The 144,179-nt window shown below is 41.1% G+C and overlaps 2 protein-coding genes across 2 annotated transcripts; one reads left to right on the top strand and one right to left on the bottom strand.

Moving 5' to 3' along the window:
* Positions 1-33,258: 33,258 nt before the first annotated feature.
* Positions 33,259-91,067, bottom strand: Galc (galactosylceramidase). Its single transcript, XM_052185292.1, has 17 exons — positions 90,805-91,067; positions 87,819-87,887; positions 87,591-87,654; positions 85,049-85,162; positions 82,716-82,855; positions 78,872-78,910; positions 74,067-74,197; positions 63,384-63,539; positions 61,029-61,153; positions 59,653-59,780; positions 47,785-47,874; positions 45,517-45,603; positions 43,285-43,435; positions 42,053-42,230; positions 38,717-38,880; positions 37,432-37,508; positions 33,259-33,836 (listed from the first exon to the last, which is right to left on the bottom strand). Exons 1-17 carry the CDS (start codon positions 91,000-91,002, stop codon positions 33,690-33,692), a joined length of 2,058 nt encoding a protein of 685 aa, XP_052041252.1. The 5' UTR covers positions 91,003-91,067; the 3' UTR covers positions 33,259-33,689.
* Positions 91,068-100,857: 9,790 nt separating this feature from the next.
* On the top strand, positions 100,858-105,943 carry Gpr65 (G protein-coupled receptor 65). Its single transcript, XM_052185291.1, has 2 exons — positions 100,858-100,945; positions 103,956-105,943. The coding sequence occupies exon 2, from the start codon at positions 104,373-104,375 to the stop codon at positions 105,384-105,386; it is 1,014 nt and encodes a 337-aa protein (XP_052041251.1). The 5' UTR covers positions 100,858-100,945; positions 103,956-104,372; the 3' UTR covers positions 105,387-105,943.
* The last annotated feature ends 38,236 nt before the right edge of the window (positions 105,944-144,179 follow it).

The following is a 144,179-nucleotide window of genomic DNA, read 5'->3' as shown; positions in this document are numbered from 1 at the left end:
GCAGAAGAGCTCTCAAAATTTAATGATTTCCCACCTAGTCCAAGTTAGCCTCAAATTTTCTATGCAGTACAGGATGACCTTGAAATTCTGAGTGTTGGGATTACAGGCATTCACTACCACACTATATGTTGCTGAGGATCAAACCCATGACTTCATGAGTGGGAAGCATATACTCTACCAACTGGACTACACCATCCGCTAAGCCCCACCTCTTCAATGAGGATTGCCTCAAAATGGATTAGGGAGTCGACACCTTCATTCAAACGACAACAATGTGACCACTGGAAAACAGAACCACCTTGCATTTGCTCAAGAGTTTCTGCCTTCTAGACAAGTTCTCATAAGTACTAATATGTGGGAACCACACCATAGTCAGGCACATAAACCAAGGATTATTTCTCCAGGGTGTGTTCATGGTAGTAATGTGCATGCGTTTTGTTTTGTTTTGTTTTGTTTTTCGTATCAGTCTTAGACTATCTCAGTTCAAAATCTGCCACCTTCAATGGCCTAGGAAGTTTTCAGCTTTCAATGTGTTCACTTTCTTTACTTAGGTAAAAGGAATTACAGTAACAATGGACCAGCCTGGTAACATTGCTGACAGGGTAGTTGAGACCCATTTAAACTTCTTCATTCAGCCCACTACAAAGTCTCTATTTTACAGGTAGGAAAACCAAAGCGTAGAAACATCTGGAGATTTACCCAAACACATGTGGCTTCTAAGCAAAACCAAGATTGAAATACAAAACTCCTAAGTCCTGTGGCAGTATTGTTCAGACACCACACCTCGCCTCTCCGTGCCCTTTATTTTTCCCCGTGTGATTCTTTGCTGTTTTCAGTTGAAATCTACTCGAAACCTCTTTGTCTGTTAAACAATTACAAATTTAATTCTGCTTCCAATGCCCGCCCCAGCCATTCAGTAAAGATTACACTTTCTCTAAGCCACAAAGTCTTCCTGCCCAGATTCTTTTATGAGAACCTTTATCTCAAGAATTAATTCGTTTTACTGCCCAACAGCAAAGCAGTTCTTTGGAGATAACACCATCCCTAAATAAAGCGCCAAGGATGAGAGAGAGAGAGAGAGAGAGAGAGAGAGAGAGAGAGAGAGAGAGAGAGAACACAATAGCCCCAGTCACCAGCTACCAAATCACAGACTTCTCCCACACCCTGCTTCTGGCTCACCCTATAACGTGATGCGATGCTGACCCCCGAGAACTTACACAGCTTTGGACTGTTTATCTTTTATTTTTCCTCTCCAAATAAAGCCAGCCCTCTGCAAAGCTCCTTGCAGACCCCACTGCCACCATTTTTTTTATACACTTTTTGCACTTATCCAACCATCTTACAAAAACCATGCTCCTTAAAATTATGGGATGCAGAATGAAAAACCCATCAGGATTTAATGACCGTATTTCAACCTCTTACTGCTGAGCAGAACTTGGCTTTTTCAGCATTTCCACAATTATTCAAACAGGAAGGGGGATCAAAAAGGTAGAGTTTTGAGGGTTTTTTTTTTTAAGCTGCCACAAACCATTCATCAAAGGTAAGCACCTTGTTAGGGAGAGGGAGAGAAGATGGAGAGATACCGTGTACATGGAGGTTTGGAGAATATTTAAAAAGACAATCTCACAGTCTAACAAAATACAATTAACTGAATTTCATCAGGACTTCTATAAAAAATACACAAAGAATCAATAGGAGGCATAAAATTCAAAACTGGGTTGTTATCTCTAGACCAGAAAAAAACATTTCATTAGGCTGAAAGATTTTACACTCCCATTGGGAAAATTGCCTTTCCCTCACACCCCTCGCTCTGCTCGGTACAGAAACTCAATTGAGAAGTCAATCATCAGAGCCACTTAGCAAATGTCACAAGGTGCTGCTGCTCTCCCCAGACATTTGTTACCTCTATGGGAGGTAACAGTGCAGCCACTGGGAGCCCTGGCCGCTTTCTTCCCTGTTGACTGACACGTCCCCATCTCTCAGCGATGTTTTACTCTCTGGCTGTGTCCTTTACTGTTTGTCTGTGCTTGTTGTTGTGGGGAGAAAAAAAAACCTGATACTCTAAGGTCCTGGGCAACAGCTTTTCCCTTCAACATCCCTGCGTTCTGACACTCACCGCCCCAGTGAGAGCCCTGCTTGCCCGAGTTATAAATGAACATCGCTGTCCATCCGGGCAGCTGGGAAAGCCCCTTGCAGGCTGACGACTGGAGGTGTCCTCTTTTGGCACCACACCCTCAGAAATGCCTGTTGCTTAAGGGGCACTCTGCCTGATCATCACCCTGGGGGCCACAGATCGATCTACAAGTCTCCCCCCCCCCCGTCCCCAAATAGAAGCAGAACCAGCAGTGCATAGGGAGGCACTGAGACCCCAGGATGGAATTTTGAAGATCAGGCACACATCCTGAAAGAAAGAGCTTGAAGAAGCGTCTGGAGACGTCTTTATAAAGTATTGAGCTGGAAAGAGCATGGTAAGAGACCGCTCTGCCAGTGATTGTCCTGAAGGGTAGTCAGAGAAGCAGCAGTCTGCCGAGGGCTCCTGTGGCCCGTGGATATGTGCTTCACCATTGTATTTCTGAATTCTGTTTACTGGCCAGCTGTGTGAGCAGAGGCTACTTCCTTCTTCTTCATGTGTTCTATTTTTAAATGACTTTTTATTTTTTCCACTGTATGTGTCTGGATATTTGTCTGCCCGTTTGAGCACCACATGCATGCGGTGTTCAAGGAGGCCAGAAGAGGGCATTGGATCCCCAGGAACGAGACTTATAGAGATAAATCATTCTTGCCATGTGAGTGCTGGAAATGGAACCTTGGTTCAATCCAGTGCTCTAAACTGCTGAGCCATCTCTCCAGCACGATTGCTTCTGTTTTAAATCACAGGGCTGTGAAACTCACACAGGACACGTCTTAACACACCTTACCAGCTAGCTACCAGGTTCTTTACGGAGAATGATTAATGTTTTCAAACCTAACAGAGTGCTTTGTGCTGCTAGTGGGCCAGTGTCTGTGAGCGGGAGAGCGTGTATGCACATGCATATGTGCGTATATGCAGTTAAGTGTGCATGTGTGCGTTCACTTAACTCGATTAACCAGACTTACTGTGCACCCATCTCTAACTTACTTTGTCTGTCGTGACCACCTGGACATGTCTTAAAGATAGCAGATGGTGACAATGGCGGGCAGCCACGGCGGTGCCCTGGTTCCCCACGAACATCCTGTCGTCTATCTTCCACGAATCCTTAAATTTGGAAAGCCGTCATGATGGTCTTCAGCCCAAACTCTCTGGTCCACTCTCAATTCCCCAGCTGCTTAAAAACAATTTAATCAATAAAATTAAGAATCTTGATCTTAAGTCAGTGTTGAGAAAGAATTTGCTTCTCCTTAAAGAATGTACCTTATGTTTGAGTCCCAGTATATAGTCCTCTGCTGCAAAACCGCCAAGCATCTTGCTCTGCACTGCAAACAGCTCTCGCACCACCAAGCATTCGGTGCAAACATCATTATTGTTGTCTCTGTCAAAGGTCAAAAATGGGTCTGTGCTAATATGAAATTGCAGCAGAGAAAGAAGAAATGCTCACAGCCCACAATCAAGTGAAAAATCATGATATAACAGCAGCTAATAGGATCATAGCTGCGTGGTCTGCTTCAAAAGGCTTCAGAGCCTGTTAGCAAATCAACATCGTCTGCCCTTTGAAGAGTGAAGCCTTAGCCGGGCAAACCTGTGACTGGCCATTCAAACATGAGGTGGACTACGAAAGGCTTTTAAGCTATAGCATGAAGCTGGCTTAAATCATATGTTGCTTAGAAACTGATAGTAAAATATTACGGAACAAATACCAGTGTGCTTCATATGATATCAGGAAACTCTTGGGTGGGTGAGACAGCTTAAAAAGTAAATCGCTTGCAGCAACGCAAACCTGACAACTAAACTCAGCCTCTTGTTTGATCCGTGGTCTCAAGATAGAACTGACTCGGGGAAAAAGTTGTCCTTCAATTTCCTCAGGAGCTCTGTGACATGTCTGCAAGCAAGTACACGTGTACAAACACACACACGTGCACACACAGACACACACAAGCATGCACGCACTCACGCACGCACGCACGCAGACACACACACAAGTTTAGAAGACCTTTAGATTTATACACAGAAAGCTTTCCACATTCCAACCTCTCCATTTAACATTAAGAACGCCCCCTTTTGTAAGACACCATACTTTAACTAGAGTCATGCTGCCATCTAGTGGACATTCCTCAGAACTGAGGTATTTCTTTCTGTTCTGGAGAAATCTCCATCAGGGATCCAATACAGTTTTTCCTGAGGGCAGCATTTTTCACACTAGCCCTGGTTCCCGGCTTAGTAGAAAGATATTTTCAAATGTGTCAGTCACACTCAGTGATCTGGAGTAGAATTTCTGTGTTTCATCTTTTGTCTAAAATTGAGAAGACTCAGTAGAGAAAAAGTGTCTCTCCCACCCCCAGGAAAGAACTGTCCTCGAAACCAAGCATTCTGTCCCCTTTTGCTGAGCTCTGCTGTGTGCCTTTGAGGAAACAGACCTCAAACAGAGAGCGAAGGACCCTACCACGTCACTTTCTTTCTCTTTTTGTTGTTCCCAGACAACTGTAAACTGCTGTGTGATAAACATGGTACTGTCAGGAAAGAGACATGTCACCTCAAGCCTTCACACACATCAGTGTGGTTGCAAGGCTACAGCAAGAGGGAGAAATCAAAGAAATGGCTCCTTCCTCAGAGAAGGAGCTTTTATTGCTATCAAGAACCAAATGGCCAGCGCTAAAAGGAGACATACAAGTAACATTCTACAGACTGAGAAGGTTGCATCTATGTAGTTATGAATATATAACTATATAAAACAGTATATATAGTTATGAGTATATATATTCTTTGGGCCTGTGGAGTGTATCATGGTATCTGCATTTTATGGCTAATATCCACTTCTGAGTACAAACCACGCATGTCCTTTTGGGACTGACTCCCAATTCTTATATATAATCAAAGCCTGTGTTTTCTCCCTTTGGGTTCTCTTTCGGCTCTTAAGCAACAATAACTTTAAAACAATAACTTTGAAAACAATCCAAGAATTTGAAAAACAGCAAGAATGAGGAAGTGGAAAGGGTAAATGATGTAATTATATTAATCTCGAAAATTTAATAATCATTGTAAAAGCTAAATAAATCTCCCAAACAAAAGATTTAGGGCATTGTCTTAGTCAGGGTTTCTATTCCTGCACAAACATCATGACCATGAAGCAAGTTGGGAGGAAAGGGTTTATTGAGCTTACACTTCCACACTGCTATTCATCACCAAAGGAGGTCAGGACTGGAACTCAGGCAGATCAGGAAGCAGGAGCTGATGCAGAGGCCATGGAGGGATGTTTCTCACTGGCTTGCTTCCCCTGGCTTGCGCAGGCTGCTCTCTTATAGAACCCAAGACCACCAGCCCAGGGGTGGCACCACCCACAAGGAGCCCCTCCCCCCTTGATCACTAATTGAGAAAATGCCCCACAGCTGGATCTCATGGAGGCACTTCCCCAACTGAAGCTTCTCTGTGATAACTCCAGCCTATGTCAAGTTGACACACAAAACCAGCCAGTACAGGCATGGATGTTAAAATGTCAATTTTTTTATGGACCCTTCAGGCTTTTTAGACGTCCTAAAAGGTAGGACTATCAGCGCTATCACTATCAAGGCCCTACATCCCAACCCCTGCACCCCAGGGAATAAACAGATACAATTCTGAATAGGACATTGTATTAAAATGCCGGATGTAGAAGGGTGCCAGTGTACACTGATGACAGTGATGTCAACACACATGTCAGTAAAGAGCTGGAAGAAAACCCGCAGGGAGAACATTGAGGCTTTGACTACATACAAGAATTGGGAGTCCGTCCCAAAAGGACATGCGTGGCATGCATTCACTTATATGTGGATATTAGCCATAAAACACAGGACACCCATGCTACACTCCATAGACCCAAAGAAGCTAAACAAGAAGGAAGGCCCAACCAAGGAAACGTGAATCTTACTTAGAAGGGGGAATAAAAGAGTCATAAGAGGCAGATGGAGGGAGGGAAGATGGAGGGAGGGGTGATGTGGGGAATGAGGCATTCAGGATCAGGTGTGGGGAGGGACAGGAGAGACAGCCAGATGGCATTAGAGTGAATCGAGATACGCAGCTGACTGGGACAGGGGATGGGAGCATCTCCGGGACAAGACAGAGACCTGGGATAAGAGAAGCACCCAAGAATCAAGGTGAGGGGGCGTGACTCACAGTATTGAGGAGATGGAACCTGAAGAGGCTGCCTCCAGTAGCCAGGCAGGAACCCCAGTGGAATGACAGAGACACGAAGTCACCCACCTAACTTACAACCCAAAATTTATCCTGTCTACAAGAAACGCAGGCACAGGAAAGGGAGCAGAGACTGAGGGAATGGCCAGCCAATAAACAGCCCAACTTGAGACTCATCCCGTGGGCAATCGTCAGTTCCTGACACTCTCAATGATGCTCTTTATGCTTGCAGACTGGACAAGCCTCTCAGCCGTCCTCCTGAGAGGCTCCACCCAACAGCTGACCCAGACAGATACAGACACCCACAGCCAAACAGTGGATGGAGCTTGGGGACTCTTATAGAAGAAGATGAAGAAGAATTGAGGTCTCTGAGGGGATAGTAGCTCTACTGGAAGACGAGCAGAGTCAACTAGTCTGGACCCTTGGGGCTCTCAGAGTGTGAACCACCAACCAAAGAGCATACACGGGCTGGACCTAGGCCTCCCTGAACGCATGTAGCAGATGTGCAGCTTGGTCTTCATGTGGGTTCCAAAAACTGGAGCGGGAGCTATCCCAAAAGCTGTTGCCTGCCTCTGGGATATGTTCTTCTAGCTGGACTGCCTTGTCTGGCCTCAGTGAGAGAAGTGCCTCACAGAGACTTGTAGTGCCACGGTGGGGGCACACCCAGGGTAGGGGCACACCCAGGGTGGGGGCACACCCAGGGTGGGGGATGGGGAAAGGATTGTGGGGGGGTGATAGAGAGGTGGGCAGTGAGTGGCATGGAAAGTAAATAAGTAAAAGTAACTAAATTAAATGTTCAAAAAGAACCAGGAGTAAATTGTAATTTTTTTTTTAATTTCCTTTCCTTTGTCAGAATGATTCTTACAGAAAATAATTCAACCTATCAGGCAGGATGAACATATTTGATCTATCTAAAATTCCTGTCTTCAATGATTAAAATAAGTAATTTCTCATTCTAAAAAAAAAAAAAAAACCAATAGGGTTTATTACTGCAGCCTTGTAACAATAGCACTCATTTGTTGGATACTTAGTATTTGCCAGGCTTGAGACAAGTACATACATTATCCCACTTACCCTGCATGGCATCCAAAGCCTTAGCAGACTAATTCTTTTAACACACGGGAAACTGAATGCCTGAAGAAACAGCATTGTCCAAGATCTGAGAGTCAATAAGAGTCACACTGCAGATCGCCTGCGAGGCTGTTGACTCTCATAGAAGAATTCTGACATGTATTATGCAATGAGTTCCAAAACGATCACATAAAGAATATCAGGAAAATAAAAACTGAGTAAAGTTTTCTACCCCATTTAGCAGTATAAGCATGCCCCAAAGCTTTACTTAGACAGTTTATATTAGTAAAATAAATAAATAAATAAATAAATAAATAAATAAATAAATAAATGCAAGTGTAGGACCCAGTCATGCTTCTGACTCTGCCTAGCCCTCAGATGTATTTATTAGGTACCAGGAAACTAGGTAGCACTTATGAAAGTGGCCTTTTATTGGGTCTTAAATAGCTGTGACAGTGTCCTTGTGAATTTGACATTTGCATCTATTTTCATTCTGGTAATATCACTCATGTGAGTCTTCCACATAGGTTTATGTGTATCCTGCCTGACTAGTGTCTAATGAACTGGGAGTCAGCAGCTGATACTGACACCACCCAGTGCAGTGGAGAGAGATGGGTGGTGTTGATCCCTGTCAACGTTATGAGATAGAACCGCATGGCTGTAAAGCCACAAGAGGTTCCAGGAAAACTCTGTACAGGGGATCTTATCGTCCAGCCATTCAGAATCTTCCATGAAAACTTCATCTCACAAAACCAGTGTCCTAGTTAGTCTTTATAAACAAAATCACCTTTATTGAATTGTGCTTTCCTTGTTGATTGCTTGTTTAAAGACTAAGCTTCCTTATATAGCTCAATCTGCCCTTGAACTTGCTGTGTAGCCTAGGCTAGTCCCTACCTCAGGAACTTCCTGCCTCACCCTCCAGAGTAGCATGATTACAAGTGCGCTCCACCACGGCAGCTATAAACTATCCTTTCAGGTCTCTGAATCAAAATTTTGTTGAAAAGAGCTAGCATCCAAGCCACTACAGATTTCATGCCCTTGCCTCTAAATTTCTATATGCTAAAATGAGACCAAAGAGGAACATGGGGAGGTTAAAAAGTCCTCACAGGATGACCAGCAGGCAGGAAATCCGAGGTAAAGGAGCAGTCTAGATTCAGTGCTGAGTTGAGAATGGGGGATAGCCATGTTTGGACAGTAACGCCATTAGTTCTTGGCATTTAAGAAGAGGGCCTGCCATCCCCAAACTCCTTACACTCTAGATGAGATCGGCTGTGACTCTCATTTCATTTTAGTCTTCCATAAACTGGGTCCATACCTTTCTACCATTTTGGATTCAGGACTACTCCTGCAGCACTAGCTCTTTCTACATGACCCAGCATCCATTCTGTTGTGGAATGCCACGGTCCTCCTAAGGAAAAACTTGGATTCTTCCTTCTACATAAACTGTTCTGTTTCTCTGTTTTTGTCCCTGCCCCTCCCTTTCTCTGTGGGTCTTTCTCTCAAGACATGCACTTAAGCACCACATATGTATGTCCTTCTAATTCATACACACATATACCTTGTACATTGCTTTCAAAGAATATGCTTTGGGAAATAAAAAAAATTTACTCAAAGACCAAAAACCTAAGCGTGATATCACTAAAAGCCAGCCCCTGGGAAGAGTGGCTGTCATCTCTGTGCACAACACTCCTTGGGCTTCCCCACCTCTAGCAAGGCTACCTCAGTGGCCTTTGGATATCATTCCAGCCTGTTTCTCTTTTCCCTTGTTCTCCAATATCAAGGTCTCATGCACAGATATTTCTAAATCCTTTCAGACACGTAGACTCCTGCAAGCCCTCAAATCAGATACTTTCCAAAAATAGCTCCCTTCCCAGGAATAACTCCAGTAGCAGATCTTTAAAAAAAAAATTAATCTACCATCTACACTTATTTCCAATTAGTTTTTCTATGACTTGCTGTTTGATGGCCAGGACAATAAGAAATATGCTGTACTCTGAATTTGGTAAATCCTGGCAATGAAAACCACTATTAAAGCAATTTAAGGCTATTCCATCTTTATGAGCATTTCACTAACATAGAGCACTTTGCTGGCTAGAGTTGTGTTAAAACACAGGGGTCCTGTATATTCCTTGGCCTAGAACTGAAACTACCAAGAGGCCCGGCTCCTTTCAAGGATAGCTGGACATCTACCAGCAACAAAATTTGAAGCCTTGAAGACAGATGTTCAATAACAAAGAGGACTGTTGGCAGAAGGCTCCAAGTACCGATTCTTTGTCAAAACAGAGCGAAGACTACATAGCGGCGACTAGAGAAAGTCGTGCCAAGCAGAAGGGATTTCAAAAATAATCAGTAAGAGTGGGCATAGAGGGGACCAGCTGGGGTGCCACTTTCAAACCTCAGTTGAGCATGCCAGGAACTGAAATTGAACAGAGGAGGAGAAAAATAGAAGCAAGTTGTCAGCAGATGCAAGCTCAGAGGACCAGGTGCCATCTTCACACGGCCCAAAGAGGGGAAAGGAAGGAGACAGGCAGTATCCTGAACCTAGGACCTGACACACTGGGCCAGTTCAGGTCACAGCACTGACAGCAATAAGCCTGTCTCCTAATGCCTCTGTTTGCCTGGGTCATCCTGACTCCCCTCCTGCTCACACCATAATTGCTGTCAACATGCTACCCACTCACTTCTCGTTAACAAAAGACCAGCACTGCTTCTGTTGTGTCTCTGGGAAAGCAGTCAGTTTCTGACACTGCTCAGGGCTGCAGCTGAGCCACGTCTGCCCAGGTGAGAATAAAACACTGCTGTCTTAGTGAGGAGACTCCAACATTTCACCCATCTTGCCCAAGGGCACAAGACCAAAGGCTATAGAGCTAATGTGTAGGTGTATGTATAATTATGATATTTTAGTTTTGTCAGATTTTCAAATTGATTTTAGAAACCATTCTCTCCTCCTCTTCCTCCTCCTCCCCTTTCTCCCTCTACCTCTCCCTCTATATTATAATTATAGAAAAAGAGGCTTCGGACATGAGAGGCATTCTGGGGAGACACAGGATACACTGGACAGGGACGACATGGGATGGGTCAGTGGAAGGCGGAAAGATGAATTACTAAAATTAAATTAAAATTAAAAAAACAAGGGGAAAGGATTTTTTAAAAATTTAAAGGAAGTTTTTAAGAGAGAAAAAATAAACAAGGGGAATAGGATTACATACATTCCAATGACACTCAGACGTGCAGCACCAGATTCCTCCAACACAGAGCAGTCTCTCCGATGGCCAATCATCATCTTTACTGGGTATCTGGGCTACAGTCTGATCAGTGACAAACAGAAGCCCTGGTCTTCTACCCCAACTCTGCTCACCTCACCCTTGGTCATCTCAGGAGAAGAAAAACCATTCTTCCAGAGGCAGGTCCTCCTTCCAAGGCCCTCCTTGGGCTTCATTCTTCCTGATATGCCTGAAATCTGAACCTTCAGAAAAGCTTCTTTCATCTGCCTTGTAATTCTATCAGACTACCACAATGGTTGCTGAGACCACGGTGCCAGTCAGCACTCATTGGTATCTGGACCATTGAAGGCACTTCCTGACTGGTCCAGAGGGCACTTTCCATCTGTCTTTCTCTCTGGGCATCCAATCGGATCATTTCGCTGCTTAACACTTCGGGAGACTCCCATCCTGCCCAGTCCTGCCCAGCATGAGTTCCTACTCTACCTGGCCCCGGCTATTTGTTATTCCTTTAAAATTACTAGAGTTTAACCACAACCTTCCATATATCTTATACATATAGATGAGTAAACATTATCTCAAGGCACACAGTAGCCATGTAGCATCCCCAGAGCAGCCCCATGCTTCTCAATAGAGATCCTCCTATTGGAATATAAGCATGAGCAAAGGTGTGCTCTTTAACTAAATTTCAGTCACTATCCTCTCAACTATGCCACTATCAATCTGTCTCCAAGACTATTAAGCTTGAATTTGGCAAGACCTCTACTAAGTCGGTTGAATAAAACTCTTCTCACCTTTGATATCATTCAAATTCATCACTGAGAATTCTATTAGGTTGGTTTAACGCAAATATCCTTTCCTTGATAGTCAATCACATTCTCGTTCCTCTTGGGAGTGTTCTATCCCCAAGAGTCATTCCACTACAACTGTCTGAGTAGACCCATTGCAAAATCTTTCCCCCTTACTGTAGTAACTTGAATGCAGGCATCCTGTTGTTTTTAAACAAGCATCCTGTGCAGATTTTTCCCTTACACCATTAATTTGCAAGCTGTCCGTGGTGACATACTTAAGTGGTTCAAGGGCAGAGTTGAGTAGTTAAAACAGAATGCATAATCTTCAAAACCAAAAATATCTACTCTCCAGCCACTGAGGCTTAAGATGCTTGCTGATGATTGTGAACACCACAAAGAAAAAATAGAAAATTTGTTAGATGCTTGGTAAATAGTGATTAAATAAATACTAAAAATGGGATAAAATTACAAAGTAGCAACTGGGTTCCTAACAAAGAATCAGGTTGGGACATCCAAGTTAATACTGCTTTACTGCCATGGTTATAATAAAGTAGTAGGACACCTCTCTCTACATATGAATTTAAAGCCTTTGATGCTACAAATAGTGCCTGCTTCCGAAGGAAGGAGATGTGAACTTATTTTCAAGGAAGAGCATACTTTAATTTAGGAAAAGTATCCTACTCAAATATAAATAGTGTCCCATCTGGTACTGTCAGGAACTGTGACAGCTAGCAAATGCTTGCCCCAATGCTATTTCATTTAATAAGGCAAATAGTGTGTGTGTGTGTGTGTGTGTGTGTGTGTGTGTGTGTGTGTGTTGGGGGTGTTTCTGTACAGCTGCAGGTTTTATAGTAGGTAAAGGGAAACTACTTCTCCCTCTCTCCCTTCCTCTCTCTGTCTCTCTGTCTCTCTCATCTCTGTTTCTCTGTCTCCTCTCCTCTCCTCTCCTCTCCTCTCCTCTCCTCCTCTCCTCCTCTCCTCCTCTCCTCCTCTCCTCCTCTCCTCCTCCTCTCCTCCTCTCCTCCTCTCCTCCTCTCCTCCTCTCCTCCTCTCCTCCTCTCCTCCTCTCCAAGGGGAAAGTTGAGGGAAGTATTACAGGCTCTGAGCAAAGGAGGAGCCAAGGTTATACCAATGTTGGATACAGAGCTGCCCCGAAGGCTGGCCTGGTGGTGGCCCTGAGGCAGGGAGGAAAGTGGCCTTGTGGGAGCCAAGGTGGGAAAAGCCTAGACCTACAGTGACCAATGAGGATTTTAAGTTATTCTCTGTGGTTGTCTTGTCTCTAAGATGCTTCTGTGAGCTACAAGGCACATGGCCCAGGTGAAAGGTGACATGGCTGGCCAGGTCCAGGTGACAGCAATGTAGAGTTTGGAGAATGACAGAGAGAACTGGTCCTGAGTACAGTGGAGAAACGCCCTGATAGAGCACCCCAGAATGATATTGGAGATAGGGTTTCTAAACTTAAGAGTGGTAGAATGTTACCATGTGGATGCTTCAGGGGAAAATGTGATCTTATTTTAAAACACAACCCACTGTCTTTTTTTCCTACTTTCTAGTTCACTATGAAAAGGTTTCTTGGAGTCTTATCCCAGTAGGCAGTTCTGTTTCAGAAAATCTAAAACAACAAAACGAGCAAACAGAAAACCAGAATGTCACCCCTTCCAAAGCATTCACTAGGAGCACGAGAACGCTAAGCTGACCTGCCACACTCGAGATATGAAAGCAGCTTCACAGGGCTTCCTTGAGCCCCATGCCTCTCCTCAGATCTTGTTCCACACTTAGGCAGTGTCAGAGCATGAACAGAGGAGACAACAGATCACTCCAATTCGTTCCATGAGAGTGAGAGGAGAGCGGTTCAGGCATCCTTTATGGATCTTGGAGCAGTCCCTCCTGAGAGATGCTTTTCTCTATCAGGGGAAACCAACCTTTTACATCCATAAGAGGAATGATTTAACAGGCAGGAGTCCAGCTTAATTTGTATCTCCTAAACTAAGGGGAAGTGGGCCAATTGCAAACACTACACAGAGTGCTCACGATTTTGAGGTCTCAGTTGTAGAGCATTCCTGGAAATCTAGGAAAAGTGACTCCACTCCCTATCTGTCTATCTGCCACACCTTTTCACTTTTTATCTTTTTAATAGCTTAAAACCAAAACTTTTGTACTTTCTGGGCAGACCTCAGGAAAAAGAGTCACTCTTTATCCTTAGAGTTCTCAAAGCTCTGTGACATCTCATTTGATAAAAGAAGACAACTTGGGTCTGTGAACAGTCAGAGAATACACCCACTGGGATGAACTAAATTGCCCTCCAGATTTCAATGCGGGACCACCCGCAAGTGCGATGGAATTAGGACATTGCCTTTGGGGCATAAGGCATAGATGAGTTGACAGATATGGGTGGTGTTAGAGTTATATAAGGAAAGACACCAGAGAGCTGGCTGTCTCTCTACCTTGTATGGACACTGCAAATGACAGAAATTTACAAAAAAAGAAAGAAAGAAAGAAAGAAAGAAAGAAAGAAAGAAAGAAAGAAAGAAAGAAAGAATAAAAAGAAAAGAGAAAGAAAGAAAAGAAAAGAAAGAGAGCACTCCCCACATACAAGACCTGCCAGAAACTTGACCTTGGTATTCCAATCTCCAGACATATGAATAGCAAAGGTCTAGTTCCCAGTCTATGGCATTCTGTTACAACAGCTCAATATGAGATACAAGAGCTGACAGATCAAGAAAATTAAGACATTTTAGACTGCACTGGCAAAGAGGTCAGGTGCAAGGAGCTGGTCCCTCTATTTCCTGGACCAACTGCAGCACATATCCAATATTTATCAAGTTGCAGAATATGAGTTATTTGAGAATGTAGGATAGATCCAGTCCCATCTCCCCGTGCCATTAGAGTGGCTATTGGTTTAAGGACAGAAATGGATCTGAAAATAAACCCTCAGACCATAGAGGCAAGACTACCAAAGGGACAACAGTTCTTTGAGAGAAGTAGGATATTCAGATGGAAAATACCTGTCTTCAGTTTTTGAAGGACAGGCTACATCAATAGGACACTATCAGAACTGAGGGGACAGTTCCATTCATTGGACCCCCCATGTCAGAAGAAAAAGTCAGGTATAGTCAGGTATGTTTGTAAAGCTAGCACTGAAGAAGTAGAGACAAGTGGATCCTTGGAGATCACAGGCAGCTGGTCTAGCCTATGTGATGAGTCACAGTAAGAGATGGTTTCTCAATAAATAAGGCAGACAGTGGCTGAGGAATTGCATGAAGTTGTCTTCTGGGAACTTGAATACACACACACACACACATACACACACACATGCACACATGTCCACATCTACACATACATGGTCACAGACTTCTTCACACACACACAAAAGATTCAAAACACAATATTGAGGGTTGACAATTGAAAGTTACATTAGTCTTCCAGAGAGCTTTCAAAAATCACGACAGGTATGATCTTACACCCTGAGTATCTCAGAATCCCCAAAATATCCCATCAGAGGCAATAAATAGCATTTCCCAAAACTGTTCATGACACTGGCCTCTAATCTATTGTAGAGCTTAGAAGTAGAAAAAGAACCAGGCCCTCTTTGATTCTGACCCTGAACTAGAATCAGTTGGGGAAAGGTCTACAAAGGCAGATCTGTGGGTCCAAAATCATTTCTAATGACTATTAAACTCCTGGGGACGTGAAGCACAACTGTGGATGAACAGAGACACCTACACTGAACAGGGCAGGTGGAAATTACACCAGCAAAGCAGGAACTACAGAAGCAGGAGTTCAGCTAGGGTCCACCATGATCTCCAAATAACTCAACCATTTGCTAATTCCATTGGGAAGAGAAAGCCACTCATCTAGATGCTGTATTTTCACAATGCCTATTAAACCATGTCCAGAGGGGCCACAGGTCATTCCTAGAGGAACGCTTCATTAAGGAGGGCCATTTAGCAAATCATCCATTTGCTGCTCAGTCCTATAGTCAAAGTTTGGGGTTCTTGCTGTGTCACCCTCAGGAGGAAGAGGATTACTGTTAAAAAAAAAGTGAGTCAAAAGCTATCTGGGGTTGGGGTCAGAATGATAAAGAGAAACACTTTCTTCCTTTCAAACTCCATAGCCACAAACTGGATTTGTGGTTGCCATGGTGACCTGAGCTGGTGCCTGCCTCCTGCTAGGACACCTCCCTACTCCCTGCTGGGGTACAGTGAGTTTCCAAGCTTGGAAGACACTTGCTCTGCTTTCCTTCAGGGACCTCAGAGCCCTTCTCCCAGCCTTGAGTTGTTTTGCTTTAGTCAAAAGGATTTTTAAAACAGAAGGAACTTCAAAACCTTGCCTTGTGTTCTTTAAATATATTTTAATAGCTTTGTAAAATGCACACATTATAAACAAATATATTTATATGTACACAAGTATTATAAAATACAAAGTAAAACTACCTGAAATTCTATTTAAGGAGGATTTTTGTATGTACCAACCACTGAAAAGTGCTGTTATCTTCCTTCAAGTATACAGGAACTAAAAAGGACACATTTTACTAATTTCATTTAACTCTCATAAACTCCAGGCAAGTGATTATTTGATTATCTTATTGTAAAATAAGATAATCAAAATAGTAAAAGGATGTACTGAGTTTCAATACTGCATGGCTAGAAAATGGAGTAAGAGTCGGCTCCTCGCCCCTGACCTCAATAAAGCCTTTGTGCACTTAATTGCCACAGGTGCTGTGATGGCGATTCCTGGTTGCCAACTTGACTACATCTGGAATGAACTACAATCAAGAATGTAGGGCACACCTGTGAGAGATTTTCTGCTTGGAGGGGGTGAATCCATTTCTAGTCTGGACCTTAGAGGTGGGAAGACAACAAGTCTTTGATCCTGATCTTAAGGCAGGAAGACACACCTTTAATCTGGACCACACCTGCTGGAAGCCTCCATAAGGATATGGAAGAAAAACAAAGCAAAACAAAAGTCACAAAGCAAAACAAAAAACCAGGCTTTTGCTCTTTGCCTGCTTCCCTCGTCTTGCTAGCACATCTATTCCTTCACTGGCATTGGAGCCTACTTCCTCAGGATTCCAGCATACACAGAAGACCGGCTGAGACACCCAGCATAATGGGACTGAACAACTATTAGATTCTTAGACTTTCCATTCACAGCCACCCATCATTGGATTAGCTGGTTTGGACTAGCTGAATGAACCTATAATTCATTCCAATTCCATATACATAATATATATATATATACATGTTATATAGTTATATTTACATATTATATATAACTTTATTTATACCCACATATTCATTCCATGAGTTCTGTGATTCTCTAGAAAATTCTAATATAGAAACCTTAGAGCAACAACAACTTTTCAAAAGTAGTATAATAGTAGTATAACATTTATTATACTACTTTCAAAAGCAGTATAATAAATGTACTCCTGTCTATCCTTCTGCCCCTTTTGACGGGCAATTAAATGGTTGGCAACAATTATTGGCAATGATGTGCAACAGCAATAGACTTGTTTAGCTAGATCTGTTGTAGGTCTAAGAGGTCATCTCCTTCTTCAGGAGACACCAACCCTGGCAATAAGGTGAACAAGCCAGACGCCTCACTCTTCCATGACTTAATAAAGCAAGGTGAGTGGCCCCTGAGGTATTCCAGCCATGGTTGACTTTTGGTCCCCACATGTGTATGCACCTATGCTTATGTACATACACCAACACACACACACACACACACACACACACACACACACACACACACACACATATGCACAAAGAAAGAAACCATGCAAACCTAGAAGAAATGTATTCTTTACAGTCTCTCTTTAGTCAAGTATCCTAGTACCATTACTTCTCTTCCATTCACAGCCACGCATCGTTGGGTTAGCTTCTAGTGATGTCCCCCAGGAGCAGTGAGACTCTAGGCTTCTACTTCTCCTTGTTTTTTGTTTTCTTTTTGGTAAATGAGTAATAACATCTATCTTATAGGGCTTCAGAGGATTAGCTATCACACAGAGGATAAAATGTTTTCTTGATTCTCTATACTTCTTACTTTCTGGTAAGAAGAGTCATGTCCTTGCCTATTTCTAATGTTAAGAATGGTTCTCTTCAAAAAAAAATGGTTCTCATCTAGATCTAGCATTCCCTCTGCTCTCTCTTCTGTAATGTTCCCTGAGCCTTGCAGGTGTATGTGTGTGTGTGTGTGTGTGTGTGTGTGTGTGTGTGTGTGTGTGTATAAATGTCTTATTGAAGGTTCAATCATCATTTATTCTCAGTACCCTGAGCTTCTTTGCTTAAGGATAAAGAGTAGCTTCCAGCTATGGGGACAAATGTAAACGTGAAGACTCCAGCTTGTTACCAGCAGAAAGTCACAAAGCAGAACAAAAGGCATGTGAGGGAAAGGGATCTATAGAGAGAAGACCAAGAAAACAAGAGAGATGGGAAGGAAATAAGAGAGGGTGGGATTGGAAGCGAATAGAATGTACATGAATTAAATTGTCAAAGAACAAAAAATAGTCAATTTAAAGGGGGCATTCTGGGGAAAAAAATGGATGTAGACTTTTATTACCTGACACGCTAAAAATAATGTGTAGAATGTTCCCAATATGATCTATCACCATCTTACTGTTCATCCAGCATGTACATTGACTTTTTCCAGGCACCTCTGCCATATCTGTTAAAAAGTCACACACTTCCTCCTCCTTTTTCCATTAATACAGATAATTACATTAGCAGATTTCCTCTATTGGTCTACCTTTGATCTGCTACACTGAACGTCACTTGGCTATGGTGCTGTCATTTTATTCATTGCAAGATCCTATTTGTCTGCACTTCATTTGTAATTCTCATATCAATATTCTTAGCATGAGCAACTGAAGCATTGTTCTCCCCAACCATTACCAGGGCTGTGCTTCCAGACATCATTACAAGTGCCCCTTCTTCCTTGCTCTGTCAAACCACCCAGGGACTAGCTGCTCCTTAGTCAGCAGAAATGGTACACTGGAAACTGTTTCTGCCTGATGTTTTATGGCAAATGGCTCCATTTGTTCCATGATAATTGGTCATTTTCGTTTGCTTCAGTTTCTGTTCAGTTAGTTCAACTCAGATCTTTTCATAGAAAAGTACTCATTTGGGCTCATTCCGCCATTTGTTGGCAGGTCATCCATCTCTGGCCATATGGGTTATAGAAAAACTATGAAACAAACAAACAAAAAAGGTTTGTTTAGTATTTATTATCTTGATTAATTAAATTGTAATTTAAAGGGATGTTCAACATTGAACACATTGCTTTCTGTGTTTCATAGCTCTTTCTTTTATTGACCCTCTAAACTGGCTGAGGCTATGCTCTGAGGGTCATTGGCACACATGCCAACAAGAGCAAGAGCCCATGGGTAAGGAAGGACACAGAAAGGTAAAGAGAAAGAAGTGTCCTCCAGAAGAGCCTTCCTCTTCTACAAGAATGACTCTCAGTCCTGACTACAGATCAGAATTACAGGCAGTGCTTATAAAATAAGAACCAATCTTCAACACCCTCTCCTAATCCAACCAAACAGATTCTCTGGGATTTAAGTCCATGTATCTGAATTATAAATCTCTTTGGATGTTTTTAATGTGCAACCAGAGTTGATGGCAACTATACTCTACAAAAATGATAACAGCAGGGTGGGGAGGCCTGAAAGATTTTACAAAGAATACAATAAATAATTGTTTCTATTAATAACCAGATATTAGCAGGCTTGGAAGTCTGAAGTTGGACCCTTCCTTTATAATCTTCAGATTATAAAACCAGGAACTCAAATTTTCATTACTGATCAAAACAATGAGATCTGAGTCATATTTCTAATCCTGGATGAAGAAAGAAGATCCCCAAAGCTCACAAGATCACTACCAGAGACTCTCTGCTAAAGAACATAGACACACTCTTTACCCCTCCCTTAACCTAAATACAGTTGTCAATCGCCTAGCCAGTTAAATACATCTGTTCTTGAGACTTTATAAATTAGCATAGAATACACCTTAACATGGGTAGGCACAATGGCCATCCTCCATTATCAATTCTTAGCCTTGAGATAGACTTTATAATAAATGCTGCTTGTCTTCGTTCTCTGTGTCTTGTCTGAATTAATTCCACAGAGATCACAAAGTACAGCATGTTGAGGAGATGCCAGATCTGGAACCTAGTCACAAATTCCAGCCTACATCTCCCACTAAAAGATTTATTTGGTCCATAGATCAGACTTAACATGAAATTACTCCAGACACAAACTTATTCTCAGCACTTGACATAGTGTACTGGCTGGTTTTGTGTGTCAACTTGACACAAGCTGAAGTTATCACAGAAAAAAGGAGCCTCCCTTGAGGAAATGCCTCCATGAGATCCAGCTGTAAGGCATTTTCTCAATTAATAATCAAGGGGGTCCTAGCCCATTGTAGGTGGTGCCATCCTTGGGCTGGTAGTCTTGGGTTCTATAAGAGAGCAAGCTGAGCAAGCCAGGGGAAGCAAGCCAGTAAGAAACATCCCTCCATGGCCTCTGCATCAGCTCCTGCTTCCTGACCTGTCTGAGTCCCAGTCCTGACTCCCTTTGGTGATGAACAGCAATGTGGAAGTGTAAGCTGAATAAACCCTTTCCTCTCCAACTTGTTTCTTGGTCATGATGTTTGTATAGGAATAGAAACCTTGACTACACTTAGACTTCTCATAGTAAAAAAGCTCAGGAAAACAAGTCATAAGCAAAACAAACACATGGCCAGCCTAGCTTCTCTTCTAATGGAGATGGAAGGCCAGTGTCAGAGGCACAGAGAACAAGCTCTAGTCTCTATCTCCTTCAAAACCTTAAGGTTTCCCTCAAAAGCTTTAGAACTATGGAAATAAAACCAATCCAAAAAGAATCAATGTCGCCCAAGCAGAGCCTAGAGACAATAACCCAGTAAAAGAGTTAAGTTGAATGTATGGCTCAGCAGAGCAATATTGCCCACTCAGCTCCACCAGCCTTGCATGTTTTCTGCTTTAACCTGAGACACACAGGTGAAACCCCTCTCCCAATTGCCCCTGTCTGCTGGGACCCTATCAAGTCCAGTAGCCATGAGCCCTGGCTCATCCTGTCAAGAGTTCCATCTTCCTTCCGGTCTGCACAAACACCTGCAGTCTTGCATTGGCTTACCACACCCCACTGCCACCACACAGCTCTACCTACCTCCCAGGTGGCTTGCTCCAACCCTGGACACTCTGGTCAGCCAACACCAGGAGCAACAAGATGGCAAAAGGCAAGCACAAGAACATAATCAACAGAAGCCAATGCAATATGGCACCATCAGAACTCAGCTCTACGACTACAGCAAGCCCTGGATGTCCTAACACACCTGAAGAGCAAGAATGTGACATTAAATCCCACCTCATGAAGATGATCAAGGCCTTTCAAAAGGAAATAAATAATTCCCTTAAAGAAATACAGGAAAACACAAACAGGTAGAAGCCCTTAAAAAGGAAACAAGTAAATACAATCAAGCAGGTGAAGGAAATGAATAAACAGTCAAAGATGTAAAACTAGAGATAGAAACAATAAAGAAAATTGAGGCAATTTTCCCTGGAGATGGAAAACCTATGAAAGTAAACAGTAACTATAGATGTAAGCATCACCAACAGAATACAAGAGATGGAAGAGAGAATCTCAGGAGCAGAAGATACCACAGAAAAAATTGACACATCAGTTACATCAATCAAAGAAAATACCAGGTGTTTGCTAACTCAAAATACCCAGGAAATCTGGGACACTATGAACAGACCAAACCTAAGAATAATAGGAATAGAAGAGGATGAAGATTCCCAGTTCAAAGGGCCAGAAAATATCTTCAACAAAATCATAGAAGAAAACTGCCCTAACCTAAAGAGATGGCCACAAACATACAAGAAGCCTACAGAACACCAAATAGATTGGAACAGAAAAGAAAATTCTTCTACCATGTAATAATCAAAATACTAAACATACAGAACAAATAAAGCATATTAAAAACTACAAGGGACAAAGGCCAAATAACATATAAAGTCAAACCTATCAGGATTCCACCTGACTTCTCAACAGAGACTCTAAAAACCAGAAAATCCTAGACAGACATCTTGCAGACCATAAGGGCCCACAAATGTCAGCCTAAACTACTATACCCAACAAAACTCTCAATCACCATAGATGGAGAAACCAAGATATTCCAATAAAAAGCAACTTTAAACAATATCTTTCTACTAATCCAGCCCTACAGAGGATACTAGAATGAAAACTCTAACACAAAGAGGGAACTGCACCCAAGAAAACACAAGAAATTAACTATCTCAAAGTAAAACCAAGAGAATTACACAGTAACACCTCCAACATCAAAATAACAGAAACAAGCAATCATTGGTCATTAATCTCTCTCAACATCAATGGACTCAACTCACCAATAAGACAACACAAGCTAACAGAATGGATATGAAAACAGGATCCATTGTTCTGTTACATACAAGAAACACATTTCAGCAACAAAGATAGACACTACCTCAGAGTTAAGGGCGGAATAAAGGATTTCGAAGGAAACAGGTCCAAGAAACAAGTTGGAGTAGCCATTCTAATATCTAATAAAATAGACTTTCATCCAAAGTTATCAAAAGAGATGGGAAAAGATACTACGTACTCATCAAAGGAAAAATACACCAAGATGGTGTTTCAATTCTAATGCCCCAAATGCAACAGCACACACATTCTTAAAAGAAACATTACTAAAGCTCAAATCACACATTGAACCCTACACAATAATAGTGGGGGACTTCAACAACCAACTCTCACCAATGGACATGTTATCAAAACAGAAATTAAACAGAGAAACAATGAAACTTACAGATGTTATGAGTCAAATGGGGTTTAACAGATATCTACAGAACGTTTCACCCCAAAACAAAAACTTCTTTTGATTTTTTGAGACAGGGTTTCTCTGTGTAGTCCTGGCTATCCTGGAACTCACTCTGTAGACCAGGCTGGCCTCAAACTCAGAAATCTGCCTGCCTCCCAAGTTGTGGGATTATACCACAACTTCCCGGCTCTTAATTGATCATATGTAATCAGGCACAAATGAAGCATCAATAAATATAAGAAGATTGAAATAGCCCCCGGTGCTCTATCAGAATACCACAGATTAAGGCTGGACTTTAACAACTGAAACAACATTCATGGAACTGAACAACTCTCTATCCAGTGATCACTTGACAAGGGAAAAAAAATAAAGAACTTAAAAACTTTCTAGAATGCAATGAAAATGAAGACACAACACACCCAAACTTATAAGACACAATGAAAGCTGTGCTAAAAGGAAAATTCATAGCACTAAGTGCCTTCATAAAGAAATTGGAGAGATCTCATACTAACAATTTAAAAGTAACACCTGAAAGTTCTAGAACAAAAAGAAGCAAATACACCCAAGAGGAGGGGGTGGCAGGAAATAAACTCAGGGTTGAAATTGATCAATTAGAAAAAAGAAAACAATAAAACAGAATTAACAAAACCAAGAGCTGGTTCTTTGAGAAAATCAACAAGATAGACAAAACCTTAGCCAAACTAACTAAAAGGCACAGAGACAATATCGAAATTAACAAAATCAGAAGTGAAAATGGAAGCAATGGAAACTAAGAAAATTCAAAAATCATTAGGCTTTACTTCAAAAGCCTGTACTCCACCTCACTGTAAAATCTATATGAAATGAATGACTTTTCTAGACAGATATCATATATCAATGTTAAGTTAAGTAAACTATCTAAACTGTCCCATAAGGAAATAGAAGCAGTCATTAAAAGTCTCCCAACCAATAAAAGGGGATGGGGAGGAACAGGGCCAGATGGTTTTAGTGAAGAATTCTATCAGACTTTCAAAGAAGAGCTAATATCAATGCTCCTCAAATGATTCCATGAAATAGAAACAGAAGGAGCACTACTTAATTCATTCTATGATGCCACAGTTACCCTGGAACCTAAAAGACACAAAGACTCAACAAAGAAAGAACTTCAGACTAAATTTGCTTATGAACATTGATGCAAAAATACTCAATAAAATTCTCCATTTACCACCATCAAGTAGGCTTCATCCCAGGGATGCAGGAATGGTTCAATATACAAAAATCCATCAACATAATTCACTATATAAACAAAGTGAAACAAAAATTGCATGATCATCTCATTAGATGATGAGAAAGCCTTCAACAAAATCTATACCCCTTCGTGGTAAAAGTCTTGGAGAGACCTGTGATTCAAGCCCCATACCTAACATAATAAAAGCAATATACAGCAAGGCAAAGCCAACATCAGATTGAATGGAGAGAAACTTGAAACAACCCCACTAAAAACAGGAACAGGACAAGGCTGCCCACTCTCTCCTTATCTACTCAATATAGTACTTGAAGTTCTAGCTAGAGCAATAATACGGCAAAAGGAAATAGAGGATACAAATTGGAAAGGAAGAAGTCAAGGTATTACTATGTAGATGATATAATAGTATATGTAAGCAACCCCAAAGTTCTACCAGAGAACTCCTACAGATGATAAACTTCAGCAAAGTGTCTGGATATAAAATTAACTCAAAGAAATCAGTAGTCCTCCTTTACACAAACAGTAAAAGTACGGAGAAAAAAATGGCGGGGGGAGGAGGGCCCTTCACAATAGCCACAAGAAATATAAAATATTATTTTATACTATATACTTATATAACATATAATTCATACTATATATTTTATAATATATAAAATTACATCTTTAGTCGTCAGAGAAATGCAAATCAAAGTGACCCTGAGTTTCCATCTTACACCAATCAGAATGGCGAAGTTCAAATCTCAAGAGACAGCACATGCTGCCAGGAATACGGAGCAAGGAGAACACTCTTCCATTGCTGGTGGGAATGCAAACTTGTACCACCACTGTAGAAATCAAGCAGGCAGTTTCTCAGAAAACTGGAAATAGTTCTATCTGAAGACCCAGCTGTACTGCTCCTGGGCATATACCCCAAAGAAACATACCCTTATGGTATGTTTCACCATACCCTAAGGACGCCTGCTCCAGTATGTTCAAAGAAGTCTTATTTATAATAGCCAAAAACTGGAAACAACCCAAATGCCCCTCAACTGAAGAATAGATACAGAAAATGTGGTTCATTTACACAATGGAATACTATTCATCAATTAAAACAAGGATATCATGAATTTTGCAGGCAAATGGATAGAACCTGAGAATATCATTCTGAGTGAGGTAACTCAGACCCAAAAGGACATGTTTGGTATGTACTCACTGATAAGTGGATATTACCCCAAAAGTTCAGAATACCCGTGCTACACCCCACAGACCCAAAGAAGTTAAACAAGAAGGCCCAAGCAAGGATGCTTGAATAACACTTTGAAAGGTCAACAAAATAGTCATAGGAGGCAGAGGAACAGAGGGAACTGGGCAGGAGAGAAGAGGTGGAGGAGAATGGGGGGACAAGAACAGGTGTGGGGAGAAACAAGAGAGGCCTAGAGGGCCAGCAGAATGGGTGGAAATCTACACCTGCTGTGGCTGGGGGTTTAGGGGGAATCTGTAGGAAGATCCAGAAACCTGGGATGGGAAAGGCTCCCAGGAATCAATGAGGGTGACCTCATCCTAGATGCGTAACAGTGGGGGCATGTAACCTGCAGAGGCCACTCCTGTAGCTAGGGAGGACCCACAGTAGAAGGATAAGGATACCAATCAAGCCAAAAAACTTTTGACCCAAAATTTGTCCAGCAAAAGCAAAAACAAAAAACAAAAACAAAACAAAACACAGGGGCGATGACAGTGCAAAAGGGAATGGCCAACCAATAACTGGTCCAACTTGAAACCCATTCTCTGAGTAAGCACCAAGAATTGACATTATTAATGATTCTGTTATTTGTAGACAGGAGCCTAGCATAACTGTCCTCTGAGAGGCTCTACCTAGCAGCTGACTAAAACAGTTGCAGATACCCACAGCCAAACAATGGATGGGGTTTGGAGACTCTTGTGGAAGAGTTAGGAGAAAGGATTGAAGGCCCTGAAGTAGATAGGAACCCCACAGGAAGACCAACAGAGTCAACTAACCTGGACCCCTGGAAGCTCACAGAAACTGAGCCACCAATCAAAGAACTTACAGTGCTGGAGAGAGGTCCTCAGTTCATATGTAGCAGATGTGCAACTCAGTCTCCATGTGGGTCTCCCAACAACAGGAGTAGAGTGTCTCCTTAAAGCTGCAGCCTGACCGTGGTATCCCTTCCCCAAAAGGGCTGCCTTGTCTGGCCTCAGTGATAGAGGATGTGCCTAACTCCTCAGAGACTTGATATTCCAGGGTAGGGGAAACTGGGACAGGGGGTGAGGGGGTGTGCTACCCTCTCATAGAAGGGAAGGAGTATTGGGGGGGGACTGTATAATAGGAGACTGGGGGGATGCATTTGGAATATTAGTTAATTAATTTTTTAAAAAAGAAAAACAATATCTACAAAAAGATATAATGTAAGCTTTTTTATTAACTTTTAATCACTTAGAATCACCCATATACCCCAAAAGACCCAAGTATCTCTAGCTAAATGCAAGCCTTCTATTTTTTTTCTCCCATTGTTTATAAAATTAATTTTGTGCTTGATAATATGCCAACTGGTCAGACAGACTTTTAAATCCCTCCTATTTGGACTGGAAAATGCACTCAGCCAGTAAAGGACTCGTCACATAAAGGTGAGGTCCTGAATTCAGACCCCTGGCACCCATGTGAAGGTCCAGGTCCAGCAGTACATACGGTAACCACAGCACTGAAGAGGCAGAGACATGAAGATCCCTACAGCTGCTGACAAGATAGCCCCGACAAATCAATGAGTTCCAGGTTCAGAGATACTCTGTCTCAAAAAAACAAAAACAAAAACAAAAACAAACAAAAGGTAAAGACGATGTCCTGCTGCTGACTTCTGACTCCCAAATGCACATGCACACATATGAATGTACAAACATATGCACACATAACATGTGTGGTGCACTTGCATATACACAATTCTTCCTATTTAAGAACAGTTTTAGCCTCTCAATCTTTCTCCTTCCCCTGCTTACTTTGTATGATTGAGCAACTGCTAGATCTTCCATTCAAAGCTGCTGCTGACCGTTGTTGGAGAGTTGGACAACAGACTGGAGCCCGGAGACTCCACAGCTTTCTGTGCGCAGCAGGCCAGGAAAGAGTGATCTCCCAGCAGAGCTTTCACTTCTGAGTGCAGAGGTGAGATCTCTACCTTCTCTCTGGAAGGGAACAGCTAGGAGCACATAGGGCATAAGATCAGTGGAGCAGTTGAGACAGAAGTCTTCCTGCAGCCATTTGCACCAGGGACCTGGGAGACACCACAGCTTTCTGTGCATAGCCCACCAGGAGAGATCTCCCAGCAGTGCTTTCACTTCTGAGCTCAGAGGATTAAGGACACAGGCTTACAGGCCCACAGGAGGAATAAACTCCAGCCAGAGACAATACCAACTAGCACCAGAGATAACCAGATGGCGAAAGGCAGCACAAGAACTTTTCCAACGGGAATCAAGGACACATGGCAAAAGCAAGAGTAGGATTTAAAATCGTATCTCATGATGCTGATAGAGGGCTTCAAGAAAGACATAAATAACTCCCTTAAAGAAATACAGGAGAACATCAGTCAACAAGTAAAAGCCCTTAAAGAGGAAACACAAAAATCCCTTAAAGAAATACAGGAACACACAATCAAGTGAAGGAACTGAACAAAACCATCCAGGATCTAAAAGTGGAAGTAAAAGCAATAAAGAAATCACAAAGTGAGACATCTCTGGAGATAGAAAACCTTGGAAGGAATTCAGGAGTCATAGAAGCAAGCATCAACAACAGAATCCAAGAGATAGAACAAAGAACCTCAGGTGCTCAAGATACCATAGAAAACATTGACTCAACAGTCAAAGAAAATGCAAAATGCATAAAGCTGGTAACCCAAAACATCCAGGAACTCCAGGACACAATGAGAAGACCAAACCTAAGGATTATAGGTATAGAAGAGAGCAAAGATTTCCAACTTAAAGGGCCAGTAAATATCTTCAAAAAAAAATTATAGAAGAAAACTTTCCTAACCTAGAGAAAGAGATGCCCATGAACGAACAAGAAGCCTTCAGAACTCCAAACAAACTGAACCAGAACAGAAACTCCTCCCAGCACATAATAATCAAAACAAATTCACTAAACAAAGAAAGAATATTAAAAGCAGTAAGGAAAAAAAGGGCAAGTAACTTATAAAGGCAGACCTATCAGAATCACACCAGACTTCTCACCAGAGAAGATGAAAGCTAGAAGATCCTGGGCAGATTTCATACAGACCCTAAGAGAACACAAATGCCAGTCCAGGCTACTATACCCAGCAAAACTCTCAATCATCATAGATGGAGAAACCAAGATATTCCACGAAAAACCAAATTTACACAATATCTGTCCACAAATCCAGCCCTAAAAAGGATAATAGATGGAAAATGCCAACACGAGGGAAACTCCACCCTAGAAAAAGCAAGAAAGTAATCTTCTAATAAACCCAAAAGAAGATACCTACACAAACTTAAAAATAACATAAAAAATAACAGGAAGCAACAATCACTATTCCTTAATATCTCTTAACAACAATATCTCTTAACAACAATGGACTCAACTCCCCAATAAAAAGACATAGACTAACAGAAATATTTCTCATGTATATCTTCAATTTTATCAGAAAATGTTGTAATTCCCCTTTTAATTAATTTAGTAATGTTTTATGTCTACCATTTTATCTGCATTATTTTTCATGATAATCTTCAATTTTAATATCTTTCTATATATTTCATCTATTTTATCAGAAATATTTTCAGTGTAAATCTTTGATTTTATCACAAATGTTTCTAATTCCACGTTCAATGTACAGTTTTTATGTCTACCACTTAATATGTAAAATTTTCCATGAAATAGTCAATTTTAATGTTTTTCTATGTTTCTTGAATTGTACCAGAAATATTTTCCATGTAAATCTTCAATGTTATCTGAAAATATTTATAATTCTACCTTCAATCAACTTAGAATTATCTTTATGCCTATCACTTTATCTGTATAATTTCCATGATAATCTTTAACATGTTTTTCTATATATTTCTTCAATTTTATCAGAAATATTTTCCATGTAAATCTTCAAGTTTACCAGAAAATGTTTATAATTCCACTTTCAATCAACTTAGGGATATTTTTATGCCTACCCTTATTATATCTATATAAAAATTTCCATGATAATCTTCAATTCTAACATGTTTTTCTACATTTTTCTACAATTTTATCAGAAATATTTTCCACATAAATCTTCAATTCTTTCATAAAATGTTTCTATTTCATATTTCAAAAAAATCGATCTTAGAAAAATAAATTTATATTCTGCAAAAAAAAAAAAAAAATAAGAGTTTTAGACATCTCACGTGATAATCAAAGGCAGTTTCCCAGCTTCCCTGGTAATCTAGGAAGGAATCCAGCCATCCTATCCAGGTGCCGGCACTCCAACACGCTGTTGGAGTGAGTTTTATTTGCAACCATTGCCTGATTTGTGAGGTTGTTACAGGTCCGAAATGACAGAACACATGGGAGTTCCTATTTAGCATAGGATGTCTGCAACCTCATAAACACCCCATTTACCCATCTGTAGAGGTTCGAGTGAGAATAACCCCATAGGCTTATATATTTGAGTGTTTGATATGTCTGAATGATTGCTCCCAAGTTGGTGGAACTTTTTTTAAGGAAGAATTAGGAGGTATGGCCTTGTTGGAAGAAATGCGGCTTTGTAGAAGAAGCACATCACTGAAAATGAGTTTTGAGGTTTCAAAGGTCTACACCAGGCCCATTCTTTCTCTCTCTGCCTCGCGCATAGGTATGGATCTGGTAAGCTCTTACCTTTTGCCTTAGCACCATGCCTGCTTACCTTATGCAAGACTCACCCTCCGAAACTGTGAAGCCTCAATTAAATGCTTTCTTTTATATGTTGCCTAGCTGGTGTTGTCTCTTCACAATAGAATAGTAACTAAGACGCCTACCAAAAGCTACTCATTTGTGGCCTCTTCAATAATTATCAGGAGCTATGCTAGATACTACATATATGGCTCTGCATGGAATCAAACTCAATCCCTGTTTCCATGGAGCTTACAAACTAATTCTCAATAAATGCCTGCTGATAGTATTTCAAGACACTAAGAGTGGAAAGAAATCCATTCACTGCTAAAAAATAGTCTAAGTGGTACAGCAAGAACTTACGATCCTTTACTTGAACGTCCTGTTTCTCAAATGGGAGGGATTTGTAAAATTTCCTGAAAAGAAATAAGGCTAGACAACTTTCTACCATTGATTAAACTGAAACAATGGAGACTGTGGCTGAGAGAGCCATCTTACTGATCTAGAAGTCTTCCTAAAGTCACTCAATTCCCCTCTTATGGATTTTGGGGTGGGGGGGGCTTATATACACCTAAGTTCAGGAGCCTTAAGACATTGGAGGTGTTATATCCCCTGGAACTTGAATTATAGGTGGTCATAAGCCACCTGATGTCGGTACTGGGTACCGAACTCAGGTCATGTGCAAGATCAATAAGCACTCTTAACCTCTGAGCCATCTGTCCAACTCCTATAACATAAATTTTAGATACTGCCATTCAGAAAGAGAAGAGCTTGGAAATATAATAATACACACCCATGAGTAGGTGTGGACTTCCCGAGAGAGATTTTCTTGAGAAGTTATCGGACTTTTTAAATGAGATATTAGAACTGATTTATAGAATAATATCATCTATGTTATAGATTCTCCAAGGCTGATTGGCTGATTAGAATTTTTTTAACTATGGAGAGCTGGAATATTGCAGGTTTAGAATCAAACTATCTTGGGCCATCTTTACCCTTTAACTGATTGACAACTCTGTTGACCTTAACATCCTTGTAAGCCTTAATAAAATCCTTTTGAGACTGTATGAACAGGCCCATGACTTCCACTGACTGAAATCAAGAATGTCATCAGCTAACAGGCTGAGACCCATAGTTGGGTCTCCTGGCTGTTACACATCTATGGATGCTATCAATTCGTCTTTAAAAGAACATTCATTGTTGTCTTGTTACTATAAGACCTTCCTGAAAATGCTTCCCACAGAGAAGCATGATTTTGGGATGGCCTGAATGTGTGTTTCTGGGTTGGAGTCATTCATGTTTTGCTCCAGAATAAACTACCATTCCCTTTCAAGTTTGTTCTGCGTAAATGCACTGTCGGCGTTACACATGCTCTAACACATTTCAGAGATTTTAAGTGTTTGGCCCTTTGTTATTCTTGTGTCTTTTCCAGAAATCGAATTTCCTAGTTGCCAGCTCCAGCATGCATCTCAGCAAACTTCAGGGCTGAAGTTAAACTGGCTTCAGGGAGAGCCTGTGAGAAAGCCCTCTGCTGTGTCCTTGGTAAGCTACCACAGCCAAGGAAGTAGCTGGTCTCTACTGACGCCTTTCTTGCCTTGGTTTTTGTTTGTTTGTTTGTTTGTTTTGTTTTTTGTTTTTTTTTAGGACAGGGTAGGGATGAAGCAGTGTTTTACTCTGCAGCACAGGTGTCCTTTAAATCACACTCAGCCTCCTGGGTGTTGGGATGGCAGACACAGACTGCCTGGCCCAACGGATTCTTCAAATCCGTTAGCTCTTTTACTTCTTAGTAGTTTATCTCAGGTGTCTAGTTATCATCCTTTGTGTTATTTTTGTTTTCTTTTTCTGGTGTGGTTTCTGTCTTCTGTCTTTTGTCTGGACCCTGACTGAGAGAACTTATGAATTCTAAGATTTAAGAATCTCACAGAGTATTGGAAGAAAAAAGAAAAACAAGGAAGAGAGACCATTTCCCAGTTAATTTTAGAAGGGACCACTCACTTTGTAGCTGAAACCAGACAAAGATATAATTAAATAAAACAGGGGCAATACTGCACATGGGCACAGATGCAAATACTCCAAAGCTTGTAACTGAGATCCACCAATGTAGAGACAGGGTGGGGAACATATCTATGGACTGCAGAGATGTTTAATATCTGGACATTAGACAATGCTATATACAACAACAGATAAAAGAGTAAAATATGTACATAAACAGATAAACATACAATTATCTCATCAAATGGGGTATTTAAGAAATCTAATTCCTACTTATATTTTTAAAAAAAAATCTCAGAAAAGTGGAACAGAGGAAACTTCCCATAGATAAAGGGATCTAAAGATAGTAAAGAAACAGAAGAGAAGGGGGTAAAGAAACAAGCTAGGATTTAACACTAACGGGAAAAGACATTCTTCCTAGAATGGATCATATGCCCTTAATGCTTCCCAGTGATGGACCTGACCGCTCCGGCCAGCACAAAGGCAGAGACCTCGGCACAAAGCAGACCCGCTTGGGTGTGGGGGGGGAGGAGGTTGGAAGCAAGGCCACAGATGACATAATTGTATGTGCAGAAATCTTAACCTATTCCAGACACACTGCACAGCATCTGCCATGCTAATGCTGATGGGAATGTAACATCACAGGACCATTTTGAGGAACAGTGGTGGTTTCTTATGAAGTTAAACAAATCTTAACACAAGAGCTAGTAATCTCTCTCCCCTCATTAGTCCAGAAGAAATAAATGCAAATTCTCAAAGATTTGTATGTTAGTGCTGTTATGACTTTTATTTTTAATCTCATAAAAATAGGAGATGGAAAACCAAATTGTCGTACATCCATTCAATGTGGTTTCCTCAGAAATAAGGAGCAGTGTACCACTTTGGCAACATCTCACACTCTGAACAAATCTTACAGCATCACGCTGATGGAAAACACCCATTCAGAAGCGTACATAGTGGATCCTGTCACTTTCATGCTTTCAAAACAAATAATTTTTTTTGGCAACAGAGATATCACTGTTGCTTGAAATTAGGAGCGAGAGGAACTGATTGTACAGGTGTTAACAGAGAACTTTCTGGAGTGATGCAAATATTCAATAGCTTCGCTGGAGTGTGGATTACAAGGGAATGCTTACATTTATCAAAACAAGTTATACACTTAAAATGGGAATGTTCTATAATATATAAATTATACTTGATGTTACTTTTCAAAAATAATTTAAAATCTGAACAGTAAATTATTTAGCCTTGGTTTCAGGATTTCGAAAGTAATACAGACCTCACTGTTCTTCTGCCCAGGTTGGAGCACTACAAATTCCCACAGAGCACAGATAAGTCGATGAGTAATTGTTCCTTATAAAGAATTCCAGAATTCACCTTACCCTCATGGAAAATTGATCTGTTTCTAAGAGTTACATCAATGTTACATAAATCACAGTAATGAGGAACACGCTTAACAACATTTAAATATAAACACTGGGAATATGAGTGCATCTATCCAAAAACATCAGATGATCCAAATCTGTGAGCTAGTTAAAGCTTCAGTGGCCCCTCCTGCCACGCACTGACAGACGAAGACAGTCACTGGTGCTCAGCTGCGGTCAGAGCCTCTTGTGAGGACGCACTGCAAAAGGCACAAGAAATGAACAGAGAAGTGGCCACACTCACCTGCAGCGTTGGCTCATATGGGGAAATGTTCTCAAGGCAATTATAAGGGTGATCACACTTAAATGTTGGAAGACAAATAGTTAAAAAGTACAAACAACCCAATTCATCTGGTTGTTTTTTTATTACTACTAAAATGGCTTTGGTATTAGTTTATTAATGAGGTCATTTCCAAATCATCCCATCATTATCTCACACAATTCTAAAATAATTATCCTGGAGGGAGGAACCAGGGAGGGGGAAAGGAGAGGGGGGTGGGGTGGGAGAGAGATGGAGGGGAGGAAGGGAGGGCCGCAAGCTGAAGTACTTGCTTCAGCGCTCAGCAGTTTCTAAGGAAGCACATCCTTAGAGCTCACAAAAACGCCTCTGTGGTCCCAGCCATCTGCATGATCATTTACAAACAACATGGAGGGAGCACCTCGGTATTAGTACACGGCTACAAGGCCAGAACCACCTGGAGCACTCCTGAAGGGTGGGACTGGCCAACAGTGGGCCTTAAGCGCTACCACAGACAGTGCCAAAGACTACCTACATCCGCTCTGGAATCAGCTCTAAATAAATCTTTCACAGGATCCAGCAAAAATGTGCTATTTCCCCTATTATTGTTAGCCTCAAAGGCTCATATATAGATCCATCAAAATCAGAATTGGCCCTGAACCAAAATCAAAAACAGAAAATCCAAATCATGTCTCGACGCCCCGCCCCGTGAGGGCCTAGCGAGCAGCTTCCACGTGAAAGTTGTCAAACTGCGCAAACTCGAAGGTGTGCGTCCCGATCGCAGCCCAGCCGTGCTCTGGGTATTTCACCGGGACATTCTTCCAGAGGATCTTGCCGTTCAACATGCCGAAGGCGAAATAACCCTGTTGGGGAAAGAAATGTGTCTCTTGAAAACAGAAATGATGCTCTGAAGTCTATTTAAGAGCACATCTCAACCACTTAGTGGATCAAATGTCTCGTGTCTCTCACTGGAAGCCTAGAACTATATAATACAATTTTGTGTGTTTCAGCAAACGCCTGAAATAGACCATTTTTTTTTTTTTCTGAAAGAAGGACCTGTTTAAACAGTTCCCCAAATACATGAGCTCTCGATATTTCCTGATGTTCCATCCAAAATCAAAACAAAAAGATAAGCCCATAATATTTTATAGTATTATGAAGCTTCAGGCAAAAGTCCATGAGAATAACTCAGTTGCTGAACACACTGGGACACTGGGACTTTGGCTGAGTGGAGAGATACCTCCAGTTTGCCAGAGCCCAAACACCTGCTGCAAACTGCTATGTCCACAAGGTCTACTTAAGGACTATGTGCTCAGCCAGGAGAGGAATTAGCTCTTTTTGTCACTACAGAGCCACATGGAATGCCTACCCTTACGTCAGACAAGTAGCAGCCACGGGTTAAACAGAACAATGGGGGTAAAGTGGAAGGAAGAGGGAAGTGTCTATGAAGTGTGATTTACTCCTAACGATGGAAAGAAATCAAGTATGCCTTTCTCAGAAAGTGGCCATTAAATATCCCTCACTGTCTGGGACACAGTAAAGTAGACATCTCAACTTTTATTACCACTTCTGTAGTACACTAGGAGCACACTCAAAAGTACCCCAAGTAAGTTTACAGCTAGTCACATAAAGCAGGCTACTATCAAAAGATAAAGAACCTGGAGAGTCAAACCATCAGGCCAAAACCCAACACAAATCTTTCAGTCTCAAAATGATAATGTAATTCTCTTTAATTTTATAGATGGAGACACTGAGGCTTGGGCTGATTAAAATTCCATGTCAAAGATTTTCCAGAGGAGCCAGGAATTGAATCCAAGTCACCTAATGCCCAATGTGAAGCCGATGCCTCTGACAACACACCTACCCAGTTGTCTCCATCTCAAAGCACTTCCTGGACATCCTCTGACACACACACACACACACACACACACACCTAAATCACATTAAATATAGTTTGTCCCATTGAGGGCCACAGTGCCTCCTGGACCCACTTCCCAGGCCCCAGTCATCCTGGAGCCCCAGCTGCTCCTTTACCCAGACCAGACCAGCAGCCTTTTATACTCAGCTTGCTCTCTGCCTCATTTACATCTACCCTCAAGCATCACTCTCTTGGCAAGCTCCTCTAACTTCCCCAATTAGAAAATCAGAGCAGCCCCTTCCAGTCTGAGCCAGTGCCCTGAGCAGACCTTGGGTGCTTGCTCCGCACCAAGTCCCACAACACCCAGAGGAAGCTAGACTCCTAGGTGCTCTACACACCCAGGATCATAGGATCACAGGATCTCAGAAGCTTGGTCACACTAGGATTTCAGGATCCCAGAGGCACCTTGAATCCCAGGAATACTTATACCCAGGATCTCAGGAGAGGGTCACCAAGAAAGCTGGACTCTGAGGAGTTCTAACACAACCAAGATAACAGGAGGGACAGGCTGCAGTGAGAGACAGTGAGTACAGGTAGCACTAGAGATAACCCTATGGCTAGAGACAAGCGCAACAACATAAGCAACAGAAACCATGGTTACTTGGCATCAGAACCCAGTTCTCCCACGATAGCAAGTCCCGGATACCACATCACACCAGAAAAGCAAGATTCAGATTTAAAATCACTTCTCATGATGCTGATAGAGGACATTAAGAAGAACATAAATAACATCCTTAAAGAAATACAGGGCAACACACATAAACAAGTAGAAGCCCTTAAAGAGGAAACACAAAAATCCCTTAAAGAATTGCAAGAAAACACAACCAAACAGGTGAAGGAATTGAACAAAACAATCCAAGATATAAAAATATAGTAGAAACAATAAAGAAATCAGGAAGGGAGACTACTCTGGAGATAGAAAACCTAGGAAAGACATCAGAAGTCATGGATGCAACCATCAACACAGAATACAAGAGATAGAAGAAAGACTCTTGGGTGCAAAAGATAACATAGAAAACATTGACTCAACAGTCAAAGAAAATGCAAAATGCAAAAAGTCTCTAACCCAAAACATCCAGGAAATCCAGGGCACAATGAGAAAATCCAACTTAAGAATAATAGGTATAGAAGAGAGTGAAGATTTACAACTTAAAGGGCCAGTAAATATCTTCAACAAAATTACAGAAGAAAACTTCCCTAACCTAAAAAAGAGATGCCTGTGAACATACAAGAAGCCTACAGAATTCCAAATAGTTTGAACCATAAAAGAAATTATTCCCATCACATAATAATCCAAATACCAAATGCACAAAATAAAGAAAGAATATTAAAAGCAGTAAGGGAAAAAGGTCAAGTAACATATAAAGGCAGACCTATCAGAATTACACCAGACTTCTCACCAGAGACTATAAAAGTCAGAAGATCCTTGACAGATGTCATACAGACCCTAAGAGAACACAAATGCCAGCCCAGGCTACTATACCCATCAAAACTCTCAATTACTATAGATGGAGAAACCAAGATATTCCATGACAAGAACAAATTTACATAGTATCTTTCCACAAATTAAGCCCTACAAAGGATAATAGGAAACTTCAACACAAGGAGGAAAACTATACCGTAGAAAAAGCAAGAAAGTAATCTTCTTCCAAAGATTCTTCCAAAAACTCAAAAGAAGACAGCCACAGGAATACAATTCCACCTCTCATAACAAAAATAACAGGAAGCAACAATCACTTTTACTTAATATTTCTTAATATCAATGGTCTCAATTCTCCAATAAAAAGACATAGACTGGACTGGATATGTAAACAAGACCCAACATTTTGCTGCATACAGGAAACTCATGGCAGTGATAAAGACAGACACTACCTCAGGGTAAAAGACTGGAAAACAATTTTCCAAGCAAATGGTCCCAAGAAACAAGCTGGAGTAGCCATTCTATTATTGAATAAAATCAACTTTGAACCAAAAGGTATCAAAAACAAAAAGGAAGGACACTTCATTCTCAACAAAGTAAAAAGTTACCAAGATGAAGTCTCAATTCTGAACATCAATGCCCCAAATGCAAGGGCACCCGCATTCATAAAAGAAACTTTACTAAAGCTCAAAGCACACACTGATCCCCACACAATAACAGAAGGAGACTTCAACACCCCACTCTCATCAACTGTGCTTACACTGCAATGATTCTAAACAATGAGAAATAAGCTTTCATGACTCTGCACACTCCTGAAAGTTGTATTTACACTCTTGGTTCATCAACACTGAGACCCATAATTCACTTGTTGACATGACTAATCACTCTTTAATTTAAAAGGCAAAAACAAAGTTAAAAAAGAAATGCTGGCCTCAGAAGTAAACTCCTGGTCCCCATGAGAGTCCATGGCATGCACCTTCGTGCTCTGGATGGATATTTGATGACTGCAGCAGACTCTCTCTTTTCATCATTTGTCACATCCTTACATTTGTTTTACAACAGAAAATTCTAGAAAGTTACAAACATTTTATCTCCATTCTGTCTCATCAGCAATACCCACCTTAATGCCTAAGGTGAGCGTATACCATCGTTTAGCTGTAATGTCAGCACGTCCTGAAGCGTATGTTATCCATCCACCTGTAACAGGAAACCAATGTATCAACTGGCTTCCATTTAAGACCTAAATCCTAGGATCATGCAACCCAGGGAGGTTTGTAAATGGCACCTATACATAACTAATATAACAGTTGTTCCTTCATTTCTAGATCTACAATTGATTTAAAAGGAAAACCCCTTACCCAGCTACACACTACACAAGCATGTATTAGGATTCTATTCTGAACCACAGAACATATGTACACTCAGAGCAGAATGAATGATAAACCTTCCAACTATAGTCTGATATATTATCATCTAAGCCCATGGGTAACTTACATGTGGTCGGAGCAGCCTAAGACTGAAAAAGACTGCCAGCGAGTGGATCTGCTCACATGTGCGTGGACTTACAATGGACAGAGAATACACTAATTTTGCGCATATGACATTTGAATGCTGGAAGAAACCCAGGAGCAGATGATTTAAAACTGCAACAGTGGGGACTGAGGATGCAGTCTGAAATTCCTAGTTCAAATTCTACTACTAACTAGTTCTGGGGATTCAAGAAAAGTCAATTCATGTCTCTAGCTCTGCTTTGGATCAAAAACTCAGTGAGGTACGTCCTGGACATCTTACCACCTGTTACCTCTTTAATACTTTACTTACAGAGCTAGGGCAAAGAGCAGAAATCTTTACAACAGATCGGGTGGGGTGGGGAGGGGGAGTTGACTAATACAGGAGTTAAGTCAAGAGGCTGAAGATCAAGAAGCTACCACCTCAGGGGCTTGTGTCACTACGGTCATGAGCTAGGTGCCTTTCAGTGTCAACCCTGCACTGGGGGCAGGTCTGCATAGGCCAGTGCTCCTGAGCCATGCCCGTGAGGAAAGGCAAACTCTTTCCTAGTGTCACGTATATTAGCAAAGAGGAGCTCTCCAGTTTAAGAGACTCCACTTTGACTTCTATGAGCACCAACGTTTTAGTCCAGTGTCTCCTCAGAGTGCTCTTCTCCAGTCTCCCCTTCACCTGGTTATTCACAAATCTTCCCCTCACAGCACCTCATGCCCAGAATGCCCTAAAGGCCTTTCTACTGCTATTTTCTCATTTACTGCGCTGCCCTGTCCTTACAAATCAAGTAGCTATGATTCTGAGTTGCCTAGTACTTGCCAGCACATGTTGAAATTCATCCCAGTAGACACAGACACTTAGACAGGCTCAAAGTAAGTTACGACCCATGAAAACACGTCATTTACCCAGGTCAGCTGTAACTCTGTAAGAGCCACTTGCAAAAATCCAGAAGAAGACTCCTGTAGCACTTCTAATCAAGATACCACCTTTATTCACTCTTCCAGCAATGAATACACCGCCGCTCCGAGGGGTCTCTATGTAGACGTCACACTGTACAGTCATGTTAGTCCTACAGAATCAAAGAGGAGATTACATCGTCCCGTTCAGTTATACCATAATCTAGCACCAGCATGGACCATCATAGCGAATGCCTCCGATCTTCAGTTGTGAGAGTGACTTGCTACATCATAAGCTTGTAGCAAGGATGGGCCTCAAGAATTCTCACTGATGACTGCTCACGTTTTACATGCTTAAATAAATCAACTTCGTTGGTTCTTTGAGTGAGTTACTGGGAAATATTTATGAGGCGTTTTAACAGCATGTTTCTTGTCACCCCACAAGTGTGACATTGAAGGAGACATTTATACACGGCATAAAGGTGGTTTATAGTGACTGTGAACAGAAAGGTTTACTTACATTCCCATCAAAGGGAAGCATGCAGCCCATGAAGAGATGTCTGCAAAACTTAAGCTACTTTGAGACCATAGTATAATTTACACCTATCAGGATTTAAAAATGCCTGAATAAAGATCTTCTAAATTCTAACTCTACTATGATAGTCAGTTTGGGGGCTGTAGCTAAGACTCAGCAGTTAAGAGAACTGACTGCCCTTCCAGGTGATCCTGGTTTGACTCTCAGCACTCACAGAGAGACTTACAACTGTCTAAAACTCCAGTTTCAGGAGATCTCAGTGCCTTGTATGGGCTCTTCCAGGTCTGCACACACATGGCACACAAACATACATGAAGGAAAAACACCCATAGTCATAAAAAATAAATCTCAAAAAGTGTGCAGATAGACAGTATTTTGTTCTGATTCTGCAGCAAGACCTCTGAAATATAATGGAAGGCTTGGTAACTCAGCCTGATAGTACCATCTCCAGTGCCTAATTCAGTAGGTCTGAGGTGGGCCCTTGAATATTCATATCTAAACTTCCCAGATGATATGAGGATGCTGGTCCACAAGTCTCATTTTGAGAAGCATTTTACACGGCATAGGCTTCTGCCCGATTCTCTACAGATGCAGCAAAGCACTGTTCTTGGGTTCACTGGTCCACTGGAATGTATCAAGGGTAGGGAAAGAATCTGCCGAGCAGGAACCATCAGGGCCATTACAACAAGCTCTGCTCCAGGCTGCTTTCCCTTTAAAGATGTTGCCAGACACCGCATGGTCCTTCTGAGACAATACTGTCACTCTACACTATCGTCCCTGTAAGCAACCACTTCATACTCAGCATCTACACACACACAGGGAAGACGTGTACACTGTCGGTAACAAATCCTTCAACTTATCTAAAGTAAGACTAAGGACACCAAGACATCTGTTTTGTACATGAGGTAGGGAGATAATGGATCCTTGTGTGTCCTTTACATTCCTCGGAATTTCTTAAGTAAATTCTGCACAGCTGAACCTTATCACATATAGGAGGGGAAGAGAGAGGGAGAGAGGGGGAGGGAGGGAATAAGGAACGGAGGGGGAGAGGGAGAGAGAGCACACACATATAATGGAGGATTAAGCTGCAAACAAGAAGACGAGACGTTATTTTGTGGAGATCTTTGCATCACAACCAAAGCTTACAAATGAGACAGAAATTCTTACGTGTCTCCTCAGCAAAGACTGTCCTTCGTGCTCAAGTTACCATACTGGTTCTCAACAAGATCCAGGGCTGAGGCAGGGTTCTGAGGCACAGCAGTTCTGAGGCCTCATCATGTTACTAAAGCAGCCCTGCACACAACTGGTCTTTCCTGTCTTCCTCTGACAGACCCATTAAAGCAAGGCTCCTGGCATAGACCACTGAGCCAGAGAGGCCAGGTCACAGTTCTGCCACCTACATGAAATGGAACTGTGGATGCTATCTTATTCCAGAACCTCGCTTTCTCAACCTACAAGTTTGAGCACTGTGCATCAGCTGTGAGCGGTTTACATGTAAATGTTTTACATATGCTGGGCAGCCCACAGCAGCAGGCATGACATCCGTGTGACTCTGAACAAATCTCACTGCCTGAATAGAGGATGTAACACTGGGAAAAAAAACAGGGTAAAACTAAAACACCAAGTCGCATGGAAATTAGCCACAGAGGTGTGGGGCTGCTTTAGTGCAGGGGAGTTTCTAGGCTGCCTGAGCACAAAGTATGCTAGAAATGCCCAACAGTGGGGAGAGGAAATTTCCACCTCCTGTAGAAAGACGGGGCATCAGGAGGAGGGATGGGTTGCCATCCCACAGTCAAAAACTCTGACCCAGAATTTTTCCTGTCTAAAAGAACTACAAGTACAAAAATCAAGAAGAAACTGAGGTAAAGGAGGTTCAGTGACAGGCCCAACTTGGAATCCATCTCAAGGGGAGGCTCCAAGGCCTGACACTATTATTAATACTATGGTGTGCTTACAGACAGGAGCCTAGCATGGCAGCCCTCTGAGAGGCCCAACAAGCAGCTGACTGAGACAGAGGCAGATACTTACACCGAACCAATCAGAGAGCCCTGTGGTTGAATTAGGGAAAGGCTGGAAGAAGCTGAGGAGGAGGGAGACCCCACAGGAAGACCGGCAGTCTCAACTAACCCAGACCCCTGTGACCTCTCAGATACTGAGCCATCAACCAGGCAGCATACACCAGCTGGTATGAGGCCTCCGACACATATACAGCAAAGGACTGCTTGGTTTGGCCTCAGTGAGAAAAGATATGCTTAACCCTCAAGAGACTTGAGGCCCCAGGGAGTGGGGAAGCCTGGGGGCTGGGGGACTCATCTTCTTGGATACACAGAGGAAGAGGAATGAGATGAGGAATTGTGGGAGGGTGAACAGGAAGGAGATAACAACTGGACTGTAAAACAAAGTAATAAAAACAATTAAAAAAAAAAAGTAAAGCTAGTCTAAGTAGCTTCCTTCACTAGCTAGGGCAGTGTAATTTTATTGTTTGACCAGCAGGTGGCAACACCAGCCCAACAAATCAAGTCTGGTAAAACTAAAAGCATTCAAATCACAAGGCCAGCAAATAAGCATTAAACGATAATCAGGGCCAGAAATCCTCAGTTTTCCCATTAAAGTTCAAGTTCTATGACCGCAACTATTTTCAAACTAGAATAATCTAAAGAACGACATGGAAGCTAATTTGAGCATTTGAGGTCACATAATTATGACCCACCGCCTATTAGGTTCTTGACAGGAGAAGGTCTATTGGAACCTCTTCAGTCAGAATGTACCCCAAATCACAAGCTTATACACTGAGGACATCTCTCACACACCAGTGGTAATCGCCTATAACACTGATTGTGCTGGAAGCGTCTGAGGCCCAGGTAATAGGTCGCTGGTTGAGGACTTGGCGCAGTGTGAAGCGATGCTCAAGGTCTTCGTGATTCATGTGGTACTCAAATACGCCAGTCTGATCAGCAAAATACGGAGCTTCGCTAAAGAATGGGTACTCTGTTCAGAACACAAAAAGTCCTCCACTTAGTATCTCAACAGCTGGTTATCAAGCCCTTACCAGAGCACTTCCTGATATCTGTGATACACTGTGAAACACTTGACTAATTTTTAAAACATAATACTTAGAAACAAACAAAGTTTAGGTGTGTGTGTGTGTGTGTGTGTGTGATGTATTTGATGCCTGCACCAGAGATGTTGGTTGGAATCAGCAGTGCTGGCCCTGCACGAGGGTACTAGCCAGCAATGCTAATCCTCTCCCTGTTGCTTTTCTACAGTTGTCAAGTTGGAGAGCAGATTACAGAGCTACCTGACCCATCTTTGAAGCCTTCAATTCTACCAAATGCTGTTCTTGCTGGGGCCTCTAGATACAAGCACAATGCGTGTGCATGCCTACATGGCTTCCCCCAGTTACCTACCCACCAAGGCTTTTCTAACCACATCCTAGCAGATCCTCCTAAAGACCTGAAGGCTGGACTATAACCCCCAGCACACGTGAGTTGGAGCCCTCGCTATAGCATAACTGTGTTATGCACTCAAGTCCCTCGTACAGAGATAGAGACATGATGTGGTTTAACTTCCACACCATAGCTTTCACTCAGAACAACTTAGAAGTACAACTTTCATCCTCACAATGATGTCTGCATTTCTTTTGGAATTAAAAAAACAGAAATCCACATCAAAGAGCTAGAAACACTAGCTACCTTTTAACCCCCAAAAAATGGTGAAGCAGTGCTTCTCAACCTGTGGGCCGCAACCCCTTTGGAGTTTCAAACAAAACTTTCAGGGGGGGTCACACACTGGACATCCTGTATATCAGATATTTATATTATAAATCATAACAGTAGTAAAATTACAGTTATGAAGCAGCAATAAAATTAATGTTATGGCTGGGGGTCAGCACAGCATGAGGAACTGCACTAAAGCATTGCGACATTAGAAAGGTTGAGAACCTCTGCTCCAAGGGATACTGTTCATCCAGTCCGACAAGAAGAACTCTGCCCTCCCTCTACAGAAGCTGGATGACAGCTCACGCCTGCTTAAAACTGCTTACCAACGTTGAAATCATCCTTGTAGTTGGTCGGGAAGTGCTGCGACTTGGGAGAGGGAGGGTAGCTGCCTTTGTGACCTGTGGTCAGAGTGGTGAGTGTAAATATCTCATCCTCCTCCAGTTCCAGTGTGAAACTGCTACTGCTGTCAAGGAGCTGAAAAAGAAGACAGCCCCATGTTCAAGGCCAGGCACTGAGGAGCCGTGAAAGAAATAAGTGTAATCAGACATCCTGTTAGAACTTCCGAAACATGGAAGACCAGAAATATTGTAAGGGTATTTTAGAAGCATGTATAAATAATGTTTTATAGAAAGAACTATAAAACTGGGGGGACAATGACAGGATGCCTGAAGGTCTATCCGTCACCCTGCTCTGTCGCCCTGCTCTTCCATTACACGATAAGCTCTCTAAAGCTTGGGTACATTCAGTTACTGTAACCCAGCAGCCTGCTCGCTTCCGTCAGAGCTTAACTAAAGAAAGGAACCCACAAACCTCCACAGACGACTCAGCTGTTAAGCACAAGAAACATCTTATAATTAAGAAATAAAAATTAAAATCTGCTCATTATATGGTCAGTTTAAATTTCAATTAGTAGGCTAGCTTTGTGGCAGAGTTTTGATCCTAGCAAGTCAGCCTTTCTAGGTTTTTCATCTCATCCTTGAGGCTAACAACACATACATCAGAGGATGTTCTGAGGATGTTTTTAAAGGTCTTGCAGAGTTCACCTCATCCAGTCATCCAGTGGCCAGGGGGAGCACTCTCCAGTGCATACTCATAGCCCTCTGGCAATGTCTGAAGCCGTATGACTAATGTGATCATTGAGCTTGACCACCTTGGAAACTTTAAGAAGTTTTGTCTACACTGAATTAGACGGTTTAGCATCGCATCATTGCTTTAGGGTAAATGGGTACAGAACCATGGATATCGTCTGATGCCACATCCCGCCTCAGAATTAACTCCAAACAATATTCCTATGCGGGAAAGCAATCTGATTATGTTATCTCTAGCAAAATATTATACAGGTAGAGAGTGGTCTAATGGGTACTTAACCATTGATACTGACTAGCTCATTTTAACATTAATCATTATTAAAAATCGATCAGATTAAGCCAAGTAGATGCCGGAATGTGTTGGCTGGGGCTGCTTTGTTCTTTGAAATCTTTCCTGAGAAAGCACCAAACACCAAGCACCGTATGCCTCTGGACTAAAAGCAAAACAAGGCAGATCCCCAATCTCAAGGTCACCGAATCGTGGGGGAGTTGTTAGTGAGAGCCACACAGTCCTAAACTGGGCCCAGTGAGTAAGGCTTTCTAGAAACTGACACATGAGGTGACATCTTCACAGATATGAAGGAAACTGAGAAGTTTACTCTGTAAGGAAACACCAGCTACTGAAATAAGCATCTGAAAAGGAACTCTGTTCTCTACTTCATGAGAGGACAGTGAGGGTCATGTGACAGGACAGTGAGAGTCATGTGACAGGTCAGTGAGGGTCATGTGACAGGACAGTGAAGGTCATGAGGCAGGACAGTGAGGGTCACATGGCAGGTCAGTGAGGGTCATGTGACAGGACAGTGAGGGTCATGAGACAGGACAGTGAGGGTCACATGGCAGGTCAGTGAGGGTCATGTGACAGGACAGTGAAGGTCATGAGATAGGACAGTGAGGGTCACATGGCAGGTCAGTGAGGGTCATGTGACAGGACAGTAATGGTGGGGGCTCAGGTGGGGAATGTGTACCTCTGGGGAAAGTTGCTGATATATTCCTAAGGTATTTTAGAAACACACTCTCTAGCATTGTGATGGCTGGCCCTGAGATTCAGACGGAGTCTGCTGAGACCTGGGGTGCCTTCTGAATAAGGAGGCATAATGGAGACCAAACGGAAACAAGTAGCAGAAAGAAGGAGGAACAATGAAGAGTAAGAGAAACGCGCAGAGGGCAGGACGGCCTACAGTCAACTGCTATGGGGACTCAGATGAGCAGAGGACAGTCCCAAAGGAGGCAGCCAGGCAATGGTGGCACAGCTACCAACATAAACTAACGTCTAAGGACGGCATGACTACGAACATAAAAGCCTTTTTCACACCTTAATCAGATTTTCTATTTAAGAAAAATATGAATACATTTTTATCTCTACTGTTCTGTAGCCATAAAATCAACTTCATTTTAATTTATTAATTAAATTTGTCCCTTTTTCAGTTGTAATGCCCCAATCATAGAAATCAATTTTAAGACTACCCATAGAGTATCCAGTTGTTTAAAATGAAGTCTCTGCAGTGGTGTTCCAAGCTTGCTATACCACACCTGTAGCTCTTGTATTTCACTCTGCGGAGAAAACACAAGGAAACATACTTGAGAGACTCATCAGTTCCTGATATTAATACCTCAAGAAAGCCATGCCCACTGTTCCAGCTGCTGGAAGGACCACCTCTAGGCTAACCAGTAATGCTTCTGAAAACAGGAAGACATTGCTTAAGCAAATCTTTCACTTCCTGTGAACACCAGCAGCAAGCACCTGCATTAATGCACATCCTGAGTCTCGTGTTCTGTTTTTGTTTCAACTAAAGACACTTCAGAGACACATAAGGAAAACCAGACATAGCCCTGGGGACACCGCGCTGCATCAGTTCAATCATTACAGCACTGAACTGGGCATGCTCAGAAGTACCCTGGCCATCTTCACCTTTTGACCATGTGTTCTCCGACCATGTGCTAGGTAGGCCCAGATTGAGTCTACTCCCGTTCCTTATTAAACTACCACCTTCAACTAAGTATGCTCGGGATGTGCCTGTTTCTAACACGCATTCTTCTAGGACTGAGCACAGGGTCCCTGAAGAAACCTGCCATGCCTGTTTTCCGAGGAGAGCACTGTAGACCAGAAATCTCTACTCATTTAACTCAACTAATTAACCCACTGCATTAACACCTGAGAACACTAGCAAAGATGAAAAACAGGTCTTAGCACCTTGGATTCAAAACACTCATTTGCCCTGTGTAAAACCTTGCTAAACATTGAACTACTCACTTTAAAATGTCTTTATTTATTATTATAAAACCTTAAGCTGTTTTTTTCTGCCTTCTTGAATGTTACTGTCATCAGATAAAATTTACCCTGTTCAAAGATTATGTTCTAATATTTTTTCTTCAAAGAATATATAACTGCAAAGATGCTAAGTGAATATTGATCTGATATGTTGACAGATAATAACCCAGAACTGAAGCTCTTATACCAATAACATTCTAAAAGATCAAAAATTGTTTTTCATATTTAATAATTACCATTATTATATAATCAGGATAACTTCAACTAAGTCAGCAATTATATAAGTGCCACACTGGGTATGGGAATAATTCTAAACTTACACACACACACACACACACACACACACACACAGAGAGAGAGAGAGAGAGAGAGAGAGAGAGAGAGAGTCATCTTCCAAAAGATAATGAAAGAAGATAAATCTCCATATTCACAAAGGAATCACATCAAAAGTAACACATCCACAGATTTTTAACAACTTGGGAAAAAAGATTTCACGTAGCATCTTAGGGCTCCTGAGTTGTCACTACAGCTTGCACGTGTAGTTAGGTGGTCTTAACAGTTGAACAGTCTCTGGATGTCTTTGTCACATGCTTTAGATAAATGGGAGGGGAGGCACTTGGTGCTGAGGGGGCTTGTTGACTCAGGAAGGGGTAGTGCATGCCTTTGATTCAGAGGCAAACACAGGCAATCTAGGAGTTAAGAAGCCAGCCTGGTCTACAGGATGAGTTCCAGAACAGCCAGGGGTACACAGAGAAAGCCTATTTTGAAAAACAATAACAACAACAACAACAACAACAACAACAACAAACAGGCAAAAGAAAACTGCATGCACCTTATGCCTACCCCACCAAGGACAATCAAGCCCCACACAGCTCTGTCAGGAATGTGCTTCTGTCCTATTTCATTACGGAGGTCAGAAGAGACCTCGGTTGGTGGAGGGCTTGCCTAGCAAGCAAGAGAGCCCGGGTTTCTTACCCCACACTCCCTGCGGCAGACATGCTACCACATGCCTGAAATCCCAGCAAAGATGGGATACTCAGAAGTTCCTAGTTAACCTCCATTGTTAAATGAGGCTGCCTAGATTACACAAGACCGTGTCTTTAAAAAGAAGTCAGGAAATACAAGGCACCAAGGAAGGTGAGAATTCATACACAAATTCTTGGTAATTCTATAATACATGACACATAAGAATTGATGACCTATAATAGAACACAAACTTTCATAACATTTAAAGATGTATTTTATTTATTAATTGTGTTTCTGTAAGCTCGCATGAGGCCAGAAGAAGGCACCAGATCCTCTGTAGGTATCGTTATCTGTAGCTGTGAGCGACCTGACAAGGGTGCAGGAAACCAGCTCCACTTCTCGGGGAAAGCAACAAGTGCTCCCCTAACCACCTAGCCATTTCTCCAACCTTAACACAAAGTTTGAAGTCAAAATAAAAGTTAAACACATGTACTTACCAAAGATCCCTTGAGAGTGAAGGTAGCCAGCTGACGTGAGACATTGTAATATGGTAGATATGGCCGTATACACATAGAATGTTGACGACTCTGAGGGGAAAGAGTCATGTAAGTTATCCAAACAATATACAGGGTATTCTGAGGGGAAAACATGAATAATCAATGCCTGAAAAGTAGCAGGAATGGCAAGCATTTATAACAAATATGAAGTTACTTCAGTTTACAAAAAATAAATTGGTGGGAGGGGGAGAGAGTGGTGGGGGAGGGGAACCTGATCTGGTATTGGGTGAGAAAAAAGGACTGAAACCTTGAGGGCCAGCAGAAAGAATGGAAACAGGCAACCTTGGGAGATAGGAGGTTGGGGTGACCCTCCAGAATGCACCAGAGACTGGGAGGTGAGAGACTCTCAGGACTCAAAGGGACAGACCTTAGATGAAATGCCCAACAATAGGAAGAGGGAATTTATAGAGCCCCCCTCCAGCAGGAAGACAGAGCATCAAATGAGGGAGAGGGGGCCATCTCACAGTCACAACTCTGACCCACAATTACTGCTATCTGAAAGAATTACAGGGATGGAAATGGAGAGGAGCCTGAGGAAAAGAAGGTCCAAGGACAGGCCCAAAGTAGGATCCAGCTCAAGAGGAGGCCCTAAGACCTGACACTATTACTGAGGCTATGGAACACTCACAAAAAGGGACCTAACATGCACTCTGGAAGACCCAACAAGCAGCTAAAAGAGTCAGCTAGATATTTGCACACAACCAATGGACAGAAGCAGCTGACCCTGTTGTTGAATTAGAGGAAAGCTGAAAGAAGCTGAGGAGAAGGGCAGCCTTGCAGGAGGACCAGCAGTCGCAACTAACCTGGACCCCTGAGATCTCTCAGACACTGGACCACCAACCAGGAAGCATACATCAGCTGATATGAGGCCCCCAACACACATACAGTAGAGGACTGCTGGGTCTGTGTTCATTCAGAGATGATGCACCTAACCCTCAAGAGACTGGAGATCCCAGGGAGTTTAGAGGTCAGGTGGGGTGGGGATGGGACATCCACGTGGAGACAGGGGCATGAGGTGAAGGCATAGGATGTGGACAGTCGTGGGGGGTGGGGAATAAAATATAGAGTGTAAAAATAAATTAATTAAAAAATAAAATACTAATATAACTTTCATGAATGTGTACTGTGTGGGCCTGAACAAAGTTTAGAATAAGGAAATGACCTTAATGGTAACTTAAATACATAGAAATAGATCTAAAGAACCTTAACCATAAATAAAAGAAATGTAACAGATGATATAAATATATACTGTTCTCTTTTCTTCTCATGGATGTTTTAAAAATTATATATGAAGTAATAATTTCACAGTATCCTGTTATTTTTCTGTTGGAGATGTAGCACCTGCAATAAAATGGGAAATTTTATTTAAAAAAAAAAAAAGGCAGAAGAACAGCATTCCTTCATTGCCTCAAGACCCAATCAGTTTAAACCTAAAATGGTCCTGAGACAGGAAGGTATGTCTGGTAAATTCTGAAACCATTGCTGAGATATGGCTCTTTAAAGTGTAATGGAAATATCATTAAAGGAACAGAAAGCAGTGTCAGAAAACACTCAGTCAATGTCAAAGAAAATGGCAGAGGAGGAACACCAAACAGAAACAAAATCATGAATTGTAGAAAACAAGGATCACGAGACAAAGAGAAACCAAACCACAGCAAAGCAATGCTCATGCAACAGCCCAACCAAAATGCCAGCAAGGCCAAGGAAAGCCAGGCCCGACTGTGCTACTGAAAGGGGACATGCGTTACGTTAAAAGAAAAAAACAGGCTGAAAGCAAAGGTGAAAGTATACCCACAGAAAAGTGGCAATGACAAATAGTAGCAGAGAAAATTGGTTTTAAAACAAAAGGAAAAGTATAAACAGAGAAAGTTTAATGTCAGAAGTCAATACATTAAGATATCAGAAATAAAAACAACCTCTGAAAATGCTTCCAGGAAAGAGGAATCCTAACAGGATGAGGTGGGAGTGGGTAGATGGGTGGGTGGAGGAGCACCCTCTCGGATGCAAAGGGGTGGGGAGACCAGGAAGGAGAGCAACATTACAAATGTAAATAAAATAAAATAATTTTTAAAAAAAGAAAAGAAACATAACAAGGGGAAGGAAGAGAGACGATTCTGCAGTAGTTGCAGACGATTCTTGCAAGTAAAACAAGATTTTACTTGTTGAGATTTTTCAGGCAGAACAAGAAAATAACACAAACACAGATCCGAGAGACAGCCTCCTGGAATTCTGCAGGCAACAAAGCAGCTATTCTTCCAGGGCAGTCTCAGTGTGGGCCACAGCCCAGCAATGACTGCAGTCCTCTCAGAGGAACACCAGGAAGTATGCTCTCCAGTCAGAATGAGATTAAATAAAGCATCAATAACAATAGTTGCAAAATTCACAGAAAGACAAATATAATAGTACCTTGCAACAAAACAATTAAGTTGAGAAAGAAAGCAGGACAATAAAAAACAAACTTTGTGATTGAAATATTAAAACAAAACCTAAAGCAGATAAGCTACACTAAAGTACCACATATAGAGGAAGTGGAGGCTATTAATGCCTATATATTTTTAAGTGTTTCCAAAGAATAACCTGGCCTTCTACTTTAAGAAGCTAGACAGTTTTCAAAAGAGCAACCCAAATCTATAGCACAAACATGATGACAATACCACTGTGAAATACTGAAATACAGAAAACAAACCAGACAGCATTATTCCCTTAGAAAGGTAAACCTTCAGAAAAATCAAGGAAACAGAAACATGACTCAGTAACTAAAGAGACTGGAAGAGGCGCACCCTGCCTGCCTTATACAGCTAGGGCAGGACTGCAGGAGGGGCGGGACTGCAGGAGGGGTTCTGTGTTCAACCACACAGATCAGAAAGTCAAAATGATATGCACAAAATTCCAAAGCTTCTGAAAAAAGTTGCAGCACATGACTACAGTAAGTGAAAGGACCCTTAAACTGAAACTCTTATGAAGGAAAATCCTGGGGTCAGGTGACATCAAACATGAATTCTCTCAAACAGCTGAAGAACATCAGACCTTCAGAAATTCTCCAAAAATGTTCCCAAATCACTCCATGGGACTCGTAATTACTCTGATACCAAAATCAAGCAGGACAAAACAAGGAAAGAAAATTCTAAAGGATCTAGAAAGTCAAATCCCACATTAAATACAAATAATAATGTCTACCATTGAAGAATGATTCAACTTGGGTGTTCCACACACAGAAACCAGTCAGCACAATGCAGTGCACTGTTAGGGTACACGAAAGGCAAACACTGCCTCAGCGCACGCTCAGTGGCATCCAGAGCTCTGCATAAAAAGATCCAACATTCTCAGTACAAAAGACAAGCTCCTCAACCTAAACTTTAAATACTGGCAAAACTCCACAGCTAACAAACACAGTCTACAGGGTTTCTTCTGGATCAGCTCCAGGGCAGGACAACTGGGCAAACAAAAGTAAAGGGAGGGCTAACGGGTTTTACCTGAAGGGGGAATGCTCGTCTAAACAAACTTCTCTAGTAACCCACAGAAGGAGCCAGTTGTGAGGCCAAGATCGATATATAAACATCAATAGCATTTCTACACATGAGAAATGAAACACTGAAAATAACCTTGAGGTTATCCAAAAGAATAGTATAGTATTAATAAAAAAAAACACGGTTTCCACAGTAAATGACTAAGTATCATAGAGAAATTAAGTAAAACATAACGCACTGAAAGATACCCCACATTTGTTGTCTAGAAGGATAGAATGGTAATAGCCCTGGTAACATTATATACAGAGTAAGTAAAACATCAATCTTAGGTTTGCTTGCAATAAGTATGTTGACGTCCAAAGAACCCAAAAAAAGCCAATCTTGAAAATGATCAAAGGTAGGAAACTCACACCAACCCCTCACTCAGAAGTACAGTAATTAAGATGCAAGGGCACCACAAAAGCTCAATGATAAAAAAAAACTCGGTTGCTTTTCAGTATATATGCAAAGATAACCCAAGTGGAAAACTAGACCTTTCAAAACAAGGTATAAAACAGCTAGGTGTTGGGTCAAGCATGGCTGTTTAACAGGCAGTGTGACACAGTTCCTGCCCATGAAGCATCTCTAGGTCATGGATCCCCACCACCACCACCACCTCCCATGTGCTGGTGGTTACTGTAGCCCTGAAGCTCATCTTCTGACTTTTCCATTTGCTTTACTTTCATTCTTTCTAAGGAATACGCTGCCCCCATTACTCAGAACTAATCACTTCATAATCAATGAAACAGAGGTAGTTCTCTGGAATGAGGAATAGAGGGGTCATAAGGATGTGGAGAATGAGGAACAGGCATCCTGTTTGACTTTAAGGCCATGAGAAAGGGTCTAAACAGAACCACAGAGGCCATAAAAACCTACAGGGCCCATTGTAGAAATTTCTCATTTCATGACTTGGTCAAACTTGGAATTGTGAGGAGATACGCGTACCCAAAGACTGCTGCATTAATTAGCCAAGGTGATCTTGGGAACATCAAGAATAGAGAGCTAAAGTGGTATCAAGAAGAAAAGGCATGGATAGGAAAAGAAGAAGGAAAGGAGAGTATGATTTAACGGAAAAGGACTTTGGGCTAGTGAATTAACATTTACAGAGATGTCAATTTTGGACATGAGGCCATGGAACTGCTAGGATAAGGAAACAAATTAGAGAATTGAAAGATAATGTACAAGCATATAAAAGTTAGTACTTTTTTTATTGGGGACGACAATGCCTAGAAAGATATTGGAGAGAGCTAGCTGCTCTACATGCATAAAATTTAAAACTTTGTAAGAAATCATTTCAACCTTAGTAGTCTGTCCCCTTTCTGTTCTTACATGAAAACAGTTGCTAAAGATTGCTGTCTGCTGTACCAGGAAACCACAAGAGCTGTGCCAGCTACAGGTGAAGAGCAGGCTGTGCAGAAACTATAAGGAAATGTGCTTTTGCTTTGTGTTTAGCTTCTGTTTTAAGGAAGTGGGGGATGGGACTAAAGATCTGGGGTTGTTAGAATTTATATAAATTAAAGGATTTCTAATGATTAACAATGGTTAAAGCCTTGATGATGTAGCTTTAGTAAATAAAAGAGTGGGTTTAGGTTCTCTTTCAAAAGAAGGAAGAAGGAAAAATGAGGTGACTGATCAGGCAGAGAGAAAACACCTGAACTGGCAGCTGCATCCACTACTGACTCCAAGAAGTTACTCAGTCAGCACTGCTCCCCTCCCCACTTTCTCACAACTCCTGACACCAAGGCTGGACCTTGGCATGTAGGCATACACACAAATGGAGGAAGTAGACAAAATGCCAAGCACTTCAAGAAATAACAGGATCAGAAACTTACATATAAGACTTGAAACAGCAACAATCTTACAAAAAAAAAAAAAAAAGAAAGATAAGCATCTGTACTTCATGACCGTGGATTAGTTAATGGTTTCTTATATCTGATACTAAGCATGTAGAAAAAAAATTCCTGAATCTGAACTTGACACAAATTTAGAGTTTTTTTTACTTCAAAGAATGCCATTAAAATGAAAGAGAGAAGTTGGGCATATTCTCCAGCATTTGGGAGGATGAGCCAGTGGGATTATGAACCCACGATCAGTCTGACCTACCCTATAAGGATGGGAGCAAACATACAAAAGCCACGTGTAACACGTAGTTTCTACTTCCCTGCTTTAAAAACAAAAAAAGAAGTTGTTCACATAGAACTTAGTAGTGGACTATCTCACCTCTATTTGTCTTTTTTGGACAGAATACTGTCTGTAAATGATATAAGTAATTTTTGTTCAGTGTTTATTTATCTTGTCATAATAAGTAGCCTCACCTGGAGGTAAAGATGTTTGACTTTATTTTTAAAAGGGAATGGGGAAGCTGTCAGGAGTAGATATATCTCATAGTCAAAGATCTTTAATAATGAAATAGCATTAAATGTCATATTTTGTAGATTTTTTTCATGTTTTTGAAGACTAAGTAAAGTATTTTGAACTGTTAAACCTTAACTATTCTTAGTCCTTTTTATTTGAGTAAACAGAAAACATTTTATTATAATTAAATTGGAATCTAACATAACTACAAGTTTGTTATCTGGCCCTTAACTTGTGTTATTTAATCATCTTAAACAGTTTGTAGAGTAGTTAATAGAAGGACTGAGTCAAAGTCTTCTATTTTTAAATAAGCTGTATAGGCACAATGTCTATCTAAGAGTAACAAAATTAATTTTAAATTTTGTATCAATAGATACATTTATTGATTATAAATAGATTTATACCAATGAAAACCTTAATTTTATATCAATATATCATTTTTATATCAGTGTAAGAAATTATAATTTTAATTTTGTATCAATTATAAAGAATTTTATCAATGTAAGATTATGGCTATATAATGTTTTGTTTAAGAATAAAATTTAGTAAACTATCTCATATATTTTCCCTATTTAAAATTATGACCATTTTAAAATTATTTTTTAAAATGACAATCCATCATAATTTGTAAAATAACCATTACCAGACACACAATCCCTGGGAACTGGGCTAATGACTGTAACTTTTTTTTGTTGAATAGAGGTGATAGAAATTTTTTTAAAGGAGTGGGGAGGAGTAGAAAAATTAGAAAAACTGGGTAGACTTAAGAACATTAGCTTTAGTATGTAATAAGAACACATATTCCACTCTGTTCATAGTAGTCCTATTTATAATAGCCAGAAGCTAGAAAGAACCCAGATGTCCCTCAATGGAGGAATGGATACAGAAAATTTACACTATGGAATACTACTCAGCAATTAAAAACAATGAATTCATGAAATTCTTAGGCAAATAGGTAGAACTGGCGAATGTCATCCTGAGTGAGGTGACCCAATCACAAAAGAACACACATGGTATGTACTCACTGATAAGCAGATATTAGCCCAGAATCTTGGAACATCCAAGAAACAATTCACATATCAAATGAGGCCCACCCAAGAAGGAAGGAAGAAGAGGCCCCTGGTCCTAGAAAGGCTCAGTGCAGCAGTGTAGGGGAATACCAGGACAGGGAAGCAGGAAGGGGTTGACTGAGGAAAAGGGGGAGGGAAGAGGATTTTTGGGACTTTCAGGGACTGGGGATCCAGGAAAGGGGAAATCATTTGAAATGTAAATAAAGAATATATCTGCTGGGCAGTGGTGGTGCACACCTTTAAACCCACCACTTGGAAGGCAGAGGCAGGCAGGCGGATTTCTGAGTTCGAGGCCAGCCTGGTCTACAGAGTGAGTTCCAAGACAGTCGGAGCTACACAGAGAAACCCTATCTGGAAAAAACCAAAAAACAACAACAAAGAATATATAAAGAAGAAGAAGAAGAAGAAGAAGAAGAAGAAGAAGAAGAAGAAGAAGAAGAAGAAGAAGAAGAAGAAGAAGAAGAAGAAGAAGAAGAAGAAGAAGAAGAATGTTGACTTTAGCATCTGTTATCTAGTCTCTGTATGTTTGGAATGTTTCTAGCTTGACTAAAGTTCTGACAGGATCTGTCTGAAAGGTTGGAAGAGGCGAGATGATCTGAAGTCAGTGGCAATTCCTGAAGCTGTTTTGGGCACCAAATGGAAGCAGGGGGCCAAACAGGTCAGTTAGCATCTCTGAGGATGAATCTCACCAAAGCTGTAAGCTTTGTAATATATGAATCTCACAACCAAAATTTTAGTATCATTAAGATGTTTGTATGGATTGTGAAGAGTGTATAAATCAGTTAAGGCTGAAATTCTGTGAAAGACAGCTTTCTTTTTTTATGAGTTCATTTTATTAATAACCAATTATAATAAGTCCTTATTTTTGTCATGTGAAAGATAGCATGTTGAATCTGTCTTGTTTGATTTTTTTTGAACCTGTTTAGTTCTTTATGGGGTCTCCCCGTCATATCTGATCCACATGACCAGTATGGGGTCCAAAGCTCTCTCTCCTTTCCTGTCAAAACACAGAGCCTCTCTCCGAAAACAATATGTCCTTGGTCCAGTAACCAGAAATTAAACATTTAGCTTGACCTCCTTCCCAAAGGAATTTAATATAACCACCAAACTCATAATCACATTTATTTTGATAATTAAAACAATTTAAAGCAAATAAAGCAATCTAAACAAATATTAACCAAAGAGACAGTGTTTTTGTTGTCCTGTCCTGACCTTCATGAGGTCAAGGCCTAAATTATCTATATAATGTAAACTTAAATTTTCTTTTGTTTATTGTATAAGCCTAGGCTCTCTCTTTCCATAATTCTTAAGGCCTAAATTTTTACTGTAGGCCTCCTACTACCTTTGATCTAATTTTTTAAGACTGAATGTCTCAGTATTTTTTTCTGTATTTTACTTTATTTAAATTTCCTTTTGCTTATTGTATTATTCTCTCCTAACTTCTCTCTTCTGTGGAGCTTAATATCTGTATATTTAACACTTAAACATTAACTATTATACTGCCTTCTATCCTTAAAAACAGTTAAATAACATTTAAAAATCAGTCCTTTGATACCATGCTGGCTGGAGACAGGCAGCTTCATTGTTTTGTCTCTCCCTGCCTCCCTCTTGGCATTCAGCACGCGGCAGTCGCCCTTCAGCACAGCAGGAGCTCCCAGCCACTCCGCACAGCAGGAGCTCCCAGCCTCTCAGCTGAAGCTCTCTCTGGCAGGTAGCTGTGTTTCTCCTTTAGTGTTCACTTTGGGAGCCATGATCCTTGGCTCAGCTCTCTGAGAAATCAGTTCTCCCCTCCCCATAGACGTACATCATTTGTGTGAGCAGGTGGGAGGTTAGAGACACCTAAGCTGATGGCAGATCTAGGGTGCTGAACAAGGAGAAGGTAACCAGACAGTTAAGCTGAAGGCAGATTTCGAGGTGTTGAGCTGGGACGGAGGGTCACTGAGCAACTAAGCTAAGGACAGACTTCGAGGTGTTGAGCTGGGAGTGAAGGTAAGGGCACTTTAGCCGAGAGGCTTAACAGTGCCCAACCACTGAGCTAAAACACATGTTAAAGGTAAGCTAACTGTGTACGGCTTTCATCCACAGACCCAAGAGAACCAGGGCAATGATGGCTGGTAGTGCAGTCTGCCCAGAGCTAAAGAAGGGTAACAGAAACTATACACTACAGCCACATGTGTCTTCTGAGGAGCTTTTACATACATTCTATGAAAAACTCTTACAACTCAAGAAGAACACTACGAATACTCTTAAATGGGCAGTGAAGATTTAAATAGACATTTTTCTAGTCTACAGATAGCCAAAAAGTATATAAAAACATAACTGGCATCGTTAGTCAATAGGAAAGGTAAAAAATCAAATGGTAACGACACCACCTCACACCCTAGAGAATGACTACAAGTAAAGAAATGGTGGAGTCAATGAGGTGATACTGGAAGCCTTATGACTGCTGGTCGCAAGGAGAAACAGTACTGGCAACTGGCAGTCATTCACACTAGTTACTGTTTAACTTGGCAGCCCCATTCCTAGTTACAAACACACAGGAACTGACACATGTTCGCCAGTTATCCCAGTATATTATAGAGAAAATATCATGTGTGTTATATGGATCTATCACCTGTCAATTAAAAAAAAAATCTATGGCCTATAGAAAAGGGCAGATTAGAAGGTGGGACATCCTATGGGTAGGAAGAATTCTGGGACAGAGCCAAGCAGGAGATCCTCCTAGGAAGGTGTGATGAGATGGACACATGGCACCTAAGCACAGGTAACCAGCCACATGGCAGAATGCAGATTAGAGTAAATGAGATCATTTAAGTTATAATCTAATAAGAGAAAAGCCTTGCAATATGGCCAAGGTATTTATAAATATAGTTTGAGTCTGAGTCTTATTCTGGGAGCATAGGGCTGGTCAGAAGAACCAGTCCATTACTTTACACCAATATCTTTAAAAAGAAAGATGTCTTTGAAAGGACTTTCAGCACCAGGATGAAAGGGCTTAAAAGGGGGGAGTATAGAGGGTTAGGTGAGTGTGGCTAGGCGGCGTGGGGGAAGGTGTCCAGGCGGGCCCTTGCCTGGGCACCTCTGCCCCTGAGGGACCACACACACACAGACATGGAATAGAATAGAGTTTATTCAGAGTAGGGGATGGGAGTTAGTGGTAGAGAGAGGTAGAGAGAGAGGTAGAGAGAGAGAGAGAGAGAGAGAGAGAGAGAGAGAGAGAGAGAATAGAGAGAGTGGAGGCCGGCCATGACCACGTGGGGGGGGGGGGGAAGAGCCCCAGGGGCAGAGAGGTGAGAGAGTGTGGGAGAGCAGAGAGCAAAGAGGGAGAGGAGGAACAAGTAGCCCCTCTTATAGTGGGCCAGATCTCTGGGGCGGGGTATATCTGGCTATTGCCAGGTAGGTGTGGGGTGGAGCTTAGACAAAACCTCAACACTGAGCTCAACTCCAAATGGATCAAGGACCTCCACATAAAACTTGACACACTGAAACTAATAGAAAAGAAACTGGGGAAAACCCTTGAGGACATGGGCATAGGAGAAAAGTTCCTGAACAGAACACCAGTAGCTTATGCTCTAAGATCAAGAATTGACAAATGGGATCTCATAAAATTAGAAAGTTTCTGCAAAGGACACTGTCAAAAGGAAGAAACGGCAACCAACAAATTAGGAAAAGATCTGCACCTACATCCGATAGAGGGCTAATATCCAATATATACAAAGAACTCAAGAAGTTAGACCCCATGGAGCCAAATACCCCTATTAAAAATGGGGTACAGATTTAAACAAAGAATTTTCACCTGAAGAAATTCGGATGGCCAAGAAGCGCCTTAAGAAATGCTCAACATCATTAGTCATTAGGGAAATGCAAATCAAAACAACCCTGAGATTTCACCTCACACCAGTCAGAATAGCTAAGGTTAAAAACTCAGGAGACAGCAGGTATTAGTGAGGATGTGGAGAAAGAGGAACACTCCTTCACTGCTGGTGGGATTATAAGATGGTACAACCACTCTGGAAATCAATCTGGCGGTTCCTAAGAAAACTGGACATGACACTTCCAGAGGACCCTGCTATACCTCTCCTGGGCATATACCCAAAGGATTCCCCAGCATGCAATAAGGACACATGCCCCACTATGTTTATAGCAGCCTTATTTATAATAGCCAGAAGCTGGAAAGAACCCAAATATCCCTCAATGGAGGAATGGATACAGAAAATGTGGTATATATACACAATGGAGTACTATTCAGCAATTAAAAACAATGAATTCATGAATTTTTTAGACAAATGGCTGGAACTGGAAAATATCATCCTAAGCAAGGTAACGCAATCACAAAAGAAACACATGAAATGCAATCATTGATAAGTGGATATTAATTAGCCCTGAAGCTCTGAACACTGAAGATACAATTAGCATATCAAATGATTCCTATGAAGAAGGAAGAAGAGGGCCCTAATCCTGGAAAGGCTTGATCCAGCATTGTAGGGGAGTACCAGGATAGAGAAAAGGGAGGGGGAAAAGGGAGGGGGAAAGATAGGAGAATGGATGGGGAGAAGAGGACTTATGGGACATATGGGGGGGGGGGGCTGGGAAAGGGGAAAGCTTTTGGAATATAAACAAAGAATATAGAAAATAAAAAAAAGAAAAAATATGTATCTATAGACCAAAAAAAAAAAAAAAAAGAAAAGAAAGATGTCTTGAAACAGGAGGGAGGTAACCACCAGCCTTCTCCAACCTTTCTTCCAGGGAGGCAGTCATAAGACTGTTGGAGACACGCCCTCCTATGCCCAGAAGAACACAATATCCTTCTGTCTAAGGACAAAGTTCTGGTGAAGTATGAGATGCCCACTAATTGAGCCTCAACAATGGACAATTACCATAGTTTCAATGATGATGGTGAGGTTTCCCAAGCCATCAGTCAGAGCTACATAACTTCCTCCTTTCTCAAGATGGCCAACTGTCTTCAGGTAATACCAGCCTGGTTGAGTAAACTGAGTTGTATGAGCTACAAAAAAGAAGAAAAGGATGTTAATGAGACAATGTTAAAAGAAAACAGTTGTTTACCAATTTGAGTCTGATAGATCCTAAACAGCCAGCCGTAGTCTATTTTAAGAAAGTATCTACCAAGTTTATGCTTCCATTTTTAAATATTTCAGCTGAAAAGCTGAAAAAGTAAAATGAATTTAATTTTTACCACTCTGGGAATACAAGAGTATTAATTATACATTTATTTTCCCAAAGTGCAAAATGAAATGACTGGTCACAACCCTTTCTCACTTACTCCATTCATCTCCCCAACCCTGCCACGTATCACTTAGTCTATCATAAAAGATCAAAGAAAGTCATTAAATAAAAAAAATTAAGCTAATAAATGTACTGCAGAACTACTTTATGGTCTCAAATTTATTTCTAAGTATATATGTAAATATATTTCCCAACTTCCCAAAGTCACAAAATTAGAAGAGTTTTACTTCACTGAGTAGAACAACTCTAACAACCAAGAGGATATCCAACCAACACAGAAGTCTTACTTAACTTCTCCACTATTTTGAAGAGTTACTTAAGGAATTTAGAGTAATGCCATGATTACAAATCTGAGAATAACACAAATCTAATTAAAACAAGTAGACTTAGAATTATCTTCTTTTGAAGAAATTGGTTTTAATGAAAGATGATGATATAATTTTGAAGCAAAACAATGTTAAGTATCTTACTAAGATTTTAAAGTTTGGTTAGTCAATCTTATTTATAGGGTTATTAGCTATTAATATGGTTATACATAATAATACATGTATTTCTTTTGATTAATTAATGATTATAACTTTACTAGTAATATTATACACTTACTTTAGTACAATCAAGAAAATAGAACTGACATAAGAGAATAATCCCAAAACTTCTAGACACACTGAGCTGAATAAAGTATAAGCACATTCATTCCATCACTAATACCATGATGTGGGATCACATACTTGAGCGATCACCTCTGTCTCCATCACTAGACATCCTCAGTCTCTGGGCTGCTTGCCTTTCCCTCTTACCCCCTTTTTTAATGGCCTAGTCTTAGAATAATAAAGTACAAAATACAGAAAGCAATCAGGTTACCCAAAATAATAGTATAAAACATTGGCAGAGTTCACTTAAAATAGTCACACACTTTAAGCACAGACAGTGTATATCCTCCTTTGGTGCTTTCTGGTTTGTCTCTTAAAAAGAATTTGTGGAGAAACAGATAGAATCTAGACACCCTTACCTGACACCCAGATGGGAGAGGCTACTACATAATGCCCACTCCAGGGCTCCTGGGCTGTCATCAATCCACTTCGTCCATAAGGCAATTCTTCATAGTAACTAGCCACCAAATTCCAAGCAATTGTGCTAAAGCATTTGATAAGAAAAGAAAAAAAACACCAAAATACTATGTATCAAAATCATAAATTAGACTGAAGAAAGAGTACTCTTCATAATTACATTTAAGTAAATGAACATTAACTTTTAAGTACACCAAACAAAATACATGTTGTCTCAGTTCACTCCAATTTTTAAAAATCCAGTTCAGTGTTCTTCCAAACACTTTAACAGTTAATCAGAGAATTAAAAGTCTCTCTCTCTCTCTCTCTCTCTCTCTCTCTCTCTCACACACACACACACACACACACACACACACACACACACACACGAATTCTGTTTAGTAGTGATAAAGCCAAAAGATGAATCACGCTTGGCATGTTAAAAGTTTAAAACAAGTACAAGCAAAAGCCTTTTCTAGAACTGCTCTCCCAGTGGCAGCTTTTCCTAATACCCCAATTTCACATAGAGTTGATGAACTTGACTTGGGAGCGCTGCAGTTTTAAGACAAGAACTGTTAGAGTCAGACTGTCTGGGTTCACATCAAGACTCCCTGAGCTAAGCCCCTCTGACCCTGGTCCCTCACCTGTGGACAGGAGGATGATTGTTCTGAATCAGTGAGTGGCTGAGAGGATGAAAGACATTGATACAACTCTAGCCTCTTATTTCTGCTTCTGCTGAGGTACTGACCGGATCAGCTTGCTGCTCTGGCTTTAGGCCTCTTTTCAGGTGATAGACACTAATAATTTACACACATGAATTCCAGGAGCAGAGTTGGGGCCATACAGCTTTCAGAAAATTCAAGCACAAAACCTAAGTTTTTATATCTGGCTGTTTTCCATTGAGCTTAAAACAAACAGCACTCACACAGAGATTTTCTCCTCCCTGACCAAAGTTTCTCCCAACAACAAAGCGACTCTGGCACTCTCAGGAAATCCAACCCTTCTCATTACCTGATTGTAAAGTGCTGGTTAAGCACACACAGAGACACACGAACAATGGGCGTTGTAAGCGGTCTCCTGATCTGGGCCACACATGCACGGCATCCTCTATTTAGTACACTGGTGTTTCCCAAACTTGGGCCTCATCAGAATGCCATGAGTACTGACCAGATGTACAAGTTTCAGGGCCCTGGAAGTGTGAGCAGCTGCCTACACATCAGAATAACAAGTACTGCAGGACTTCTTACAACAGGACAAAGTTAGGAAATACTTCTTTATGTGACAGAATACGGATGTCTGATAGTATCTGGATGTGGTGGTGCATGTCTATAACTTTAGTACTGGGGAAGAGGTCAAGGCTAGCCTGAGCAATAATAGGAAGACCCTGCCTCAAAAAACAAACAAACAAAAATAAGACAAAAACAAAAAACAAAAAAACAGGGAAAAGGCATGAAGTAAAAATACACTTAATGTAAGAGAAAAAAGTCATAACACACTGTTAAATAAAAAGCAACTTACTCAACAGACCATATGCTAAGGTGTCAATTTCATATTTAAAAGTATATAAAAACAGGAGAATGTTTTAAGGTCCGTTGTTTTGAAATGGAAAGATTACAGGCAGCTTTGTCTCACTCTTTGTATGTACCTTCATTTTCTGAGTTGTCTGAAACGAACATGCATTATCTTAACACCAAACAAGCCACCACAAAAGTGTGCACACTGGGTTGTTTTTATTTGACTCATAATTATAAGGCTAATTTTGCATCTAATTTACTCCTAAGCTGTCATCAAATAATTTAGGAAGTATCCCCTTTAATAACAAAAGGGGTTGTGTTGTTTTTTATTAACTTTGTTTTGTTAAGAGTTGAATATAAAGTTAAGAGAGTCGAACAGTCAAGTCGTACCAACTAAAGGCTACAGCCCTAGCTTTTGTGATTGTTTGTTTGTTTTTTCGGTTTTGTTTTTTCGGTTTTGTTTTTTTGGTTTTGTTTTATTTTAAAGGTAGTTATGAAAGAAGGGTGGGTAACAATTCTACATTAAAAAAGACTTTGGGACCAAACTGCTAAATACAATGCAAGGAGATATGTTATATCTTTCGTTACAAATGACATTTAATAATATGAATAAAGGCTGAGAATTAGAAATATTTATAAGCTCATATTTATAAAAATGATATGGTCATGTGAGGAAATAGTCTTACCTTTTAGAGACACGTATTAAAATATGATATAATATAGCAAAGTAACTTAAAATATATGTAAATTATCAAAAACCATTGTACTGCCTGAGTAAACTGCACCCCAATAAACCCAACTTACGCGGTCATATTGCCATTGATGTAATTCTGGTTCAGTATGCGACCCCAACAGCCTGCGCCAACATTACTGTTGACAGTGCTAAAATCTTCAGACGACCAAAGCTTCTTCCCAGACATCTTTGCGTTCCACACTGTGTGGGTTCCAGGATAGTGAGCTCTAGGAGAAAGGACACGGTGGCGAAGTCAGAAGCACCACACTGCCATAAAGTAGACGGGTGAACTGAAATACAGCTCTTTGCCCAGGTCTGTTGTTTAAAAAAAAAAAAGCGGCTTTGAGAAGACAGTCGAGAGACGGAAAAAAGGCATGGCCTCCCACGGTTCCATCTGTAGGCACTCTACAAACGACAGCAAACACACACCAGCAGAAGCCTGCAATCACACTATCTCAAAGCCCACAAATGGATGCAAGTGAGGTGACTGGTGAAAGTCAAAGGGGCCACTTCAAGTGGAAAACAAGGTTACAGAAAAGATTCCGCCTTTCCAGGGGAAGCTAGGATGCTTTGGAAGGGAGGTAACAGCCAGGAGACCAAACGAGGTGTGTCAGGCCACCTCACTGTCTGTGAAGAAGCAACTGCTCTTCACAGAAGGGCTCCTACATCCCTGCCCTCTTCAGACAGAAATCTTCACATCTACTTCAAGGCAGAGCACTTAAACAAATCCACAAAAGCCCCATAGATATCAGTGTATCATTAATTCTTGTGTGAGAAGAATGAACTACACTAAGAAAAGTAAGGTACTGTCTCAAAGCCATGGGGTTTTAGCCCTGAACGGGCTAGGTAGCAATATCTAGACACTTTGTCAAGACAGCCAAAGGGTAGTGATTGAGAATCTGTCCCAGAAAATCAACTCCTGTCATTCTAGCATGTGAACAGAGTCAATCAGGAGAGGTCTACATATATACTGATTGTTGCAAGAATAAAATACTGCTCTAATAACAACTGTAGACACTATTGATTACATGAATCAACACTACTAAGATAGTAAGTGTAAATTAGAAACTAGATGGTAATTCAATAAGACTGCATTCACGAACTTCAGGAATAAGAGTACAAACTTTCCAGTTTAATTATTCACAGAAAAATTGAGAACAAAAGAGACTTGTTATATCACAATTCTAACATCTGTACTTTCTTGGAGTAGCAGAACATCGGATGAATGACTATAAAGACCTCTGAATCAATATCATTTTAATCATGGTCATTTTAGCCCTGACTGGGAGTTGTTTGTATCAATCAAGACATGAGATGAGCATCAGGGAGGACTGACCACACAGCAGAGAGCACCACCAGAAGCACTGGAACACTGAAGCTCTAGCAGGAAGGTTCATAGTGCTCCAAAGAGCTGAGCCAGGCAACCAGTCACCACCGCAGGTCAACACTGCAAGCATCCGAGAACATTCTAGCTCCTTCTAGAAATTAATGAACTTACCTATTTTGCCAAACTCAAAAATATCAAACTGCTAATATTCAAATTACTAATGACTGCAAACCTATACTTCTAAGATATTTTTACATTTAATTCTTACACATCCCTTAACTGTGTCCATAGTGTCCAGTCTGTCACTTCAGTCAGGTAGTCATTGTTAATATATTAAAATCAGGAAAGTTTTAGTTGGCTTTCAGGAAATAATATGTCTGATCTACCTTTTGCTGTTTGTTTGTTTGTTTGTTTTCTAAGACTAGGTCTCCTTCTGTTACACAAGGTAGCCTGACACATACTATGGAATCCCAGGCTGGCCTCACACTCAAGACACCCTCACCCCAGCCTCCTCAGTGCTAGCATGAATCATGAAACCTGGCTTGTCTGACGTATCTGATGATATACACGCATGTCTCTATGTTTTAAAGGAAGAGAATCCTAGAAATATTTGCTATGCAATCACTGATTTTTAGGTCATAATAGAAGTAAATTTTAACTCTGTCTTTATAAGGATCCACATCTTCCAAAACATTTCTACATTCTGAAATTTTATAATCTGAACTCTTTCTCTTATCATAAACATATCCCATATATTTCTCTTTGAACTCTGCTTATATATTTTGGATTATTAAATTCAATCTGGTATATCCAAATTATCACTCAACATTTAATCAATATAAAAAAAATGGTAAAGGCTGTTTTTTGGTTTTGAAAATTAACTTACAAATACCAGTCTGTATTTCACACTTCTGACACACCTAAGTTAGACTAGCCGCCTTTGCAGTGCTCCCCAGACACACGTGACTGGTGGCCTTATCAAGGTCAGCAGCAGGCAGCAAACAATCTCTGTGGGAATGGCAGAGGTTTATATGAGAATGGGATGCCAAAAACAGAATGCAAACTAAATTAGACAACCACATTTACACTGAGGGAAAGCGCACAAAGGCAGTGCTGAAAGGGGCAGTGAAAGGAAAGGGGCAGTGGGGCTCAGCAGAAATCCCAGGAGGTACAGTGACTACACAACTGAACTCTACAGCTACAGTGCATGCCACAGGCAACGTGAATGGTTCCAGGAGGTTCGCCTTTCCTACAGCAGCAGGAGCCAATGAATGACTATCCCAGAAGACCAAAACCTAGAAAATCCAAATAACCATAGAGAAAGAATTTAAAAATTCACGCAAACCAAACTGAAACAAAGTCACCAAATAGCTTAACTAGGGTAAGCATTCTGTACTCGCTGGCTATATTTGTCAACTCAACACAAACTAGAATTACCTGAAAGGAGAAAACCTTAACTGAAAATATGCTTCCATAAGAGCTGGGTGTAGGGCATTTTCTTAATTAGTGACTGATCAGGGGAAAGCTCAGCCCACTGTGAGTGCTTCCATGCCCAGCCAGGTGGCCCTGGGCTCTAGGAGAAGGCAGGCTGAGCAAGCAAGAGGAATCAAGCTAGAGCAACACTTCTCCATGGCCTCTGCAGCAGCTCTGCCTCCAGGGTCCAGCCCTGCTTCAGTTCCTGTCCTGGCTTCCTTCAATGATGAATTATGATCTAGAAATACAAGCCAAATAAACCCTTTCCACCCCAACTTGGTTTCTGGTGGTGGTGTTTTCATCACAGCAACCGAAACCCAACTAAGCATGCTAGGTCACTCTGACAGAGGGAGGACTGTCTGCAGTTGTCATCATGAGATAACAGATAGATGTAGCAACTCAAGCCTGCAATCACATGCTTGGCTGAAGTCAGAAGGATCATTTGAGATCAGCCTTGGGCCAGAGAAAACAACAAAGAAGAAAACCCCCAATAAAGGTCTTTCCTCCTTATCTGGGATTTGTTAGTGACCAACCAAAACCAACATCCTACGCAGCCAACTGCATTTGTCCAAACAGCTTGTTGAAATCTTGAGATCTGCTTGCTTCTGCCTTCTGAATTCAGGGGCTAAAGGTGTGCACCAGTTCATAAAGTATAACAAGTTAATGTATATATGTGATCAAAAGGCTCACATATATACATTATATATTCATCCAAAGTTCAGAGATGACATTAAAGAGACATGTTCCCCTTGTTTACTGATGGTGCACATGTCTGACTGATTTGCAAACCTTAAAGACAGAACATCCTTTTCCAGGATTTATTTCTTTCTGGTAAAGCTATGATAAAAAGATGAGAACAGCTTTGTTTCCCTCCTTGATAAATATCTAAATGTTCAGCACAGGAAATGATACTCTCCAACATGAAAAATGCCATCTTAATAATCTTAAATAGGCAAATTGTTTGCTGGAGTTAGAGGTCAAATTAGTAGCTACATTTTGATGTAAATGTGTAGAAAGGTTTCCAACCACAGGGATGGGCTCCCTGCCACCATCTTCACTCCCAGACGGACAGGACAGGCAGCTCCAGGTACACAGAGATATCCCAAGTTTAACATCACTTGGGACACAGACTGCCAGGCTTCTGCCTGCGCCCAAGAGCTGGGCAGCTCTGTGGGTCATCTGTGTGCCAGCCCTGTTGTGGGTCGTTTGCCCTGCAGAGTAATCGGCACTTGGAGGGGCTCCCCGCCACCATCTTTGCTCCCAGACAGACAGGACAGGGAGCTCCAGATACACAGAGACAAACCTGAGTATAACATTGCTTTGGGAAAAGCACACCAGGGCTCCAACGACACCCAAGAGTAGGGTAGCCCATCAGTAATATATGCCAGGGGAAACCCAGTCACCCAGAGGAGCAGAAATAGCCTTACAGGCTTACAGGAGGTTCAAACACCAGACAGTGACAACAGGACCAACTAATGCCAGAGATAACCAGATGGCAAAAGGCAAACTTAGGAACGTTACCAACAGAAGTCAAGGCAATATGGCAGCATCCGAACCCAATTCTCCAACAAAAGCAAGCCCTGGATACCACAACACACAAGAAAAACAAGATTTGGATTTAAAATCACTGGTCCTGATGCTGTTAGAGGAACAGAAGAAGGATAAAAATAAATCTCTTAAATACAGGAGAAAATGAATCAAAAGGTAGAAGCCCTTACAAGGGAAACACAAAGATTATTTAAAGAAATCAGGAGAATATGGGTCAACAGATAGAAGCCAATAAAGAGGAAATGCAAAAATCACTTAAAGAAATACAGGAGAACTTGGGTCAACAGGCAGAAATCATGAAAGAGGAAACACAAAAATCTCTTAAAGAATTACAGGAAAACACAAACAAACAAGTGAAGAAACTGAGCAAAGCCATCCAGGATCTAAAAACAGAAGTAAAACAACTAAGAAATCACAAAGTAAGACATCTCTGGAGATAGAAAACCTTGGAAAGAATTCAGGAGTCATAGATGCAAGCATCAACAACAGAATACAAGAGATAGAGGAAAGGATCTCAGAGGCCAAAGATACCATAGAAAGCATTGACTTCAATAGTCAAAGAAAATGCAAAATGCAAAAAGCTTGTAACCCAAAACATCTAGGAAATCCAGGACACAATGAGAAGACCAAACCTAAGGATTATAGGTATAGATGAGAGTGAAGATTTACAACTTACAGGGCCAAAAATATCTTCAACAAAATTACGGAAGAAAACTTCCCTAACCTAAAGAGAGAGATGCCCATGAACATACAGGAAGCCTACAGAACTCCAAACAGACTGGACCAGAACAGAAATACCTCCTGTCACATAATAATCAAAACCCCAAATGTACTAAACAAAGAAAGAATATTAAAGGCAGTAAGGGGAAAAGGGCAAGTAACATATAAAGGAAGACCTATCAGAATTACACCAGACTTCTCACCAGAGACCATGAAAGCTAGAAGATCCTGGGCAGATCACATGCAGACTCCAAGAGAACACAAATGCCTGCCAAGACTACTATACCCAAACAAACTTTCAATCACCATAGATGGAGAAACCAAGATATTCCATGATAAAACCAAATTTCAACAATATCTTTCCATAAACCCAGTCCTACAACGGATAATAGGTGGAAAACGCCAATACAAGGAGGGAAACTACACCCTGGAAAAAGCAAGATAGGAACCTTACATCAAACACAAAAGAAGATAACCACTCAAACATAAAAATAACATCAAAAATAACAGGAAGTAATAATAACTATTCCTTAATATCTCTTAACATCAATGAACTCAATTCCCCAATAAAAAGACATAGACTAACCGACTAGATACGTAAACAGGACCCTACATTTTGCTGCATACAGGAAACACCTCAGTGTCAAAGACAAAAATTACCTCAGAGTAAAAGGCTAGAAAACAATTTTACAAGCAAATAGTCTCAGGAACAAGCCGGAGTAGCATTTCTAATATCAGATAAAATTGACATTCAACCTAAATTCATCAAAAGAGACACAGAAGGACACTTCTTACTGGTCAAAGGAAAAATCCACCAAGAACAACTCTCAATTCTGAACATCTATGCTCCAAATGCAAAGGCACCCTCATTCGTAAAAGAAACTTTATTAAAGCTCAAAGCACACATTGCACCTAACAATAATTGTGAGTGACTTCAACACTCCACTCTCCTCAATGGACCGATCAGGAAAACAGAAACTAAACAGGAACACAGTAAAACTAATTGAAGCTTTGGACCAATTAGATTTAACAGATATATATAGAACATTTCACCCTAAAGCAAAAGAATATACCTTTTTCTCAGCACCTCATGGTCCCTTCTCCAAAATCAACCATATAATTGGTCACAAGACAGACCTCAACAGATATAAGATCAAAATAATCCCATGCCTCCTATCAGATCACTATGGAATAAGAGTGGTCTTCAATAGCAACAAAAACAACAGAAAGCCCACATACACATGGAGGCTGAATAATACTCTACTCAATGACACCTTGGCCAAAGAAGAAATAAAGAAAGAAATCAAAGACTTTTTAGAATTTAATGAAAATGAAGGCACAACATACCCAAATCTTTGGGACACAATGAAAGCAGTGCTAAGAGGAAAACTCATAGCCCTGAGTGCCTCCAAAAAGAAACTGGAGAGATCATATGCTAGCAGCTTAACAGCACACCTTAAAGCCCTGGAACAAAAAGAAGCTAATTCACCCAAGAGGAATAGAAGACAGGCTGAAGCCAATCAAGTAGAAACAAAGAGAACCATACAAAGAATCAACAAAACCAGGAGCTGGTTCTTTGAAAAAATCAACAAGATAGATAAATCCTTAGCCAGACTAATCAGAGGGCACAGAGACAGTATCCAAATTAACAAAATTAGAAATGAAAAGGGAGATATAACAACAGAAACTTAATCAATTCAAAAAATCATCAGATCCTACTACAAAAACCTATACTCAACACAACTGGAGAGTCTGGAGGATTTCTAGACAATTTCCTAGACAGATACCAAATACCAAAATTAAATCAGAATCAAACAGATCATCTAAACAGTCCCACAACCCCTAAAGAAATAGAAGTGGTCACTGAAAGTCTTCCAATCAAATCGGAACCAGATGGTTTTAGTGCAGAATTCTATCAGACCTTCAAAGAAGACCTAACACCAATACTCTTTAAACTATTCCACAAAATAGAAACCTACCCAACTCATTCTATGAAGCCACAATTACACTGATACCAAAACCACACAAAGATCCAACAAAGAAAGAGAACTTCAGACCAATTTCCCTAGTGAATATAGATGCAAAAATACTCAATAAAGTTATTGCCAACCAAATACAAGAACACATCAAAATAATCATTCACCATGATCAAGTAGGCTTCATCTCAGGGATGCAGGAATGGTTCAATATACAGAAATCCATCAATGCAATCCACTACATAAACAAACTCAAAGAAAAAAAAACCACATGGTCATTTCATTAGATGCTGAAAAGGTATTTGACAAAATTCAGCATCCTTTCATGCTAAAAGTCTTGGAAAGAACAGGAATTCAAGGCCCATACCTAAACATAGTAAAAGCAGTATACAGCAAACCAGTAGCCAACATCAAACTAAACGGAGAGAAACTTGAAGCAATCCCACTAAAATCAGGGACTAGACAAGGCTGCCCCTCTCTCCATATCTTTTCAATATAGTACTTGAAGTTCTAGCTAGAGCAATTCGACAACATAAGGAGGTCAAAGGGATACAAATTGGAAAGGAAGAAGTCAAACTATCACTATTTGCAGATGATATGATAGTATACTTAAGTGACCCAAAAAATTCCACCAGAGAACTCCTACAGCTGATAAACAACTTCAGCAAAGTGGCTGGTTATAAAATCAACTCAAGCAAATCAGTAGCCTTCCTATACTCAAAGGATAAGCAGACTGAGAAAGAAAGTAGAGAAATGACACCTTTCATAATAGCAACAAACAATATAAAGTATCTTGGTGTGACTCTAACCAAACAAGTGAAAGATCAGTAGGAGAAGAACTTCAGGTCTCCGAAGAAGGAAATTGAAGAAGACCTCAGAAAATGGAAAAATCTTCCATGCTCGTGGATTGACAGGATTAACATAGTAAAAATAGCCATCTTGACAAAAGCAATATACAGATTCAATGCAATCCCCATCAAAATCCCAACTCAGTTCTTCATAGAGTTAGAAAGAGCAATTCTCAAATTCATCTGGAATAACAAAAAACCCAGGATAGCTAAAACTATTCTCAACAGTAAAAGAACTTCTGGGGGAATCAGTATCCCAGACCTCATGCAATACTACAGAGCAATAGTGTTAAAAATTGCATGGTATTGGTACAGTGACAGACAAGTGGACCAATGGAATAGAATTGAAGACCCAGAAATGAACCCACACACCTATAGTCACTTGATCTTCAACAAAGGAGCTAAAACCATCCAGTGGAAAAAAAGATAGTCTTTTCAACAAATGATACTGGTTCACCTGGAAGTTGAACAGAAGAAAGAAAATCGATCCATTCTTATGTCCTTGTAATAAGCTCAATTCCAAGTGGACCAAGGACCTCCACATAAAACCTGACACACTGAAACTAATAGAAAGGAAAGTGGAGAAAAGCCTCAAGCACATGAGCACAGGGGAAAATTTCCTGAACAGAACACCAATAGCTTATGCTCTAAGATCAAGAATTGACAAATGGGATCTCATAAAATTACAAAATTTCTGTTAGGCAAAGGGCACTGTCAATTGGACAAAAGGGCAACCAACAAATTGAGAAAAGATCGCCAACCATACATCCAACAAAGGGCTAATAACCAATATATACAAAAAACTCAAGAAGGTAGACTCCAGAGAGCCAAATAACCCTATTAAAAAATGGGGTACAGAGCTAAACAAAGAATTTTCACCTGAAGAATTTCGAATGGCTGAGAAGCACCTTAAGAAATGTTCAATATCATTAATCATTAGGGAAATGCAAATTAATAACAAACCTGAGATTTCACCTCACACCAGTCAGAATGGCTAAGATTAAAAACTCAGGAGACAGCAGGTGTTGGCAAGGATGTGGAGAAAGAGGAACACTCCTCCAATGCTGGTGGAATTGCAAACTGGTACAACCGCTCTGGAAATCAGTCTAGCAGTTCCTCAGAAAACTGGGCATGATACTTCTGGAGGACCCTGTTATACCACTCCTGGGCATATACCCAGAGGATTCCCTGGCATGTAATAAGGACACATGTTCCACTATGTTCATAGCAGCCTTATTTATAATAGCCAGAAGCTGGAAAGAACCCAGATGTCCCTCAATGGAGGAATGGATACAGAAAATGTGGTATATTTACACAATGGAATACTACTCAGCAATTAAAAACAACGAATTTATGAAATTTTTAGGCAAATGGTTGGAACTAGAAAATATCATCCTAAGTGAGGTAACTCAATCACAAAAGAACACATATGGAATGCAGTCACTGATAAGTGGATATTAGCCCAGAAACTCTGAATACTCAAGACACAACATTACATAGCAAAAGACATAACATTAACATAGCAAATGATTCCCAAGAAGGAAGGAAGGAGAGGGCCCTGGTCCTGGAAAGACTTGATGCAGCATTGTAGGGGATTAGCAAGACAGAGAAGTGAGAATGGACGGAGGAAAGAGGGTTTATGGGACTAACATGGGGAGGGGGGAACTGGAAAAGGGGAAATCATTTGGAATGTAAACAAAGAATATAGAAAAAAAAAAAAAGGTTTCCAACCTGACTGGGTACTTTACAGTTTCCCTGGAGATAGGTCCATGTGGATGTTCACCTGTGGTAATTCACTAGCTATAGGTCTATGACTTAGAACCAAACTATCAAAAAGAGTAATCACCTACCATGGGGAATACCAACCCCAGATGCAGTTTGAGTCTCATCACCACTGTTAAAAAATAAACTGAAATTACTGGCTTGGTTTTTTTGTTGTTGTTGTTTGTTTGGTTTTTTGTTTTTTTGTTTTTTTGTTTTTAAACATGGGAAAGCTGACCTGTATATCCAGGAATGTTTGCAAAAAGTTCTGGCATCTATCCACAAGATATTAAGAGCATGACTTTATCTAGCTAAGATAATTACAAACACCTCCAGACAATGCCAAATGATTCCTAGGAGATAAAGTTTTCCCCAGTTGAAACAATTAGTATCAAGCTATAAATCAGAACTGTGAACAGCAGAAATGAAAACAAGTATTGTTAAAAAAAAAAAAAGGCAAACCCCATAGCAAAAGATTTTTGCACGAGCAACATCATAATAGAGATCATTCAATAACAGAAAATATATGTAATATGGAGAACACAAGCACCAGCTATATCATAAATTGTAAACACTGGGCTGGAGAGATGGCTCAGTGATTAATGGAGCTGTTGCTCCTATCAGTGGCCTGCAAATCTAGTTCCCAAACACACACATCACACAACTCACAAACTCAGCTCCAGCTCCAGAGGATTCAAGACCCTCTTCTGGACTCCAAGGGCACATATTACATGAGGAATATAAATACACACACACACACACACACACACACACACACCACAAATATTTAAAAAGAAAATATAGCAATTTTTCAGAGCAAAATCTAATCCATGTGAGAAATGTATCTAAAATAAAAAGATCTTGAAAGTAAAAGAATTAATTAAAAGTAATAAATAAAAACAAAAGCAAGATTCTCTTAATCATATATAAAGCAGAATTCATCTTAAGGAATACTGAATGAGTCACAGGATGGCATTTTCTATCACCAAGGGTTACAAAGCACAGAGATAAAACATTATCTATGTGCAAGTAACAGAGCAGCGAGTCTCACAGACAGAACTATAGGCCTGAGGGAACTGTTGGTGTTCAATCACGCCTTACCCTATAACATCAACCACCTTCCAGAGCTCCTGGTCAAGCAGCATGGAAGAAGAAATGGGCTCCCAGAGATTATCACTTGCTATGATTCTCACTCGCTGGAGACCTTGATAATCCAGCATTTTTCTTAATTCCTTGGGAGACATAAACAGGGCACAGCAAAGGTTACAAGTGAGCCTTTAGTTACTGGGATATGGCCAAAATCGCCAGCATATCTCTCAAAATTCTACATTCTAACAATAGTGTCAGCTCTGCTTCTCACAGGACTGAGTTTCTGGCATAACGCCGTAGAGGCATCTTCCTCCTGAGTTTAAAATTAAGCTAAACAACAAAAAGTATGGAGTTGGAGGGGATGGGTGTACATAAAACGTATCAAAGAATATTATGTAGAAATAATGGTTATTTTTTTTGTTCTGTATGTTTTCTTCCTCAAATTTTCTATGTAAACATATTGAAAAAATTGAAAAATTATCTGTACATGGTCAGATACTCCAACATCATATTTTAAGCATTTCGCTTTATACTTAAAAATTCTATTATTATTGAACATATAAGTTCTTGAATGTTTATATGCCATCTTTCCTATAAATACTAAGTATCCATTTTGCTTTCCTGTCTCTCATGCTTATAAACAAAATAGGAAATAAGATCAACTTGCAGGGACATCTGCCAACAAAACCTAAAAGCCGACACAACATTCTATCAGGAAAACAAATACTCACCAGAACATCAGAATGGATAGATTGTCTGTATGGAAAACAGGGACAGAGGAAAGGCCACCAAATTATCCAGGATCAGAAGAAACAGACCCTATACCAGAGGTGTGTCTTGATAAATTGATACCATCAGCCCCACCGTAAATCTTTCCAATACTGGAAAGTCTCTGACATACATATCAGGTGTTCAGTAATTTTTGGACAAATTAACATAAGGAAAAACAAAGATTTTTACCATTTTTTAATATTCTAATTTTTCTGAAATGAAATTTCCAACAAATGTACTTTTAAAGAAGTAAATAATAAATTCTGTAATGAAATCCATGGTGTACTTTACAATAGATTTTTTTAAACTTACGATATTGTATAATGTCCTAGGTTAGGACATGTAATGGCAGACAGTGACACCCTAGGAAATCTAATTTTCTGTGTCATTACTCAAGCTTTTCCTTATTCTTACAGAAAAAAAAAAAAACTTAGTCAATCTTGCAATCATTTAACACTGTCAACACTTCTAGTCTTTATGAACTTACTCTTAAACAACCATCAGGAATTTGTGCATATTTTTAAATGCAGTGTAATTGAAAACATTTCTAAATGCACTTAATGTGTAAGCTGTGATTTATAAATCAGTTTCTATCTCACAGTCAGTACAATTTCAGCACTCTGTGCAGAGTTTTATGACCTCTCAAATGTCACCTTTATTCAGCATCCCTTCCCTCCCCAAAACCACATCCACTTATCTATTTACAGGTAAAGAAGGCAGGATTGTCTGAGAGGCCAAGAGATGCACACATTCACATCTGCCTAAAACTCTTCAGATACTACCAGGGGGTTTCCAGACACCATAATTACAAATTACCATGAAACCAAAGTCAATCTTAAATGTAACTTCATAACAAAAATAATCCCAAAATAAGTGATACTCATGGCGGAATACATAAATAACCAGTATATATATATATATATATATATATATATATATTTCACTCTTAAGAAAAAATACTTCCTCTCTCCAGAAGTCATCTCACCACACAATAGGGACTATGTATTCGTTAAGGTCACACGAAGTGAGTACCTTATACATCTGTAATGATTTCACTCTGCAAGAGTAATTTCAACAGATCACAGAATCCAATAAACCCTCCTGTTCTAAAAATAGAAAGCATAAATTACATGCTTCTATATCCTGAGACATTTAGGAAAACCCAAGGTCAGAAGAAAAATAAATGAAGTCTGACTACTCAAAAATACTGATAGTGAATCTTAGAGTTGGGATTCAATCACTAACTTAAAAGAAAGTGGAAACCAAATGTCAATTCTAATGTTACCCTAAATGAAACAAACCCTACACTATGCTAGGCATGCACTAACTTGGGCTTCTGTTCCTGCCTTTGTGACTCATCAAGCTCATGACCTTCCACTAGTCATCTTGTGCTTTAGTTTTCTAACAGACCCGCAGTGCCACCTCTCATACCAGCCCAGTCTCCAACTCTGTGAACAAGAACTCCTAGGAAGGAAGACGAAGTAGACTGATCAGAACTTCAGTTATGGGGAGAGGCTGGAATGTGCTAGGTCCGGAGCCTAGGTACAATTCATAGGCTACCTTTAGCCCTCTAACACTCCACGTCTAACAGATAAATCTGGGGTGTAGTACTTAACTACTTTCTATTTACTACAGGCCCAAAGTGTCGTTAGACCACATCTGACACCTACAGTTCATCGCTCTGCCCGGCTGTGACCGCCTCCTAAAGTCTCTGCTAATGCACTGACAAGTGTCTTGACTTATGACTTACTCTGCTCTGTTACTCTGGAGCTTCATGAATCTGCTTCCACACTGAACACAAAACACGGAGTAAGATAAATCTGTGCTCCTAGACCATGCCACTTGCATTTGTCTCCAGAATAATCACCTCTTAACCTCTGCCCCTGCACTGACACCACCTTTTACCATCCTACTTCATGCCTGCAGCCTGGCACGGACAGAGTCACCTCACTGTGACCGCCATGGATCCCCTCAGAACAATACCCTACTCCTCCTAACACAGATACTACGTTAAAATGCACCTCACCACAGTACTTACCACAGTGTGTGTGTGTGTGAGAAAGAGACAAGACAAATGGTGATAAAAAAATAAACTAGTCAACAGCTAAATCTGAAAAGGAAAACTACTGGGTTTTTCCAGTGACAGGAGTCATTGGAAATAGAAACTTTCAGTTTTCTATTTCCTAAAACTGATGACAAGAGCAATGGCCTCCTGGGAGGGACTTGAAGGTGCTAAAATGCCTTGTGAAGAGTAGTACAGGATAAGATTTGTAAATATCATGTACTACCTGTTCTGTGATTTCAAACAGAACCATGATATATAACATCTTCTGTCCTGTCAACCTGACACAAGCTAGAGTCACATGAGAGTCTCATTGAGGGATTTCCCTATGGCCATGTCTGTGGGGGATTATTCTTACTGCTAACTAATACAGGAAGGCCCAATCCACAAAGGGCAGCACCATCTTTGACCATGGTCCTGGCTGTACGAGATCGTGAACCTGAGACTGGGACAACAACCAACAATTCTCCCAAGTTTCTGCTCCATGCCCCTTAAACTGGCATTTGGCTCAGTAATGGACTAACTTAGAAATGTAAGCCAAATAAGTTCTTTCCTCCCAAATATTTTATAACAGGCAAAAAGTCATTAGGGAAATGCAAATCAAAACAACCCTAAGATTTCATCTTACACCAGTCAGAATGGCTAAGATTAAAAATTCAGGAGACAGCAGGTGTTGGAGAGGGTGTGGAGAAAGAGGAACACTCCTCCACTGCTGGTGGGGTTGCAAATTGGTACAACCACTCTGGAAATCAGTCTGGCGGTTCCTCCGAAAACTGGGCACCTTACTTCCAGAAGATCCTGCTATACCACTCCTGGGCATATACCCAGAAGACTCCCCACCATGTAATAAGGATACATGTTCTACTATGTTCATAGCAGCCCTATTTGTAATTGCCAGATGCTGGAAAGAACCCAGGTATCCCTCAACAGAAGAGTGGATGCAAAAAATGTGGTATATCTACACAATGGAGTACTATTCAGCCATTAGAAACAATGAATTCATGAAATTCTTAGGCAAATGGATGGAGCTAGAGAATATCATACTAAGTGAGATAACCCAGACTCAAAAGGTGAATCATGGTATGCACTCACTAATAAGTGGATATTAACCTAGAAAACTGGAATACCCAAAACATAATCCACACATCAAATGAGGTACAAGAAGAAAGGAGGAGTGGCCCCTGGTTCTGGAAAGACTCAGTGAAACAGTATTCAGCAAAACCAGAACGGGGAAGCGGGAAGGGGTGGGTGGGAGGACAGGGGAAGAGAAGGGGGCTTGCGGGACTTTCGGGGAGTGGGGGGGGGGCTAGAAAAGGGGAAATCATTTGAAATGTAAATAAATTATATCGAATAAAAAAAAAGTGTAACTAACATGCTCCAACAATATCATGAGTATTTCAAAGAAATTCAGAAATATAAAGAAGAAAGCTAAATTTCTTAAGTCTTTAAAATCCAAAATAATCCAATGGTTTTAATGTTCATCAGAATTCTAAACCTAAGATCACACATATACACATGTGCTCATCTGTGCATACACATGTTTGCTTGTGGGGATCAGGCCTCTCTCTATAGCACTGTGTAGACTTCACTGTGTAGACCTCAGAGCCCTGGCTCTGCCTCCCAAGGACTAGGATTAAAGGTGTGTAGGACTATGCCTACCTAATGCTTTTTTGTTGTCTTGTTTCTTTTGATGCCAAAGATATAACTAGTAAACAGGAATTGCACTGTTAGCCATAACACTACCCTGCTCCAAAAACAAAAAACAAAAACAAAAACCAAACAAACAAAAACAACTTCAGATATAGGCCATTTAGGACCTATGAAGAATTACGTACATATTCTTCAATATCAGAATATTAAGAATTTAATTTTATGTCACATCTAGTAAATTAACTATGCTGTCAAAAAATAGGTTTCTAATCTAACTGTCCTCCAGATTTTTTGTATGATAGCATAAGCAAAGGAAGATAATAGTTTTACAGACCTTTATATAGTTGGCATCAAATGGCCTTTCATTCCAAATCTGCAAAACAAAAATTCAAAATAACTGAAATGAAAGTTTTCAAATGCCAGAAAATGAACACAATCATTAAAGTACCACGTCTCATTTACCTGATGAGCTAGTTTCCAAACTTTAAAAACTGTTGTCATAAAATTTATACTTTTATAAAGCAAAATAACTTTTAACAGTTTAAAGTTTTTAAAAAGTATTTAGAAAATATTTTCCAAAAAGTCATATATGGGGCTGAGAGACAGCACAACATGAAGAGACTTAGTGCTCTCTCAGAGGACCAGAGTCATTTCCCAGCACACCGTCGTAGCTAGCCAAGGATATCTCTAGCTACAGTTCCAGGAGATCGAGGGCCCTCTTCTGGCCTCCATGCACAGCAGGCACACATGTGGTAAGCATCCATATACACAACCAAACACTCATATACATAAAATCTTTTTTTTTCAAAATAAGGCAGAGAGTTCCATCAATAGAGTATACATTCATGCAAAAACTATTAGAATTATAAGGTGTACAAAGCCTACATTGGACACTGGAAAACAAACAGGTGTGAGAATCACTGAAATAATTCTAATATACAGACATAGTAAAAAGCAAATTATTTACCAGGGAATGGTTAGAAGGAATTTGGAAGGAATTTGTTTATGCAGAGAAATGTAATGATCCGCAAGAACACAAGAGCAGGCGCTTAGTGAACAAGTTGGAAAGGAAACACACTGTGCTCTCTTAGGCTCACAGTCTTGAGGGTGTGGTTTCAGTGCAGAAAGGGAACTTCTGGGCCTTCAGTCCAGTAGTCTAGAGATGAGTCTAGGTGTGATAAAGAACTTATCTGAAAAGTGTCTCCCCCGCTGCATGTGACCAACCAGAGACTAAGATGACAGTTAACCATCATTCACAGGAAATAGTTTGTGAACAGGTACCATATCAGAAATCTAAGAGATCCATCTGCAGTTAATCACACTAATGGGTTAAATGTACCAACATGTAAAAATAAAAAGTTCCCAGATATAAACGGACTCTGGAAAATGAGAGCGAAAACGGTGTATCCTGACTGCCTTCCTGTTACCGTGCCTCATCCTCTCAGAGGACCGTGATCTGCAGCAGAGTCCAGTCTCTCACTGACAGGAGCTCAGGTCACTGCTACAACACTACAGCCACTCTTCTACCACACAGTAGAAGCTCAGGACAAGCTTGCTGAAAACTGATATTGTGAGTGCATGAAAACTTCAATACAATATCAGCTTTAGTCAACAATATATTAAAACACAAATGTTTACAGAGAGCCACTACTGTTATGTGTAAGACTTTGGGGGTACAGTTTGAAGTATGTGGCTAGCCTTCAACAATCAAACTCAGTAAAGCTGCAATATGATGTTTTAAACTTTTTAACACATTAAAAGACTTTAAATAACAGGTTAGGACAGAAGAGGCAGATTTCTAGCAGCCTGTAAAATCCTGTCTGTCACCTGTGTTTTCAAGGTCTAAGAGTGAAAAACGGCTTCAGTTTGAAATGATCACACTGTAAATGTTTATGTACTATCGCCAATGGCCTATTAATACCAATTTCATATTTATGCACTACCTCTTTATAAAAGAAATCAGGTAATCCCTGATTTAGGGCACAAACAGAAAACTCACCAAACTGAGAATAAGTTTTAAAGTATAAAGGAACTACATTATTGTTTTAAAACTAGATAACAAGCTTTGAAGGCAAGCCAGGCAGCAGTGGCACACATCTTTAACCCCAGCAATAGGAAGACATAGGTAGGTGGATCTCTGTGAGTTCAAGGCCAACAAGCTAGTTCTAGGACAGTCAAGTCTAAGCACAGAAACCCAGTCTTAGAAAACAAAAACAAAACAGACAAAACAAGAAGCAAAACAAACAAAACAAACCACAACAACAACAAAGGCTTTGAAGGAGAATTTGAATTGGCTTGGTACAAAAAAAAAAAAAAAAAAAAAGAAAAAAGAAAAAAAAGCCAATCAAAATGCAGACTTGTGGAGTCCTACCCCAAACACTCCCAGACACACCTCAGGCTCAGACAACACTCCAATAGCCAGGCAGTAAGAGCTAGAGGGTCAGGGAGTTCAATGTGAGATTATGACTCCTAGGAATGTCACAAATGACACCCATAGGGTCTCACCACCATGACTGAGCTAATGTGAGCTGAACAAGGACACCACCAGCAGACATGCTGAAGAGCAGGGGATAGCCATGAGGCCTCCAAGAACTACAGGCAACTGAGGAAAGCTGTGAGGGGAGGGGTGGGGGGTCTTCCCCAGAGACCAGCACACCAATTGGTTGTCTAAGGCTAAATGGTCAGCCCTGAAAACATACATACGAGTACATTATATGGACTGAACAGTCTATATGTAGGAATATATATATGTATGCATACACATGCATGCTGTAAGAACAGTTAGTGAAGAAAGGGGGCAGAGAATGAGAAGGAGAGTCAGGAGGGGTGTGTAAGAAGGCTTGGAGGGAGGCAAGGAAAGAGAGCAATGTGATTATAATACCAAAAGTAAAATTAGGAAAAGAAAACTTGCCAATTAAAAACATTTTACTGGGGCTGGAGAGATAGTTCAGTAGTTAAGAGCACCGACTGCTCTTCCAAAGGTCCTGAGTTCAAATCTCAGCAACCACAGGGTGGCTCACAACCATCCATAACAAGATCTGACTCCCTCTTCTGGAGTGTCTGAAGACAGCTACAGTGTACTTACATATAATAAATGAATAAATCTTGAAAAAATAAGAAATAAAAATAAAAATGTTTTACTGTGAAAAAATTAAAAGTAGAAGAAAATATTCAGTACTGTTCAAAGGCAAGAATAACTTGGATTGGCAAAGAAGAGCAACAAGAGGTCAGCTGAAGTTCATTTGCAACATTATTAGACACCAAAATAATAAATCAGTCTCATGATACAAAAGGATGAGTCAACAGAGTGCCACAGTGTCAAAGGTCAAGCATTAGGTAGGAGGAGGAGGGAGGAGGAGGGAGGAGGAGGGAGGAGGAGGGAGGAGGAGGGAGGAGGAGGGAGGAGGAGGGAGGAGGAGGAAGGGCTGAGTCTTTTTTTTTTTCTTTCAACTCCATTGTAGGTGATTTGACTTGGTTTTTCTTATGGTAGATATATGAGCTCAACTGTCTGTCTCTTGAAATAACAAGAACCATTTATGCATTCCCTAAAAAAGGCAACATGGTTTTTGGGGGGTTTTATTTTGTTTTGAGGCAATGATATAAAACTTGGGCTTCCTTTCAACCCCACTGACTAGGAATTAAATAAAACTAGTCCCCTGAACACATTTTTTTCTATTGATCAATTTAGAAAAAGGTGCTTTTTAAAATCTGGTCTAAGTATTGTATCCTAAAGAATTTCCCTTTTTTCTTCTTAAAACTATAACACGGGGCTGAGAGATGGCTCAGTAGTTAAGAGCACTGGTTGCTCTTCCAGAGAACCTTGGTTCAATTCCCAGCATCCACAATCAGGTTCCCAACCATCTGTAACTCCCAGTTCCAGGAGACCTGATATCCTCTACCGGCCTATGAGGATACTCCATGCACATGGTGTGCAGACATACATGCAAGCAAAACACCATACACATAAATAATAAATAAAAAAATAAAACCTGTATCAAAACACCCTGTTATGGTGTTATGCAATATGTAAAGTGTATTTCTATACCTAAAATATGGTTGTAAATCTTTCTCATTGGATCATAAATCCTTCTCATAAGATCAAAATTCTTATTACTTTCTAAAATTATACATACACAAAATAAAATTAAGAATAAAGTATGTTAAACTATGTTACTAACCCCAATATAATCAATGTCCAGGTCATGATAATGCTTGGCGCCCAAAATCCATCTTACAACATAGTAGGCCGTGAGCTGAAGATTTACATAAGGCCAGCTGAACCCTTTGCCCAGCCATCCAGGGAACGACCACGGTAACCCTGCAGGGAGAACAAAGGCAGAAGAGGAGCGTGTGAAACAGTGCTGGCACCACTGAGACAGCTGAGAACCCGTGCACTAGGCCAAGGCCAACGTCAAGATGGCTCAAAGGAGAGACTCCACCACAAGCAAATGCAAACATTATTTCTATTCAACAGAAACCAAGATTTCTTACTGATCCTGGCAGCTATGGCCTATATTTCCAACTGTCCTTTCAAGAAAATGAAATAATAATTAAAAAAAAAAAATCCCTCACAGCATTTTCTAACAGAAAGAAATGCATGTTTTAACATCTCTGTTTAACATCTCCTGCCTCCAAGTTCCTGTCCTGTTTGAGTTCCTGTCCTGACTTCCTTCAATCATAGAGTGATCCAGAAGTGTAAGGCAGGAAAAAACAAACAAACAAACAAACCCCTCCTCCCCTCTCTGTTAACTCTAGTTCTCTGTGGTCAAACTGAGGATCCCTGAAAAGTTTATTCCAAAACAACCTGCACATGAACAGTGCCACATAAAGTTAAGTTCTCACACACAAGGATATTGTCTTACAAACTAAGGTTAATTGTCAGTCCTCTGGCAACCAAGCTCAGCAAACCTAACTCACCCATTAAATAAACACACAAAAGTCAATAAGTCAACAGGGAAGTGCTACTGGGTGAGGGATCGTCAGCGTGTGCGCAAGACCTCAGGAACTCTTGCCTGTGAAGTTAGGAGCGAGAACTGAAAGGCACTGGTTATGATTCCTACTTCAACTACAATATTTGAAAATAAGCTCAGCAGCTCATGTCCACTTAAATATATGACAAGTCTAGTTTGCTGCTAAAAAACAAAAAATCAAAGTCAACCTGGCATAATATTTTTTTTCTAAGCTAATTTCACTACATAAAAAGTATGACACAGAAACAACAGAACCTTTAAAGACAACGTGCTGCTAAGTACATGGAAGGTCCACATGTGAGTCTTAGCTGGGTTGTGGTTTAGCATGCTGAACATCTACGTTAACATGAGGTCTCACCTTGGAAATGGGACAGTGGGGAGCACGTGCTCAAGTCAACGATGCATACACTGTTCCAAACATTTCTGGAATCTCTCATAAAGAAACATTTGGAGGAATATATTCTTCGGGGCTCTTTTAATTTGGAAAGTAATACTCTTTTCCTTTAATTATCAAGAGAACTAATTTTCAGTAACTTACAGTTTTTAAAATAGGCTATAATTCTATTTAACTCAGTCTGAATGTAATCAAAATAGCAAATTTACTTCAAGTGATAAAAGCCCTATGTGCTGGCTATTTAAAGTGCTCCTTGTTGCTACACAACTGTGAAATGATTTCAGGCCAGCTTGAACAATTATCCAATTGTGTCCAATGCTAATACCTAAGCCCAATATGGGCAGAAACTGGATGCAGAATTTGTTTAAAATCCTTAGTCTCTGGTGATCTTAACATTACCAAGAGTATTAGACAGTTTTAAGTCAACTTGACACAAACTAGAATCATCAGAGAGGAGGGGAGTTAGATTAAGAAGCCTCTACAAGATCCAGCTGTATGTAAGCCTGCAGGGCATTTTCTTAATTAGTGGTTGGTGGAGGAGGGCCCAGACGTGTACCAGGATGGATCCCTGGGCTGTTGGTTTTGAGTTCTACACAGAAGGAGGCTGAGTGAGCCAAGACGAGCAAGCTTGTAAGCAGCATCCTTCCATGACCTCCGCATCAGCTCCTGTCTCCAAGTTCCTGTCCTGTTTGAGTAAGGCAGGAAAAAACAAACAAACAAACAAACCCCTTCCTCCCCGCTAGCAACATCTGTCAAGGTTATTTCATCACAGCAATAGAAACCCTAAGGCACTAAGGTTTAAAAATACCGAGCCAGGCATGATGGGAAGTCTACAACCCAGACACTTCACTTCAGAAACAGCAGGAGAATGAGGTAGAGGTGAGCTGGGCTAACAGCAAGTTCCAGGCTACCCTAGGTCACAAAGGGAGACTCTGTCTCAAAAATCAATCAATCAATCAATCAAGGCATGGAGATAACAACATAATAAACAGTGACAATGAAATTACATTTCCTGGTATATGTTTCATAGCTCGTAGTAAAGGGGTCATATCCAAAAGTTAGAACTTTAGTATTCAAAGAGACTTCACAAGCATGATTCCAAATTGAAGAGTTAAAGGAAAAGAGAGTCCTATGCACTTTACCTTACCCATAAGTATAATATTTGGGTTCCTCTTCTTAGCTTCCTTCATTAGCCACCACTCATAGCCTCGGAAATAATTCTCATCTAGCTCATAGTGCATGTGGGAGGGTTCAGTGCCATCTGAACAGGGAGAGCAAAAGAAAGGACATGACCCAGGGCTGTGCTTTCCAGAACCTCTTAAATACACACACACACATGCATGCACATGCACACACATGTACACACATACTCACATTCATATTCACATACACACACACTTGCAAGCAAACACACACTAAAACATTTTTTTTGTTTGTTTGCTTTGGTATTTAGAGACAGGGTTTCTCTTTATAGCTCTGGCTATCCTGAAACTCACTCTGCCTGGCCTCAAAATCAGAAATCCACCTGCCTCTGCTTCCCAAGTGTTGAGATTAAGTGTGCTACCACTACCTGGCAAAATTTTTTAATGTTGTACTGTTCTTGTATTCTAGTTCTGGTTCAGAAGTTGTGCAGATGAGAATTATGTAAGAAAGTGGCTTTTATTTCATATTTTTCATTATCTTAAACACTATAAGGTTCTTACACAATAAAGCCACAGTGTCATTTTAAAAGCAGTACCTGAGACAGATGCTGTCACATTTTACTATGAAACAACCCCAGGACTAAGTTCTGCTGAGCTTTCAATCTGAGGTTTTTCTCCCTCAAGCCTGCACCCCTCAACTCTCCCTCCCAACCTTGGCCTGTATTCCTGAGCCCCAGCCCTTCTATCCTTCTATCAATGTAACAGTCATGATACAGCAAGCTCTGAGAAAAGGTCAATGCGCATGCCTACCACAACAGCAGCAAAGTCCTACTCAGAACCAGGAGAGGAAACATCAAGGTCAGAGGTCAGCGTCCTCAGGTGCGCTCAGGGTTCACAGACACCGGTCTCTGCTAAGTGGGGCCTCATGGGGACAATGATCCTAGCCCATTGCTTCCTTGATGTCAGCATGAGAACTCCAAGAGCTGCCCTGATATGTCATTATCTCTAATTTAGCTTTAGCAAATGCACCACATCAGCATTAGCTCCCTGTCTAAAAGGTCTTAACACTAAGACATCCCCCTGCCGAGGAAAGCTTCAGATAGGGAGGGTCCCTCCCTATCCCTCCAGCTTTGATTTTCACTTCTTGTCTTTCAGCATACATTAATTATGAATACTGAAGCAGGGCCCAGTAACTGACCTATGTCACGCTCATTTTCTCCCTCTCTGACTTCATTCTGTCTCCTTAACTGTTTCCCTTCTGAGGTCTCCTAAATTGCGCTGCCCCACAGTTACCTGATTCTAAGAGCAACAGTTCCAATTCACAAATGCCTTTATCACAACAGATTAAAACTACCCCCAAGAGAGCCACAAGCCTCCCCCGGGCTAGAAAGGGAATCAAGCTGCCCTCTCAGGGGACAAGACTTCTCAGGACCATTGCAGAAGCAGCCTTGAGAATGAACACACAGACCACAGCCCCGCCAAGGTTACCGGCTCTGCCAACTATTCATAACTCTAGCTAACCAAACCACAGATAAAGCCTTCTTCCCCTTTTCAATTAAGCCTCAAAGCCCTTGTGGGCCCTTCAAAGAAAAGCCATGGATGGGTTCCTAGGCCTTCTTCTTATCACTCAGTGTTGTCTGGATGACACGAGGAACTTCCTGTCGTCACCACTGCCAGGTCCCCAATAAGTGGCCTATCCTAGTTTATTACACTGGAAGCCAGGGCTTTTGTCCTCAAACTCCAGTGGGAGCACATACATATTCAGGCGAGACTCGGCAGTAAAGGCTGTCTTCACGGGCTTGGTTCCCAGCACCCATTGGATGACTTACAACTATTAGAAATCCAGTTTCAGGAAGTTTAATACTCTCTTCTGGTTTCTGCAGGCACTAAGTATGCTCGTGGTACACACCCATACAGATAAAACATTCATATTCATAACATAAAAATAAACCATTTTTAAAATTATTACCTTGAAATCACCAGCAGGAAGATAATATACAGAAAATGCTCTCAAGTAATATTAATGGACTTTGCCTATAAGCATTAAGTCTATATAATTACTGAAGAAGTACTTTAAAATTTGGTTATGAAGGTTGTATCTTTAAATTATGTTTGTCTTTTTAAAAAGCTATATCTGTATCTGTAAAATACATGTATTTTACAATACATTTTTAAAGTTAATAACATCTTACATATTCTATAATAACATTTTTCTTATAACTTTTCCATAAAATTCCAAATGTGCACAAAACTGGATGTGTTTCTTAAGGATTACTTCAATGAGCAATTTAAAGTTCCAATACTATTTTGAAAATTTTACATTTAACATGATTCTTAAAAATAAAAATAAGAAAAGCCAGATCAGCAAGGCGATGCCACCCAGCCCAATGTACGCATGTGCACACACCTGATAATGTAAAAGGAGAAAAGAAAGCCAGATCTACTGAAGAGCGATCTCCTCAAATGAGGTAGGCGATCTGCCCTCTGTCCCACATGCTTAAGTACAGGTGAAATGTCAGGGAAACCCCGAGTCCCAAATCCTCCTACCTGTTGTTTGTCCATCACCACCTATCTCCACTTTTAGAATATGCAAAGAGGCACCAAAGTTTGGCTGTGGGAAAAAGTAACAGGGCTGTTAGTGTGCTCCCAGAGGCCTTGGGCAGTACAGTGAGGGAAGAGCCCAAACTTGTATCAGAAAGCTGAGAAAGTCTAAGGCTGAATTTCACCATCTACTTCAAAACACCACAGGCCCAATAGGTGATTATTCTTCCTTACCTTAAATAGATAATCCAGTATTTCAGAACGATAGGGCTCTGGATAATTTATTAGAAGCCGGGAGGTTGCCTGGGAAGGAAAAATGTTTTCAAAAATATGAAGAAAACAAGTATGATCATCTGTATTTGTCTATAGTACAGACACACACACACACACACACACACACACACACACACACACGCCCCAGCATGAACAAATGGAGCTGTAGAGTCATTTGCCATGCTATTTGGTCTGTATCCAATCACTGGGTGCACAAGACTGTTGTTTTTCTGAGAGCTAAGAGGTTTTTTATGATGGTGTAAGAGCTGGAGGAGAAATAAGTTTATAAAGTCTATTATTACACTGTGATCATTAACATTATCAACTTGACAGGATGGAGTATCACTCGGGAGGCAATCTTGTGGGTGTGTCTGTGAAGGAGCGTCTAGAGTTAACTGAAGTAGGAAGGCCCACCCTGAATGTGAGTAGAAACATGTCATGGGCTGACCCCTCAAACTATATAAAATCAAGAAAGCTACCTGAGCACCGGCAAGCATCTGTGTGCTAACTGCAGATACGATGTGACTAGCGCAGATACGATGTGACTAGCTACCGCATCCTCCTTCCCTACCATGATGGACCAAACCCTCAAACCGGGAGCCAAAATAAATCCTTTCCCCCTTAAATTGTTTGAATGTTTTGTCATATCAATGAGAAAAATAGCTAATATAAACATGATTCCAAATTTATCTTGAAACTGAAATATTCTATCCTAAGAGCACTCATTGATATCTGGGGCCTAGGATAAGGAAGATGAATCTCAGACAATTTTACCCATCGATATCTTACAGCTATGTAAGAGCTATGCTGAGAGGACACAGTAGTCCCCTCATCTTTATAAATTCAATCTGCTATTGTTAAGATTGACCTCACAATGATCCCCAAGGCAAGACTGTATGAAACAAACCTCACATAAGACTGATAACAGAACGAATAGAAATATATATATAAAGTACAGGCACTCAATGAGCATCAGAAGCAACCAAAGTCTGGAATGGCCAGGAACAGGTTCTCCCATGAACCTCTGCAGCGAGTACATCCTTACCAATGCTTTCACCTAGACTTCTGGCCCCTAACACTTTGAGTAAACAAACATGTTATCTTAAAAGACAAAAGATAGTACAAGCACTAACTAGATTTAGCCATACTTAGACCCAGATGACAGCCTGAAAGAAATTATAAAACCAACAGTGAAGCAAAGACCTGTACTTTGGGAGGCCCTATCAAAGTCAGATACAAGGCAAGGTGTAGATACAAGGCAACCAGGGGAAACTGCAGCTGTATCTTCACGGCCGTGTCTCTAATTCAGCAGCGGTAAAGACATGATAGGACAAGGACCTATAAACAGCTTGTGTCTTGGTCACTGTGACTCTTAGTGGTCAAAATGCCACTCTTCTGTGAGTAAGAGCAGTGTTGAAGCTGTATTTCTGCAGTCCAGGGTACCCAGGACACGTTCCCAACATCCTGCCAAGAAACTGGAAAACAACTTCCTCCTCCATAATCATTAGGACTTAACAAGAATGGCAATTGGCTAATCACGCCTGTCCTCACAATGTCACTTTGTTCCCTCGGAAGAGAAACTTAAGCACAGGGAAATGAACTAACCTGTCAAAACCAGGAGGTGAGTGTCCTGGACCAGAATGGCTCCAACAACCTCTGAAGCCCCCATGTCCACCACTGAAGCAAAATGCTTTCCCTAAATATGTGAAAGTCAAGAGAGGGCAATCTAGTACTGCTACAACTGTGCTAGGTAACACACACACACACACAAACACATTTAAACTGGTGTGTAAATAAAATGTTCATCCATCTTCATTCATTATTGTTCTCCTAAACTGACTAACACATAACACAGTATAGTGACTAATTGACTATTTTATAGACTTACCTGCTCTGGAGGCTGGAGAGATGGCAACTCACAGTGACCTGCCTCTGAACTCTATAAGCATCTGCACTCACATGTACAAACACTCCCACCACACACCCACACACCCACCCACACACACACACACTAAGGCTTACTCCATCACACCAAGTTAGGAAATTATTTTAATAATTTAAAATTGAGTAAGTTAAGAAAAACTAGAAAATTCAATTTTTTTAAAAGAGATCTATACACTTAAGATTTACTATCACAAAGATAACAAACGAAGTTAAGGTTGTATAAAAAATATTGACTGTTTTAAAATTAAATAAACAGTACTGAGACCAGATTAGTTCATTAGTACACATACACGCTTGGGTATATGAGAACATTTTACTGCATTCCTAGCTTTTCTGTAGATCTAAAATTACTCTTAAGATTTCAGTTTAAAAGCAAAACCACTTCCCAGCCCTGAGATCTTTGAATCAACAAGAAATCTCTCTCAAGACCTCATCTTTTGAAAATTAACTGGTGTTTATTACAAAGTCAGAATGGGAGAGGAAGACAACTTAAATGTTAACCAATACACCTAATGATTCTTATGCGCCCTAGGAGAGCCAAGCATTCCCTTCCCCCCAACACACACACACACACACACACACACGGGGAGGGGGACGGGGTGCTATTCACTGCTCAAGAAGGGTCCCCAAACCCTGCCTATGTCTTCCGTCTCACGGCTCCAACTAACTCCCTGGGAAGGAGGAGAACCACAGAAGCACTCTCTCCCGGTCCCTCCCTGGCTTTTCCGGAGGCGACCATTCCAGCGCGGCAAGGACAGCCCAGGCGGGCGATCCAGAACGAGGGCTCGCTCGAGCCCTGGCCACTGGACTGCAGCAGACACCTGTCCCCTCGAGATCTCCGAATCCCCATTCCAATCTAACTGCCAGCCTGGGTTCATCTCTACCCGGCGCGCGGGCGGCGGCGTCTGCTCGCCCGGCAACGCCGCGGGGGCTTGTGGGAGGGGGCGGCCCCCGCATTCCCCGCGCTCGCCCGCATTCCCGCCTCCAGCCAGCCCGCGCTCACCCCGCCGCCGCTGACTGCGCCGATGCCATCGAACTCCCGGCCCAGCCCGTCGGAGTCGTCTAGCACGTAGGCGCCGCCGCTGGGCGCTAGCATCGCACACAACAACAAGGGCACCGCGACACGGCTCGCCGAGCCCGCGGCGGCGGTCATGACTTTGGCTTGGCGTTGCTGGGATGCCTTAGGTTGGCTGTTAGCCATTGTGCGGGTCACGCGACTGTGGCGCCCCAGGAGGCGGGCCCGATCGCCTCCCCGAGGAAGAAGAGCGGGCGGCTGAGGAAGCTTTCGCCATCTTAAGTGAGGGCTGCGGGCTGTCGCGCAGCCGCTGTAGTGTTGAGAGGGAGAGGTCGAGCGAGCTTTGCCTTGTCACTTCTGTGTCAAAGAGGCGGGACCGGTCTCTGCGTGTAATTACTTAGTGACCACTCTTCCTACCTCACCTGATGGATCATCTTAGTGAACGGGAAATGAAAGGTCCACAACTGTCAAAAGAAGAGGGCTGTGAGTGGTCCTTCCCTAGTCCATCATTCTCAGTAGGAAACAGCAATGAGGACCTGGCTTGAAGCCCCCAAAGTAAGCCCCCAGTTAAGCGGTCATCTTGGTTGAGTCGCTTGGTTTGAGGAACCTGAATTTCTCTAAACCACCGTGAGACAAGAACAGCATGTCAGGGAACTCCGGATAAAATAAGATAAAAGTAAGATAATAGGCTCTCGGGAAATCCTAGTTGGGTGCAAGTATATATACACTTAGCAAAGGGTAGCTGACAAAGTTTTCTGTTCGATTGAGTAGTCTGCTATATCCAGGTCTTTTAGCTGTAAAAGAGTTACTAAGATTACTCGTCTAAAATGTTGCTATAACATAGTGATTCGGATTTAAGAGACCTAAAAAATGCAATAGGTCCAGGATACTTGGACCTTTATTCTGTTTCTTAAAGGACTATGAAAATCACTTATGAAAGATTATAAAATATAGGAATGGGCAATGTCTGCCAACTCTTGTTACAGTAACTCTTTCCTTCCTATTCACTTCTCTATCCAGCTAGATAGCCCAGCAGGTGCATCTAGCCTGTGCCCGCAGACTGCATGGAGCAGATGGCAGCTATGAAAGCGGCCCACCCCAAAATTATAAACTTAAAACATGGTGAGACTTTTTGTGATTAAAAAAAAAAAGAAACCACTCAGTTGTGCAGTTCTCAAGTGTGAAACCTATAGTTGACACCATAGTATCCCACTGTGAAAAGGTTGGACATGCCTACTGGCACATTTTACAACTTAAACTGCTCCTGAACAGATTCAGCACATACAGTCATTAACCTGTTTTATTGGGGGGTGGGGGTTAGGGGGTCTTCATTTTCTTAGGGTGTGCCCCTGTGCCCTGTAACTTAAACCTTTATGCTTCGTCCACCTAGTCTGTCACAGTAGTTTAATTCTTAGGGCCCAAAGATGACAAAAGTGAAATTATGCTTCCTTTAAACTATAGTAAGCTAACTGGCACTGTCAGTGAACTGATGTGCTAGGAGAGTGAACTGAGGATTTCGATTCCCCTAATAGTGTAGAAATCTCTCTCTCTCTCTCTCTCTCTCTCTCTCTCTCTCTCTTTGTCTCTCTCTCAGTTGAGTTCCCACCCAAGCCCCTGAGACACCAGAGTGGCAAGGAAAAGACACTTTTCTGGGGCTTAAGGGAGCATAGGCCATTGCATAACTACCTTTGGAATAAGTTGTGCTTTGCCTTAAAAACAAACCTAAATCTGTGTTTCAGGACTGCTCTCTCCAGTACTTTTCTCGTTGCTGTAACAAAATTTGTGATAAAGGACTTAAAGATGGAAGGGTTTATCTGGGCTTACAGTTGGAAGGCACAATCCTTCTTGGCAGGAGAGTCATGGCATTAGTACCCTGAGACACCTGGTGGTGTGGCATCTTCAGTCAGGAAAGCCAAAAGAGGTGACATGCTGGCATTCAGCTTACTTCCTTCTTTTTGTTCAGTCCAGCACACACAACCTCCTCCCTCTCCAGATAAACCTTTCAGGATAGACCTTCATAGACACACCCAGAGGTGTGTTTTATGGTGATTCTAAATTCAGTCACATTGATAATGAAGATTAACTACCACAAACACAAATATGGGAAATTATATGAAGAGATAAAATCAAACCATTGTCTTTCTGAACAATACAGTACCTTTGTTCATTCTTCTTTAGGAGTGTGAGTGTGTGTGTGTGTGTGTGTGTGTGTGTGTGTAGACCAGCTGCTCAAAGCAAGTGGCTTCCTCTATCTCTTCACTTACTTAATTTGTGTATGTGTGTGAGTGTATGTGTTTCATATCCAAACACATTTAGAGATGTGCACATGAGTTCTCGAAAAGGCCAGAGCAGGTACTCCGGTGTCTGGCTCTATCATTTTCTACCTTATTCCCTTGAGACAAGATTTCTTACTGAACAGCAAGGTCCAGTTACCTATGTCTCCTTCATCCTCCAAAGCACTGGGATTACAGTTTCCTGCCAACTGTAATGTGCCCCAGGCATGTGCAGTAAGTATTCTTACCTACGGAATCATTTCCTCAACTTGTCTGTTATTTTTTGAGGCAGGGTCTCTCACCAGACCTGGAACGCATACCACTCTCATGAAAACAGGACGCTTGAAGCCAACATACAGCATATGCCATCCTGTAACATGCCGTTCCAACTTTTAATTGGCAGACAGGTGACAGATTTTGTGCATGTGTGAACGATAGAGAATAGGAAACAGAAACCATTAACAAAATTGGTACCCACCCCGGAAGCACCACAGTTCATATATCAAAGCACACACTCTTGTTTCCAATTTCTAATCTTTACTCAGGAAACAAGAAATATTTCTGTTTAAACAAAGTCATGTATGCAGACACTCCAGTGTGTGAGATAAAGAGAGATCACAGCTGTCAGAGAAGCAATCGTGTTCATAGTTTCTCTTAAATGTACGGATTCAGGATTGACTGACGACATAAGACTAGGAGAGGAAGGTCCCAGGTCTCATGTTTCAAATGTGTTCTTTTAAACTGTTTTAGATTAGAAGTGTTTCTGGGTAACCTCTTTATGTTCCTCTAAACTTTTCCTTTCTGTAAGTTAAAATAAGGGAAAAACAATATTTTGAGAAAGATGAGCAACCTTGCCTTTTAAGCTGATGAAGATTCATAAAACCTGTCATATCTGCTCCATCACGATGTCTATCTGTGTGCATTTCTCAGCAGTGTCCGACTCATACACATATTCAGTGTATAATTCTTGAACTTAAAAATAAGTCACTGGTGACATGAGGAGTAAAGATAAGACAATTTTGCTTGTGAAACATATCCCCAGGGTGTGAAAGGATAGGAAGGCTTATCTCTTTACAGACATCTGCAATATCTGCTTGTAAATCTGAGCTTTTCACTCTGGATAGAGTTGTTTGATTGCAGTTGTTTCTGATAGCAACTTAGGAATCAACTTCCATCAAAAGAATATGTGATTGTAGGGCTGGTGATATGGCTCGGGTTAAGAGCACTACATGCAGAGGCAGGAGCACTAGAGTTTGGATCCTAGGATCCTAGTACCTTCCAAGTCTGACATCAGCAAACATCTTTAATTCCTCCTGTGCCTAGTCAGCCAACACCCTAGTCTGACTTTCCTGCCGCTATCTACAAACACACATGTGTGTGCACACACACAGACACATTCATGCACATTTCATAAACATGTAATATAAACCATGTAGTACATATAGTACACATAGAAGATTCACACATGTGCAAAATATGTTAATGTGTGTGTGTACATATGAGACATATGAGTATGTCACACATAATGAGAATCAGAAAAACAGCTAGGGATTAAGAGCACTCTTCCAGATGACCCACGTTCGATTCTCAGTAGCCATATGGTGGAGCACAACCATCTGTAACCCCAGTCTCAAGGGATTTGATACCTTCTTCTGGCCTTTATGGACGCTGGGTGTACAAAATGCTACACAGACATACATGCACCCATATACATAAAATAAAAATTCAAAATACATAATAGAGTTGTTACCTCATAGCCTTAGATAGCAATACAAATGGTTCCGAGGAAAGAATGCACCACGTGGAGTAAGCTGTACACTGTTTACTGGGCTTTCCTCAAGAGCACATACCACATACCACTGTCTGTGGTAACAATATCGGCTCTTAATCTCCAGACAGCTTGGCCTCAAATCTCTCTCCCCCAACCTAACTGGCAGAGATTATGGATAATCTGAGCCCCTTTGGACTTGAGTTTCCCCTCTACAAACTGCTGCCACAGTGCACCAATAGGAGACTCAGTCAAGTTAATATTCACACAGCACTCAAGAAAGGGATCATCACATGACATTGCAACGTGCTACATAAATGATTTACAAGTTTATCAACAGTGTGTTCTAGGTGTACCTTTTCCCCACATCTCAGCAAATCCAGGGAAAATAGATTTCTATTTTTGTATTGGTTTGGATTCATTACAGAATGAAGACAGTGCACTTTTGGTTTTTGGTTTTGTGTTCTTGTTTTAAGTCTTTTTAATCTTTTTTTTCTCCTTTTATGAGATCTTTGTGTATTTGGGCATGTGGCACATTCAGGCTGCACACATGTGGAGGTCAGAGGTTCGCTCCTACCACATGGCTCCCAGGGTTTAAACATCAGCCAGCAAGCTTGGTGATGGGCACCTTTACCCAGGGAGGCATTTCTCCAGCCCTCGTTTTGCTCTGAATTTTGGTTCTATAATAATCCAGGCCTATCACTGCTTCCCAATGCTAAGCGTGTTGGGAGGCAGAGTTAGACTGCCTTCTAGAATAAGAAGATTCAGTGCAGGCTCTGACGGTAACCAGACCCTCAGTCAGTTCCTCGGAGCTGTACTTTGACCTTCGGAAGGGTGGCCAGATGTTTGAGGATGTCACACTGGCACCCCAGAGTGCCACAGAGACTCTAGCTAAGATGTCCTCAAGGGCCCAGCAATGTTGGGTCAGCAGTGCCACCCTAACCTGAAAGCCCAGGTGGGGTGACCTGGTTTTCTGTTCTCTCTCTCTTAACTATTTTTATAAAACCTCATCCTCAGGCTCTGCAGAGATCATGGTCCATATCCTGACCACTTTCCCAGTCACTTTTTGTTTCAGATAACCACAGATTCTGTCGTTTGCAGCAAAGGGGCAAAGAGCACTGACTAAATATAATCCTTGGCAAATGTGATCATGACAGTGAATTCTCCCACTGAAAATTACCTCCTCTACCTGTAGCTACTTTGTCAGTGATGTTTACTGCAAAGATTTGTTCCAGTAGTAGAGAGCCAGGAGGTTTCAGTCCCATGCTGCTGTGGAAATATGTGTTGTCTGTCAACATCAACTGTCAGGAATTTTAGAGTCCACTGAGCTCCCAGGGCTGAAGGAAAGGACAGTTTATGTTAACTACCCTTATTTTCTATTTTTTTCTGTCACTGTCACCAAATAACTGGCAAGAAGCAACTGGAGGGAGAAAGGGTTTGTCTTAGCGTTGAAGAGGTATAATTCATCATGGGCAGGGATACCAGGGCATCACATGTCATGGGCCTGGTCACCTTGTATCCACAACCAGGAAACAGCGACAAGAAGTGGGGACAGACTATGACAAAACTAAAGCCCATTTGTACTGGCCTTTAAGGGTTCCACAACCTTCCTCAAACAGAACTGCTAATGGAGACCAAGCATTCACACATAAGTTCTGCGAAGCATTTCATGTTCAAACCACAAAAACAGTTCAACAGAGAGATTATTTCAACATCCAGCACAATCCAGCTGCCCAAGAGAGAGAGGACACCAAACACAGTGTTCGAACTTTCTATTAGCCATACTGATGTAAAGACAGAATATTAACCTTGATAGTTCATTTTACTTAACCCCAGATATTACCCTCACCATATTTAATAAAAAACTGTATTATTGTCTCCATACTTAATTTTCTAAAAGCCCTGCTTTATGCATTTCTCACATCTAAATTTGACATCAACAGGAATTCCCCCAAGCAGGGAGCCCAGAACCCCAGCCTTCCCATTCCTCTCAGTCGCCCCTTTCGAGACTAAACACATATCTTGTTCCACTCTCACTTTCTGCCAAGAACTCTTTCTCATTAGGCCACAAACACATGGCTGATTAAATGTATGAAAAGAATTAATAATACAAAGCAGGGTGTCAGAACTTGATCCTGCCCTAATTGCTCGATGCTTTTAATCTCAGAAATTGCACCAGACAAGTGATGCAGCTTAAAAAGGAGAAAGGGGGAAAATGCCCTTCATCAGCAGAATAGCTGCCCACACTGTCTGCCTTGGATGACGGAGAAGCTGTCATCCAGACAGTCCACATTCATTTGCCCTGTTTCCCATTTTAAGCCCAAGTGTGCTGCCTCTGGCTAATGTTGGGTGCCCACTGTGATCTCAGAAGTTCAGAAAACTGGACAACAGTTCTGATCCCCATAAAGCCAAGGTCTCTGGGCTGTGAAATTACTCCAACCATTCATTTAAATGCCACTGTGATTAAATATGGTACGTGCAGTTTTAACTACACAAGATGCAGAATCCATAAAAGTTGGTGTCTCCTTGTGTCAAGTAAGCAAGTTTTGCTCACTGACTTTTCCTTCTTTAAGCGGAAGTAAAGTTTGTGTTTCTCATGTTCTCTAACTACATCCTCTTTTTTCAGCGTTTGAAGAGTAAAGTGCGTAGATATTTGATATGGATGTGAAAAATACTCTTTCTCTAAAAGCAGAAGTATGTTCTATCTAGGTAAAATTAGATATTGTGCAAATCATGAACTACCCATGAAATAGAAACAACAGTTAGGCACATGTGCAAAACCAAGCAAAAAAGAGACACGGTGGGCAGACAGAAATTATTTTCATTTTGGCAGACTTTTTTTTTTTTTTTTTTTTTTTTTTTTGTCTTTTTTTTTTATTTGATATAATTTATTTACATTTCAAATGATTTCCCCTTTTCTAGCCCCCCCCCCCCCACTCCCCGAAAGTCCCGTAAGCCCCCTTCTCTTCCCCTGTCCTCCCTCCCACCCCTTCCCAGTTCCCCGTTCTGGTTTTGCCAAATACTGTTTCACTGAGTCTTTCCAGAACCAGGGACCACTCCTGCTTTCTTCTTGTATCTCATTTGATGTGTGGATTATGTTTTGGGTATTCCAGTTTTCTAGGTTAATAACCACTTATTAGTGAGTGCATACCATGATTCACCTTTTGAGTCTGGGTTACCTCACTTAGTATGATGTTCTCTAGCTCCATCCATTTGCCTAAGAATTTCATGAATTCATTGTTTCTAATGGCTGAATAGTACTCCATTGTGTAGATATACCACATTTTTTGTATCCACTCTTCTGTTGAGGGATACCTGGGTTCTTTCCAGCATCTGGCAATTATAAATAGGGCTGCTATGAACATAGTAGAGCATGTATCCTTATTACATGGTGGGGAATCCTCTGGGTATATGCCCAGGAGTGGTATAGCAGGATCTTCTGGAAGTGAGGTGCCCAGTTTTCGGAGGAACCGCCAGACTGCTTTCCAGAGTGGTTGTACCAATTTGCAACCCCACCAGCAGTGGAGGAGTGTTCCTCTTTCTCCGCACCCTCTCCAACACCTGCTGTCTCCTGAATTTTTAATCTTAGCCATTCTGACTGGTGTAAGATGAAATCTTAGGGTTGTTTTGATTTGCATTTCCCTAATGACTAATGAAGTGGAGCATTTTTTAAGATGCTTCTCCGCCATCCGAAGTTCTTCAGGTGAGAATTCTTTGTTTAACTCTGTACCCCATTTTTTAATAGGGTTGTTCGGTTTTCTGGAGTCTAACTTCTTGAGTTCTTTATATATATTGGATATTAGCCCTCTATCTGATGTAGGATTGGTGAAGATCTTTTCCCAATTTGTTGGTTTTGGCAGACTTTTAATTCCCTTGTTTCTGTGTGTGTATATGTGCATTAAGTGTGCAGATTCATGTGTGTGAGTGTGTGTATGTGTGTGTATGTCTATGTGTGTATGAGTGTGTGTGAGTGTGTGTGTGCGTGTGTGTGTGTGTGTGTGTGTGTGTAAATGCATGTGTCAGCCTGAGGGCCACCTTGGGACTTGTTCCTCAGGCTTCATCATTCTCTTCTTTTCTTTCCTTTAGATTAAAGACAAGTCTTTCTCTAACCCAGAGTTTGCCTGTCTCTACCTTCCCAGTCCTGGGATCACGATCATATGCCAATGCACTTGGCCTTTCTAACCTTGCTGCTGAAGCTTGGACTCAGATCTCCACGGTTGCCAGGGAAACCCTGCATTAAGCAAACCCCCAACCCCCAGCCCCGAAGCCTTAGGTCATTATTGTTTTCACATTTTACCTTAATTTTCCATCATCTCAGTTACAATATATTCTGAAGTTTTCAGTTACTACATGTTAATTACAAATTCTTGAATACTTCACAAATTCATTATTTTTATAATTCTTTTTTTGTTATTGTTTGTATTTTGAGACAGAGTATACCCTGACTATCCTGGGTATCACTGGTAGACCAGGCTAGCCTTAAACTCAGAGATCCAACTGCTCCTGCCTCCCAGATTTGGGATTAAAGGTGTGTGCCTCCACAGTCAGACATATTTTTATGATTCATAAAGACATGCTAAGAAAATTTCAAAGGCTTTTACATCCTCATTATATACCTTAGTTAACCCCAAGAAGAAACGTCTCAACTATATCATAAGATCACATGTCTTTTTTTCTACAAACAGACTTAGCATATCCTGAGTAGAACCTAAAATTAAGTTAGAATTTTCCACTCTAAATTGATTTCATACTTATAAAATAATATCCTTCCCTTTCTAACCAAAGTTTATTGTGATACACTTTAAAGATGTCTAACTCTTCTTTCTCAAAAGTAGGAAGTTCTAGAAACTAATTTCACTTTGCATTAAACTACTTATAGTTTTACCTTGTTAAATTACTGCATTAGCATCTTAAAATAATAATCTATAGCACTCACAAACATTTTCACATTTCATAATCATCTATGTGGCTGATCCAGTCCCATCAGCTGCTTTTAGGAATCACTGTTTTCCATTCCCAGAGGAGTATTAGAAGAGAAAATGATTCCATAATCAAATACTATACATCGAATCCTATTAGTCCCCCAGAAGAACGGAAAAAATGTTCTCCCAAAGTGGCTCTCGTGACCTACTCATATCCCCGCCTATTTTTGCTGTCAAACCACAGTAATCACCAAACCCATTCTACCTCTCCTGCTTTATCCTTCATGAGCCAACTCACCCCAAACTGGTCCACAGTAGCCTCTCCATCCTCACACCCGGATAACTCATCCTACCTCATTCATACATGTCTAGAAGCGTTTTATCTCTGCTTCTGTGGCATCCAGGGTGTTAGCGAGCGGCCCTCTCTTACATGAGGGTATGTGCATTTCCAAGGAATAGTCAGGACCCGTGTAGACGCCTGTCCAGCCAACCTAATGGCAGACGCAGTGACAGGATGGGGAGGTGAAAAGGATTGAATAGCTGCAACGTGTCCCATTAAGAAAAGCATCAAAATCAGAGGATGTAGAGATGAATCACTGGGAAAGAGTGCTTGCTGCACAGTGTGAAGACCTGAGCTGGGATTCTAGCACTCAAGCAAACAGCTGGGCTTGCTCATAGCCCCAACACAGTGGACAAGCGGAGACAGGAAGGCTGCTGGAGCTTGTTAGCCTCCAGTCCAGCTCCGGGATCAGTAAGAGGCCCTGTGCAAAGGCATAAGGCAGAGCAAGGCAAACAGGACACTTTTCTGGTTTCCAAGAGTGTGCATACTGGTGACACAGCTGCACACACATGTGCATACACCAGACACATACATATGCATGAAAGAGGCATACATACAAGTATTCATTTATAATTAAGATACAAAGAGAATGGGTTATGAACATCACAAGACAATAAATGACCCAAACATCACTTAAAGTACAGAAGGCTCCTTTTGTTTGAACTCAGATAAAGTAAGCCTTCTCATTAAAAGGCTGCTTCCTCATTGGCTTATGACAAAATACGAGCGCAATTTCCTGTCCCCACAACACTGCTGGTTTCTCTTCTTGATACACGCAGATTTGCCCGCCTCCTCAGTCAAGAGAAGCATCCCTTCAGAAACAGGGGTGAGTATGAGATTAAAAACTAGAACAAGATTTCAAAGTAGATAGTATACTTTTGGCATAACGATCAGCAATGTAACATTTCATCTGCTTTGGGCTTTGTGAGTGTAACAAGACCAAGCTTTGTGAGAGAGATGCAAATGAGGAAGACACATGGTCTCTTCTTCTTTGAGTAGTGGTGTGTGTGTGTGTGGAGGGGGGTGGATATGTCAGAGCTCAAATTTAGAACTGGTTAGGTGACAATACAGGTATAGCAAAGGGGACCATGTGTGCTCAGTACTCTCCTCAGGATGCAACATACTGGCAAACTGATGGTTTAGCAAGGATCTCTGCCATCCTGGGCAGGAACGCTACCTGCTCTTGTCTCCTCAGCAGTGCATGGGTCTAGGAATAGCTTTTACATTCATCGGAAATCATGTAAGGATAGGAAATTATGTTTCCAGCATCATTAAGCATCTGATGTAACTGCTTATTAATAAATAACCGTCATAGTACCAGAGCCACGTGGAGACCTGATAGGCAGCAAGCATGCTTTAGGTGAAAGTGTTTCAGTAATGTTGTATGTAAGCAATTTGTTATCAAATAACAACTTTGATATATAATAACAAATTCATATAACTTTTAGAGCTATGCTATAGATTGTCTTTTTAGCACTCCATAAAATTTAAACTTAGATCATTCATATTTTCAGGGAGGGTGGCAAAAAAAATCTCAAAATTTCACTAAAGTGTCCTAAATAATATTTGGAAAGATACAGGAATAGTATCTACAGTGCTGGCTTGTCATCACAGGTACCAAGTCCCTAGGCTAGCCTGCGATGCGCTTGCCTGACAGTCAAGGATGACTTCCTTTTAGGAAATCTGTGGGGCAGCAGAAGGTTGCTGGTTAATGTATAGTGAGGGCTTTCCCTGTGCTTGGCTCTTGGCCCCACTGGACATCTTCAACTCTCGTACACAGGCAACCCTGTGGCCTGAGCGCTAACTTACACGAGAGGACACAAACCTAGAAGAACCGCAGATTCCCCCCAAGAACTTTGAGAGCCTTTCCAAAAGCAACCACAAGCACATACTGCCCCTGTTGCTCAAGAGACAAGATACAATCTGCTTTGTCAAGCCGCCCCGACTGGTGGCTGACTGTTCTCAGTGAGGCAGGAAGTGCTTTTATAGCTAAGGAAATTTATTCTGTCGAGAACTCTAAAACCTCACTAAAATAATTTTCTCCATCTTCGCTTTTGTAGAAACAAACATACTTGCCTAGTAACACGAAAAGGAAGACACCACTGCCCTCGCTTCCATTCCTGGTCCTGTCCCAAGAGAGGAGACCTTTATAGCATAGGTGTTTCCCCTCGGGTGCAGTAGCCTACCCAAGGGTGTGATGCAGACCTTCATCAGAGCCCCCTCCTTAGCAGGATGGAGGTCCTTCCCTTCTTGCGGTTCAGACCATAGAGTTTCATTTTCTGTCTTCACCAAGAACCTTTAAAAGTTTCTTCAAGAACTGGAAGAGTCAATTTTCTGAGTGGTAGTTACCAGTAAATGCTAGGTTTTGCTCTATTTCTTGAAATAGATTATAGGATGACAGCCATTTTCTTGGAATACAGAAACGTGAACAGTCTGTCATCTCGTTTCAGTGGTTGCCACTGATAAGCCCTCTGTCAGCCTGAAATGTGTCCTTTGTACATAATCCATCTTTCTTCTCTGGCACTCTCCGCCCCAACCTCCTTAGGTTTTGGTCTCTGCAGTTTGATCACTAAATACAGAGGTTTCACTTTGTCACATGTGACACCAGGCTTCATAATTCAGGGGGCTTCATGTCCCTCGTGTTCTGGAAATCAGTCAGATGTTGTATTTGTGCACCTTGCTTGCTTTGGCTGACCTCCGTTTCTTCCCTTGTGGGGCTCCAGGTACACGTGTACTTCGCGGATCTCCCTTTCTTCCCTTGTGGGCCTCCAGTTACACGTGTACTGATCAATTTGGTTCACTCTCCTTTTATCTTTCCTGTTCCCCTTTACTGATCATTTTTTTTTCTGATTTCCTTAGTTTCCTGTACTAAAATTCTCCTCTGAGGAATTTTTACTATTACATTTTACTCAACAAAGTCTAATGTTTAGAGAAAAATACGGCTTTTCAGTTTTGACATTCTCTCTCCTCACTCCTCCCTCTCCTTTTTCTGAGGCATGCTTCCACAGCCCAGGCTGCTTGGCAATCCACGGTGATTTCCTAAGCCACGGCTTCCCAAACTCTGGGATTACAGGCAGGACCTATCACACACAGCTGCTTTTCTTTCTCTTCGTTCATCAAAGGGATGGGGAGCCCCTCTCTAGGACAGCCTCACTTTTCAAAGGAATGAACCTCAGAAATAAGCAGCTCTAAGGATGGAAGTTGATAATCACAACATTTTCCCAGAATAGAGACGGTTCTGCCTCCCCATTTATGGAATATAAGTGAGACACACTGAGATACATTCATAAGAAACAAAAGACAAACAGAAGAGGGAGGGCTAACTGTGCATTATCGCTCAATACATCATATTCAAAATCTCCTTAGTCACATTATGAAAATATTCTCTTAATAATGTGGCTTTTGAAATGCCTTATGCTGATATTGCATATTAAGTTGAAAGTTATAAATTGTGTAGCCATATGCTTTATACTCCAAAGCAACAAAATAAAGTAGTATTTTCTCACCACAACCAAATCATTAGATTTTCTAATTTTTAGCCACCAAAATGGCTTTAATGGTTGAAAAAACTTTGGTTATGGTTATGGGGCATTGCCTGGTGGGAAATATCTCTCTCTATAAGCTAGCGTCCTTTGAGTAATTATTATTTGAAATAGAAAAACATCTCTGTCAGATTGTATTTGCTAGAGTTTGTTGGTTTTGTCAAATAGCATTTTGTAATTTAAGATATTTCTTATTTTCAATAAATGAAAGAAAACAGCTTTAGAGTCATGATTGGAATGAGATTATATACTTTGTACATTATCTAACCTATTCTAGTTCATCTTTCATTACAGAAACATGACACTTTTAAAAGACAGCCAAATGGTGTGAAAATAAAACTGGAGTATTCACATTTGCACCAATCTCCTGTAAGATTCAAAGGGACAAATGAGAGGCAGTGACCTTTCACAAAAGCCAAAGTCCCATGCATTTGAATGTGAAGACTTCTGACGACAGTTAAATCCCATTGACTGCTTTAAGAGATCACCAGGACCTTGATCCCAACTCCTAGCAGTAATAGTTTGTGTAAAAAATTTGATCTACAGCCACTCTGTAAATGCATGGATGAATTGATCAGAACGTCGAAAAACCAAGGAAACCCAAGAGGAAAGAATCCTAATAAAGAGAATTAAAATTAAAAACTTACAAGGCAAGGTTCCTTTTCCTGTGGACAGCCTAAGAAGTAATGTGATTGCCACTGTAAGAGAAAAATGACCATGAACAGCACATGTGTTGAAGAACAACATGACCTGGACCACTACCTGTTCCCAGTGGTCTACATAATCGTGTTTATCATCAGCGTTCCAGCCAACATCGGATCTTTATGCGTATCCTTTCTGCAAGCGAAGAAGGAAAATGAACTGGGAATCTACCTCTTCAGTCTGTCACTGTCGGACCTGCTCTATGCGCTGACTCTGCCTCTCTGGATCAATTACACTTGGAATAAAGACAACTGGACTTTCTCTCCCGCCTTGTGCAAAGGAAGCGTTTTCTTCACCTACATGAACTTTTACAGCAGCACAGCCTTCCTCACTTGCATTGCCCTGGACCGCTATTTAGCAGTTGTCTACCCTCTGAAGTTTTCTTTTCTAAGAACAAGAAGATGTGCATTCATTGTCAGCCTGTCTATCTGGATATTGGAATCCATCTTTAACTCCATCCTTCTGTGGAAAGATGAAACGAGCATTGAATACTGTGATGCGGACAAATCGAGTTTCACTCTCTGCTATGACAAATACCCTCTGGAGAAGTGGCAGATAAACCTCAACCTGTTCAGGACGTGCATGGGCTACGCAATACCCTTGATCACCATCATGGTCTGCAACCATAAAGTCTACCAAGCCGTGCAGCACAACCAAGCCACGGAAAACAGCGAAAAGAGGAGGATCATAAGGCTGCTCGCTAGCATCACGCTGACTTTCGTCTTGTGTTTTACCCCCTTCCACGTGATGGTGCTCATCCGCTGCATTTTGGAGCGCAATATGAACTTCAATGACAAGTCTGGAAAGCAGACATTTACGGTGTACAGAATCACAGTGGCACTGACAAGTCTAAACTGTGTCGCCGACCCAATTCTGTACTGCTTTGTGACTGAAACAGGGAGGGCTGATATGTGGAACATATTAAAATTATGTACTAGGAAACACAGTAGATACCAAGGACAAAAAAGGAACACACTTTCTGTGTCTGCAAGAGAGATGGTAGAATTAGAGATTATAGAATAAAAGGTGGAGGCGGGTTAAGTTACATGGTATTATATAATAAAAAGTATATTTTGGAAAAGAAATCAGGCATAGGAGAACCAAGTGTGAATACTTTAATCTACCCCAGTGGACATATTTTGAAGGTACATTGTGTGAATCCTATGTTGGATTTATTAAGTAAAGTATGTATGTATTCTAATGACTAGGCATCATCGTTTTAGTCCCAATTCTCTCTATCTCTATGTTATAAGCCCTAAGAAGGAGGTAGGACCATTAGTCTTTAAATCAGTGGCCATTCTATGTGATAATTATGATTTTGTTGTTGTTGTTGTTATGCTTTGGGTTTTTAGTCTGTCTGTACCAGTTTTCTCATTTGTATACACCTGTCTTAATAGGTGTAACTATTAAATACTTAATCACATTCACTAACAAGTATTTGAAGCCACTCTGTGTACTGGGATTTTCCACTCAGTACTTACTGGGGTTATAAAAGAAATCTCATGAACTTTCATGAAGTTTACATGCATTTAGGGATCTGGTCACCGAGTCACATGAAGTAAAAGTAAATGGATTTTGTATTTTGGTCTTGGTTTCTTTACATTTATAGCTGAGTATATGACAGTGTATATGGACGGTAGTTTCCATTCAGACAAATAGATCTTTATGGGCAATCGCATACTCCCAGGATTCCTTTTTTGACTTATAATATGTAAAATCTCTTGATATGTCTTTCAAGTCTTCATTGTGGAATTGACCCTGAACCCTGCCTAGTTTTAGGTAGGCACTGGGAAGGCATTTCTTTTAACCAAAGAATATTGGAAGGGTTTTCTACCCCCATGTTCTCCTTTACACTGCCTCTTTCCTCTCTTCTCTATGTATTCTTTCTCCTTATGCGAAAACGATCAACTAGCATGTGTCTTGATGTTGCTTTGGTCCTTTTCATTGTGAAACAAAAGCTTGGTGGTCACGAGGACCGATACATCTGCAGCAAGATGTGTGTGTGTGTGCATGTATGGTGGCACTTTTCCATTGGTCTTCCATGATGACGTGTGCACACTGTGGAAGGCTACCTTGCCCTGGTGCTGCAAATCCGCACACTGCATTTTCCAGCCAAAATGCTTTCATAGAGTTAATACATCCTATGTGCACTCTGAGACACATATAGGCTTAAATACTAAACATAAAATACTAAAAATAAAAGCCCGTAAGAATATATATAAAGATTTTTTTAAATCCAAGAAATATTTTTTTGCCCACATATGAAAACTCAGATGTTGACTGAGTGACTTGAGAATCACATGGATTTAGCCCTGGAACCCAGAACCCTGATTTGATTTCCAGGCTTAACTTTTGTTCTTTATGGCATTTAAAAAATACTTTTAAATTTTCTTTTTTTCTTTATGCATGAAAATTAATGTAGTTGTTGGGTTTAGTGAGAATGAGAGCCATATCACTAATTTATACCTCTAAAAATAGAAATAATATAGTCATCATACTGATAAAGAGACTTGCTTAGAATTTTTCTTTAGTTACTGAAAGAGACATGACAAACACAAATGTTCACGACCATTGATAAAAACATTATAATTAGATAATTAGCATTAAACCATTGGTTGAAAATATTGTATAATTAATTACACTAATGCCAGCCAGGCTGCCAGGCCCTTCTAGCAACTTGCATTTTCTCTCAGAGCAGGGGCAGTGATGGGGAAGCCAGGAGGTTACTCTTATGGTGAGCATTCTAGACAAGCCTGAATTCAATCACCATTGAAAAGCCCTTGGATCTTTAAAGACTTCCAGAGTTCCTCATGAAGAGTCTCCCATTAGACTGAAAGTCTTTCTGGAAGGGAAAAGAACTTCTAACTGTTCTTACCCAGTGCTTTTTTGGATAAAGAATCTAAGTTGGAAAGTCAATTCCTTCACTTACCCACTGTTTGCAAAGTTTTCCCCAACGCTGGCTTCCTACAAAATGCAGAAACGGTGTTGACCCATGCTCTCAGGTTTGTTTATTTTTATCTTATGTGAGTGGATGTTTTGCCTGCAGGTATGTCTGTGCTCCATGATAACATCTGCTTTTAACAAGTTGCCAGGAGAGCTATGTGCACAGCCGCAAGCTGTCTGCAAATGGCTAGTAGTTACGCCTGTCTGTGTCAAGACTGTGGACAGCTAGCTACCCAGGAAGCAGAATGCCTCCAGAAACACCCCAGGAGTAGATTATATAAAGGAGAACCCGTTAGAACTGGCTACCAGACATGGCTGTTACACTTATACTCTCCAGATGGTCAACACTGGAATTTAAGGAGATTCGAGGTTCTTCATGTTTTCCGGGTCTGTGGGAAATTCTCAATACTGCCAGCTCCTAGGCATTCCCCACTCACAGAAGATATACTAAATATGTCCACATACGGGTAGATATTCATTTCAGTTTGCACATATGACTTTTGTTTTCTTATTCAGACTGATTTTTTAAAGTACATTTTTGGATAGTCAAAGAAAAGACTACATGCAGGCTGTTGTTTGATTTTGCCTCTACCTCTGCCTGCCTTATTTAGGGAATTTTATGGGTGAATATATATAATTAACTCCTTGTGTCATCCAAATTATATGTCATCTCCCTAAGAACATCTGCAGCAAATCTTTCTGTACAAAGTGATGTATTTCTTCTCTCAACCACGAAGCTAACAGAAGGCTTTCACAGTCACTAGCGTCTATTCTTTAGAGCAATGATGAAATAAATCACCACTTACCAGTTACCTCTGTTGACTTTGTTTAGCTGATTTATTTATTTTTAGTTAGATGAGTTTGATTTCAAACTGGAATACACAATACAGAGCACATAGGGACCTCTTTATCTTTATCAACTTTATGATTCTGTTTTTCAAATCCCAGTTCCATCATTCTCTTATCCACACATGGGGCCCTGGTCTCTCCTAGCTAAACCCATCCCCAGTTGCTATGGTAACAGTTGTTACTGTAGTGATGCTGGCCCAAGGAAGGCTTTGTGATAAGTAGATTATGCTGGGAACCCTTCATGAAATCAAAAGAATTCTTGAAACAGAGATAGGAATACAAAAGCATAGACACAACCAACAAACTTTCTCTCTCTCACAAAAAAAAAAAAGAGAGAGAGAAGATTCTTGTAACCTTTTAACAGGTCTTTGTGCTATTTTGTATAATGTCTAATGCCAACTAACAAAATGAGTCATCTCTTTAACATCTGAAGTAATACACCATTTGGGTTCATTTGATTTTGTCATTTACCAATCAGCAGCTGAGGGCAACATTTCAAATCTTTTCTTTCCCTAGTCTGTCTTTTCTTTCTCCCCGAAAGTGGCCGATAAGGGTGTGTTTGTTTTATTTCCCAGACCTCCCCCCAATATTTTATTTTCTATTCAGCATAGTAAACAAAATACAATGTATACATTAGGATGCTTTCAGCCACAGACTTTTTAGCCTCTCGAGATACAAGATTTTATTTTGTAATAAGTACACTTACAACATTCTATTTTCTTCTACATTTTATTCTTCTCTCATACAATGATGGCAACTTTCTGTCCTCCCAGTTTTTCCCATCCGCCAGATGAAGAGTTGTTTTAAGAAATCATCTGTCCTTGTTTTCGTGTTTGTTTGTTTTTTGTTTTTGATTTTTGTTTTCCTTATACGATTCTAGAAAATGTAGTGCTAAGTAAGTTTATATACACTACCTAAATAGACACCTTGAGAAGGAGGTAATCAATGTTTCCCGAATAAAAAAGCAAGCTGCATTTTCAAGGTATTCTTTATTCCTAGCATAAACCCAATTCAATTCAAGTAAAAGAAAAACAAAACAAAGCATTTGAGCACCATATTTTTTCTTTTCTTTTTTTTTTATTTTTTGGTCCTCCTAATATATTAAAGATGGAGCTCACTGAGATAAGCTATGTATTGGTTATATTAGCTGAGTGCATGTGATCTTAAGGATTAGAAATCACAAAAGCAGGTCAGATACTGAGTGACTGAGAAATGATGTGGCAGCAAGAAGACTGCTCTTTTCTCTCTCTTTTGGCATCGAGCAGGGCTATTGCTGTTCGTGACCACCAGGGGTCAATCATGTTCTAGCGCAGAATTTTGCAGGTCCGTGTTCACTACAGCTCACAAAGTGACCTAAGATATGTTTTCTTATCCAAGTAAACAACAACATCTCCTGTAATCTGGAAATAAGAGAAAAGCACACCCATATTCCGTTCTCCTCTCTCTGGGAAGCTGGGTTACAGACTTCGAGAGCCGACTTAGTGGTTAGAGCACTTGATGTTCTAGCAGAGGTCCTGAGTTCGGTTTCCAGGTACTTACATAGTAGCTCCCAAGTATCCATTCTCCAGTTTCAGAGAATCCTACACCTGAATATGAACTCCAAGGGCACCAGACACACATACAAGCAGAAAAACCAACACTCATAACACATAAAGTGAATAGATCCAAGATTATAGGGCTAGCCACCTTTGAGTGTGTATGTATTTATAAGATACTCCAACTGTAGAGAGTTTTCAAGTGAACCTGCTATTATGAAATTACCATACTGAACTCAAGATGCAATTCAGTATATTTGCAGTTTTAAATTTTTAATTATTGTTAGATCACAGTGCATACAAATTGGCATCTGTTATTTTGAATTACTTAAATCCATCCTCCCACAAAGCACAGTAATGTCACCATGTTCTAATTTAACAGCCTTTGCATCTAATTAAACATATATTAATAGCCTGTGATCTGTCTCTCATCTGCTTATAATTTTCAGACACCTTTCATAAAACACCAATGGCTATTTGCACGTTCAAAGTAGGCTACAGTTCCTCAAGTGATCTTGCAATTAGGTGTTCAACAGGCTGTACAACTCAGAAGACCTGAGTTTGGATCCTAACACCCATGTCACGTGTCAGGTGTGGTTTCATATGCACCTGTCATGCCGGTGTTGTGGGCAGTGTGGAAACAAGGGGACCACTGAGGCTTCCTGAAACACACAGATTCCAGATGCAGGGAGACCGTGTGTTTAAGGGGTAAAGCAGGAAGTGAAAGAGGAGGACCCCAGTGTCTTCTTTGCACACATGCTCAGACACATACTCTTCCATATACCACACAATATCTCCTTCACACACACACTAGCAAACCTTATGCACACTAGAAATTGATGAATGAACTAGAGCCGCCATATTGTTCAATTTCAACTCTCAAATAAAAATATACAGCTCATTAATTAGGGAATGTGGGCTATTTCAAACTCTCGACATAATCAAGAAATTTTTCTAACTTTACCATGCCATGAAAATATTTCCAGATCTCAGTATTTTTAACATTTTTGGATATTTTTTGGAAGGTAAATATCCTTCCAAAAAAATTCATTTCAGAATCATCCTAAAATTTCTGGTCCTGTCTCCGAGACTTGTTGATACTAAGAAATTGCTGCTAGCAACTGAAAGCCATGGTTGTAAAATTCTGAACAGTTCCTGCCTTCACCCAGATGCTCTCATTAGTTGTTATAATTATTGTAACAAGTATGTTAACTCATGGAATGGAGTAAGCTTGATGAAGTGTTAGTAGCTCTCTCTCTCTCTCTCTCTCTCTCTCTCTCTCTCTCTCTCTCTCTCTCTGTCTGTGTGTGTGTGTGTGTGTGTGTGTGATTCCAAAAGCCCTTATGGATATTTGCATTTGAGCTGAAAGTTGTTTTGGTTTTGTTCTTGTTTTTTAGGAAAATATATTTATTATTTTTTAAATGTCCCGCCACTTGATTTAAAAAATCATGATAGTGGCTTTTTCACAAGCTTTACAAATAATAGGAAAAAATGTTTTTCTCCTTCTCTGTGGAAATTTCATTCCCAATAGGCAGGGTTCTTTCGCGGTTGAAACCTGGTAGGAAGGAGAGAATAAACAACACTAAGAATGACTGGAGCTCTGCTTACAACTCAAGCTCAGGCTCCTCGGAGGGAGACTCAGCCCATGTAGCTCCGTGGCCCACTGAGGAAGGCCTCTGCCTGGAAGGCCACCGGGCCCTGAAAGCCCAGAGTATTGTGTATCGAGTTCACTTTGTTGGAATGAGCACCCTAGTGAGCCAATGGCTTGGGCCCTTATTGAGCTGAAAGGTTTAAAGGTCACAAGGAAAATGAGTTTGGAATAATTTTCTCTTTAGAAGACCTCTGTGTCTTTACCGCCTGTTGGAGGAAAGCAACAGACACATGTCCCTGATGATTCCTTCCTTCCTTCTGGCTTTGGGAATAGTGGGCGTGCTCAACTGATTCCCAGCCATCAGTCTGATTCATGAAAAATGTTTTCCATGCAGTTCCCTCACCAAGGCATATTCGTTTAAAAAAATTGTTTTTTCCTTTGCCTCCACATGTATGTCTGTCCATTACATGTGGACCTGGTGCCTGAGTTAATTCAGATCCCCCTGGAATTAGACTTTCAGATGATTGTGAGCTGAGAAACGGGCCCTCTGGAAGAGCAGAATCTGTGAACCATTCCTCTGACACCCCTCCCAGCTTTTAATAATTCACAGACCCACTCAATTCACTGTAGTCTATATGGTGGCATCGATCTCTGTTGGTAACACACACACACACACACACACACACACACACACACACACAATGGCATTATCTTTGTCAGCTACAGCTCCCAGACCACATGCTGACCTATGGGAAATTCCACTTGAGTCATTACTGAACTGTCTCTTCCTCTTTGAGGTTAACACCAGAGTAAGCGAGATTTACAAGATGCTAAATAAAAATAAAGAAGGAGGGGGGGCTTTGATTTGTTCCCTCCTGTCCTATCACTGTGACAGTGAGTTTTAGTACTCAGCGATCAGTAGTAAGCATCACTGGTACCTCCTTATCTCCCTGAATATCATGGCAAGGGGCTCGTTGGTAAGATTGGGTAGGAACCAGGGAACAGACACATTCCTGAGAATGGTGTAGATATGCTTTCCAAATGTCCTCCAGAGATGCCTCTTTGGGGGATGACTAACTCCCACAAGCCACGAGCTCGAGGGATGGAATGTGCAGTTAGCACCTACATTAGTCAGTGTAGGCTCCTGGCTACAGTGATTCAGTGGTGGCTGTGTGACTTGAGTTGCTCACATGCTCGAAAGGCCCTTTCTTTGCCTCCCGATAATGACGCAATGTGCTACCAAGATGCCTGAAATGTTTATGGCCGTTTTGAAATCATGAAAATTGCAACAAAATAGAAGAAAAGAAAGCTTAAAGAACCCGACACCTGACACTGGATCCTAGTGATGTGGTGAGTCTCAGCATAGGATAGGTGTGTGGCCCAAATAGACCTCTTCATTTAATCCAATCTGAGTCATATTTTCTTCTTTGTGTCCCAAAAGTTCCTAGTGGGAGTTGGAACATGGAAGTGAGGTCATGTTACAACATCTTGTTGAATGAGCAGGGCAGGTAAGATCCAAATGAGAGGAAAACAAGGGCATCTCTAGCTCATAATGTTGGCAGCCCTCATTAAGACCTGGCAAGAGCTCTTACCTTTGATAGCCTAGATATATGGTTTGAATGTGGAAACGTCTGCCACAGGCTCAGGTGTTTGAGTATGGTGGTGGTGTTACTTTGGTGGTTTGTGGAACTATTGAGATATAAGGTCCTTAGTTAATGGCTCTGTTCTTGGAGCCTGAAATCCTTTCTTAAGAGTCTCCGAGCTCCGTCCATTGTTTGGAGGTCTCTGCTTACGATGTGAGATGCTGAGAACCCCTGTTCGTTTACACATGAGCTGACCATTTCCTAGGTCTGCATGAGTCGGGAAAGTGAACTGAGCTCAAGCAGGAAGGTGCTCATCACTCTCTTCCTCTAGATGAAGATATAAGATAACCAGCTACTTCAAGCTAGATCTGCACTGGGGGGGTGTCTTGCCAGGCCAGTCATTTTTGTAGCCCTTAGCGTTAACTGCTGGGTGAGACAGTCTTCTCCAGTAATTTCCACAGCACCTACCAGCACCATGAAAGCTAGCCAGTGGGATTAGAGCTTCCAGGTGGGTACTGGCTTGAGTTCTCTCTGTTCCCTGACTCAAGAATGTGGCATCTTCAGCAGGGGAGTCTTAGCATCTGATTCTGGAAGCATCTGATTCTAAAAGTAGTGGCAATAGCCTGAAATGTTTTGGGGTCTATAGGACCTTACCAACCAACGACTTCAAGAGAGATAACCCATTTATGATGGTGAACTTTTTATTTGTTAGCCTGTGATGTTTAGTAGGCTCTTTGTAACCCATAATAGGGTAACTCCATTCAAATTCTCTTCATGTGTGTATGTGTATGTGTTTTTCTGAAATGTCTTCAGTAATAAATGACCTTTTTAAAAGAAAGGTCTCTAGTGTTAGTGATTCCAATCCATCTATTCCAGTGGTTCTCAACCCCACGGGGGTTACATATCAGATATCCTACATATCAGATACTCACCATACCATTTATAACAGTAGCAAACCACAGTTATGAAGTAGCAATAAAATAATATTACAGTTGGGGGGTCACTACAACATAAGGAACTGTATTAAAGGGTTGCAGTGTTAGGAAGGTTGAGAGACAGAGATCTGTTTCCTCCTCTACTCTGCCCTTCCTAACCTACCCCGATTTAACCCTGCTTATTACATTATTCCCTTTAACTTTTTATATCACCTTCCTGTTATATCTCACCTCCCCTGAAATCCCCCCACCCCCTTTGGTCTTTTACTAATTTCCTGATCTCTATTCCAAGCTAACATTTACAGCTAGGAAAAAAATATGGATTTTATATTTGTGAAACTGAGTTACATAACTCATAATGATTGTCTCCCGTTCCATCCATTTGCGTACTAATTAAATAATTTTGTTTTTCTTAACAACCGAGTAATAGTCTATTGTATAAATGTACTACATTTTTATTATCCATTCATTAGTTGATGAACTTATACATTATTTCCATTTCCTGGTTGATTTCAGCCATTCTGGTTGGAATAAGATGCAATCTCACAGCAATTTTAACTTGTTTTCCTATGGCTATAGGAATGATATATTGACTTTTTTTTTAAATCACTGGCCATTTGTATTTCTTCTTTTTTGAGAAATATCTTTTTAGTTCCATGCCTCATATTTTAGTTAAGCTATTTGATTTTTTGACATTTAGTTTTGTTTGCTTGTTTGTTGTAGTTCTTTGTGTATTCGGGACACTGTTACTCTGTTGGATGCATTTTTGGTAAATCTTTTCTAGTTCTATAGACTGACTCTCCACTCAGTGTTTTTGATCTCTCTCTGTCTCTGTCTCTGTCTTTGTCTATCTCTCTGTCTCTGTCTGTCTGTCTTTCTCTCTGTGTATGTATGTGTGTGTGTGTCTGTGTGATAAAGAAGTTTTTAGTCTCACAAGATTCCAACAAAAAAATCCTTTTCTGGGTTTTGATTTTGTTTTAAGTTTTCTTATGCCAAAGAAAATTCTACAGACCACTCTTGACTCATTCCACAAAAGCCAGTATTTTTCAGTGCTGGGAAATGAACTGCAAATTAGCCTCCAGTTTATCCCCAGCATTACATTAAGGAAATGGTTTACTATGAGTCTGTTTAGTGTCGGAAGAAAACCAAAGCAATCAAGTTCTCTGTGTGACAAGCAAATCAGTGTGATCATTGTTGGTTTATGAGGAAGCAAGAGCCCTGACCAGCCCTGTGCAGTCAGTGATGTACAAATGCCTCCTAAGAGCGTGGCATTGCCCATCCATCTCCCTGCCTGTTCACCCTGGTAGCTTCCTGTGAGTGTTTTCCACAATAAAACTGGGTATACCATGATTAATTTCTGCTTTGTTGGCTCCTAGCCTAGAGTTTTGAACCCCAGTTTGGAAGCAAGAGCTTAATTAAAAAGAACACTGAAAAAGGTCATACATATGCTCTCCCCTCTCATTTCTCCCTGGTTCCTTGGTCCCCATGATTCCCTGAACTTTCAAGCTCCTACGGTCTTTTAATCAGATGCCTTCCTACTTGTCTTGGGTTTTTAAGGAATCACTCAGTGGTAGGTGTCAAGCCTAGCACCCCACATCTTATAGTGCACTTATTGCTCCACCAGCCTCTGGACGCTGATGGTATTTTTCTTCTACTGTATCTGTAGAGACTGCAGCTTAGAGATTTAAAACTGGGTGAGAGCTGGACCCCACATTCCTGAGTTGAAACTGAAATTCTGCCCAGGTACTGTATACCCATCTGTTACCCCTTGATTTCAGCAATGCTTGTCTTTCTTCACAGACAGCTGACCATTTAAAGATGTAGATTTCAATTAAGGTCCAGAATTTTTGTCCTTGTAGGTTAAAGAGATCCCAAGGACACATAGGCTACTGGAAATACATGGTGCTTTGCTGAAAAGAGGGCTGCAAATATCCCAGAAAAAAACCATTTTAATATCAAAGTTGGCAAACGGCCTTGGCTGTTTATCTGCCATTATGAAGTGTAAATTATAATTTTATGATGTCACATAATAGTCAGGACCACCAGTGATCAGGAGAAATCATGCACTGACTTGTGATAGGTCACATGAAGATAATACAAGTTTTTAAAAATATAAAAATGTGGAAATGTAAGAAATGGCTATGAATCTACATGTAGAACTCAGCTCATTTTTATAAAGTTTCTGACTGCCAAGATTTGGAAAATATCTCCAAGGATTAAAATGAGTTGAAGATTGTTCTCTTCAATTCAAAACAATGATGCTATGTAATATTTAGGAAGTGGAGTCCATAGAAAACAGAAGGTTATTGGGGCTCAAGCCGTTGGGATGAATTAATGTCATGTCTTCAGAGTGGTTCAGCTCTTAGAGAAATTGATTTGTAACCCATGAGAATGGGTTATTATAAAAGAACGAGCAGCAGGAGCCTCCTGTTCTCTCAATTCTCATTTGTTCATTTTTCATGAGACTGGTCCCCTTCCAGCCTTCCTATTTGTCAAGATGTTAGCTCACAAGCTGCCAGGCTGCTGAAGCACTTTATCAGTTTCTCAGACTCAGGTATTTTGTGATAGCAACATGAAACAGTCTACCACACTGCTTGCTGAAAGTTAAGCTCAATGATTTTTAACCTCTCTTGGCTAAAGCTCCTAGTCAATTTCATGTTATTTATATTCCATGGCATCTTATTTTAGTACATTGGAGAGAAATATGAAATAAAATATGATTAGCTTTTAAATAATACTATAAAATATGATGAAAGTAAAGAAAAACATAACTCATTAATTTGGTTTGGTTTGGTTTTTACTGGACACCAGGCATATTGGGAGAATATACTCCATTGGGGAAATCCAAAAATAAACAATACAACATAGCGAGGGTATGGTAAGAGTTAAATGAGAAAGGGAGAAAAAGGATGACTAATCCTAGCTTGTCCTTCAGAGGTCCAGGAAAATGTTTCAGGAAACTTGCTGTTGCTTCTCAGGTCTCAAGGCAGAGTGGGATTTAATTAAATGGAGAGAGATCTTAGAGCCAGATCATGCAAAAGCATGACTCCATATTTAAGGAAATGAAAGTAGTTCATTGTTATTGGCACTTACAGTAAGAGAGTAGAAAATAATAAAATCTGGGTCAAAGTGGAAGTTGCGTTAGAGAGTCTTATAGCTAAGATTCATAATTTGGACTTTTATATTAAAGTCAATACATGGATATGAAAAGGTTTCATCAGTGGATGAGCTAAATTTGTCCTTTACCAAGATAACTCTTGGCTTAGTGCTCAAAATACATGGAGGAGGACAAGTTTAAAGCAGCATGATCTGCTATTGGAAAGAAAGGTTTGATGACCAGAAGAAATTGAATGTGGGCTGGGGCTGAGCAGGTGGCACCTGGGTAGCAAGAAGTGGGCAGATATTAAGGATATTTAGAAGGACAGTGGGCCTTTCAGTAGAAAACCCTACATTTAGAAGAAGCAGGAAAATACCCTTCAACCAAGAATTTGATTTCTACAGGTTCTGATGCTAGCAGGTTGGGCATTCAAAAGAGAGCATTAACTGGATCAGAAGGAGCCCACACAAATCTCTGCCCTTTTGATATTATCATCTTTCTCTTTTACACATTAATGGTCCAATAAGAGACCAGCTGACATATATGTACAGTGAACCTTTTCCTCTGATTCTTGAGAGACCCTTCAATTCTGATTATTCTCTGATAGAAGTAATTAGGTTTATGCACTATAGTTTAACTTTCCCTGATCAAGAAGAATGTGTTCCCAAGATTAATAATGGTATGTACAGGGCAGAAAGTGTGTCAGTCTACTCCATTAAGGGCACCATTGTTTTGCATGTAAATTCCAATGGCAACTAGCGCCTCTTGCATTTAGAGTACTTTATTTATTGTTTGTGAGGATCCAGCTGCTTTTTTCCAGACCCACACAGGTTAACTCAATAGGGATGAAATGAGACCACCACCTCTGCATACCTTAGATCTCTAATGAGAGTAGAACTCTCTACAGTTTGTCCTGGGATGCATATTTTTTCACTTATTATATTGGGCAGGAATGTAGATACAGGTTGTATATGCTTTGCCTAGAGAGTACTACTATAAGGAAGTATAGCCTTGTTGGAGTAGGTGTGTCACTGTGTGTGGGGGCTTTAAGACTCTCACCCTAGCTGCATGGAAACAAGTCTTCTCCTAGCAGCCTTTAGATAAAGATATAGAACTCTCAGCTCTTCCAGCACCATGCCTGCCTGGACACTGTCACGTTCCTGCCTTGATGATAATGACTGAACCTCTGAACCTGTAAGCCTGCCCCAATTAAATGTTGTCCTTACAAGAGTTGCCATGGTCATGGTGTCTGTTCGCAGCAGCAAAACCCTAAGACACAGATATATGTGTGCATCAGTAGGAGGAATTGTAGAAGTTTCTGAGGATTCATATGTGGCCATTCTCAGTGCAATAGGGCAAATACTGTGAAACCTTTTCCAGTTGCCTAAGATAACTGTATAGATGAACACTAGGGGCATAGAGAAACTAAACTTCAATTTATCACCTAGCCTTCATTTATCATCCAACAAACCACTACTCTACCTGGAGTCCTTGACAAAGTTTTGAGTGTACCAGCATCAGAACACATTTAACCATTCTCACAAAATCTTTGCACTCCCCCCAACCCCTTCTTCTGTGAAATGAGCTCTCTGTGGAGAAGGAGTGGGAGGGATGCTCTATATTTGTGAACCTATTTTAGATGTCATTACAAGGTTATTTTTCTTATAGTACTTGGCCTATCTTTTCATAGGCTTTACTCTAAATATTGAGATTGGAGGAAGGGCCTCAAATTTTCCACTGTGGTAACTGATACCACACTTCTGCTCACTTCTAGATATTCAGAAATAGAATAAGACAAGTCATCAACCTGAGTCAGCAGTCTAGCTGTCTCATGTTCAGAAATACTTAGCTAATAGAAAAGATCCTGTTAAGACCTTTAGAATGATACTCTGACCTGGACATTAGAGGCATTCTATCAACAACAGCTCTTCTAGTGAAATGACTGGAGCCCCAGGCTCTACTAATCCTATCACTCTTGGTAACAATGCAGACTCTGGTTTTATGGTAGTCCTTTACACAAAGAAAGCTGCTTCGATCAAACTTCTAAACAACCCATCAGTGCCCCTGTGATCAGCATGTACCTTGCAGTCTTGATTTAAAAAAGTGTCTTCTCAGTTCGTTCAGTGACACAGCAGTTGAAAAGATACCACACCATACATAATAACTAGACCCAAGCCCTTAGCGCCATTATCCTTCTTATCCTTTTATCAGTACTATACAGCCCAACAATAATCCTACCTCATTTACTGACAGCCATCATTCTCTCTAGTCTTTCAAGGACTCATCCCAGATTCTTAATGTTGACCTTAGACTCATCACAAAAGTGTTAAGATCATCTTGAGATGTTTCCTAATTATTCTTGTTTTAAATAGCCCCCACCCCATCCAACTCCCTATCCACATTCTCCATCCCAGGTCATTGTGCTTCAGATCTATGCCTCAGAGCCCTACACATCTTTTAAGATTATTACCCACGTAACAGAGGTTGCACCTCTTCCCTGACCATGTGCCAAGACCGGGAGAAAGGCTTGGGGGATAAAGAAAAGTAGATCTTATTATGAACTAATACTATAGTGGATAGTGCCTTAGCTGATCCCATTTATCTACCTCTGGGGAAGGGGAAGCTGCTCCCAGAGGGAAGAATTTGCTTCAGTCATTCTGGAACATTCAGAGGACTTTAAGGTTCCCAATTGCTATGATAAGTTCCTCAGATATACTCAACACAAACCACAGGATCCTACTATCTTTGCATCATGGTAGTAACTGTGGCAGAGGAGTCCTACTAAAGCTGTGGAGATCTTTCCTACCTAAAGCTATGTTCTGGACTCATTTTTCACTACACCTTGCAGGAAATGAGTCTCCTTTCAACTACTACAGAATAAACCAAAATGCTCAAATACAGCTCAACAAAGCCAATCTTCTACCTGAACATCACTTCAGTTAATCTCAAGTGAAAGTATTAGTAATGTCATCTAATACTACGTCATTGCAGGCCAAGGATGACCACCATCCCACCTGCTATGGGATGTGAGTGCTTGGGTGCTGCTATGATGTGGCTGGGTAAACCAGCTTGAAAATCTCACCCAAAAGGCTTGATTTATCGAGCCAGTCCTGATACCAATTGTTTTCAGCCTGGTCTCCTTACAGAAGCACAGTTTACAACTAGCGGCTTGCATATAATTCCTGAGGTCAGGAACGAATGACAAAGGGGGGAACGAGATACAAGAAAACAATGTGAGGCTTTTGCTCACACACAAGGTACTTCTGAGATATGACTGATTGCTCACAGCTGTGCACCCAGTCTTGCAAAGTCATTAAAAGAAGAACACTTTGTATCTCAGCATCATCTATTGCTCAGGAAACAGAAGCAGACCTTGGTTATAGTCTGATTAGTCAAGAGAGAGCAGAGAGAGGTTTGAATTGGAAAGGCAATAAAAGCCAAATGGCTAGGTATTCGATGGTGCTCAGTCCTTCAGAATACATTGACCCCTAGATAGGTTTTGTTTGGCAGGTAATGAATTTAAATATCTGTATGCAGACGATGAGTTTTCCACTTGTAACCATCTCTACTAACCACCACTATATCACACCCAGCATACTCCACACATTTTCTTTCTCTTTCTTACTCCTAAATGCATTTTGACTCAAAACCTGTGAGTTTTGGACTGTCTTCTGATGACAAGGCAGGGTACTGTCAGCAACTGCAAGCTTTCCAGCTGACTGGTTCTCAGAAGGGAACAGACCAGAGTGACTCATGCCTCCTGGAAAACATAGGCAAAGGCTCGAGGGGAGCAGAAAAGCAATAAGATTCATGGATTTGCAGAACACTGGGCACATGGTAGAAAGAAAGGCACTCTTATAATAATATAAATTTAAATTTATATTATAATGTCCAGAAATTACTATTTTCAGAAGATTAAGATAAGGCATTAGATATGTTTAAGCAGCTTGTTCAGTAAAGATGTTTCATCATTGATCCTATTACCTATAATGATGCTGTGCCTGGCTCTATTCCCTACCATTTCTCTTGCTCAGAAGTGGCTTCCAACTCAGCAGTAATTTCCTCTCTATTCTAAAGGCAACATAAGAACTATAGTTATTGTATCATCAAAGATGAGCTTCGAGGTTATTATCCACATAGTGATAATAACTTCATGCTGTTAAGCGAACTGTATTTGTAAAGGATATTGAATTTCTTAAGCTCATTTCCAGGCAGACAATGGGTATCTTTAGACATCTTCTTATGAAATTTATATCATAGACCTTTCTGAGACTCACTTAATGTCAAGTCATTGCATCAAGCTCTCTTGATGGAAAGATCTAAGATCTGGGCACTGGCACGTGGTGCTGGGACTCTAGGAAGAAAGCATTTGATGTCTTGATAAGTTTTTTGCAGAGTATCATGGAGAAAAGGTAGACCTCAACAAAGAAATGGAATTTATTCTGAATCCAGAGGATAACTTGTTCCTGACACTGAAATGATGAGATGGGATAACAATTTAGAGCAGTGAGTCAAAGACAGTATGTGGAACTCCTTGTCCCATGTAACATCTCTGCTTTCATAGCACTTGCCAACCATCTCTCTAAAGATGCTACTGCACCTTCCCTAACAGCCCATAAACTCTGTCTGCCTCCCCACAGTGAAACACCATGGCCAAAAGCAAGTTGGGGAGGAAAGGGTTTATTGGCTTACACTTCCACGTTGCTGTTTGTCATTGAAAGAAGTCAGGACAAGAATTCAAGCAGGGTAGTGTCTTGGAGCCCAGGAGCTGATGGAGATGCCATGGAGGGAGCAAGCCATGCCTACTGGCTTGCTCACTATGGCTTGCTCGGCCTGCTCTCTTATAGAACCTAGGACCACCAGCCCAAGGACGGCAGCCCCCACAAAGGCCTGGGCCCTCACCCAACAATCATGTATTAAGAAATGCCTTATGGCCAGATCACATGGAGGCATGGTTTTCAATTGACGCTCCTCCTTTCAGATAACTCTACCTTATGTCAAGTTGACATAAGACTATCCAGCACAAATATCTATTTCTGGATATGAATTCCTAAGTATAGCATCCCACGTCCAACATCTGTCAACAGAGTGACTACTTGCCCTAGATCTATTTTCACATTTACCCAGGCTAGGATTTCAATAGTCAGGAGCAAAGCTTCTCTGAATGTGTGGAAAAAAATGTATTTGAAGAGTGGTAGATGACTAGATGAATAACTGTTTCTGGTTAGAAGGTATGTTCTTCCTGGTGGAGTATGTAAGAGTTCCTGCTTGAGCTGATTTCATAACTGATGACATTTTCCACTTTCCCTGACCCTGTGTTTTAAGTAAGTGATTCTGTAGTCTGTTGTGCACAATTGAATTAACTAGATATTTACAAATTGAAGCCTGGACTCTGCAACTTAAATCAGACTTCCTAAAGTTGGCCTGCAGTTTGTGAACTCCTTAGAAGGTGGCACGGTGCAGCCAGAGTTGCTCGCAAACTTCCAGAACAACAGAGAAAGGGGAAATACAATTTATATTCTGCCACACCGACCCCAGTAGAATCTGTGTGACAAGTTTCACAGACTGAAGCATTAGACTTCAAAAGAAGGAGGTCTCCTGGAACTGGTTGTGGAACTCTCGGCTGGAGAAACAATTGAGCCGTAGTTCTCAGGGCAATTTTTCTTTTTTGCTCTCTTTCATTCCTTTTCTTATCTACAGGTTCCTGGTAGCCTAGACCATGATCTTAAGCAAGAATAATGGGTACAAAACCATCCCTTGAGACGGGTCACTAACATGACCTTAGCTCTAGGAAAACCAATGCTTTACTTTTGAAATCGTTTACAAAATTATTATCATAGATAAAAACTTTTCCAACAATAAAATTTCATATGGCTACATGTGTGTCATCGGAAGTGGGTTTTGGTATATGGTAAAGAAAGCCTTAATTAGAAAGAATTAAAATAGTTTAAATTTATGCTTTGAAGATTTATAAAAAATCAGGTATTAGATGTTAAGCAATAATTAACCATAGGAGCTGGAAAGTTAGCTCAGCGGTTAAGAGCACTGACCATAAAGATTTATTAACCTGTTCCTGGGAATATGCCACTAGCCTTGAATGATCACCCTATTGAATATATTCTTTTAGAACTGTTATATTTTTATGGTGACATTACCTGTTCTGATTGTGATTCACTGAATACATAGTTCCAAAGTTGTAATGCTTGGATGATCTTTGTATTTTACTGGGCCAAGTGATTCTTGTTGGTATTCACAATTGTTTTTTTGGATATGGTTTCTAAGAGTTGTGTCATGTTTGGTTTTATATATAAAATCCTCTGCTTGAGAGCTACAAAATACACTGAGATTCAAACTACCTCTGTGTTTGTTTCTGTTTGTCACTGCCGAATTCTTACCCATCTGGACTTGGAGAACTCTCATCCCAAGGACACCCAAACCCAGCTGGGGTGATCTGTAGCAATATTCAGTGAGTATGACCCCTTATCAGCATCTTTCATGGTATTTGTGTGTCTCTGTGTGTGTGTGTCTGTGTGTCTCCATGTCTGTCTGTGTTTCCGTGTGTGTCTATGTGTTTACATGTATGTGTTACTATGTCTCTGTGTGCCTAATAACAATTGCATGGGAACTTGCAGTGAAAATTCCTTTTAGAGGTACATTCCACTAATTTGTATGAAATGTTTTAATAAACTGCTTAAGAGGTGAGTCCTCCCAAACACATGCATAAGAAACAGAGTTACATTACACAATAAGACAAGGAAACAGCTTTGCATGAATGGGATAATGCAAAAATAGCAGGAAATAAAGAGCTAAGCAACGAGGCTGCAAATCTCCCAATCCCTCAAATCCTGAATTCCTAGAGCCTGAGGAAAGCATTTCTATTACTCAGAATTTGAGAGATTCTTCCCTGAGTGATGTGGAAGTTTGGGAATCAGGGATGGGGACAACAGAAATGCCTCTGTGATGTCTGACACACCCATGACAATGGGTGATACTGTGATGCCTGATGCATCCATGGCAACAGGTGGTACTGATGGAGAGGACATGAGACACTCTGAATGGTCAGCTTGCTCTGGGGAACCCTGTCTCTACTTTCTGAGGCTGAAATTATGACCGTACCACTATGCCTTCCTAATATTTACATGGATACTGGGGATTGGAACTGTGTTCCTCATACACGGCTGGCACCTGCTTAACCACTGAGCCATCACCACAGCCTCGAAGTAATCTTCTAAAATAATGGAAATTTATCTTTTAAAAGTATGGAAGACACTGTCCCATGGCGACAGATGAGAATTTGTGGATGCCAAGAGAGATGACTTTAGCCACAGACCCACAGAAAGACAAGGTTCCACAGATAGCCCCTGTGATTCCATACACTAAGTCCCTGAAGAGTGATCACAAAGGAAGACCTGTAGAAGGTGAGTCCTAACCAATGTGAGACTATTAACACAGATCTCACTGTCAGAGATACTCAGGAAGTACAGGAAACGGTAGCACTGCCAAAGCACTTACATGTGTTGGGAGATTCTCTGCACGGCCACCCAAGATACACCAAAGAGCCAGAATCTCTGAGACTGACTTTGGGAAGCACTATTGGTGATCTATAGAAGACAAAGTAATAACACTTGCAATTTTTGCAAGAAATGACCAAAAGATATAGAGAGATAGAAAGATTATATAGATTAGATATAGATATATAGATATAGATATATAGGTATATCTTGTAATTTTGTTTATTTTTTTAAAAAAGTAAATCTTCTCATTTTGAACACCCTTTCCTAGAAGGAATTCTTTTAAAAGATAAATGTGAAGCTGTGGTGATGGCTCAGTGGCTAAGCAGGTGCCAGCCATCTATGAGATCACAGCTCAAATCCCCAGAATCCAAATACAAAGTAGGTGGGCATGGTGGTCCATATGAAACTTCAGCCACAGAAGGTAGAGATGGGATTCCCCAGAGTAAGCTGACTAGTGAGACTGGTCATAGCAATGAGCTGGAGGTTTGATTGTTTCATTGAATAATGTTCTCAGAAAAATGAATAAGGATATTTCTTGACATCACTCTGACGTCCACATGTCTGTCTGCTCGTGCCTGCACACACACACACACACACACACACACACACACACACATACACACACACTGGAAAATGGTAAAAAAAAATTAAAAAGTTAAAACAAGCTTTTGAAGCTGCCCATACAATCATACAATTTGTATTTCGCTCATGATCATTGTTAACATGATGTAATAGGTCTTCCAGATAGCACTTGATTAAGATCCCTGGAAAGTTGGGATAACATTCATGAGGCTTTAGGGAGCTTGTAGATTAGGGATTCATCCTGCTGTACTTCAATACTACAATCATGTGACTGTACATTGAAGGCAAACTCAGAAGCCTTTGCTATTACACAGCAGGAAGTTAGAAGGGAGTATGCTTGTTAAGCCTTGAGTTTCCTTTATTGATGTAGAAGAATGTGCTGGTGTAGCCAAAGAGTAGACATTCAGAGACTTGAATTCGAATTTCAGAGCTATCACCCTCTATATGATCTCGATCAAACTCCAATCATCTTAACTATTGACTGAGGGTTCGGTTCTACTGAAGACACCATCTAGATTATACAGCTGCATATCTAGCTAACAGCACAATCATAAATGTAAAACAAATCACTAGAAAATATCTTGCAGAACTCGAACCTGCAGAAAGGGTCTCTCTTAGAACTCCAGGAATTCTATTGCTGTGATTCTCAATGAAGTAGCTGTAGGAAGAGTGTGTAGTTGCCTTTAAGAAAGTTGTCCCAATTCTTGCTCTTAGAGCATACGCTATTGGTGTTCTGTTCAGAAACTTTCTCCCTGTACCGATGTCTTCAAGGGTCTTCCCCAGTTTCTTTTCTATTAGCTTCAGAGTGTCTGGCTTTATGTGGAGGTCCTTGATCCATTTGGATTTGAGCTTAGTACAAGGAGACAAGGATGGATCAATTCGCATTCTTCTGCATGCTGACCTCCAGTTGAACCAGCACCATTTGTTGAAAAGGCTATCTTTTTTCCATTGGATGTTTTCAGCCTCTTTGTCGAGGATCAAGTGGCCATAGGTGTGTGGGTTCATTTCTGGATCTTCAATCCTGTTCCATTGATCCTCCTGCCTGTCACTGTACCAATACCATGCAGTTTTTAACACTATTGCTCTGTAGTATTGCTTGAGGTCAGGGATACTGATTCCCCCAGAATTTCTTTTGTTGCTGAGAATAGTTTTAGCTATCCTGGGTTTTTTGTTGTTCCAGATGAATTTGATAATTGCTCTTTCTAACTCTGTGAAGAATTGAGTTGGGATTTTGATGGGTATTGCATTGCATCTGTATAGTGCTTTAGGCAAAATGGCCATTTTAACTATATTGATTCTACCGATCCATGAGCATGGGAGGTTTTCCCATTTTTTGAGGTCTTCTTCCATTTCCTTCTTCAGAGTCTTGAAGTTCTTGTCATACAGATCTTTCACATGTTTGGTAAGAGTCACCCCAAGATACTTTATACTGTTTGTGGCTATTGTGAAGGGGGTCATTTCCCTAATTTCTTTCTCAGCCTGCTTATCCTTTGAGTATAGGAAGGCCACTGATTTGCTTGAGTTGATTTTATAACCTGCCACTTTGCTGAAGTTGTTTATCAGCTGTAGGAGCTCTCTAGTGGAGTTCTTTGGGTCACTTAGGTAGACGATCATGTCGTCTGCAAATAATGATAGTTTGACTTCTTCCTTTCTAATTTGTATCCCTTTGACCTCCTTATGTTGTCGAATTGCCCGAGCTAGTACCTCAAGTACAATATTGAAAAGATAAGGAGAAAGGGGGCAGCCTTGTCTGGTCCCTGATTTCAGTGGGATTGCTTCAAGTTTCTCTCCATTTAGTTTGATGCTCGCTACCGGTTTGCTGTATATTGCTTTTACTATGTTTAGGTATGGGCCTTGAAATAGCGTATGCTCTAAGAGCAAGAATTGACAAATGGGACCTCATAAAATTACAAAGTTTCTGTAAGGCAAAGGACACCATCAAGAGGACAAATCGGCAACCAACAAATTGGGAAAAGATCTTCACCAATCCTACATCAGATAGAGGGCTAATATCCAATATATTGAATATAAAGAACTCAAGAAGTTAGACTCCAGAAAACCGAACAACCCTATTAAAAATGGGGTACAGAGTTAAACAAAGAATTCTCACCTGAAGAACTTCGGATGGCGGAGAAGCATCTTAAAAAATGCTCAACTTCTTTAGTCATTAGGGAAATGCAAATCAAAACAACCCTAAGATTTCATCTTACACCAGTCAGAATGGCTAAGATTAAAAATTCAGGAGACAGCAGGTGTTGGAGAGGGTGTGGAGAAAGAGGAACACTCCTCCACTGCTGGTGGGGTTGCAAATTGGTACAACCAATCTGGAAATCAGTCTGGCGGTTCCTCCGAAAACTGGGCACCTCACTTCCAGAAGATCCTGCTATACCACTCCTGGGCATATACCCAGAAGACTCCCCACCATGTAATAAGGATACATGTTCTACTATGTTCATAGCAGCCCTATTTATAATTGCCAGATGCTGGAAAGAACCCAGGTATCCCTCAACAGAAGAGTGGATGCAAAAAATGTGGTATATCTACACAATGGAGTACTATTCAGCCATTAGAAACAATGAATTCATGAAATTCTTAGGCAAATGGATGGAGCTAGAGAATATCATACTAAGTGAGGTAACCCAGACTCAAAAGGTGAATCATGGTATGCACTCACTAATAAGTGGATATTAACCTAGAAAACTGGAATACCCAAAACATAATCCACACATCAAATGAGATACAAGAAGAAAGGAGGAGTGGCCCCTGGTTCTGGAAAGACTCAGTGAAACAGTATTCAGCAAAACCAGAACGGGGAAGTGGGAAGGGGTGAGTGGGAGGACAGGGGAAGAGAAGGGGGCTTGCGGGACTTTCGGGGAGTGGGGGGGCTAGAAAAGGGGAAATCATTTGAAATGTAAATAAATTATATCGAATAATAATAAAAAAAAAGAAAGTTGTCCCAGCCCATGAATCATAAATACACCTTCCCTCTCTCCAGCAATCACACAAAGCCCTGGAGTTACATTATTTCTGGGGGAAAACCTGAAGATCCAGGGTCAGAGGATGTCGTAGAGGGAGAGCCCTTGATTCCAGTGTTCAGTTCTGAGGCCTGTGCACTCAGCTTATAGCAGAGCAAGCTGTAGTCCTTCGTGCCTGCTCAGTTTCTCTAGCACTTAGCCAGATGCCCCTGACTTGGTGTTTTGACAGCTGCTTTCCCTCTACCCTCTACGACTTGGATGCCATGGATTCCTGGAAAGCAAACAATGAAGGAAACATTTTTTTTTTGAGTTTGCAAAGAGTTCATTTATTATACATGTCAGAATCTTCCTCACAACCTCCAATGATGATAAGTACGCCCCTTCTTACAAATAGTAAGCTGACGCTTTTGGTTGGATTACCAAGATCTCACCCTGTTTTGTTCAATGGCTGAATTAGATAACTGGCAAATCCAGGTGTTTATAATTTGAATAAAGCTCTCCTAAAAATTGTTATTTTTTCCATCTCTCTCTTATGGTAAGCTTGGGGCTTGGTCTTTCCTTTATTCCACACCTTACTTCTTCTTTCCACATCAAAGAAAGTACTTGCTATTCAGTGTGAAATCCCTCCCCAGACCCTGTACCCCCAGCCCTGTTTTGTTTTCCTCAGATATAAGCCATCATGTGGATGATTAACTACACCACCTCATTAGGTTGGGGATAACTACCCAAGGCACAGTCTGAGACTTATTTAATGAGTAATGTAATAACCAAATTTCTGTTTTTATATTTTTTTATAGAAAGAAAATTTGGGATACGATTCATCAAATAGTACTCATCAAATATTCTCCCTTTGCTGTGCAACAACACTACTTCCATATTTCCCAATTCTGCCTACAGGCAGGACTTTGCCTATTACAGGAGAGGGCTTTCCCACTGAGTTACACCCTTGTTAGGTTTTACTCTTACACCATTAGCATACTGTGTTTATTATTCTACAACATTATGATAAATCTATGTGGTGTAAGGAAGGCTCCCCCTTGGGTCTTATTAGCTTTCCTTCTTGAAAATTACTCTTGTTATTTTTGGCTCTCTGCACTCAGTAGAATTTTAGGATCAATTTATCAAGTTTAAAATAAAAATTATAATGTGTAATTGTTGCGTGCTCTGTTATTATAACTCTGATTATAACTAACATACATTAGTTGCCTTTCTATTGTAGCGTTAAGAGTAAGGCTAAGGTGACTTATAGAAAAAATGCTTTATTTAGGTTTATAATCCAGGGAGGGGCAGGGCTTGGAGTCCATGATGGTGGAGCAGGGTGAGAGGCAGAAGATGTCAAACATGGCTCATGAGCAGAAGTTAGGGGTTCATATCTTTAAACACCAGCACAAAGCATAGAGAGTGAACTATGAGTGGACTCTAAACTCCCAAAGCCTGCCCCCACCCCCAGGGTAATAGTGGAAGTGATATACTTCTTCCAACAAGGCCATACTTTGTAAACCAATATAAACAGCATCACCCACTGGGGACCAAGCATCTAAACATGTGCCATGACCAGGAGAGGCATTCCTATCCAAACCAACACAGATGGGAGGAGAACACATTGGACATACACAAAGATGTTAACAATTTTCTCAGCAGTCTGATGGGGCAATCAATATTGATGGTAGTATGATGAGGCGACCATTGTATATGTAACAAAGAATAAAGCAGTAAGATCCGTGACTTATTCTAGAATTCATGACCATCTTGAGAGCTATAATCTTTAGTATGAAAGAAAAAAGAAGCAATTAAGCTTGAGAAGGTTTAAGTGAAACAGTTGCCTTGAAGTTAAATTAAATGTGTTTATCATTCAGTTATATCTGTGTCTAAGTATGCATGTGCTTGTGGATATTTAAGTAGCCCTCATTTTAAGATCATAGTCTATATGTAAAAGATATGTCTAGGTTGGTTCTCCATATGTTCACTGAAATTTTTGGAATTACAGACATGCCTAGCATCCAGAATAGTGTATAAAATGAAGGCTTCTCAGAGGTGTGACTAAGTTTTGCACAAGGACAAAAAACTCATGAGGATGTTTTGTCTTAACAAAAGTATAATGCCAAAATGAATAAACCTGAGGATGCTTCTTCCTATGACCACAAAGAGGCAATTAAATACATTTATATTTGTATTTGTCATAATTCTAACTGTCCATGTGTCACAATTGGATTCTGCTATCAACTTGACACAAACCTAAAGTCACCTGGAAAGAAGGAGCCTTAGTTGACAAATTGGGCCCATTTGATTGGCCTGTTTGTGGGGCCTTTTCTTGTTTTTTTTTTTCTTGATTTCTGATTGATGTAGGAAGTCCAGCCAACTGTGGGTAGGTCAACCCCAGGCCAATGGGTCTGGATCATATGAGAACCCTGGATGAACACAAGCCGCCGTTGGCGAGCAGTGTTCCTTCATGGTCTCTGCTTTAGACCCTGCTTCCTGTGTGCTATTAGACATGTGAGCTCTCAGGTTCCTACTCCAGCTGCCATACCTGCCACTGGCTGCTCCACCTCCCCACCAGGATAGGCTCTCTTCCTCTGGAGCCAAAAGAAATTCTTCCTTTTGTAAATCGCCTTGGTCATGGGTGTTTTATCACAGCAACAGAAAAGTAGCCAATACAGTCTCCTACTGTGTTTTAGGAGGGAGAACTAGCTCAAATCACACAGTTAAATAATCCTTAACACTTCTTTTCTATATCTTGCTGTGCCACTAAAAGAAGATGGTCTGTCCCATTTCTGAATATGAAGACTATCTCTTGTTCCTTCCCTAAAATTATTGGCATTAAGATTATCCATCCCCTGTACTGAAGATGTGCACTTCTAAACAGTGAAATTTAGCCTCAAGGCCCCAGGGGAGAAAGTAGCAAAGGTTCTTCTCTTTCTTCCCCTAATCTCTAATCTTATTCTTGAGTCCACCCCAGCAAGCCTTTCTCCTTGTGATTTTACTGAAACAGCCTGTATCAAGGTTCCAAGTGATACCCGTGTTATCAAATCCTGGTAGCAGACTATTTTTCTCATTTGAGTCATTCTGCAGAGATGTTAGCATGTGGGAGATACTATCATTTGACCCCAATAATGTATTTATGGAAATCACTTAAGCGAGTATTCAGGCTAAAGTTACCCTCATATCACAGAGCATGGTCTTTTTAGTCTGAAGTATGGGACACTGGGTCTCTTTTAAAATTGTTCTCTATGATAACTGATTTCCCCTCAGATCTACTGAAAACAAAGACTTCAGAATAAAGGAAATATCAACATTTAGAAACAAAAACCATTGTCCAACAACCCTCAAAAGAAGGTTCTTCCCATGTCCCTTCACTATGACAACTTAGATAAATTCCTAAGTTCTCTGTAACCAACCCCATCATTGACCTTAAAAACCTCTTTTGGTTTACCTGCAGGCTCTGTCCACTAATTTTATAATCTCTTCTATCTCTTCTATATCTCTACTCTTACTAATATAACACTGACACTCAGAGCTAAGGGGTAATTGACTCCCTTTGTTTGTTGCCATCCTTTCTTATTGTCTGACCACAGCCAGCCTTTCCCCACCCGGGACCTGTGAGGAGTCCATTTCCCCGCTGCCCCTCTCAGGCTATGATAACATTCTCATTAATGATAACATTAATGAACATAAACAGAAATGTTAGAGCCCACCTTTAGGAATCAGCCTTCTCCAGCTTCTTTGTCTCTGGGTCTGGCTTGGGATGATGACCCTTTGGGAACAAACGTCAATTCACCATCAAACCTGAAGTTGTGAAAAACTAAGACACTACAGCAGATGATCTGGAAACCATCTTTGCCAGAAGAATGTATTTTTATTGAAGTCACTGACTTTTAGGAATCTCTTTGCTTAACATTGTCCCTAATCGACAAGGATGGGCAGACAAATGTGAGTGTTATAACAAACACCTGGATACAGATACATGGCATTAGTTTGATCCTTACACTAACGTGGGAAGGAGCTGATCATTGAAAGCTAGAAATGTAGAGTCCCTGTGTTAACCATGGAGGAAAACTCCCTCTTCTCTCCTCTCCTCTCCTCTCCCCTCCTCTCCTCTCCCCTCCCCTCCTCTCCTCTCCTCTCCCCTCCCCTCCTCTCCTCTCCCCTCCTCTCCTCTCCTCTCCCCTCCCCTCCCCTCCTCTCCCCTCCCCTCCCCTCCTCTCCCCTCCTCTCCCCTCCCCTCCCCTCCTCTCCCCTCCTCTCCCCTCCCCTCCCCTCCTCTCCCCTCCTCTCCCCTCCCCTCCCCTCCTCTCCCCTCCCCTCCCCTCCTCTCCCCTCCTCTCCCCTCCCCTCCCCTCCTCTCCCCTCCTCTCCCCTCCCCTCCCCTCCTCTCCCCTCCTCTCCCCTCCCCTCCCCTCCTCTCCCCTCCTCTCCCCTCCCCTCCCCTCCTCTCCTCTCCTCTCCCCTCCCCTCCCCTCCCGTCCCCTCCCCTCCCGTCCCCTCCCCTCCCGTCCCCTCCCCTCCTGTTCCCTCCCCTCCCCTCCCCTCCTCTCCTCTCCCCTCCCCTCCTCTCCTCTCCTCTCCTCCTCTCTCCTCTCCTCCCTTCCTCTCTCCTCTCCTCTCCTCCCTTCCCCTCCTCTCCTCTCCTCTCCCCTCCCCTCCTCTCCTCTCCTCCCTTCCCCTCCTCTCCTCTCCTCTCCCCTCCCCTCCTCTCCTCTCCTCTCCCCTCCCCTCCTCTCCTCTCCTCTCCTCCCCCTCCTCTCCTCCCCTCCCTTCCCCTCTCTCCTCTCCTCTCCTCTCCTCCCTTCCCCTCCTCTCCTCTCCCCTCCTCTCCTCTCCTCTCCTCCCCTCTCCTCTCCTCTCCTCCCTTCCCCTCTCCTCTCCTCTCCTCCCTTCCCCTCCCCTCCCCTCCCCTCTCCTCTCCTCTCCTCTCCTCCCCTCCCCTGTCCTCCCTTCCCCTCCCTTTCCCTCTCCTTCCTTTTCCTCCCCTCCCCTCTCTTCCCCTCCCCTCTCCTCCCTTCTCTTCTCCTCCCCTCCCCTCTCCTCTCTTCTCCTCCCCTCCCCTCTCCTCCCTTCTCTTCCTCTCCCCTCCCTTCTCCTCCCTTCTCCTCCAATCCCCTCTCTTCCCCTCTCCTCCCCTTTCCTCCCTTCTCCTCTCCTCCCCTACCCTCTCCTCTCTTCTCCTCCCCTCCCCTCTCCCCCTCTCCTCCCCTCCCTTCTCCCCCTCCCCTTCCCCCCTCTCCTCCCCTCCCCTCCCCCTCTTCCCTCCCTCTCCTCTCCTCCCCTCCCCTCTCCTTCCCTCACTTCTCCTCCCCTCCCCTCCCCCTCCCCCTCTCCTACCCACCTCCACTAAATTGAAAAGCACACTAAGAACTTCCAGATTCCATGACTCTAGAGTAATCAACTCTAAATATACTAACATATGCTGGCTCCTATCTGTTACTCTTAGTCAGCTACTACAAGAAAGAAATGGACTCAGATCAAAACTGGCTAATGGGCTAGATTATCATTTGAAGTGGAAAAAAATCAGGAGAAGCAAAATGAAATAAAATTAAATTAAAAATGGGGAAAAAAACTTTTAAGACTTCTCATGGCCAGGAAACTAATGATTTCAGTAGTCAAATAACTAAAGATAAGATATTTAGGCCAAAAATAAAAGGAAATCTAGCCCCATGGCACAGATAATATCAAGGGCGTTGGCTTTGTTAGCATTTGTCTGAACACATCAATGAGGATTAGATGATGGTGAGTTAGACCAAGGAAGCGCAGCCTTCAGAAAGCCTAGAACATAATTTGTGGTCTGTTTAGCAGTGTGTGAAACTGGGAAAGTAGGTCAGCAACCAATGAAGATTTCAAGTGAACCATAGTGCCCAAGAAATCACAAAACTGACTGTGCAAAATTGTCCACATACAGCAGAAAGCAGGTATAGATATCCACCTCCCATAGACCATAGTACAGTGGTTCTCAACCTTTGAGCTGCAACCCCTTTCAGGGGGGGGGGTGTCAAACCACCCTTTCACATTGGTTGCCTAAGACCATTGGAAAACATTTACATTACAATTCATATAACAGTAGTAAAAGCACAGTTATTGCTGAGAGCTATGCAGAGGCAAGGACAACCAGCTTTAGAACTCATGGAATGCAGACCACGGGTTAGCACAATCACAATGGGTGTCCTTGACAGGCTTGGCCCTGTAGAACTGGGTGTCCTGAGGGCTTCATGCTGTTATGGAGTTCTGCCCTGTGTGTTGCCCTCACAACCCTCTTAATCTAAGTGTATGGAAACTACAGGGGCTTCCAGCACCTCACTGGGCAGTGTCCAGGGCACTCACAATCACAGGGCTTGATCTCTTTCAAGCATTGCTGCTGGAGCAGATTAATGACTCAATCCCCACCCTACGAAAGAACTTACAAGTGTAGATTGTCAGCAATGACCACCAACCTTAGAAAGCATTTTGAAATGCTTTGAAAAAATACAATTGTTAGTGAAGCTAGGTTGAGGTGTTCTGCTACTGGTTTTGATGTAGAAAATCTTAAGGAGTTCAGAAAGGCATACTCTTTAATAGTTAAGCTAAGGACCTTTTAAGGTCAGGGAACGGAACAATGCTAACACTGGCTGCCATGATGCTTACCAAGGCTGGACTGGTGAGGAGTGATTTCTTGTACCCATTTCTTACCCTCAGCTTCCTGATATGATTTCTGATGAGCAATTATGCATTCTGAGGATGTAAAGTAGGTATGACTGATTTTTATCTAAAAGTTTAGATTTGTGATTTTTTTAAGATTTGTATAAGATTTCTTATAAGATTACTATTTAAGATAAATAGTAAAGCAATTGGCTCTTTCTGTGTAACTGCTAATTGCTGCCTACCAGTAAGAAAGACTGGCTGAGCAAACTACCTTGCCTGATCACACCTTGCTAATCTAGAGCAAGTAGCTTAGTTATGAATGTGCGTGGGTTATTGGGAATAATTTTTCTTTACTTGTACTATATAATGTTTTTTCATGTGAAGATATTGAGGAACAATACTTTTCTTAAAAAATAATCCTCCACTAAAAGAAAAATGGAATGTAATTACATTGTAATTCTATACTGCTTGAAAGATTTTGCTAGGATATATAAACTATGGAAGAAAAAAATCAAGTATGTGTTAGAGCTTGCTCTACCCACTAGCTGCTTGCATATATGTGCATACTTGTATATGTGCATATGTGTATATGTGCCTATGTACATATGTGTGTATGCATGTGCATGCGCACATATGTGAATATGCACGTATGTGTGTACATGTGTGTAGGGAAAGCAGGCGGGAAGGCCCGCATACCTGTATAGGGATGGTGGGTGCCCGTGTATCTGCTGAGGGAAGCTGTCTGGCTAGAGGGGAAGGTCCTTGATCAGACTTACTGGATTTCTCTCTCTCTCTCTCTGGGTTACTCTACTATCTTTCTAATCCAGGTCAGGCCCACCCACCTAGGGGATGTCACACCCATAGTGGGCTAGGATCTCCTGAATTGATTAGAAATTAAGAAAATTCCTCAGAGATGTTGCCACAAGCCAGACCAATGGAAGCAATTATTTAGCTGAGATTTAATTGAGATTCTCTCTTTCCAGGTATTTTTAGTCTCTGTAAGGTTGACGAAACCTAACCAACACACGTCACCAACAGAGTTCACTGTGGTATAGGCACTATTTTCAGAGTCTGTTGTGGGATCTTCTCTATTTCTTTTGTGGGTAAACCTCGATAACTTATCTTTTAGTTCAAAATATATTTGACCTTGAAGAACAATATCTGTATCTTATGAAAGTTCTAAGCACCATCTAGAGACCCAAGATTTTGAGATCAATACAATAATGAAGAAGGGGATATCAAATTTTCTGAGGAATTTGTGAATATTTGAGGTAGGAAATAATGGTCATAGGACCCATCCGTGAAATGCAAGCTGTCCACCAAACATCCATTCTTTTTCTTCAGAGACACAGACCTTATTTCTCAGATTTTCATGTAGGAGAACGACTAAGTTTTCATCAATAGAATATGATCACATGCCACTTTACCCTTGATCCATGAAAGTCTCTCACTTTCCCCCCAATATGTCCTATTGGCTGACTGAAGTTATAAGGCCTTGAATCCACTACATGACAGATGTTGGAGAGAGCATCCATCATTATTTCCTGAGCCCTTAGATGACCATGGAAGAAAGAAGAAGCCCCATTAGCCCAGATCTTCTCATAATGACTTCTTGTCAGAAATTTGAGATTTTTTTAACTTCAGTTTTGCACATTCTACTGTATCATATTAATAGGTAACAAAGTCTAGGTTTGTAGTAGTTTCAAACCTTGTCAACAAAGATCAGAGTTGATGTACAGAATCCAAGGTCTCTAGCGCGCGTCCTCAATAGCATCCCTGTCACCCAGGTTTGACTGCACAGTCCCTTCTTATGAGTCTTTAATAAACACAGTCTTAGCCTTTATTCTCCCACTCCTTCCTTTTTTCTTTTCTCTCTTCTCCCGTGTCCCTCTGTTGTACTCCTCTGACAAAGCTCCAGCTCTGGCTTCATCCAGTTCTGCTTCCTCCCACGCTGGCAGACTCCTGTGACTGAGCTTCTACTTTCTAGTCTGCTGATATAAAACAAGATCATAGTACAACCCCGGGAACCACACTGCAGTTTCACAGTTTCACAGATGATATAGCCTAGTCTCTCACGTGGCTATATCATCCTTTCTCTTCTCTCAAGATGCTCCAACTCCTCCCCTTTCCTCCCTCCTCCCCACTCCTCTTCCCCCTCTGCTGATGAGTTTAAATTCCACTAAAAGAAGAAAATAGACAGGATGAGGGGAGAATTTCCATTAGCTCTCTCTGCCTCCTGCGCTGCCCACCTGCACCTGTTCCTGTGCAGTTCGCCTCCCCTCCTGGGTGGATTGTCTGTGCTCCCTTCTAAAGCCAAAACCTCCATATGTGCACTGGGCACCATTTCCTCACATCTACTTAAGGCGCTTCCTCCAACCGCTCTGTCCCCTCTCTCCTACACCATCACAATTTCTCTCTATGACAGAGCTTTCTCATCATGGCACGGAACACCTCGCAACATATCCTGCTTAAAAAGAAAGTAAAAAAAAAATCATTCACTCGAATATACATTATTCCCCAACTTCCATCCATTTGCTGGATTTTTCTAAGCTATATTCTTTTATCTTCCTTCCTGTAATCTCATTCTTTCTTGAGCCTATCCCAGGCACTTCCCTGTGGTATCACTGAGGTAGCAAGTATCAAGATCACCAATAATTTTCACATTATCAAATCCAGATGGCCATGTATCTATTCCTCTCTTAGCCCTCTCATCAGCTTCAGTTGATATAGTATATTATTCATTCTACTCTGTGATATTTTATTCTCTATTCTCTTGCAGACATCTATTTCATAGTTTTCTGCCCTTTTCACATATCATTCCTTCCTGTCACAAAGTGACCTTGAAAATGTTGGAGTACTCCAGACCTTGTCCTTCATATCTGTACTTTGCAAACCAAATTCATTCTCCAGATGTTTGTCAGAGTTCATAGCTTTTTACAAATATCTGTACAGATGGAGCCCAAATTTCTGTTTCTAAGCCAGGCATCTCTGTTAACTTCAGGCTTGCCTAGCCAACTACCTCCTTGACATCCCCACTTAGATGTCTACTAGTTATTTCAAAGTTGGCATTCTAAACTATGAAGCCACTGATTGCCTTCACGCTCAAGCCAGCTCAATACAGGTGGCTCATTTTAATCATGTAAGCGACAATATCCATTAGGCTTCACTAGCTGCCCCCCCCACCCCCGCCCTTTCTAAAACTCTACAGCCAGTGCATTGGAACATCCTGGTTCATTTGCATCATGCTACGTTCAGAACCTGACCACCTCTCACCACCTTCATCACCATGGTCTCTCATCTCATTGTCCTGTGGTCCAAACGGCTCATCCTTTCCCAATCTCCTAATTTTCTGTCTTTCACACGAAAGCAAGCTTGCTTTGGGATATCCAGTCCCCAGATGCAGTGCTTCTTCCCACTTCTTGCAACCCAGTACAGTCTTTTGGGATTTGTAGAGCCTCCCTTAAAAGATAGATCAGAGGGGCAGCTTTCCTTGCTGTTCAACTCCATTTCCTCCCACCCTGTTCTCCATCACCAAGGCAACTTCTTAGGCCATCAGGACTTCCTTGTGTCAACTCTTTTCTGTCTGTATTTGTATGAGTATTGAGTTGGAAAGGTTTCAAATTGCCAGAGTCCTTCGTGAAACACAGCTTCCACCCATCTCTGGTGTACACCCACTGTCAGTCGGGCTGCACTAGCATTGCTGAAGTTTGCCGAAGCCAAAAGGCTTTCTAACTTGTTATTACTTAGCTTTTGCTATTATGCCCATAGCATCAACCAAAGGGACCCCCTGATTCTCTTGTTTCTCAGTTGGAATAATTTTTATTCATTAATTTTTATGTGTAAATGTTTTGTTTGCATCAATGAACCTTTTATTTACAATTTTTAATCTGAGCCCTTAAATACCTGGGTCTCTGTCCTCAGGGTCTTAATTAGGGTTTTATTGCTTTGAACAGAAACCATGACCAAGGCAACTCTTATAAGGACACCATTTAATTCGGGGTGGCTTACAGGTTCAGAGGTTCAGTCCATAATCATCAAGGTGGGGACATGGCAGCATCCAGGCAGGCACACTGCAGGAAGAGCAGAGTTCTACATCTTCATCTGAACGCTACTAGCAGAATACTGACTTCTAGGCAGCTAGGATAAGGGTTTTAAAGCCCATGCCCACAGTGACACACCTATTCCAACAAGGCCACACCTTCTACTAGTGCCACTCCCTGGGCTGAGCATATACAAATTATCATGCTGCATAGAGTCCTTTCTTTCCTCTTCTTGCTGTTACTATTGTGTTCCCATCCCAAGCGTTTAGCTTGTCCTGTGTGTCCATCTTCTTCTCTTCCTCAGGTCTCATCTCTGCCCACTCTTCATCACATTCTTTCCATTCTGGATGGCACAACTCACTCCTCATCAGTCAAGCGCTACTGCTTAAAAGACTCTTAGCTTCCTTTTTTTTTGTGTGTGTGTGTGTGTGTGTTTTTTTATATATATAATTTATTTACATTTCAAATGATTTCCCCTTTTCTAGCCCCTCCCCCCCACTCCCCGAAAGTCCCGTAAGCCCCCTTCTCTTCCCCTGTCCTCCCTCCCACCCCTTCCCAGTTCCCCGTTCTGGTTTTGCCAAATACTGTTTCACTGAGTCTTTCCAGAACCAGGGACCACTCCTCCTTTCTTCTTGTATCTCATTTGATGTGTGGATTATGTTTTGGGTATTCCAGTTTTCTAGGTTAATAACCACTTATTAGTGAGTGCATACCATGATTCACCTTTTGAGTCTGGGTTACCTCACTTAGTATGATGTTCTCTAGCTCCAGCCATTTGCCTAAGAATTTCATGAATTCATTGTTTCTAATGGCTGAATAGTACTCCATTGTGTAGATATACCACATTTTTTGCATCCACTCTTCTGTTGAGGGATACCTGGGTTCTTTCCAGCATCTGGCAATTATAAATAGGGCTGCTATGAACATAGTAGAGCATGTATCCTTATTACATGGTGGGGAATCCTCTGGGTATATGCCCAGGAGTGGTATAGCAGGATCTTCTGGAAGTGAGGTGCCCAGTTTTCGGAGGAACTGCCAGACTGATTTCCAGAGTGGTTGTACCAATTTGCAACCCCACCAGCAGTGGAGGAGTGTTCCTCTTTCTCCACACCCTCTCCAACACCTGCTGTCTCCTGAATTTTTAATCTTAGCCATTCTGACTGGTGTAAGATGAAATCTTAGGGTTGTTTTGATTTGCATTTCCCTAATGACTAATGAAGTTGAGCATTTTTTAAGATGCTTCTCCGCCATCTGAAGTTCTTCAGGTGAGAATTCTTTGTTTAACTCTGTACCCCATTTTTCAATAGGGTTGTTCGGTTTTCTGGAGTCTAACTTCTTGAGTTCTTTATATATATTGGATATTAGCCCTCTATCTGATGTAGGATTGGTGAAGATCTTTTCCCAATTTGTTGGTTGCCGATCTGTCCTCTTGATGATGTCCTTTGCCTTACAGAAACTCTGTAACCTTATGAGGTCCCATTTGTCAATTCTTGCTCTTAGAGCATACGCTATTGGTGTTCTGTTCAGAAACTTTCTCCCTGTACCGATGTCCTCAAGGGTCTTCCCCAGTTTCTTTTCTATTAGCTTCAGAGTGTCTGGCTTTATGTGGAGGTCCTTGATCCATTTGGATTTGAGCTTAGTACAAGGAGACAAGGATGGATCAATTCGCATTCTTCTGCATGCTGACCTCCAGTTGAACCAGCACCATTTGTTGAAAAGGCTATCTTTTTTCCATTGGATGTTTTCAGCCTCTTTGTCGAGGATCAAGTGGCCATAGGTGTGTGGGTTCATTTCTGGATCTTCAATCCTGTTCCATTGATCCTCCTGCCTGTCACTGTACCAATACCATGCAGTTTTTAACACTATTGTTCTGTAGTATTGCTTGAGGTCAGGGATACTGATTCCCCCAGATTTTCTTTTGTTGCTGAGAATAGTTTTAGCTATCCTGGGTTTTTTATTGTTCCAGATGAATTTGATAATTGCTCTTTCTAACTCTGTGAAGAATTGAGTTGGGATTTTGATGGGTATTGCATTGAATCTGTATATTGCTTTTGGCAAAATGGCCATTTTAACTATATTGATTCTACCGATCCATGAGCATGGGAGGTTTTCCCATTTTTTGAGGTCTTCTTCCATTTCCTTCTTCAGAGTCTTGAAGTTCTTGTCATACAGATCTTTCACATGTTTGGTAGACTCTTAGCTTCCTTATCTGCAACTCACACTCTCACTTATTTAAGATGAGCATCCACCATCTTATCCACCAGGTCCATTCTAACTACTTTGTAGAAACTAGGATTATCATTTTTCTTTTAAGAAAGCAATTTCTTGACCTATACTGGGCCCAGATACTCACTGAGTCATGGTGGATGTAAGCCAGAGATTTAAGCCACAAGTTTGGCTTAGGGGGGTTCTAAGCCCATATGATTTGTATTGAGACTCTAAGTCCATCCCAGACATCCATAGTGGATATTATATTTGGTTGATATAAAATTAGTTCAAATACCAATGTTCCTAGCTCCTTTCCCCCTACCCACTTCCACCCACCAGACATCTCGATGGTCTTCCTTCTAAACGAAAAGGATAAAGCCTCTACCTACAAGACACCAGACAGCACTGATCACAGTCCCCCAACTCTATTGTCACATATTCTCTTGCTTTACTAATTCATATTAACCGGGATCTGAAAAACAAAGTTTGCTAAGTGGCTTAGGGTATTTTGGTTCTCCCAAATTTAGAAAGAAATACTCAAAGGATAAGGAGGCATTTTGAGGCCCTCAAAATGAGTTTTCAGTATGGCATCCAGGACATCAGGGAAATTCATTTCCCTTAGGAACTTTTAATATCTATGGCTGCTCATCTCCACCAGATGACTCTGCGAAGCCATATGACTCATTCCAGGAGAGCTGTTTGCTTTGCATCCAAATCCAAGTCTGTTTTCTTTTAAACTGTCCATACAGGACAACCGGGTCTTGAAGATATATGGAGATGACTACAGACAAATTAATCATTCCAAGGAAAGGATCTAGCCTGGTGCCAAGGGACAACTATTGGAAGGTTAATCACATTATTTAGCCAGCAGATGCACTATTTGCAAGTCACTAATGGCATCGATCTGAACCATTGTCAGTTCCTATTCTTCAAGGTGAACAGTTCATAAAATATTTGTGTAGAGTTCAGTAGTGCCTGTTACATATTTATGTTCTATCTTTATTAGAAAATACTCTTGTTCCCATTTTGACTTCCTATTGTTTTATGATTGCTTTCCAAACCAAGTTTTGGAAAAACACTAATAAAAGACACTTTGAATGGGACTCCAGGGCTTTCTGCTAATCAGTGGATCTGAGATTAATAATTAATGTGAGATTGTTCCATTTGCTTGTTTGTTTATATTGTGCGTGTGTGCATATTCATACACATGTGAGCATGCCAGTATGGGTATGTATACATGTGTGTATGCACACAGGGAGAGACAGGCCATTCACACAGAGTGTCTTGTCCTCATTCACTCACTAAATATTTTTAAAACCATAGTCTCTCCCTCAACCTGGAGTTTGCCTAAGGGCTAGACTGGTTGGTTGGTCAGTGATCTGTAGGGATCTTGCTGTCTCTGCTGCCTTCCCAGCAAGGGGAGGACAAGCACACGGTACATGTCTGGATTTTTCCGTGACTACTGGGAGTCTAGTCCTCTGGCCCCCATGCTTGCTTGACAATCACTTTACCAACAGGGTCCTCGCCCCAGACCCCATCTTGTTTTTCATTCAACACTATCTTAGAGCACATATTTAGCTAGCAATAGCAGTCATTTTTCTAGGCATTACATTTACAATGGGGGTGGGAGGAGAGGGAGAGAGCAGGGGCACTAAGGCTTCATTTTTTTGGAGATTGTGGTCTGATTCACAGAAGGAAAGTGTAAAGAGAAAATGAAGGTGGGGTGGTGCTCTGTTCACATCTGCATCAGCAGCATGTGAAGTTTAATGAGGCAAAGGGACTGATGGCTGCAGGAAGCTTTGGATTAATCAGCAGGACCGCTTGCTCTGTAGCTGTAGCGATGGCGTGGTGCGTGGGTGTGTACATCTTAGTGCAATCTCCCCCAAAATGCTTGCCTTATGCTGTGGTGGCTAAAGACATCTGAACAAGGGAAATACATGTTTTAAGACCCAGGTCCTTGCTTTGATTTCTGCACTCTAATATGTTGGAAATGTTGTAAAACTAGGAGCATGCGCACGCATGCACACACTCACGCATGTGCACACGTGCATATGCCCACACCCTGAAGAGTTTGATATTTTTCTTTATCTAAAGCATATCAGACATCTGTTGTGAGCAAGGACGTCTTGTTGAGAAATGAGTCTGCAAGATGAAACATTTTCTGTAAAGGGTCCACATGCTCTTATGAGATGGGGGTTCCTCTTAGCTTCTTTAGAAAACCAGAGAGGGAATAACCATTGACCTGAGCCCCCTTTTATTTTCCTGGGGTCAGTTTGTCCACCTAGTGGGTGGTTCCTAACTGCCACAGTGTGTTGACTCAGAACTTTGTACTTGTAGTGCTGTGCTGCACTAGCACTAGAAACCCGTATAATGGAAACACAAAAATCACTTAAAGAAATGCAGGAGAATAAGGCTGAAGAGATAGAAGCCAATAAAAAAGAAACACACAAAAAAAAAACTTAAAGAAATGTAGGAGAACTTGAGTCAAGAGGCAGAAGTCATGAAAGAGGAAACACAAAAATCTCTTAAAGAATTACAGGAAAATACAAACAAACAAATGATGGAACTGAGCAAAACCATCCTGGATCTAAAAACAGAAGTAGAAACAACTAAGAAATCACAAAGGGAGACAACTTTGGAGATAGAAAACCTTGAGAAGAAGTCAGGGGCCATAGATGCAAATATAAACAACAGAATACAAGAGATGGAAGAAAGAATCTCAGATGCCTAAAATACCATAGAAACCATTGACTCAACAGTCAAAGAAAATGCAAAATGCAAAAAGCTTGTATCCCAGAACGTCCAGGAAATCCAGGATACAATGAGAAGACCAAACCTAAGGATTATAGGTATAGATGAGAGTGAAGATTTACAGCTGAAAGGGCCAGCAAATATCTCCAACAAAATTATGGAAGAAAACTTTCCCAACTTAAAGAGAGAGATGCCCATGAATATACAAGAAGCCTACAGAACTCCAAACAGACTGGACCTAAGCAGAAATACCTCTTGCCACATAATAATTAAAACCCCAAATGCACTAAACAAAGAAAGAATATTAAAGGCAGTAAGAGAAAAAGGCCAAGTAACATATAAAGGAAGACCTATCAGAATCACACCAGACTTCTCACCAGAGACCCATAGTCATCTTCTTGATTGTCAGAGGATGTGGTTGCCAGCCCAGGTCGCAACAAGGCGTGTAAAATGCTGAGCACAGAACCGTAGTGACCTAGTTCATGATAAAGGATTCTCATAGACAGGACAGAGTTGTAACATCAGAAAATCTGCTTAAGGATCTGCGGCACTGCCCTGCCGTGGTTACCCTTCGTATCTCTTTGTCTCCACAATTAAAAAATTA

The sequence above is a fragment of the Apodemus sylvaticus genome, chromosome 6 (assembly GCF_947179515.1).
Source record: "Apodemus sylvaticus chromosome 6, mApoSyl1.1, whole genome shotgun sequence".
Taxonomy (NCBI): domain Eukaryota; kingdom Metazoa; phylum Chordata; class Mammalia; order Rodentia; family Muridae; genus Apodemus; species Apodemus sylvaticus.
This window is presented reverse-complemented; position numbering and strand designations above follow the sequence as displayed.

Excerpts from the sequence above, each read along its gene's own strand:
- Gpr65 (XM_052185291.1), top strand. The coding sequence starts at position 104,373 with ATGACCATGAACAGCACATGTGTTGAAGAACAACATGACCTGGACCAC.
- Galc (XM_052185292.1), bottom strand. The coding sequence starts at position 91,002 with ATGGCTAACAGCCAACCTAAGGCATCCCAGCAACGCCAAGCCAAAGTC. Across the intron at positions 45,604-47,784 it reads TCACTCTCAAGGGATCTTTG|AGTGAAATACAAGAGCTACA; the intron begins GTAAGTACATGT and ends TTTTCTCCGCAG. Across the intron at positions 38,881-42,052 it reads GTTATAGGCGATTACCACTG|GACTAACATGACTGTACAGT; the intron begins GTGTGTGAGAGA and ends TTGATTCTGTAG.